The sequence below is a fragment of the Brienomyrus brachyistius genome, chromosome 15, assembly GCF_023856365.1.
Source record: "Brienomyrus brachyistius isolate T26 chromosome 15, BBRACH_0.4, whole genome shotgun sequence".
In the NCBI taxonomy this organism is placed as follows: domain Eukaryota; kingdom Metazoa; phylum Chordata; class Actinopteri; order Osteoglossiformes; family Mormyridae; genus Brienomyrus; species Brienomyrus brachyistius.
Window position 1 is genome coordinate 6527501 of NC_064547.1, and position 135679 is coordinate 6663179.

The window sequence follows — 135679 nt, forward strand, 5'->3', positions numbered from 1 at the left end:
CTGTTGCTCCCCTCCTCTCGCTCCCCTCCTCTCGCTCCTCTCAGTCCTTTTTGCTCTCAAATGGGAGGGAGGAGTACCAGGCTAATTTCCATGCAAATGCGGCGTCGAGCGCGGCCTGGGGACCCCGCAGAATTGCAAATATTTCATCTCTGCCTGGAAGTGCTTGCCATGCCGTTAGGCGCCTACATCCCCCCCCCCCCCCCCGCAGACCGCATCACCGGCTCCCCGGCCCTGCAGCATCTGCCAGGGGGCTGGCACGGGCCACCGAACCGGGCTAGTGCCACACACGCAGCCTCGCCAAGGTGTGGCATGGGGTGCTCCCATTGCCCCAACCTCAGCATCCACCTGTGCCCGTCTGGGCCCTCCCCTGCCTTCTGCTGACAAGACCCTTATTTGTGGTGCTGGGGGTGTGTGTGTGTGTGGGGGGGGGGGCTACCCAAATTCACACTGACTCTGTGACGTCATTCGAAGCGAGCGCAGATGGCCGGCGTGTAACATGGTTAGCTGCGGTCATCGAGCTGCTAGGGACACCAAAAGCTCAGATCATGTGATCTGAATAACCCCCCCCCCCCCCACTAAACCCAACCCTCTCTCCTGCAGGGTCGGGGGGGGGGGGCAAATGTGAATAACGTTGTTGTATTTTGAGTGGCGGCGGTAGACATAGCTGGGGAGGACATGGCTGGGGGGGTATCTGCTTTTTTTAGTCCCTCCCCAGCTTGGTGGGTGCATGGGGGTGGGGGCAGGAGAGCGTAAAAATTGAATGGAGGCATAAATAATTCAGCTCCGGCATTCGGCGAGAAAACCAGTTTTGAGAACAGCAGCGCGGAAATCGATGTTGCTGGTATCTTGTCACCGGAGCGGCGAGGAAGCTGTGTGGACTTCAGCGGCCCGTGTGTTTGGCTCATTCGACACATCTCCGAGGACTGTGTCTGTCTGAGTCCACAGTGAAGGGGTCTGGGGAGTGTCCATGGGCTGGAGGCAGATCTTAGTGGCGCCCCCAAAAGGCCATCAGATGCGGTGCAATTAGAGGAAGGCATAGCGGACCACTGGTTACATGATGTTGCTCTCAATCCCCGCTGGAAATGTCACACTCTTCTTCGCACCCCCCACCCCCAACATGCCCTGAAACTATTCCCCCAGCAAGCAGGCATCGCCCATCTCAGCAGCATCATAGTGCCACCCACCGCACCGAAGTGGCGGACAAGCCAAGCACGGTGCGACCCCATGACCCCAGTGGCTGGCGTACAGGTGGCGCCCCCACAGTAGAGGAAGGAAGTTTGCAATTGGGTTGGGGGGGGGTGTCGGAGGTCCCGGTGATGAAAGGCAACTCCATGGACGGCTAAAACTTCACCGGCGTTTCTTTCTCGCAGAGGTAAACAACCTCTGGCTCTTATCAGCTGTCTCTGCCCCCCTCCCTCCAGGATATGAAAGCCAGAACAGGAGGGAGGCGTTAAGGGGCTGAGAGCTGACAAACGGATGATGTTCCAGTGCCGCTATAACACCCACCCACCCATCCGACAGAGCCCCCCCCTCGAGACCCACCCCGACTCCTTTCTGCTGCTCTCATCTCTTTGCCTCTGCCCACCGTGGAGGTCAAGGGTCAACGTCGACTCTCCCACCCCCCCGCCGCCCATCCATCACACCCCCCTCCCGACGACAGCTCGGCCTCTGCATTGTTCCTTCCTTTATATCCATTTTCCTTCTTTTTTCTCCCAGAAAAAGTTCTTATGAAGATGATCACATTTCACCATGACAAAAACAGCATTATGAATATGTAATCTTATAACCAACAGCAACAATTAAAAGCGCAACAGTCGTGTTAACATGTGATGATAATAGTGAACAACTGAACAAGAACCATAAAAGATCAATAGGCATGTTGACACACAATGAAATAGTCAACATCTCAACAATTACAAAAAAAACAATGTTAACTTTAGTAGCTAATTTTCTGATAGAACGAGAAGCTGCTGCCCTTTAAGAAATTCTGGTATATTCTGAGTTTAATAATTGACATGGTGTACTTTATTTTTACTATATGTAGGTCATGCAGTCCCTCCAGTGAAACACGCTGAGCTGTTGCCATCTCTGACTGCACTGTCTGTATTTATACACACTGCGGATGGAACTGCACTGCTCCGTGACACAGTTTGTGCACAGTAACATTTCCGACACCATTAACAGATCCTGGACCTGTGTGGTCACTGTTAGGCTGATGGGGTGACAGTCATCCAAACAGTGACCCCCCCTGCGCCAGGACTGTAGCCAGAAATACATTTCAGCGGGGGGGGGGGGGTCTCTCAGTTGATTTGCCCCACCGGATAGCAGGTGAACATTTCATAGGGTTTCTAACTTGCTTACATTCCTGATTAGGCCCAAATTAATTTTTTTTTTTTGGGGGGGGGGGGGGTATTTCAAACTCATCAACATGGCTACTGGCTATCTGCCTGCCTCATGCTTCCTTGGTGGAGCCATTAGCGGTATCGCAAGCCCGCGAACCAGCAGGGTGTGGGGTCTGATGCATCAGGCAGTGCGAAGCCCTTTAGCCAGTGACTCAGTGGTGTCCTACACAGCGTTCCTCTGGCTCCCCTCCCCTGGGCGCCAGTACCTTCTCCCCCCCCCCCCCCCCCCCCCCCCACCGCCCCCGGACCTCTTCCGGCCATAATTATGAAAAACAGGCTTAGGTCTAGTCCCTGATTTGGGGTGACAAAGAAGTAACGAGTGGTTTTTTTTTTTTTTTAAAGAAAGCGCCGCAGTGATCGGCAGGTGATTTGCATAACTCATGACCTGTGGCAGGAAGAGAGGTGGCATTTGATGAAGAGAAAAGAAAAAGTGTGAAGCGCAGCAAAGAGTCACTGCGGGTTCTGACTCCATGTAGGTCAGCCAGGCCCCTCTGGGTCCGTCCCCGGCGAGGACCGCGGGTGGCCGTGCATGTTTCCTGTGCCACTGGTTTTTATGACAAGGCTAACTGTCTGGTGGAGCATGCGTGCTGCTCTCCTACGATCACAAACTGCAGTCAATTCTTCCCCTATCCTCTCATCCCCCCTCCCCTCGCATCCCCTGCCTCGTCCCCCACTGGCTCAGCGGCCACTGGGGGCTCCCTCTCTGTTTACTTTGAGGCCACGGTGACATGTCAATAAAAGGCCATGGATCCGTTTGGCCCTCGTTATTCTGTCCTGACGTCGTTGCCTGCTGTCTGCCCCGACGCCACCCCCCCCCCCCCCATGCAGAAACGGGGGGGGGGGGGGGGGGTGGCGTGAATAAAAACGCGTGAATTGAAGGCAGACGGGGAGAAGGGAAAAAAAAATCATGAAAAGGAGATAATGAAATCAAGACAGGCCACAGCGGGAGTCGGGTCTGGGGCCTGAGATGACCGAATGCAGACGGGGAGGTGCGGGGGGGGCAGGGGGGAGGAGAGGCACATTGAAGAAAAAGGGAGACACTCTGGGCTGAACCATCCCGCAAGAGGGGGCACAGGGGAGAGAAACACTTTGGACTGTACCAAGAGGCAGACAGGTGGGGGGGTGAAGCTAGAGGGGGTGTCCTTCCTTAAGCAGGCATAAGATAAGAGCACTGTGTTCCATCTCGCCCTCTCTCTCCCCATCTCGCTCTCTTCCTCCTTCCCTCTTGCCCTCTCTCCGTCTGTGTGTTCCTTTGTGTCCCGACTCATTCCTGTGAGCTCTCGTGTCAGGGGAGGGGAACGCTAACCGCTCATGCAGCAGACCATAATCAATCCCACACGCCAAAGGCCCACACAGCCAGGTCACCCCTACGTATGCCCGGTGAACCCCCCCCCCACCACATCATCACAAGCCCCCCCCCCCCCCCACAGGAGACCATAACGCCGTAAGAAGCGGTCTGCGGTTTCTTGTGGTCGTGGCGGCGTCTATGCCGGCCATTCTGTTAGCCCCCCGACCACGGCGCCACCCCCCGCGAAACTGACACAGGGTTTCCCGTCATGGGACACCAGCAACAGCATCCCACCCCCCGGCCCCGCAGCTGTTCCAGCAGGGGGGCTAAGGGCGCACTGCGTGACTCACTTGGACTCGCGCTCAGTGTGACACGCGCTGCCGCCCCCCCCCACGCATGGATCAGAGGCAAACCGCCACCCCTCCCCCGCACGTCACGCCTGCCCCACGAACACAGAGTCCCCCTCCATCTCACATGTCTCTATTTTTCCCAGAATTTGCAAGGAAAACAAGATTTCGGGAATTGTCTTCTCATTCCCATAAATCTATAAAACGTAGGATGTGGAAAGGAAAGTCCTTCCAGAGGACCTCACTGGAAAGTATGCGAGAAGTTTTGTGTCTGTGTGTGAGGATCCTGCCACTCGCTGGCCTACCAGTGCCATATAAGGCCTTTTTATGTTTCCCCGGGAATTAAATCCAGCTGATGTGGAATGGGACGGCTGGATGTGCTTTCATTCTGCTGACTCCAGACTGGGAAAGTGATGTGAAAGTGTTATAATTTTAAAAAAAGCCTTTTCATCTGAGCAAAACTGACTCGACACAGAACAATCATATTGTCCCTTTTCTTCTCAGACTTGACATTTTCTCTTATTTAACTTGGGATTTAAAGAGTATCGTGGGACAGTCAGCTTCACTGCACTTTATTTTAAATGATCCTGTTTGACCAGGAACATTAGTTCACATATTAGGCTACGTGACGCATGAAGCTTTGAAGTATGAAGTTCAAACCATTCGGGAAACGCTATACCTGAGCCCAGAAGGCTAACACGTGCATGTCACTATCCCAAGATCTTTCACAGGAGACCTGTTCTATCAGCAGTATAAAGCAATGCAACCCCGAGCCTCCAACTGCGCCTCTGAGCTGAACACTGAGGGTCACACACTCTCACATGTAAGTTTAGGACCTGAGGCTTATTCAAGGTGGCCCCAAATAGGCATCCTGCATGACTGCCTGATCATATTTCTATTGTTTATCCGACTCCCCAGGATATGCACATCATTGCTGCGTCAATGTGAATCGCGGTCAACTGAGTATTGCAAGTACATCCCACAGAAAGCATGTCATATTTCACCTGACACACATTCGGGGTGGTCTCACGCCATTACAGTTGGGGGGTTAAAACCTGCCTCCTTGCATATCTCGAGTCGATACGGCCTCCCTATTGTGTGGTTTTTCTGTGGGTGGCGGGGGGGGGGGGGGGGTCTTATTTCCTCCCATAGCCTAAAGACATGCACTTAGGATTAATAGTCTGAACATTGCCAATAGTGTGTGCATGTATGGCAAAGTGGTCGAAAGATGATTGGATGGTTGAAAAGCATTTAAATCTGTTATTTAATATTTGATTTGAAAAAAATAACGGTCAAAGAAGCTGAGGATTGTTAAACTATGGCACTGCAGGTGGCAAATGTCCTGAGTTTAAACTCTAGTAGTATGTTTATTTTATAGGCCGCGAGACAGTGATTGTTAATGCTTTTATTGTTGTGATTATCAAATTCAAATGTAGCTGTACCTTGAGGCATTTTTATCCCCCATAACCCAGAGGCAGTGCTGTATGGAAATGACCTCCAGCAAATACAGAGGCAGTGCTGTACGGAAATTACCTTCATTAAAAGCAGAGGCAGTACCGTATGGAAATGACCTCCATTATATGCAGAGGCAGTGCTGTACGGAAATGACCTCCATTATATGCAGAGGCAGTGCTGTATGGAAATGACCTCCATTATATGCAGAGGCAGTGCTGTATGGAAATGACCTCCAGTAAATATAGAGGCAGTGCTGTACAGAAATTACCTTCATTAAAAGCAGAGGCAGTACCGTATGGAAATGACCTCCATTATATGCAGAGGCAGTGCTGTACGGAAATTACCTTCATTAAAAGCAGAGGCAGTGCTGTATGGAAATGACCTCCATTATATGCAGAGGCAGTGCTGTATGGAAATGACTTCCAGTAAATACAGAGGCAGTGCTGTACGTATATGACCTCCATTATCCGCAGAGGCAGTGCTGTACGTATATGACCTCCATTATATGCAGAGGCAGTGCTGTACGTATATGACCTCCATTATATGCAGAGGCAGCGCTGTATGGAAATGACTTCCAGTAAATACAGAGGCAGTGCTGTATGTATATGACCTCCATTATCCGCAGAGGCAGTGCTGTACGTATATGACCTCCATTATATGCAGAGGCAGTGCTGTATGTATATGACCTCCATTATATGCAGAGGCAGTGCTGTATGAAAGTGACCTCCGTTAAAGATAGAGGCATAGAGACGCAGAGACAGAAACTGAGTCTTGACCCCTAATAATCACATCTCAACACGACACGTTCTCAGTCACCCGGCAGCAGACCTTATCAATTATCCCAGAGCAGAAGGGCAGGGAAGACCACGAAAACAATACATTTACTGTCAGCCAGGGAAGAGAAAATGGTAAGGTACGAAAAACAAGAATGAGGAGGTAGCAGCCAATAGGAGCGGCTGTTCGGGGTGACGGCTGCATTTCCCTGTGTTTTCATACAGATGCTCACAGACTGAGCACAGATCCAGGCTGCGGCGACCTTGCAGTTTTGACCTTGATGCCTTTTGATGTGAGGAGCCTTTCCTCGCATTGCTGCGTTTTTTTTCTCTCTTACCCCCTTACCCTTCCCCCCACCCGCCTCCCTCTCGACATCACTCACGCCCGCCACCCCCACCACACGCACCCCCTCACCGCCCACTCTCCCCGCCTCCCCCCACCCCTCTCCCCCTTACCCCTGGCCCTTTCCCCAGGGTTCTCCGCTCCTCTTGCATTCCTTCGCGCTGACTCGTCGTGTTTACAGCGCCGCCCTCTTGGCAGCAGAAGGCAGGGCGCGGCTCTCCCAAGCCTGTGTCCAGAGCTCGTGGAGCACCCAGGTGGTCACACTATGTAGATCGCCGACGTTTCACCCTCGCAGCACCATTACAGTTTCTCAAAATGCTCACCATGGCTTTATCTGTTATATTAAGCAACACTAAAAAGGATTTCATTACAGAAACATTGATAAAATATTTGTACTGGACAGAACATGCTGTCTGCTATTCGTGACAGTTGATGAGTAATTTGTCAGGGTAAAATCATGGTGCTTTAAATAAACTATATCCAACTTCAGAAATGTTGGGAATATTTAAAAGGCTACTAAAAAAATGGAATTTAAAAGTACAGATTAACCAGATTGAGTTTTTTTAACACTTTATTTGACATAAGTATAGTACAATACTATTACGTATAAATTAATTAACCACAAACTAAATCTTATTTGCATACTGATCTCATATTTATTCATCATTAAAGAATCGTGATGCAAGTTTTATCCCAAGTATACTATATTTATTACTGTATCTGTTAATTCAGTAAACCTTAGTGAGTATCTGAAGGAAGAACCAAAGGAAGTACTGAAGGAACAAGTAATGAGTAACACAAGTGAAATGCTGATCTCATGTTTATTCATCATTAACGAATCGTGATGCATCATTTATCTCAAGTAGTAACTGTATTTGTTCAGGATTTGTTCATGATTTGTACTTCAGTAGTAACTGAGCTATTTCTATTTGTGCTCCGTCAAGTGAAGTGTTACAGATTTCATTTTTATCAATGATCATGCAAAGCGTTTGTTTTGTTTTGTTTCCCCCACTGTCCAGGAGAGAGAGACAAAAAGGGAACAGATAGGTCTCATATCAGGAAGGTCATCTTGTTCCAAAGCGTGTCACCTAAGCATTACCTACGAGAAGACAGTCAGCACATTCAAATACCACCGCCCGCTTACGTGTTGCATAACTCTCATGCCTCGGAAAACAGTGCATGGAATACAATGTCCTAATTCGCCTGTCTCCGGGCTTGTGCAACACCGGCCTGCTCGGAGGCCTCCATATTAGGACAGAGCTTCTCAGATAGTATCTGAGCTTAGTCTTTAACATTTCCCGATATGTTCGTATTTACTTGTTTCCAAATGTGTTGGCTGCTCTGACCTGCAAGTCACTTTGCCGCTAGGCTTTTGAAATGAGATTTCTGAAGCATCGATAGGGCTTTCCTTCCTTTTTCAGGCAATTTTTTTTTTTTAAATATCATAAATGTCTATATATAGTGCATCCTCTGTGAGTACTGTGACTCCCCCAATGTTAACACATATTCTCTGCAAGTGCTATGACTCCCTTAATGTTCACATATATCCTCTGTGGGTACTGTGACTCCCTCAATGGTCACACGCATCTTCTGTGAGTACTGTGACTCCCTCGATGTTCACACACATCCTTTGTGAGAACTGTGACTCCCTCAGTGTTAACACTTCCTCTCTGAATACTTTGACTCCCTCAGTGTCCACCTGCATCTTCCTTGAGAAGTCTGACTCCCCTCAATATTCACAGACATCCTCTGTGAGTACTCTGACTCCCAGTTTGGTTCAGCTGAATGTGCTGAAGACTGACTGTGTGCAAACACAGGCTACTTCTGCACATCGTTCCAGGAAAAACCAGCAAAAACCCAGAATGATCATATTAGCCTCAGATCTCTGAGATTGCTGCACCCAGACTTACCAGGTAAAATCACTCCTCGCAGAAGCTGTCGGCGTAACCATTTCAAGGCCGTCTGTTCTAGGCAGTCTGTTCTAGGCAGTCCGTTCTAGGCAGTCTGTTCTAGGCAGTCTGTTCTAGGTAGTCCGTTCTAGGCAGCCCGTTCTAGGCAGTCCGTTCTAGGCAGTCTGTTCCTAGGAAGCTTGAGGGCAATAAGGAGTTAAGGCTTCACAATGAGTAGGACACAGGGGGCGGGGAGACGTCGGGGTTCAATTGCATGAGCTCACAGGCTTGGAATTGCGAGCGTGCATGCTGCACGCCACCCTGGTGCCCCCACCGCAGTCTGTGGACCCCACAGCAGCACAGGGTGCTGGAATGCGCCGCGATGTGTTGAAAGTTTCACTTCCAGTCAACGCTCTCGACGGAGAACACCTCCTGTGAATAATCACAGCAATAACGATCGAGGTAATAACACCGTTAAAAATAAAGCTCGTTATCTTGAGCTGGGCTTGGCAGGAGCATGGAGGCACGGCCCCACTGACCGGTCCGGCAGTGGCAGCGGCGGGCAGAAAACACGTAATGTGCTGCTGCAAAAGGCATGCGCTGACTCAGCAGTCCTGCATGCAAATGATGCACGGCTGCCAGTAAGCCGGCCTTAGACGTCACCAGGCCGGGTGTACGCTGTGACTCAGTACACAGCCCCGGTTCCTCTGCACCGAGGCCCTGCGTGCTTCTTGGCAGCACCTGCGCATTTCATTAGCGCATGACCGCAGCTGATCCAGGAAGTATGAGGTGGAAAGAGGAGAGGCGCGGGAGGGCTACATTATTTGCATGGTGCCCCCCCCCCCCCACAGCTTGTCCCCACCAAGGCATTCGCTGAACATCTGGGAACAGAATAAAAGTGAACCGCGGTGTGACTTTTCAAGCGAGGAACGGACAGTAGGGGGAGCCGGTCAGGACACTCTCCGTCCCTCTGGGTGGAGAGAGCAGCTAAACTGTGTAGCTGTGCCCGGATCCTCACCAGAGCATGAATGGGATTGGGGGGGGCTCTCATATTCGGAGAATAAATGCCAAGGAGACAAACGGCCACCTGTCTCGCTGGATTGGCTCTTGCTGGCAATGCAAATGCCTGAGTCTGGGCACTTACGTGAAACGGGAGCAGGACATCGTCTTCAGGTGCTGCCGGCCCTCGCCGCTCACCAAAGGAAGCAGAAGTGCCGCGTGCCCCCGACCTATCAACCAGCAGGCACTTTAGCTGAGCTTTAATAAAAAAAAGATTAAGTCATCATTAACCCAGCATGGGCAGGGTTGAAGGCAGGTCAACTGGACGCATCTCAGCTCCTGATCGCACGGTTATCCTGCAAATCTCATTCTTTATTCTCCTTGGCTTTGCGGAGCAGTGGAGGGAAACCTCTGGTTACCCTCTGCCATCAGGAGTCGGGGTTGTGTGCCGAGTCGGGGGGAGGGGTTCCCCATTTACACCTCAGATCTGCAGTCGATAAATCTGCTGAATCAGATCCGAGGCCCGTTTTACAACTACAATCATTCTAATCAAGCCGAGACACGAAAGAAGTTCACTGTTGGTGAAAATCTGCATCAGTTAAGCTCAGTTCAACGCACCAAAGATGTTCATTAGCTCTCATCTACCATCTTTATCGCAGCCCGCATGAATCCCCTTGCGGACAACCTGCATGCTTTCACAAGCATGTTAGACAGACTCGTTTATAATATGTCAGGGGAAGAAGCAGAAGCTGAATCATGGGTTTAGCCTTTTGGACGTCAGGCTTGATTTGAGGCAGACGAATTTGGCTGTTTATCTCAGACGTGAGGGAAACAGGAGAGGCCAGGGTGGGGGAGGCTGAATAAGGCTGCCTTCGGTGCCCCCGCCTTGAGACACGCGGGGCTCTGCCCATGCATCATTGTAGCTTATACCATCCGCGCTGGGATGCAGTCCAGGCGAACTCCACCCCCATTCTGCCCTGACAGTGTCTGTGACTGTATCTGTCCATCAGTTTAGAACACTCTGCACCTCCAGCATGAAGCCTGCCATGTCTCTAGGCGGCGCTCATGAACCCCACAGCCAACCCCCGACTGGACCTAGAGAAACTGGGCCCAGTAGGGAATTGTGACAGCACACGTGTTTGTTGATGGGCCTGTTCTCTCCGTCTGCACCCCAAATCCATTCCTCAGTTGCCTGCCCTCCCTCAGCATTCCTGGCTGAGTGGGTGGATGGTTCAGTGGGGCCGTCGGAGATTCAAATGGTGCAGGCCCCTGTGGGGGGGCTTAATCGGCCCATTCCCTCACTGCCGCTAATCTCCCGTCGCTGAAGCGAAGAGATCGGGAGCAGGCAGTGGCTTTGGAAGGAGCCCCAGCTGCATACTCCCTGTTGGGATTCACTCGACAGAAATCCACTGCGCCTCAGTGGGAGCCATCAGCTGCTCCTTCCCCTGGGGCAGAAGGGTAGGAGATAAGGGACACCTAATCACTGGGGGACCCCTGCTGGCCGGATGGCGTTACTGCAGCTCCCAGACTGACCATGGGAGGGCATTAGATGGATTTGTGCTCTGCTTCTCTATAATTTTTGCTTTGTTTTCCTGCACGTCTGCAGAGTTGGTGGGGCCTCGATTCCAAGTCCGTCTGCCTGACACCACAGAGGACTAACCAGAATTCCCATGAGTCACCCCCCCCCCCCCCGGGGGCACCTCTCTGTACCGCCATAGTACGCAGTCAGCTGCCTCGTCTGCCACACGCTGCCAGCGGGACGGGGGTGGCGGTTTTTCACTGTGAAAGAGGACAGACCAAAAACAGCAAAAATAAAGATGCAGAAAACAGGCAGCTGCCGATAACCCGAGTCATTTCCCTCGCTGCTGACGCCGTTCAGCTGGCGGACGCCGCGGCCCGCAGAGACCCACAAAGTCAGAGGCAGTTAGTGTGAGATGCCGTGAATCCCACAGGGCTGCCTACCCCGTGTAGGCTGCTGTTTATTTGCGGGTACGCTGGTGCTTCCGTGCATTCGGCTCACTCAGTGGCTGATTTTTGCCCCAAGTCGCATTAATTCCAGGCATCTTAGGTCAATGCAGGCACTCACTCCGCGTCTCCTAGTCAGGAGACTTTTAATAATAAGACAAATAATAATCCTACTAATAATTATTATTAATATTATTTTTATTTATATAGTGCCTTTCTCACACTCAAGGACGCTTTACAGTGCATACAATCCAACACAAACTGCAAAAGTCACACAACAGCTACAACAAACACAATAGCGACCTTTCAAAGTGGATGATTTATTAGAGCGACCCGGAATTACGTTTGCGTTTAACTGTAGCCTAATAGTCGAAATATATTGTACAACTCGCAGATTCTGGGGAGGTGCATTCCAGAGTTGGCCTGCCACCCACAGAAGATAATCTAAGCACTGAGGCGGTAAGATCCCCACGAGGAGGGTTATATGTGAGGTTGGGGGCTGGTCTGCGGCTCAGGGGGTTACAGCACTGTGCCTATAATTGGAAGGTTGAGCCCCTAAACGAGGCCCCCAACCCCCAGTTGCTCCCGGATCTGTCAAACCCCTCTTTCCGTTCCCTTTTGGATAAAACTTTCTGCTAAATAAATGTGATGTAATTGAGACAGTCTAAGTGCCACCGTGGATCCCCGGCTGACGGGACACTAGCCCCTGACAGCAGGGCCCCCTGGCTCCAGGATACCCATCCTGTCTTCCACGTTCCATGTGGAATAATCGTTAATTAATATAAATTTCTGCGGATGAATCATTCTTGTTGACCGCGGACAGCCAACACATGAAAACATCCCGTTCTGCTCTGCGCCGGACACGGCCTGCGTGTGTATTTTCTTCAGGCACCGTCGTCAGTATTCCACATATTATCTTTATTGACAGTTCACTCTGTCACTCCGCAGAACTGAAAGTCCCCTGGATTTTTCTGGCTCGGTTCAGTCAGAAAAACACCCTGGATGCCGTCTGGCCGCGTCGGTATTCTCCTGTCAACATCTCTCTGTGCGACAACTCGATTCTGACAACTTAATTTTCAGAAGCCAACTGATTTTCAATTAGTTTTTTTTTCCCCTCCAGCGTGTGGGTTTGCCATTTGTGTTGCTGTTGGCATGGATTTTTGCCACCAGCTTGGAAACAATCGTTCTTCATCTCTCTCTGTCTTGTTATTTCTCACCCGATGTCTCTCTCCCTGTCTCGCTGGTTGCTAAAGAGATTCTGGTCCGTGGGCTGCGTGGGGAGCAGAGACAGGAAGTGGTGGGCGACCAGCTGACTGCATTTCCTCTTCCTGCAGCGACACTCCCTGCCCTTGGATTATTAGCACTACGCAGGCTAGCCCACCACACGCCCACATGCACATACATACACACACGCTCAGACGCACAGGGGTTACGTGCATGAACTGGGGTTGATAAACAGATAGAGGCTGCTGGAAACTGACGCACCTGTCGGAGGAAGACTGTGCACCACTACCGGCGCCGCTGCCCTCGCTCACACCAGCGTGCAAAAAAACAAACAAAACAAGGTGCGTCCCAACATACCTATTAGAAGTGAATCCTGACTTCATGCATCCTCGAGCAGAGGACACGCGAGGAACCTGACTATTCCTGCCATAGGGCAGACAGTTATCGCTTGCTATAAACTTGTTGTCCTAGTTTCAATAGATTTAATATATTAAATATTCAGTTCTTTTGCGGTGCATTATGGGTGTTCGCTGCTCCAGCTGTCGGAGGGAACAGATGCAGGACGACAGGAATGGCTCACTCTGGATCATATTCCCCTCTCTCTCCACCTCCCTTTTTCCCCCTCCACATGCCTACACGCCGTGTCCTGCCTATCACATGTGTGATGCGTGATCCCGTACCGACCTCCTCGCCAGCATGTCTCATCCCAATAGACATGGAAAGGGCATGAATCACAGTGAATCACGCAGCCCAATTATACTGCTCAGAGAAAGGTGTTGCGTTTATCATCGTTCCAGCTATTTATAAAGTCCTGCAGGCTTCTATTATAATCATTAAGCGAGCACAGTGCCTACAGCTGAGGACGTTTGCATTTTATTCCTTCTCCATAAAACTTTTCCATTATTGTTAATTGATCCCTTTACCCGTAAGGGAGTTAAGTCATTAAAGGAATTTAATTCTTTAAAATGATTAATCAGCAATGATATTTCTGCCAGTGCTGTAATATGGGTTAAAGCCGAATTTGCTGCATGCGTGCATAGACGACGATACCGTACAGGTGGATGATGTGGTGAGAGCGATTTCGGAAATCTCTTTGCCGGCTCGTGTGCTGAGCCTCGGTATGTGGAAGTGCTGCTTCGGGGTCAGTTTCGGATTGGGAAAAATTAGCCACCAGTGAGTGGCGGATGCCCCAGAGAACACAGAGATGGATCTGCTCTCGTGTCGATGCCAATCGCGGCCTCTGTGCTTCCTGGCCACTCGAATCCTAACCGTTGCAGCAACTTAGCTCCAGGGTTCTCTCAGGATCATGCAAATCCGTCATGAAGGAAAAGCTCTTTGGAAATCTGATTTACATTTGGTAAAAAAAAAATTTATGGGAAAAAAAGTTATTTGCAGAATATAAGTAAGCAAAGCACAGGCAGGGAACTACAGTCTTACATACTTGTTTGGAGTTTAAATGTGTTTTCAGCCTGGGTTTGAGGAGGAGGGGTCTTGTTAATTTGAAGGAAACCCTTGTGGCTAATGTTCTGGAAATGCAGCTTCGCTTCCTGCTTGTTATCTGCCAAAGGGGAGACTGGGGGCTCCATCACCTCCAGCCTCAAACCAGCAGAGGTGCACGTCATGCATCCATACTGATGACAGACGAAGGGCTTCTCAAGAGTTTTCTGATCGCATGACAAAAATCAGACACATCTTATTGACTGGATTTGAAAGTTGCGTCTATCATCTTTCCAGCTATTTACAAATAGTTTTATTGTAGGTTTTTAAGGGTTTGGGTTTTGTCGAGGGGGGGGGGGGTATGTTTACCTGCAGGCGTTCCCGCAGATATCGTTTAGAACTGAGAATTAGTTTTCTGATGCTGATCAGCAGGTCACCGGTAACTGCAGCCTGTCTGTCCACTCCGCATTCACTCTCCCGCTACCAGCTCAGCCAGGAGTGATGAATTTGCACCCCAGATAATTGGAGGTAAACTCTACACGGACCAGGGAGAAAGGGGGAAATAAAAAACAACAGTAAGAAGGTGGAACTCTAAAGGCAATGCACGAGAAGTAAACTGCAATGATAGATAGATAGATAGATAGATAGATAGATAGATAGATAGATAGATAGATAGATAGATAGATAGATAGATAGATAGATAGATAAAAGGAATAAAGAAAAGTTGTTGTGGAAGTAGGTGAGAGGTGGTGAGTGACTTCATTATCGAGCACGCAAGCGCGCGCCTGCTGTGCACACCAGTTGCCATGGAAGCGCCTTGACATGTCGGCGGCGGCTCACCTTGTGTAAGCGGAGACCTGCGTGACACGCGCTCTCTCCCCCTGGGCCGCGGGAGGCGGCGTGCGAGTGCGTCAGAATGCCAAGCAGCTGGTGCCCTCCCACGGCAACCGGGCATGTTTGTTTTATCTCCGGCGCCGGGATACGGGGGGAGGGAGGTGGGGGGACGCGGCTCGGCTCAGATGGCTCCCATAAACGTTATTAAAAGATAACGACGGCGCGGCGCGGCTTCTGCGTCGCCTGACCCGATTCCGCCACGTTGGGCTGCGCGGGGACGCGCTCGCCGTCCGTGTTAATGCGCGTTAACGCGCTGCTGCAGTCTGGCTGTTCTTTCGAGAAAAAGAAGCAGATAGCAGTGATCGCAATTGCTTTGATGCTAAGGGAAGCTTCAGAGCAGCCATATACGCTGGTATGATGCGTGTGTTACATCACCCATCTAAACATTATCCTTTCCCTTCCTTTTTTCCATCCTCCGTTCTCTTGAGTGCAGAAAGAAGCGATCGGGGGAGGAGGACACAGTGCGTTTCCATGACGACGGCTTTTATTTGCTCTTCCTTAATGGCGTTGGTGGAAGAGAGGGTCTGGCAGTACTATTAGACCGAGAGACAGGCTGGTGGGCTGGGGTGGGCAGGCGGGGGTGGATTTAGGCGTCCTTGCTTTGTCTCGAACAGAATGTCCTCTCTCTGTACTCCTCGATCCGGCTCAGCAACTCAGACACAAGCACAGAAACTGAGGGAACGCACACACATACACACACAGAAAATATTAATGCCACACAGGCACACAACATCCAGTCCAGAAATAAGAATGGCGATACACACACGCACACACAGTCTCACAGAAACACACACAGAAAGACACATAGCAAATATTCATGATTCTGCAAAAGCGCACATCATTTATTCACAAATTGGGTGATCACACATATACAAACAGAAAAATATTAACAAGTGTGTGGAGCCACATATTTATTACTTGCAAATATGGCCTAAGAAACACGTATTAATGCACACGGAAAAAAATACTGATAGTTCTGCTGAGTCACGCAACATTCAATTAAGGGCGCAAATAGACGGACACACACGACTAGAAAGGCCATGCAGATGCCCGGCAGCGGTTCATGTCTTCTCCGCTTAACCGATTCCTTTAATGCGTCTTGTTTTCGCATCACCCTCTATACCATCCCCAGGAGTCCCGTGAAGCCGTGAGGGATGCACCCTCATTACTGGGGGTGCCAAAGTGGGTCACGATGGCTGTTAGGACAACCTGGTTTTAGTCAGTATAAAGTGTGCATCGTGAGGGGGGATATCTTTTAATAACGTTTGCGCAAGCGATGTTTTTACAGTCGAACCACACGCCCACTCAACCCCCTTCCTCAGCATCAAAGCAGTCAGGGACATTTTCAGTGCGCACAACGTACCTGGACTATATATGTAACCCTGAGATCTATACGATAGACACATAATGCATATGCATGTAACGTGTACGTGCAATAGCGAGCACGATCGCGTTGCTGAAGCGTGTCCAGGAGCGTCTCCGTTTAGCAACTGCAGACGCCGGCGATCGGTGCCTCTAGGGGGCGCGTTTCTGACTCGTCAGGTGTGCCCGGCCGTAAGTACAGGCTGCTCCCCCGGTGAACAGAGGTGGAAGTGCTGGGAGGTGAGTCTGTTTCATGTGCACACCCCACACCTTGAGTGAAGTTTTGCTGATGGGGATGACTCACCTGCACTCCACCTGGAGTTACCCCCCCCCCCCACCCCATGCCACCCCTCCATTCTTTCATTTCCCCGCAAGAATATTTCATATACGCCCTCACCATCGCAGGCGCTAAACATTTAAATAATGGTAATTACTTTTAATTAGCCTACCTTTAGGGGAACTCTTTTGAGCAATTCTCTTCCCCCAGCATATTTTACTTCATTATATCCATCTATGCTTGCCAGTACGGCAGTAAGCTATTACCGTAGTATGTCATTGTGCTAACACAACTCTGTCGAGCTTTCTTCTTGTTTGCAGAATTTAAATGTGAAATGTCGGCATCCACGGTGCAGGTGCAAGTCCGTTTAATGCCCTGGGGGCTCAGGTTTTATAGGTGCCGACGAAGGTGTTAGAAAGATCACCGAAGTTCCATTGGCTGCGGTCCCGCGCTATTTTCAGCCCAGCGCTTATTTTCTGTATCACGTAAATCAGCACACTTAAAGGGCCCATCCTGCATCCCGTGCATCTCCCCGAATCAACTGATTTTTATAAACAGGAATCCTTTCTTGCTTCGTACTTGTAAGAAAGCTGTGTAACTTAAACGATGGCTGGCTGGTTAGCAATATTGCCTCAATATTGCCCCAAGGTTGGGGGTTCAAGTACCTTATTTTCCTCTCTGTGTATGGAGTTTGTGAGTTCTCTCCGTGTCTGTCAGGTCCCGTCCTTTGTAATCTGTTGACATGTAGATGGATGACTAGGTGTCACGAAATTGCCCATATTGTTCATGCACGCATGTGCCCCGGGATGGGCTAGCATTCCATATATGGTGTAGCAGTCACGTGAGCACTGCCATAGACTCCAGCCCATCTGTGACCCTGTCCAAGATTAGTGGTTGGAAGATGGATGAACTATTATATACAAGGTTAAAAATGGGTCCAGTTTTACTTTTCTAATAAAAATTACATCCACCGATATGCTATCTTTAACAAACATGTATCATCTATCATTATTAGATGGAGACAGTACTACATTAAACATAAAAGTTGAGCATTTCAGTTCCGTTATAATATTTAAGTCCATTTCGTACGTGAGGTAAAGCATTCACAATAGCAGTGCCGTTGACTGTAAATGAGAATAATTATTTTTATGTTATTATGACAACTCTTACATGAAGTACATAGAATGCACAATCTACCAATTTGTAAGGACGAAAAAATGCTTTGCAAAGAGGTATGTGCCGCAAAATTAACGCAGCACACAATTAAAGCGTGCTGAGTCTGCCCTCTATCGTTAGTAACGGGTAGTGTAACTATAATTTACCAGTCGCCCTAAATGTTTGTTATTCCAGCTGGGGCCTTACGGTGAAAAAATAAGTTTAAATTCTTTGGAGAAGTTTTGTGTCAAAAGAGTCTATCCTGATATTAAAAACTTAAAGTTGCCAGTTTTACCGTAAGTATTTGAACTTAATTTGTATGCAATTGTAAATAACGAGAGAAGCCAGACAGTTGTAGATAACCAAACACCAGCTAACTTTAGTGTTGATGGTGAAGGCATATCGATTAAAGACATTAAATGAAAGCATTTGCATTCTGAGAACAATCATCGACAACAAATGAAATAGGATACGTCACACTCCAGCGCTCGGGGCTGCGATGAAGGGTATAGATAAAATCTTCATAAGCATATATCCATATCCATAAAAACGCGCGATATTTTTCAGAAAAGGTTATATCCTATGGGTGTGAAAGCAGGACAATGAAAAAGACAAACAAAATGAGTGGTGACGTCTTTAAGTTTTGGTGCTGCTGAAGACTTTTAATAATCCTGTGTACTGTGAGGAAAATTACCAAGTAGACCTTTGGCCAAATCGTGCATGAATTTTATTTGAAGCACGAATGACCAAAATATTTCAGGACATGCTTCTTCCTGTAAGAAAGATTTAATTAATAACTTCGAAGTATTAAAATTACTTTTAGTGGTTTCAAACGCCGTCATGATCAAAGGTTTTGCTCACAGACCAGTATGGATTCTGCTGTTGTACTCTTTAATAGGGGGCTTAAACTTAAAGTATAAATATTCAGCTATAAAAATGAGCAAACAAACTATTCATCCACCTAAATGCTTTGGTCTAGAAAGCTAGTAAACTAAAATAATAGTCAACGTTAGTTATATATATATATATATATATATATATATATATATATATATATTCACCAGCGTTAACGTCAAAATAATAGCATGTACTGTCATAACTGTGGCTGAGTCTTTCTTTTATTTATTTAAAAGGCACCGAATGTAGCAAGGCATGTACGTTTTGCCTTCCTAAAATAATCCCGGACCTCTCTGACACCCTTGCAGTGTCCAATAAATTAGGATATGGACATAAAGACTCCCAGTGTGACCTCTGTCACCTTGCAGCTCACAATAGGGAAAGCAAGGAGCCAATCAGCTAGACAGCGCTCAGCGGAAAGCGAAAGATGTGGGCAGGAGCAGCGGAGCGGTAGGAGCGCGTAGGAGGCCAGGGGGAGGACAGCGCTCATAGCAGCCTAGGGACTGTTATTTATATCTTGACTGTTGTCCTTCAATCTGTTCTCTTTTCGTTGGAGCAGGAGCACAACCTATTTCAGGGACGTGTTGAGCCTTTCGTGCAGTTTCCCCGGTTTTATTTGAGTAACTGCGACTGTAGGTTACTTGCGTCTATACTCTGGCATGTTCCTGGGTCTCCTATATGGATAAAGTCGGATAATTACGGAATACTGTTTGCGCTGCGTAGAAAGTTGACTTTTTGCATTATTTGTTTTTGATGACACGTTCGTTTAAATCAGCTGATGAAATGTGCAACGTTAGCACTGGCTTTTAGTAGGAGGACGTGAACGCAGGTATGCGTACTGAAAAGTTGATCAAAGCGGTAAACAGAAGCCGAGATAATAAACTTGAGACTAACAATGAGTTGAGCTGGCTGGTTGTGTTACCATCACGTATACGGTGTTTAAACAATCCTCATGCGACACTCAAGCTGCGCAAACACTAAGTCACTCCCTCATAACAAACCCGGTCTTACTTTTGTTTCAACGCTATCACTGAGGAATGTTCCAGTTTTGTCATGGTAAGTGAAACCTCAAATCTCTCCACTCATGGGAATGAAAAGGAGTCGGTTCATTTGCATGACAAAACTGCTGTTCAGTTCGGAGAGCCGTGCCGTGAAGACGTACGGCCCATTTAATGTAAGAAACGCTCTGTTTTTATTGGAAATAGTTAAAAAAGTTATATTTTTCACGTGTTTAAAATGCAAACCAAGCACAACAGTATGTCCGAAAATATTTATTCAATAGTATAATTAAGGACATTTCAGTAGTGTCTTTTGGCATACTTGCCATTAGATGGCGCTTTAGTGCCGAATATTACAGACACCGTTGTTTGATTTAATATTTAGGCATTTTGCTATAGAGTGAAAGTTATCCTTATGATTTTCAGTTGTTATTGATACTGAATCTCTACAAGGGATTTGTCATTCATGTCAGCATTCGTAGCCAAGAAGTTTGTATATTTGTAAATTTTAATTCAATGTGACTAATTGAACATGACGTCTGTAATTTTTATTTCAATTTAATGATGATCCTCTCTGCTTTCTTCATTATCCTTGCACTGGGGATACTGGATCATTGGGGAATTCAAACCCACCCATCGTCAAACTGTACAGGAAACACGTCATCCGCCGTGCAAACAGCATGGTGGCAGTCCTCTCCCGCCATACCACCGACTGCTCACCCCCCCCGCCATCTGGCAGAGGGTTCCGGGGCATCCGAACAGTCACTGCCAGACACCGCAACAGATGCTTCCCCTAGGCAATCTGGCTACCCTTCTGCCCTCCAAGGGCTAACACTGCGCCCATTAGTCCACCTCCCCTCTGTCGCCCCGCCCCCAACTACTCTTCAGTGATCCAGTTATTTGTTGGCCTGTTTTCCTTTTTAATTACATTTGCACGTTCTTCTATTTGCAGTACAACGCACATGCGCACAACATAGTTTTGGACATTTGTATTGTGTTGTCTATATTATTTATTGTATTTGTGTTGTGTGGCCCCAGAGGGGGTCCAAAGTTATTTCAGTGCACTTTGAATTTGTACACGGATGTACTGAACATAAAGAACTCTTGAGTGAATACTCAGATGTCATAACGACTCGCAAAAAAATCTGCTATGAGTTTTGGCTTACTTGGGGCTAGTGGCTTACTAGCCGGCTGGTGATCTTTACCCTGTTTCAGTTTGCTTATGTTTGCCTACACCCCATTTGCTCCTCGTATTGCTCGCAGCAGCTGAGTCCCATGTGTTCATGCCTCGCGCTTAGCTTTGGCCGCGTGGCGGAGGGTGGAAGGCAAAGCAACAGGACGAAACATTCGATGTGGCTAATCTCTTCGTTTTACTACTGAAATATGTAAAGCTTTCCAAGTAAACTTTTTTTCAAGCTTGCATCCAGAGCATTACTATATTTAGATTCAACATATTTTACCCTGAAGTCTCAGAGGCTTTGTGTTTAACGTTTGCATGCTATTAATGCAACTGCCCATGATTTTCAAACGCATTTTCTATTATTACTCACCATGCTTGTTATTCAACACATTTTAAAAAAAATGTTATTTCTAGAGCAACGTACGGGCCAACTCAGATGTTTTATATTATATATAAACATGCCTGTAACATGACCTGGCATTGTATTGTATCCCGTGACATAACTTTCTGTTATTAGAGGCGGGAATAAAGTTGAATTTCTTTTTGCTAACATGATTGAGAACTAATCACGCTGTTTCAATAGTAGCAAGGAACCCGGGATTCCTTTTCCGTTCATTTATTTTTTTCCCGTAAGACGTTCCCGCCTCCGTGTATGCGCATTGGAGGCCATTCTGTCATGAACCGCTATCTATGTAGCTATCCATGCAATCCAACCCCCTACCCGCACCAAGACCAGAGCTTGATGGATAGACGGATGACCGATGCCCTGCGAATTCATATTAGAACAGCAAACGTAGCACTGGATACCCACGACCACGTGAGTACTACCTGGGAGCAGAGGAAGCGCGCCGCCGATCGCGCCTCTCCCACAAGCCACGCCCTCCCTTCTAACGGACTCTTGCTATTGGTCAGCTGGCGCTCGTGCCCGCGCCGCACCCATAAAACAGAGTCCATTTTCATTCATTCTTGCACTCGCCCACGTAGCGCGCTTCGGCAGCTTCGAAGTCTTTTGGATATTTCCACAGCTTAACGAAAAGGTGTTTGTTTGATTAATTGTTTTTTTTTTTTTTAAATGTGTATTTTGTTCCTTATTTACAGCCTTCTGATTTATATTGCGTGATCCGGTTACTTATTGGCGACGAATTTGCTTTCTAGCCCGTCTCGTGGTTGAAAAATTTGTGATAAATGATGATTTCAATATATTTTTCGCATCAGTACCGAGTTGTAGATGATCGCTTTCCGTTTCTAAGCTTCCCGAGGTATCGTGTTGTTTCGGGGCGATCCTCTCTTGTTCCAGGCCGCCGTGCATGGGGGGGTTTAATGGCGGAATCTTTCCTTAAAACCACTAAGCGGCCGCTAAAATGGCGCAGGTTCAGAGCTTCGACGCGTGTCCGCGAACACGAGCGCGGGAGCTAATCGGTGCCGGTTCTTTGTTTTAACGTGTACGATATCATGGAAAAATGCTTTTATTTTATTAAAGGAAACTCGAGATGTCTGACGAAGGGAAACTTTTTGTGGGTGGCCTGAGCTTCGACACCAACGAGGAGTCTTTGGAAGAGGCCTTCTCCAAGTACGGGACCATCGCCAAAGGTATGGCTCTGACCACCGCCCTCCGGCCCTCTTCAGCTTCCCCCCCAGTGCATCTTTAATATCCAAACCGCATTTTCTCCGTTTAGTTGATGTGATCAGGGACCGGGAGACGCACCGATCCCGCGGTTTCGGCTTCGTCACCTTCGAAAACCCCGAAGACGCCAAGGACGCGATGGCGGCCATGAACGGCAAGGTGCGCCATGCTCTCTCTTAACCCTAAACTTGCAGATTGTATCGATCAAATATAAACTTTTTCCCCCTTTTTTTTCTCCCCATAACCCCCCGGGCAGTCTGTGGACGGTAGGATGATTCGCGTGGACGAGGCGGGCAAACCCGGAGGAAGAGGCGGGGGATTTAGAGGTGGCGCCTCTGGTGGTAGGGGCGGAGGCTTCTTCAGAGGAGGCCGAGGAAGAGGTGCGTGTCAACCACGTGGTCTGCCTTCCACATGTTAATTCTCCCATTCATGCTTTTTTAAATTTTAGTTTTATTTGATAATTTTTAAATCGCTTATACTCCCATGTACTTTAACCTTTAATGTAGTATTCTGTTTTTGCTCCACTTTGTGAAACACTTTGAACTGCATTCAAATGTCTGAATGGAATTAATTTTGTCCAGGTGGTGGTGGATATGGTGGCGACCGCAGCTATAGCAGCGGTGATCGTAGCTATGGGAGCAACTATTCCTCTGGGGGTGGATATTACAACAGGGACAACAGGTTGGTGAATGATCAGTGGTGGATGGGCTGTTATCACTGTCTGCAACTGTTTTTACTTATGATGATATTCTGCATACAGGAGTCAGGGTGGATACAGTGACCGTTCAGGGGGTTCCTACAGAGACAATTACGACAGCTATGACAGCTATGGTACGTATCGCACACCCCTGTTCTATCATCACATTTATCGATCAGTCTGGTTTGCCCCAGTGCAGTGACTCCCATCTCCTGGGCCAGGAGATCTTTTCACTTCAGGTCCACCTTCATATCTGACACTTTCCTCCTCAGGTTCTCACGAGTGACATCTTCCCAGTTCCCAAGATCATCACTGGCCACGTTTAAAAGATGAGCCTATAGAAGACCTACTCTCTCTCTCCTCTCTCCCCCCCCCCAATCTCCCCTGTTGTCTGGCCTTCACTTTTTGAAGCAACCCAAGGCAATTTGAACACTTTTTACTAGTATTTTGCAAAGGATTTTTTTTTTTATTCCATGCAGATCTGCATCTGAGTTCTGGCCCAAATGTCAGTGGGGCTCAGCAGCCTAATATCAGCACGTTCTTACAACCAAACGCACGCCAAATCTGTTAGTTTCGACTTTGCATCCTGTTTGAAGTTAATGGCTCTGCCGTGCTGCCATGAGGCTTCTGTGCCTGCAACACATTCCTTTAGAATGACAAGTCAGATGTTACCGGACACGGACAGACCTCCCTGATCTGTAAATATTCTGTATATAAAGGTTGAGTTGCTTCGTCTGAGACGCCCTCCTACGGTCGGTGCTCGTCCTGCTGTGCCACAGCTGCGACATGCATTTTAACTGGTCTTATGTTGACTTGCCTTACAAGATGATGATCTCGTTCAGAAGGAATTGTGCTTTTTATTTTCTTTATCATCAATGTTGACTTTGATTTCTGGCTTTGATGCCCATTAAACGATTTGTTGAAAACTCTTCCTTTCTTGTCCCTTGTTCTATGTGAAAGGCCCTTGGACCTTGGTTTATGAGGGTATAACCTTAATCAGATGTGGCTGTGAAAGTCACCAGGTATTTGGTGCTTGTATGCCCTTAAAATTGACTTATGATTTGCCTTCGTAACTGAAGTTGCCATCTCCACCTGCTGGCAGACTTCCCACCCCCGCCGTAAAGTTTTGCCTTTAACAAAAACACACTTGTTAAAGGTGAGTATGGAACTAATATCTGAATTAACTGTAGTCTTGCGGTGAAGCATTACTCTTATTGCAGGTGTACATTTTCCATTTTGTGCATCACTTCCCTGTTTAGGTTGTTAAACAGATTAACAAGGTCAGGTAGGAAGTGTGTGTGTCTATTGCATGAATGAGACACCCTGTACTCTTCCCTCGTGACACAATCTCCCTGTGTAGCGTTTGTTTAATGCTACCGTTTCCACTTGCAGTCCAAAAATGTACAGTCGGGTTGAATTGCCATCTATATATATTTGCATCAAATAGTGCACAATTGTGTGTGTGTGTGTGTTCCATCAGGCTCTAGAATGGTGTCCTGTGTTGCCTGGATATGCAGTGGAATGATGAATGTCCAGTGACTGAACATTTTGTACTTGCCTGTGTCCCAGCACACACACTCTGGAGGTCCTGGTCACCAACACGGTTACTCTTAGTTGCTTTTATTTCTGGCTGCTGTTTACTTTTGCTCATGCTCTCTACTGCCTGTTCTGAGAAAGTGAGTGTTGGGTTAATTCTGAAGTGAAAGATGTTGAATTGCATAGTGTTCAGTTCTATGATATGCTGTCTCACGCCTGCTGATTATGGCTGTTTTTGATGTTAATTATAGAAGTTCTCTCTAGGTCCGTTTGTGGTCGTAGAATTTAACACGGTAAGGCATAAACCAGAAGGTCTGCAGTTGCACGAATATTAATCACCTGTGTGACATTTCCGTGCCAGCAAGAACTATTGATTTGCCCCCTCAAGCAATCGTTACCAGCCAGCGATTACCAGGTTTAGTAGGTGTGTTGAACAGGGAAAGCTGCAAGTTGTTGGATTATGCCCCCCTGGAGCCAAACTTGTGAACGCTGCTTCAAGCAATATGCAAGAATTGTACTATTGTGTGTGTAAGGCTAACCAAGGTAATATTCATACATTATCACCTCTTATGGATAATTTTGGAAAGATGTCTAATTTGCAGAGTAATAGTCCAACTCGCAGTATAGTCTTGCTGCTATTATTTGGTAAATGTTTTGTTTCTAGTTTAATTTGACCCCCCCTATACACGGTTTCCATTGTATTTGTGTTTTTGGAATGTTGCGAACATTTTCACCAGCACATTCTGGCCTCTTATCAGCCAATCCGAATGCAGGGACGCTTGTGCATGAGAGCTGACGTCACCCATAGCAACAGTGTCTTTTTTTCCCCTAACTAAAAGTTACTTTGTGAATGGGTTTTAGGTAAACTTTTAGTGGTAAGTTTTGTGAATTCCTGCCCTGGGCTTCAGGAGCTGATATATTGGTCTGCTCCAAGGTTGTCTCTCCCATTTTGGAAGTTTTCAATTCCATTGCAAGATTCTCAATTACATAAATTTTTCTGGTGATTGTCTGGCCCACCATTTTCTTATGCCCTAAGAAAATGTTGCTAATTTCTGAGTGTTGCTAATTTCTGAGTGAATTCACTTAAGTCTGTATGCAATCTGTGTATGTAGGTGTTGACTAGTGTCCTGATATGTGACTTGGTCACTGTCCAGTTAGAAAATCACTTCGTGGGACGTCTTGAGAGGGGCCGTTCAAGCTTTTCATGAAAAAATTGTGGTAATCAAAGACCGTGAGACCATGAGCCCCAGGATTCGGATTGGTGACCTTCGGGAACTATGACGGCCTTGAACAGCAAGGTGAGAATCTGCCTACATTTCAGACTTTTTACTCCAGTGTATCGCTAGCAGGTCCAATTTTCATTATGGCCACTAGATGGCACCATTACCATCGCCTATGCTTCGACGTTCATTAAAAACGACCTACAGTATTTTTCACACTTGAATCATTGCCAGTAATTATTAAAACAAACTTTGGAGTTTGAAGGCAAATTGGGCTTGAGTGGTGGGTGGTATGACACCATAACTCCTGTAACAGGGACAGGTGATTCACTGCTTGCCCCCCCCGTCCTATAACCATTCTAACTTAGTATTCCTTGAAGGATGCTAGGATTTCTAATTCAGCACCTCCTTTACTCCCTTTTGAGCATGGTGACGGACATGGAGGTCGGACACAGCTGACGGCTACGACGAGGCTTCTTGGAAATCTGTGACGGCATCGACTTAAAGGTCAGAGCGTACGAGGTAAATCCGTACCCCCCCGTGTGTTCCCACACGTTACAGAAATCACTCAGTCAGAAGCATATCCCTCCACGGGGGGGGGTTCGGATTCTTCAGATCACTGTATTGTGGCCTGTGTAGGGTGGTGAATTGAAGACTGCACGCAATTTTACAGCGTATAGGTCACATCTACGATGTCATCCTTCCTTGGCACCAAACCGGGACTCCAGCTCAGGTGCTGCCCAGCTCAGGTGCTGCCCACCCCAGGCACTATCCAGACACGCGGGGAGGCGGAGAGCCTGGGTGGTCAGAACCAGCAAACACATGCTAATGCGCAAATTGGCAGGTTTGGCAGCACCAGTAGCCATAGATGATTTTTTACGTGGAGAAGAGTAAAATTAAAGCACTAGATGTTTTGAAAAGCAGGAATCCCAACATCCGTCTTCACAGCTGAACCTGGGTCATGTCGATTTTGAGCTTGAACAAATACACCCGTGCAAAAGAACTTTATTCAACTCTGACCTGTCCCTTAATCATTCTGAAAGCTTATTTCTGATGCTGACCTGTGTTGCGTATGGCAGATCCGTCCTTGTTGGCTCGTACGCGATGTCAGATCTGCCTGTTTCCATATTATCTCTTAATGATTCTCATTGTGCGAAGTGTCAATATAAATCCCTTTAAGAAATGAACATGGAAGGCAGTAGCCACACAGGAGCATTAAAACGCTGTAGTTGAGTTGCTGTTCAGACGCTTCCCGACGGACTTACTATGCTCTCTGGTGTTATCCAGTTAATGGTGTTTGTTTTACACAAGAGTAAACATCTTCTGAGAGCTGTGCTTCCACCCAGTTCATTTTGTTCCTAATTCGCATTCATGGTATTGAGATGTGCACTGAAGTATTGTAAACAGTTTTCTTTTTGAAGAGGTCTCCACAGAGCTCAGTAGGAATCCTCCAGTCGGTAACGAGCACTCGTCATTAAGGCGTATGTTTTGGGTGTTCCCCAACGGGGAAGAACACAGATGTAGCCCGGTCCGCCCCTCCTGACCACAGAGGGCCAGCCTGCTTCCCAGCTCACTGCTTGCGAGAGAACTGCTTTTTTTTTTTTTTAAACAGGCTTATCGATCCATGCAGTCCTGAGTAGGCGTTGACCAGCTGGCTCTTGTGACCTCCAAGCCGCCCACAACCAGTCTAGTCCATAGTCTGTTTTTTGTGAATCGTTACAATGTACCAAGCACGTTTGACCCCTATTGTTTGGCTGGGGGCACTGCGTGATGCTAAAGGCTTGGTACACTCATCCTGCTCAAACTGGGAAAGGAAGGGAGGACCTCAGCTTGCTGCTTTAGTTTTTACTCTTTGGTGAAGCTCTGCACCACTATAAGATGTTTTTGAGTACTACTTTCTGACGGGCTTGTGATTTGAGGCTTTTGGGGACCCCTGCCCTCGTAAAGGAAATGTGCAGACCGGCTTCCTCTCTTGCCAGGGTAAAGCAAGGTAATGTGTGGTTCAGTTGATTAGGGTGCTGTGCAAATGATCAGAAGGTCATTGGTTCGAGTCCCAGGGTCAGCAAAATGTTTTTTTTTCTTGTCATACCCTGTAGCAAGACCTTTACCACAGAGTTCCTCCAGGGACTGCCTAACCCTACTTCCTCAAAAATGTACGTATTGCTAAATAAAAAGCTAATGCAAGGTGCTAACTGTAAGATGTGGACGGAGCTGTTGTGTCGGGCTGTAGTGTCTGCATACAAAGGTTTCTAGTGATGCAGAAATAAAGGTCACATTTAAATCATCTGGCAAGTGTTCTTTTTGTGCTTTATCATGGCTTTTGGCTGGGTTTTGATATTTTTGGATTTTTTAAAAATAATAATCTGAATCTTCTGAACTGTCTGGCTCTTAGTCGTGTTTTGGAATCATTTATTACTGTCACAGAGTGAATACAGTTCATCAAATCCCACGATTGCTTTGCCACAGTCTTGAAGTGTCAGGATTCTCCGTTTTCCCTCATGGGTAAGTGGCGGGTATGTCAGGGGTGATAGTTTATATATAGTCTGCTCTAAAATGGCAACTTTTTTGTGCTTTGTGACAGCTCCACAGCTACATGAAGTTTGGATTGAATAAAAAGGTGTGAGTGTTTTAGGAAACGGGAGCTGTGATGCGAGGGTGTTCTCAGAGGAGCTTGGTCAGTTATTACTCAGAGTGCTGATTTCTTAGAGCGGTTAGCCCATTTTTACTAATAGTCTTAATTCGAAATCCCCGAATCCATCTTGACCAGTTTTGGGGTTGATAGCAATGCAGATCCCAAAATACGAGTAATGCTTTATATATGTTTAATAAAAAGGTCATTAAGATCATAGGCATGCAGGTTAACTCTGATAACCTCAGCATCAATGAAGTATGTCCATTTTTTATACCATGCGAATTATACTCGCTCTTCAAGTCATTATCGCTTTTCTCTCGCAAATGTTTTTTCGGAGTAATTTTCGGCCACCAGAGGGCAGTGGCGCCACATTGAACGGCCGCCTATCCGCGCGACTGAGGAACGGAAACGTTCAACAGAAACACGTTTTAAATTATTATTTTTTTCATTGTAACTGGTAGATTTTTTTGCATGCCGTCCATAAATGGCAGTAGCTAGATGCCAGCTCATCCGTTTTACTGGAGTGATGTCGGCAGACCGTAAAAGACATTAAAAGGACTCTAAGAGTAAGATGCATTTTATTCCCCATGTGGAGCCCATCCACGCGTTAGGACCCCTTTAAACAGGAGCTCCGCTGCGTGTGTGCTGTGGTTGATAAGGTGAGGAAGACCCCACTCTGTTCTCTTCCTGAGGTCATGTGCTCTTGAGCTGGGGGTTTCCCCCTCAGTAACCTGCAGGTTTTTATTATCCAGGCCATCAGTGACACAGGTATCTTCAGGAGGCCACTGCCAGATAACCTGCCCCCTAATGTTATATTTTATGTCTGCACTGGGGGCAGCGTAGCAGCTGAGCTCATACTACCCAAGGTCAGGGTTATGGTTTGAAATCTCACCCTACTGTGTGCGGGTATAGTTTAATTTCCTGCAGTTAATTTGGTTTCTTCCCATGCATTTTACGCGCAGCTTAGACCCTCTTCTCGGCCCCTGTTGTGAATATGTAGTGGCTGCACCCCTGCCTTGAGCCCTCTGCTGCCCCCATGTGACCCTGCAGCAGAAAAGCAGTCAGAAAATGGATGGATAGATTCAGATGTACAGTGGGCACATGAGAGGAACACTGGCTAACTCGCCCCCCCCCCCCCCCTCCCCATCCCTGGTGTCTGTCTCACTGTTCCACCATTTCTGAGCTCTGTGCTTTAATTGGCTGTCCTGACATCGCAGCTCTGCGTTGACCTTTGACACTGTACACATCTTTGGTGCATTACTGCGCCTTCCACATTAATGTGCTTATAGCTCTTTTTCTCTTGTGGGTTTGGGTCACAATGTTGCGTGGTTAAGGTTAATGTTGCTGTAATAAAAAGCAGAGAAAATATATTTTAAAGCTGACTTGTAGCAAGCTTCCACTCTCCATTAAATTCTTTTTCTGTTGAAAAATCTGTGATCGCTAAGGAATAATTTAAGCATGTTGTCCTTCCTCCTTTTGAACCACTTGTACAGTACAGAGAGTCGCAGGCAGCCCTGGGTCCAAGGCTGGGGACAGGATGCCACGTCATCACAGGGCAAAACACAGACACGCACACAGTTGTGTGATCATATCTTTTCGGGGACCACTCATTCATTTCTATTGGAAAAATGCTAATGCTCACCATGACAACCTTAACCCCTACCCAGCCCTAACCATACGTAACTAAACAAAATACACACATTTTTGCGTTTTTAGTTTTTTCATTGCAGTCGCTGATTTTTATAAGTGTTTTTCCAAACTGGTCCCCATAAGGTAAAAAACAAAAAGGGTATTCATCACGTTGTGGGGACATTTTGGTTCCCACAAGGTAAGGTATACCTGGAACACACACACACAAAAATGTGGTCAATTTGGAGGTGCCTGACTGCCTGCCTTTGGGAGGTGAGAGGATGCAGGAGCGCCTGGGGGAGACGGGGAGGAATAGGGAGGACACGTGAATCCCCCCCCACACACGGAGCATGAGCAGAATCAGAATTGGGAGCTATAACATGGGAGGTGTTGGGCAACGATGAGCCGCGCAGCATGCAGATTACGTAACGTTATTTATATGAGCCGACGGCTGGTCTGTGGGCACAGAGTCCCTCCCACAGCCTGATCGTGTATCCCATGAGGGGGGCCCATGACTTTCTATGGTATCACTACATCCTGAGGCATGGATGCAGCATAAATTTTGTGTTGTGGACGTTTCTTGTGTTTGTATTTATGTATAGCGCCATAAGAGATTATCGTAAAGAGAGTCACGAATCCCTCTGCGAATCGCACATGAAGTTGGCTTCACCTGTTTATTTTTTGTTTTCTATTTAAATGGCTTTAACTGTCTTCTGCCATCCGCACATGCTTCTTTGGGCCTCATCACATGTAGCTTCCCTCGCAGTCTGTGCGCCGGCTTGTCGACTCGCCAGGCGTCTGTCCTTTCACATTTTCCGGAGGGTAACATCGCATCAGGAGACGCCGACCACAATAAAGTCGACTGAGCTCTTTGAAGGCCAGAGAGTAGTGGAGCAGATGGACATTCCTCTGGAAGATCCCTGGGCTCTGGTGAACGGAGATCCTCCCCGTTACATTCCTGAAATCCCTGCAGGCAGCAGTAGAAAGGCAGACGAGAGATTAAAACGCAGCACCTTGCAGTCGTCACCCACACAGCGGGAAGCGAATCTTTATTATACGTTCAGAGCTGGTGATTTCTGAGTACTTAAATGCATTATGAAGGTGTACTGAACATCTTATGAATGCAATAAAAAGCATTATGACGGTGCAGATAATGTAAAGCGTTACCGTTTATTCGAAGATTTTATTTTTATTTTGATTTGGAATTTTTTTACGAACAGAATTTTATTCAATTTCAGTTGCACTGTAAGGAAGAGGACCCGTTATGCACAGTTTAGAAAGATAAAGGAATATTTTTGAATAAATGTGTCTGCAGCTCATTCTGTTAAAATGTGAGGAAAATCGTATCGTGAACTCAGAATCGTGTATCGAATCGTGAGTTGAGTGTATCGTTACATCCCTACCATCCATCCATCCATCCATCCATCCATCCATCTTCTAACCATTTAACCAGCACAGCATTGTGAGTCCTTACAATTCATCCATCAGTCTTCTAACCGCTTATCCCATACAGGGTTGAGAGCATTGCAGTTCAGCTTAATGTCATTTGGCTCATAAACGTTTAACAATTAAAATTTAGCAAGAACAGGATCTGACAGGGCGGCTTGCAAAAGTTAAAAGTCAGGTAATCATAGTCAGGTGGTAGGAGTCAGAAGGTAACTGCCCCCCCACTCCCCTGGGTGCACTGCCCTCATGCACATGAGGAATAAGGGTGTAGGTGTTTAGAGCAGACGCAGTCACTGCATGCTTGCTGTGAGTCACAGCTCACGCTCAGCTGACGGCGACCCCAGCCACAGGGGGAAGGAAGGAGACCAGCTGTGGGACACCTGCCCCCACCCCCCTGCAATGGCAGCTCCTACTGCTTCCTGTTGTTAAAGTTTAAATGAATGTAATAATTTAGGAGTTATGGCTCAGAATGTTCATTTTTATGTGTTTTTTTTTTTTTTGAGAGATGCATGTTAAAAGCTGTGAAAATATTAAAATAGCAACATGTTGATTTTGGCCGGTATGCAAATAGCCGAGCAGCGGCTCAGGCATGCCTGTGAAATGCCCAGCGGAGTCTAGACTGAAGTATGCGCTCCCATACCTGAACCACAAGCTTTTATTGTCTTTATTTTTAAATGGAAAGTCACGGTGGTTTGGGAGAAAGGTCCTGGCGGGGGCTGAGAGCTGGGGCAGTAATGGCATTCACAGAAGGGGGTCAGGGGGGCAGTAAGGGGGCCTTTTATCACCCCCCCACCACAACCCTGCTTTATTAGGACTGGGGGGGGGGTTTGGAAAAGGGCTGCTTTTCTGATTGGACGTTGGGGAAGAAACAGGGGTAAGAAATGCAGAGATGCCATCAATCACGGGAGAAATTACATATTTATTAAGCGGAGAAGACGACGGTGAGGAGCGGACATTCCTGGAGCGGCGGTGCGCCGCGCTTAACGTGTTTCACAGGTGGGGGCCGTGAGACGGAGGGTCGGTGAGGGCTGGAGGTAGGAGGCGGTGTAGCTTCTCACCAAGGTATGGCACCAGAACCGCGACGAGCCAGATTTCTGGACAAGGCTTTGATCCATTCTGCGGCAGACGGCATGCATCCTGGCAGTGCCAGCCCAAGGCGTAAATGGCCCAGCGGCCACTAGGGGGCCCCCGTCTGATCAGCCTCTCAGAATGGGAGAGATGAGGACGAATGACAGCTAGATTAATCAAATTACTTTGGGCCCTGAAAAGTCTTGGGACCCGTTTTGCTGGTTTTGTTCCAGTTGATTTCTGGGGCCCGGTTATCCAGATGACCTGTCTGTACCGATCCGCTCCTCCGAAATCCATCCATCTCTTCTAGCTTTCTTTTTATTTCGGAACATAAACCAAACTCACAGAACTGAAATATGTTTGTCCTGATTGCTGACCTGCAGATAGAACTATTTAGTCCTGTGTCACTGGGTTCTAATGCCTGTCTTCAAGCGTTTGGGGTGGGGGTGGGCATTTCCTGGAAAAGTAGCATGACTCAAGATCCAAAAAGCATTTGAGCTATATGCACCCTCCTCCATCAACTAATGTTCCCAATGTCACCACTCTGTCTCAGGCGTGCGCCTTCTGGAGCATCATGAAAAAGGAATGTTCCTTCTAGGGGAAAATGTTCCCAAATAAGTTGTTTGTATTCATGTACAGTATGGGTGCTGTATGACACTGCTGCTGTTGGAAGTGCTCGCTGTAAGGATGTAATTATCATTATGAAATCAAAGCAGCCGTAATAAGACCAAACAATAATTCATCTGGGTGCTTGGAAAGACTTTTAATTAGAAATCTCATTCTGTTGCAAATCTTTACTGCGTTCCAAAGAGCAGGAGCGCCAATATGAGCTTCTAATAAGTAATCTGAATCCACCGAGACCCCTCATTACCCAGCATGCTCGGTTTCCAAAGCCAGCCGGCCAAGTCAGGTTTTCACTGGAATGGGTAATAAACTGAAAGCTTTTAAAGCAAAACTACGTATGTATTTTTGTAAATAACTGTTTTCCTGACTTTAACAATGACTTTAAACGTATCTAACATTTAATGTTTAACATATAGTTTATCGTTTATATATGCACATGGATGTGTAATTGGATCAGTGGTACCAGAACTCAAATCAGGTCAGTTATTTTTGTATAAAACTTCCAGTGTCTTATTCTGTAGACTGTAGATCATCCTTTCGGAGCATGTGGAGTGGCCTTTTGGTGTGTTACCTGGCTCCTGCAGATGCCAGACACATCTGGAATTTTAAGTAATTTTAAATTGACTTTCCCTGAAAAAACTCCCATGTGCCCTGAGAGCGCACGGGAGATGGTACACCTGGGATTTCATTGCTTGACCACAAAGTCTCAAGCCAAGACAACATCCAGTTTGTTCACAGACCATCTGAATGTTCTCTCTGATACTGGAACACGCTATAAATCTTACGAAAAGTCAGAAGCAAATGGAGAGAAAGGGCTTTGTGACACAACGCACACAAGCCTGATTTCTATTCCATGCTTGTCTCAGTAATACCTGTTCGTCTCGCTCCGCCGCTGTATAGAAGCTCCCCCCCCCCCCCCCCCCCCCCCCGTCTCAGCAATGGCTCCCTGGAGTCACTCAGAGGGATCCGACGGCCCGAAAGATGTGCCGAGGCCAGATCTTCAAAGTGCATTCAGACTTAACAGAGGCCAAAGACATTTTAGCGCTTGCATGTTAACTCCAGGGTGGTGCAGCGGCTCGTTCCCTGGCTTAGAACCGTCGCCTTATGCCTCCGAAGATGGGAGTTAGATTCACACGCTTGAATCTGCAGGTTTCTTCTTGCCAATCTGAAGCAGTGTTTCCCAATCCGGTCCTCGGGGACCCGCAGTCGGTCCATGTTTTTGCTCCCTCCCAGCTCCCTGCCAGACAGTCCACATTGAACTGTCTTGGGTCCCCAAAGACCGGATGGGGAAACACTGATCTAAAGACATGCAATTAGATGGGCTGATGTTTCTAAATTGCCCGCTGTGCAGTGTTTTTCAACCCAGTCCTGGGAGACCCTTAATCAAGATCACCAGCAACCTGGTACAAGTGTGTTGAGAGCTGGGTGGGAAAAATGTGGCAAAAATGTGGACTGTCTGGGGGTCCCTGAGGACCGGGTTAAAAAGCACGGCTAAAGTGAATCGTTGCCCTGTGTTTTTGCTATTCCTGGGCTGAGTTCAAGCTTACCATCACCCTGTACTCTGCAAGTAACAGAAGATGGATGGATGTCTGTTTTTAAACAGTACATGTGTAAAAAGCCAAATATTATAGCACGTAAGAACTTGTTTTTCTCGTCCGAGGAAAATAAGCTTCAAATATTTTGGAAAGACCTGCCAAAAACATGTGCCTGTTCTAAGTCTGAAATAAAGCAGAAATATTCCGTAAGGATCCATAAGACCGCACCGGTCCTCGCTGGGCTCCAAGGCACTCCCGCTGTAGGTTTTGGCTTTTCTGTCTAATTAGTTAGCCATGTTAATTGGACTCTTCTATATCTGGGAACCAAGAGCCCCTATTTTTGCCAAAACCTTTGGCAGCTCGAGCTGACCAGTGGAAAATCCTCTGGGTTTTTTTTTAGCACGTTGGGCACGCTGGTCTCTTGCTTGTGTCAACATTCCCATGGCTGTTCCATTTTGACGATCCCCAAGAAAGAACAGGGTCTGTCGACTCTGATTTCAGAAATCTGATTCGCCAAGCATCTCCTCCGTAGATGAAGCCAGTACTGTTGTTATTCTCAGTGAAACTCATTTTCTACTAGAACTGCAGGATCTGAACACCGTTGCGTCCTCCAAGCTAACCTGCTCTCTAGATACTGGAGACAGTCTTTGAATCAGATCTGGTACTTACTTGTTAATCTGTGTATTTTTAGTATGACGTGTTTCATAAGCGTAAGGGTTGCTGTTAGGAGCCTTAAGCTAGCAGAAGTGTAGGGAAGTACTGCATAGCTGAGGATAGATTCTGAAGTGTCAGTACATTCTATAATAATCCTTTGTTGGCCATTGTACAGGTACATTGGAATTCTTCTCTTTGCCTACCCCATCTAGCTCTCCATAGCTTGGGGGGCACAGCACAGGGTCAGGCACCATGTGGGGCCCCTGGAGCTGGGGGTTAAGGGCCTTGGTCAAGGGTCCATGGACATGTGACTGTTCTGCCGAAGCTGGGGCTCAAATCAGTAACCTTCTGATCACAGGTGAAGAGACTCAGCCCACTGGACCACTCACCGCCCCAACGACTAACCCCATTGGACAGTTGTCTGTCTCCATTCTCCCTTATGCATTTGGCAGGTAACAGCAGCTCATTGTCATTTGTGAGCTTCCCTGATTTTGTAGGATTTACCCCAAACAGCAAGTCTTCCCTTTTTGTTACTATCAGTGCTTTGTGTCGTCTTGGTGATAGCAGCAGTGCACAGAGGACCTGAATTCATAAGCCAGATGTGCAATCATACAGCAACATTTGATATGTATCAGTGCCATACCAAGTACACTAGAAGTGTATGGACACCAGCTCACCCATCATCTAATTTCAAAACCAAGTGTATTAATATGAAGTTTGTCCACCCTACGATATCCTCCTCTGGGAACCTGTTTTAACATTGCTGGTGAGATTCGCTGCCATTCCGGTTGGATATTGATATAGGGTGATCAGGCCTTTCAATGCGTTTCTGTGTCCTACCTCTTTGTGACTGAATTTGTCCCCAGACGTGTCCACTTCACAGCCATGTCACTTGTGGTTGAGCAAGGCGGCTTTATCAGGGCAGAAATTTGGTAAACTTACTTGTTAGAAAGATTGAGTTTTCTGTACTGTCACCTGCTCTGCTGCTGTTTGTTGCTGGAGATTGTAATTCTTTAATTATAGTCCCATGTTTGCAATGGGTGTGGCGTAATTAGCCAATTCCTCTAATAGGGGTATCCACATACTTTTGGCTATATAGTTTATTGTCATCCTTCTTGTCCTCCAGTTCATTCTCACGCTCCAGAACACGCAGTTCTCTGAATTAATGTCTCCAAGTAGCTCATATTTTGTGATTATGTGTACGTGCCCTGTGATGATGGGGCATCTCCCATCCAGGCTGCATCCTGCGTCGGGCAGGAATCGGCTCCCGACCCCTTGCAGCTCCCTGCTGGATAGGTGCTTATGCACTTTATCATTCTTTATGCCGTAAATTTTAATCGTAACGTTTTTTTTTATGGTAACACCTGAGGAGCCCTTTAGTGCTAGAAAAAAAGATGTTCTTGGTTCTGTTTGAATTACCCTATAAATACATACCAGTTTTAATGAGAAAAACATTCTTAAAGGAAAAGTCTGTCCATGTTTATAAGCCAATGAACACCAGTACATTAGCTTAGGATTCCTCCAGAGCCCTGCTGGGTTACTTATTACAATGAAGGTCATCTCTGTCTTAATCGTAAATATGTATTTATTACGCACAATGGGAACGTAAAGCTTTTCTTCATCACTGACGACGGACCAATACCTGCTGCTAAACATTTCATTACCTATGTCATCTACTGTCTCCAAGGGCTTGCATTGACTTGGGGGGGAGGGGGGTGAGTGGTGGGGGGTGAAGATTGTTTTGAGCATGAAAGTCCTAAATGAAAATGTGGTGTGAAGTATTAGACAGGTTGCACTCAGGTCCTTGGAAGTACCATTAAGGGAAAAATATCCCACAGTTAATTCGGTACGGGACAAAGAGAAGGCAATCCTACCTCAACTGCCGCTGGACGTATATCACGCCAGACTTCTGAATGCTGTATTCCCCAGTTTGAATGATCTTGATCTACGAAACACATGTCCACTTGAAATGTGGAATATGCATTTAAATGTTCTGAATATGTGCTTGAAAGGGGACTAGTCTGCAAACACGACTCTGCACCGGGGCTCATTTCAGGCTTATTCAGCACCGCGGCAAAGCGAACTAGGCCAGCTTGTCTTTTATCTCCCGTAATGACCCTCTGAACAGGCGGGTGGAAAAACCGGCTAATTACACTCATAAATGTTCTCTCCTTCCCATTCTGATTTGGAGCAATTAAAAGCAGACGTCCAACAGGAATCAAAGGGTATAAATAGATGTGAGATAACTGCCAGACTGTCTGTATTCAGGCTGATGTTTTACGTCGATCGGATTCCGCTCGTGGCCATGAGACGATCGTTGTTAGGAAGCCAGCGCTCCCTGCAATAAAATCTGCGAACAATGAAATACAAGACTCCTTCTAGATTGTTCTGTCTGTAAGTTAAGGGCCCGCGGGGATGGTGGCGCATACCTTCAGAAATGCGCGTGGCTGCACGACTGTGCGAGGAAGCAGGCAGTATCCTCTGAACGGAACCTGACGGTTTAATGCGACTGCCAGGCGGTGTGGAAATGAAATTCTTTTTTAAAAAAAATAGCGTCCCAGGGGTGTTTGAGGCTCATATAATGCTGGACTGTCTGTACAGGTAGCAGAAGGTGCAGGGCTCCGAATTAGCACTATTTAGCGATGAAAATGAGCGCAACGAGCCCATACAGGTGCTCTTAGACTTACGAGTTACGTTCCGATGAAACCATCGTAAGTGGAAAAATGAATATAAGTAAATAAATAACTACCATCACTGAATAAGTTAATAAATAATTACTGTAACTAACGACAGATCAGTAATTGAATAGTAAATTAATAAATACGAGTTTTTTTGGTTAAAACAAACCATGCGATATGTTGTTAAACGCTGTATGAGATGTTTACGTTCGTGATTGCCGCAGAGATGGGAAGCACGGCTGCGTGGATGCTGCCATCAGCTGGCATCAGTAGAAAGTATCTTATGTCACCCAGGAACAGATCAAAGTTCAAAGTTTGATGACTAATGAATGTGCATCACCATTGCACCATCTTAAAGTCGAATCGTCGTAAGGCTTAGGATATATATACGATGTGTATATTCCTAGGCAGTGTTTTTAAGGGTAGCGGGAGAGACTCGGCCTTTGGACCTGCTTCCCTCGGTTCCGTTTCTGCTGGGGTCACTGCGTCCGCCACCCGCGTCTGTGGTTTTCCAGGAGACGGAGCGTGACGGTAATTGGGGCTCCACAATACCGCACGGCATGCGGCAGGAAGCGCGGTGAGGCTACGTTTACACCGGCTAGCGGCCGTAACATCGGCAGACCTTGTTAATGTCCCGTCTATTAAATACCACAACTTTACAAACCATCCAGCTGCAATCGGTAGAAAACACTTCTAATGTTTCTAATACACCGTACAGTTCACTGAGAACTTTGTCTGTGAACTCCACATGTATTTTTAAGGTTTCTAAGAAGAAACAGGCTGAATGGATGTTAATAATTATAATTAAGCAATAATAATTAATAATCAAATTATTTGAGTGGTGGAATATTTAGAACTTCAACTCCAGACTGATGACTAACCAGGAAGAGAGGCCTTGTAAAATATACTAAAGCACCTGGAGCAATTTCTGCACCCCCATGCTGTGCTCCCCCCCACTGGTATTTGGGGTATTCGGCCGGGGCCGACCAGGGAGGCAGGTCTTTCTGTGAGAAGCGAATGAAGGACAGAAAGGGAAAGAGAAACTTGGAGGCAAACATAAAGGAGTGGGGGTCTTCGGGGCGGGCAAGCTCAGGGACGGGGAGTAGAGGCAGGCAGACGGTCTGCGTAGGTCGTTAGAGAGATTTGGGGGATGGACAAAACAGGCGGTGGTTGGAGTTCTTCTAAAAACAGCCTATTGAAGATGGAGCAACGAGAACACAGTGTGCTGTGCCCCCCCCCCCCCAAGTACATCCACTCTCACGCCACCCCCCCAAATCCCTTAAAGCACATCTTTCTCACTGCAGCTTCAGGTGAATTACATAACTATATACATATATATATATACATACAAACGGCGCACTGGAAAACTTCATCGCTGAGTCCTGACTCGCGGGCTACATGCGATTTCCAAGGCCGGTGAGAGTTAGGGTTGCCGTTCTGTGTTACCCGTGTTGGCAGACGGGCTACACCCTCAATTTGCAGCTTTGGCACTGACCAGGGACCTATCGATTACAAAAACGGTTATTAATCCCTTTGGGCATTGTGACAGGCGTACTTTTTCCACACATCATTAAAAACTAATGATTTTGGAAGTTGGCTCATCAGAAGAGAACTTGGTGACTGCAGTGATCCTTGGCTCTGTTACCAAGAGTCAGAGCTTAATAAAAGAAGAAAGCGTATCTCAGCTTGGTCTGTTGATGATCACGAGGACTAAAATTTTGTTTTTCACTCGCTGCTGCTGCTAGCCAGGCAGGGAGAGCATACCAACGCAGTGATGGTGTTTCTGCCCGTCCATTCACATGACTACGGTTGGCCACCTGGACGAGTGTCTCTCCATGCATAGCCTCCTTTATCCACCAGAAGACTCCCTTCCTGGAGCTTTGCTTTCCCTTGGCCTCAATATCCCCCCCACCTCTGGCTTCCATCTCCTCCCCGTTGTGTTTTTCCCCGGAGCCTGATGAGGCCGACTGCTTATTGTGAAATACAAGCAGATGGATATGCAGAGAAACAGGGAAGGCTACCAAAGAATGCAGAGTCTACTGCTGTCCCGGAGAGCCAGTCATGCGGTCCGACGCTACCATTTTTCAGAGGTGTTATTCACATTAACGTATCATAAAGATTGTGCTGTATTGCATCCTAATCAGGAACACCGGTTGCATCTAATATGTTTTAATTTACATTTGGTCAGAATGGGAAATGATCCAATGATTACTACCTCCAGCAGTATCTCAGCTGGTACAGCGGCATGACTCATGAGTCATGTAGTCCGTGCTGCTAGCAGGAGACGATGTCACCCTCCAAGGGGTGTACAGGGCCGCAGCAACCCTTGACTTCAGGGCAGGGGAGTACCCTGCACGGGATGCCAGTCTATCACTGGGAAATTTAGAGACTCCAGTTCACCTAAGGACATGTTTTTGGACTGTGGGCGAAAACCCATGCAAGAGATATTACCTGGTATCTTGGGTGGAGCTTAAATTGGCTCCACTTCTGACATCATAAGCGGGGGCGTATCCCTTATTTTGATTGGTCGAGGGGTTATGTCCATATATGGTCACGTGTTGCCGATAGGGGGCACGGCTGGGGGCAGGTCGGGCACGGCTGCCGGTGGAGTCCCAGGGCTCCCTCTGAGCTGCTCGCGTCCGTCCGTGCCGGAGTTTTCCGGCGACCCAAGCAGCCTCACGCCCATCCTCCAGGGGAGGGGTCCGCGTCTCGTCCCGGTGCCCTGTCTCCACATCGCGTCCTGCTGCACGCTCCTCGGGAGCCCGAGAAGCCAGCCTCTCCCTGGCTACTCAGGGCTGGCCTCGCCCCCTCTCCACATGCGACCTCAGCTCACACGTGACGACCCACTGAATTTAAGCATATTACTAAGTGGAGGAAAAGAAACTAACCAGGATTCCCTCAGTAGTGGTGAGCGAAGAAGGAAGAGCCCCATGCTGAATCCCCGTCCGTCCCACGGCACGCCAGTTCGAGCCCCGGGCTCCTCAGGTGTTATTAAGCCACACAAGCCGGTACAAAAACTCACCAACTTGGTGTCCTAGTTTATCCTGAAACGGCACCTGTGGGTAACTAATAGTAAGGAAAGAACATCCAGCCTTATCATTTCAAAGCATCTTTAATAATAAGTTAGAGGATTAGGAGATAGAACTATGTTTTGGCTCTGTCCCTCAATTATCTGAGTTCTGGACAGACATATTCAAAAACATTGAGCAGGAAATCAACATAGTTCTACCTCCTGATCCTCTAACAGACCTGTTCAACATTCCACCATCCGATACCCTGCCACCCTCCCCTTACTGGCTAGGCACCTCATCCTTTTAAAATGGATACACGCCAGCCCCTTCAACACATGTTGGGTGTATACAAGAAGTTTTACGGTCTATACACCTTGAAATGCTACGTATTTCATTGCAGGGAACCCATCTAGTACTTGAACAGCATCAGTCTCCTATAGTGTAAGAACCTGGTCTTTGATAAACCTCAGGACAGGGCCTCCAAATCTTATGAAAGGTCTTTAAGGACCATCCAATTCTGGTGGCCGTTTGGGAAATGAGGAAACAACTTTTGCACAAAGTGTCTGCTATGAAATAAATGAAACAGATGTTTCTTTGGCATGTTATGCTTGACTGATAGGATTGTGACTGTTGCAAACACCCCATCCTCATATAAAGTATTAATAGTTTTTTTTCTGACCATTTAAGAAAGGCATCTAAAGTTTATTTATACCTTTAAACATTAACAAAAGCTGTTAATGTTTTTTCTTTAAAATCTACAGGTGTATTTTGTTTGGTTTTTCGCATTAAGACTCGTGGACGACTGCGTTAGTATGTTTTGGGGTCTGACTACACATCACGGTCCTATACTTCCACCGACCTAAAGTTATGCTCTAAAGGCCCTGACCACCGGTGTGTGTGTGTTTGTGCACATGAACAACGAACAGTGAACAAAAAAAATGTATTTCTTAAAATAACTAAGACTTTATTCTGTCAAAATTCCTAAAAATAACGCCAGCAGTTAAACATGTCGTTATAGTCAATCTGTAGTCTCGCTGCACAGTGGATGACTGCTGACACTGTTGAATTTGGACTATGTTACATTAACTATCAAACAGGCTGCAGCTCAGTTACCATTGTCAACTTAACATGCTACTCCAGCTAGCATCTCAAATCTTGTAGATGATATAAGCTGGGGCCGTGGGGCACCTTGTAGGATATCTTTATTAAAATAACTAAGGCATTATTCTTTAAAGTTTTTAATGTGTATTTGCTGCATGGTGTTAGATGCAGCTTACTAGTTCCTATTAAATGTAATTAAATAGTGATTTACACCTTCTTTAAAATATGAAAAATGTATCCTAAAGTCTTACACCCTTGCCTGATTCCACAGTTCCTACCCTACACTGTCCCCCCATCCCACCCTTCCATGGCTTGTGAGATAAGAAAAGCAGACTTCTGTCCGCCTGGTCGATCATTTCTAGCTGCTATTTAGGTTCTTCCTCAATTCTTATTGCATAAATGATTTATATCACACTCCATCCATCCATTTTCCAAACCGCTTATCCTATTGGGTCGCGGGGGGTCCGGAGCCTATCCCGGAATCAATGGGCACGAGGCAGGGAACAACCCAGGATGGGGGGCCAGCCCATCGCAGGGCACACTCACACACCATTCACTCACACATGCACACCTACGGGCAATTCAGCAACTCCAATTAGCCTCAGCATGTTTTTGGACCGTGGGGGGAAACCGGAGTACCCGGAGGAAACCCCACGACGACACGGGGAGAACATGCAAACTCCGCACACATGTGACCCAGGCGGAGACTCGAACCCGGGTCCCAGAGGTGTGAGGCGACAGTGCTAACCACTGCACCACCATGCCGCCCTATATCACACTCATACTAATTAAAAATTTTGGTATAAAAAAACAATCCTTATACATTTTAATAAAACGTAAACTATGACTTTGACTGAGTCTGCTTATACGCGACACACAGAATGCATGCAGATCACAAGGTCCCCGGTTCAAGCCCCGGTCAGGGTAGTATCTGTTATTGCAACCTTATCTTGAACCCTTGCGATCACCAACCTAAAGTTAAACTCTGAAGCCCCCCGACCTCCGGGGTGTGTGTGTTTGTGCGCATGATCATGAATAAACATTTACTGAAAAAACATCCATCCATTCATTTTCCAAACCGCTTATCCTACTGGGTCGCGGGGGGTCCGGAGCCTATCCCGGAACCAATGGGCACGAGGCAGGGAATAACCCAGGATGGGGGGCCAGCCCATCACAGGGCACACTCACACAGCAATCATTCACACATGCACACCTATGGTGCAATTTAGCAAGTCCAATTAGCCTCAGCATGTTTTTGGACTGTGGGGGGAAACCGGAGTACCCGGAGGAAACCCCACGACGACATGGGGAGAACATGCAAACTCCACACACATGTGACCCAGGCGGCGACTCGAACCCGGGTCCCAGAGGTGTGATGCAGCAATGCTAACCACTGCACCACCATGCCACCACTGAAAAGACATATTTGTTAAAATAACTAAGGCTTTATTCTGTCAAAGTTTTTAAAAATGTGTTTTTGATGCTTGTCACTAAATGCTGCTTAATAGTTCCTATCCGGGGCTGCTCCCCCAGAGACAGTTGCTAGTCCATATAATGGTAGACCATATAATTTTGCACCTAAAACATGATGACAAGGCTTTTGCTGTTTGAAAATAATGCATTTACTTAACACATTGACAAACACGACAAATGTTTCTTATCCCTTAAAATAACAACTAAGGTATTAGTCTAACAAAGTTTTTAAAATATTTTTGAAGTACGTAGCTAAGACACCGCTCACTATAGTTCCTATCCAGGACTACGTACGGCGCCATCTCCTAATCGAACGCTCTCCTTGCGGTGTCTTGTTTTATGAAATCTGCTTGAAAACTTTGTCGGCTCCCTTACATATTGCAATGTTGAAGATGTTTTTGATGTATGTTGCTAAATACCGCTCACTAGTTCCTACAGCTGTTAAATTAATAATAAACTGGGAGCATCTTATTGAAAGTAAAACTAACAAAATACAGCTAAATTGTTTTATTACTTAAATCTTATTGATTTTTAATTTTATACTAATTTGTCATACAACTGTTTAAGTTACGGCACTTTATCCCGCTGATTAAACAATTGTAGTTAGATATTTCATCCAACCCCCAGGCCCGCAGCGGGGCATCCGGGCCTATGCCAGAACTGTGGTGTTAGAGATCGACTTTTATTTAAATTAAAAATATATCATTTTCTACTATTTACAAATAAGACAGATTAACAAACAGAGATAATGTGCTTTCTGCCAGGATGGGGCTGCTGGCTGTGTGCTTCTCACACTCAGGACCAGCAATTAAATGAGATGTTACAGTCACTCTGCAACAATCTGTCAACCAGGCTATTGGGTGCGTGTGGGATATTGTGCTTAAATTCTTTATTAATTATCGTTGCCTATATGCTTTATAACACATTTTACACTTATTTTACACACGTTTACTTATTTTATACACACTTTAAAATTCAGAAAATGACTTGCTTCAGCTGTTTTTAATAAAAGATGTGTGGGGATAGTGGTTCTACGCACAAGCGCGACATGGAGAGAGAGCGAGAGTCATTTTAACAAAGGCTGCCGGCGTTATTCCTTGATTCTTGTTGTCGAAATGCTTAGGATGTTTCATTTTAAAATAACACATTGGCCAAAAAAGAGTTTCATTACTTACGTTATGGTTAAAGGGTCTTATTTGAAATAAAAGGGCAACATGTGCACCGGTTGGTGCCGCCATTTTGAAACGGGATGTCTGTGTGAGTGCACATGCGCAAGATCGGGGTAGTCTCGGACAATCATTTCAGCCCCGTTGTTCAAACAGGTAGGTGACACGTACCAGAGCTGCGGGATTCGCTCATTTCGTCGTTTAGCTACCGTCCGGCTTAAAGGTTATTCCTATTGCTGGTTAAATGCTTTCTTCAACCTAACAACGAAATAACCCCCGCTGGACGTTTATGCGCTAGCTTGCATTCATTCGGCTATGTTTCATTATTCCTTAACGTAATTAAAAGTAACACATCAATAAATACATGTAATGTGTTTTTATTCTATTAAAGTTTAACGGCAACCCTTATCTCCCAAGCCATATGGCCCCCTATCTGCAACATGTGGCATAAGCATGTGATACCATATATGGACATAACTCCTCGATCAATCAAAACAAGGGATACGCCCCCACTTATAGCGTCAGAAGCGGAGCCAATTTAAGCTCCGCCCAGGTAATATCTCATGCAACATGAGAAAAGCATGCAAAATCCACACACACATATAGAACGGAGGTAGGATTCAAACCAGCAACCCTAGAGGTATGAGCTGACAGTGCTAACATAATCCTCGCCCAGTTTTAGTTTTCCGAGCCAGTTAAAATAAGTAATCTGGTTTTGACAGCATAATTCAGAGTTCACCTGATCGTATTGGGTAATGCAATCTCTTGACAAGACCTTGTGGTTAGTTTTTGAACTGATTCACTGTCAGTGAATATAAGTAAATTTCCCTGTATAATTTCTTAAAAAGGTGAAGGATTCCAACAATCCCCAGCCCCCCGACCAATATTTCAACTCCTCTACAAATTCGGAAAACACAGAAGGTCAGGAACAAATTGACTTTGAGAATATTTATGGTAAAGCTAGAAAACTGGAAGGAAAGCATGTTGTTGGTGAGCTGTTCATTACTGCCATCATTATGTTTTTGCGTATGTCATAGATTTTGTTTGCTGTAATTCATTTATCCTGGCTCTGCATTGCACTCCCATAAGACTCTGACGTAACAAAACTCTAGCAGACTGAGAAGGTCACAGTGAGATACAGGAAATAGTCACTGTCTTGGCAGTGAGGGTAGGGGGGTGAGTGCGCATTCACACTTTACCTTTAAGAAAAACTAATTAAAAGACGAAAAGTAGTATTTAATAAGACACCTGTCAGTAGTGAATAGTGGAGTTCCTTATAGATTATTGCGAGAAGACAGTAAAGCCTTCCAGCGTGTTCTACCACTGAGGGTGACAGTGACAGCATTTGGGCTGAATGACAGAGTAACTCCCTGATATATATTTTTTGACAAGAATGTTATATTTAGAAAATAGAAACTTCTGGAAGGCTGTTACAGTTAGCACCAATCAATCCGCTAATAGCAAAATTATCAGCAGAAGTACTCTGTTCAGATTAATTATTTTGTGCTGAAAAGTAAGATAACGATTATGTCAGCCTATTGCCGTATGTGGGAGAATAAAAGATTGTATTTCGGCACCTTATATTCAGTGAAAGGGGCTTGTATTGAATATTTTATTTACGTTTGCTTATTATGTTTCTCTGAAAGTAAACAGCAGAAATGTGCTACTCTGACAAAAACACCTTTTTTCTTTGTTAGTCATATTTTCCTGTCTTTCTTCTTGCTTTAGTTCCCAGATGCTGCATCTCGCTTGATTTTATTTGATTGTGTTCTCAATAATTTTGTACTGAGGGTCAGATGATGTTCTTTTCTGTTGTTGAAATAATAATAATATTTAATCGCATGATATCGATTTAAATTTAACGTGCTTAAGTTTCCAATGTGGTTAAAAACTAAGTTGGTGGAAACCTGAATGATTTATTTTTATTAATATACATCCATCCATCACTTTACCCATCTATCTTCTATACTCCCTATGTGTGTGTGTGTGTAAATCACTCTAAAACATCTTAAATGAAATGTGGTTAATCGTATGAAAGCCCTTGCACAGAGATTCCTTGTAACTGGTTTTGTGCCCCCAAAAAAAGCAAGAAGCTGAAGAATATAGTAACTTGTAACAGAGCAGATCTAAGCACCTTCCGCTTCCTCTGTCAGGGATGAACGCAGAAAACTCTGGTTCAGTAAGCATACTGCTGGACCTGTACTTCTTTCCCTGCCAGACTCTGCGCTGCATGAAACAGTCTGGATCCTGCACCCTGCTGGCTGAAAACAAGATTATCACCTAATCAGCTGTGCACCTAGGGGCCGCTCTGCCCCGATGTTTCCTCAGAGAGCGTCTGCGGTGATCGCTCTCTCTGCCGGGGACCAGAAACTGACATCTCAGCTGAACTCAAATGCAAAAGCCTGTGTACCTGAAAGGAAAAAAGGAAGTCCTACTGACTAAAAAGTTATAGAACATAATATTAACAGGTAATGAACAACCAAAGGGGTAGTGTGAGTGATGCTGGTGTTTTGAAAGGAGCAGAGGATTGCTGGAGATCGCTAATAGCCTTTTTGTAGCTCCCAGAAAGGTCAAACGGTCAAATGTCATGTTAGATTTCACACCGTCCAGTCTTTGTCTCAGCTCACTGGATAGCGCCCATGTCTCACAGTCATACAGCAAGACAGGGAGCACCAGGACTCTAAAGACTTGGACCATCGTCCTCTTGCAGAGATATTGGGAGCACCACACACCCCTTTCCAGCAACTTCATAACCCTTCATACTCTCCCAATCCACCTGCTGACTTCAGGCATAGTGCATTACTCTGTCTCTGAGTTTTGGCGTGGACGCAGTAAGGAATTATAAATTAACTGGAGGAAAACATATTAAAATGAGCATTGATCTGCCATCTGCCGCACCTCCAACAGCCTTTGTCCTGTCTTGAGAACCGTCTTGAGTATAAATGTTGGCTTTTATGTGTGTTGAGATGATAGATTTGGGGCACATCACCTTTAGACCTTAACCAAGATAATGCATAGAAGACAGATGGATCAATTGATGCATGGATGGATGAAGCACATTGCATCAGACCAATGTATCTCCAGCATAGATGGGACATTGTTAATACTTGTTCACTGAGCCAGTTTTATGCTTCTGTGTTTCTTTTTTAAAATTTATTCCACACAGGACTATAGTCTATTGTCAGGTTTTTTACAGAAGAGGCATGACATGGTCACAGCAGAGGCTTTTAGGAATCTGGCGCCAAGAGGGTCGACATCTTTGTTCCAGCTGCAAAGTAACGTGACGTCCTCAGTGTAAATCTACCCACAAACAATGACATGATGCAAAGAAGGCTGGTGGAGGCTGTAAGGAATCTATGGTGACTCAACCATTCTTTACAACAACGGTGGGCAGAAAAGCTCACCATTGAACATTGAGGTGGATGGACGGCAACAGCAGAACAGAAGATCATATCAGGATCCACTTCTTTCAGCTAAAAAGAGAAAACTGAGCCTACAATGGGATAGACTGGACAGATATCGCGTGGTCTGCCGAATCTCAAATTCTGTTGCTACATGCAGACTGTCAGGTCAGAATTTGGTGAAAACCACAGGACAGCATGGATCCATCCTGCCTTGTGTCAACAGATCAGGCTGGTGGTGGTGATGTAATGATTTGGGGAGTTTTTTCTTAGCACACTGAGTATCCAACTGATACCAACTGAGCATCGTTTAAACGCCACAGCCTATCTGAGAGTTGTTGCTGACCGCATGCATGGCTACTTCGAGTAGGATAATGCGGCATGTCGCGAAGCTCAAGTCATCTCACGCTGGCTCCCCGAGCTTGACCACGATCTCGCTATACTTCAGTGTCCTCCTCAGTCTGCAGATCTGAATCCAATAAAGAATATTTGTGATGTGGTGCAATGGGTGACTCGCTGCATGAATGTGCAGTCGATAGATCTGCAGCAATTATGTGATGTAATCAATGTCAACATAGACCAGAATCTCTACAGAATATTTCCAGCACCTTGTTGGATCCATGCCACATGGAATTCAGGCTGTTCTGAGAGCAAAAGGAGGTGTCCCGGGAAGGCTGTTCCCAATAAAGTAGTTGATGAGTTTATGTTCTAGAAGCTAAACTATTAATGTTCTGTGGTTTGGTATCACAAAATGTTTTTCATGTGTAAGCTGGCTGTGGGCTAACCTCACAGCTGTGCTGCCAGCGAGCCTAGAAAGAAGATAATGATTTTTAAGTGTCTCCATGCTTCTCTAAACCATTCCACTGCAATGAGGCTGTGAAATCACGCGGAAATTTTGAGAAGCTGTAATTGGTTTAACACTCCATGGTATTGTAACATACTCCCACCTCAACGCAAAGTAAGACCCACAAAATCCTTGTGCGTTAAAGAAAACAGCTGTATCCTTAAAGACAGGGCTAATTAGTAACGCTATCCCGTTTAGAAATGAGAAATTATGTCACTCATTTACCATCGCTTTACACAATGGAGGTATTTTGTAAATTTTTGCATTTCCATTCCAGTGTCCTTCCAGTGTTCAGCATTTCTCCATATTAATGAATTAATAAATAATATTTCACTAACAAACACAATATTTTGGATTGAGGGGTAGGGAGTGGCGTCCTGTCTTACACTGGCATTCCATGCAGGGTGTTCCCCAGCCTTGTGCCCTGTCCTGCTGGGTATTGGTTCCAGGCCCCTGCAACCCTGACCAGGATAATTGGCTGGAAGATGGACGGTTGCTGGTGCATCACATCACAACCACGTTCATTCATTTGATCTATGAGCAAATTACAGTGTTGTACAAGTTGGGCACTTTTTCCGCAGCTTTTTCCACTGATCTGTATAAGGTTGTAACATAGGCGCCCGTGGGCCCTTAATCTGTTTCAGATCGGAAATCCATCCATCATCCCACCGTTTATCCAGTTCGGGGAGGGGGGCTGGAGGCCACCCGAGGCAGAATAGGGCACTGGCAGGTACCCGACCTGGATGGAATGTCACTCCGTCAGCGGATACACACATGCACTATGAGAAATTCAGACACCAAAACTGCATGTTTGACTGCAAGAGGAACTTTGCGCCACACAGGGAGAACATGCAAACTCCCCCCACCCAGACACAGGCAAAAATACAGCAGGGGTGGAAATAAATCCCCCTTTTAAATTTCTATTTAAATAATAGTGTTAGAATGTAGAATGATGCAAGGACTGCCCTGTCAGCACACATTTATCCAGGGCAGGCAGGGAGGCAGCCGTCACCGCAGAACCTGCCACAGAAAGGCTTTGGTGGCCATTGATTAGTGAGACGGACGTGAATGTCGTTTGGTATCGGATCCTGAGACTCGTTTTGCCAGCCTGCCTACTCTCCGGCTCCGTTTGTAGCTCAGTGTTTTCCTGTTTCCACAGCACAGACAGATTCCCTCGCCATCCTCCCACTGGAGGATCCGGCCAAGACCCTCAGCTGAGAGGGAGACGGGCCAGATCGCGCTGCTGGGTAGAACTCACGGCCTTGGGTCTGGACATAATTATGAGTGATGAGATGATGAATCAGGAATGTGCTCACGTCTGATCGCTTCAGCAGACCCTCCATGAAAGAGAGTGCAACGCAGACACTTATTACGTTACCCTTGGTACCATCTTCCCAGCTTCTACAGGAGCCCGTAGACCTCTCATCCAAAACCTTATTTTTCTAATTACTTCTAGTTTTGTGTATTTGTAAAGTTAAAAAGTACATTTACTTCCCACCATTTTTCCTTTTATTGTACATAACTGTGTAAGTCTTAGGTAGTAATATTTTGTCTGGGTTTCCTCTGGGTTTGTTCTCTTACAACACCAATACATGTGGCTAAGTGTGATTGATGTCTGTCATTTTTTTATATAATTTCAATATAAATAAAATTATTCAGGCCCCTTACAAACATCTACTGGATAAGTGTTTGGGTGGATGTTGTACATTTGAAGCTATAACTCTTCTAGATATTAATAGGAGTGAATTTCTGTGTATGTATTTTTAATGACTACTTCAAGGTAAATCATCGCAGCCACATATTTCTCACTGATTTTTAAACAGTGCTGGGCCATTTACTGCATGATTTCTATAATAACTTATAAAGTATCTGAATTTTGTTGTCCTTGGCTTTCAGTGTCTCAATGTTTATTTGACCAACATGGACAGCATAAATGGGAGAGAGTAAAATCATTACTAAAATTAAAATATGCTTTACACTATAAATCCTTTGCCACCAAAGATCCGTAACGCATACGGTGTGGTCAGCTATGATGCTGCCTCTGAGGAAACCTTACTGTCACTTAGCTCAGTAAACGGTTAGGGTTACATTAAACTGTGGATTGATGTAAACTGTAGCACATGCGTGTCTATAAACAGTGGAGGGCCCATGATTTCATCTCTTAATGGTAGACCACCTTTTCATCCAAAACTAATTGAAGCTTTAAATCAAAAGAGCAAAACTGGACAGAGACTGTACCCCTGTCCATGCGTGATGTGAAGGGGGGGGCTGTAGTTTACGGAGAGTTTCATGCTGGGCTTCGTGTCCTCTCGTGTTTTCTCTGCATCCAAGGGGATTCTGGGGGAAATCGGGAATGATGCAAGTGGTATAGAAGGGTTAGAGTGTGTTCCTCTAATCATGCCGTTACAGAAGAGGAGCTGATAGACGCGTTTTGTTAAAGTCAGGCTTCTCTGCGGCTGTTTTTCTCACCCATGGTGGGATTCTTGCCTTGTTGGGGGGACGGGTGCCGATATAAGCATTTACCTGGTCTTCATTCCTGGTTTAATGAAAACCACATTTCTGGATGGTCCTTTTGTCTACGATTGTCAAGTGAGTTAGAGGCCCTTGGAGGGCGGGTCCTGGGAAATCGGCTGTGTTTTGGGTAACCTAAGGAAGCGGGTGATGAATGAGCCTAGGTCTCCTTGGTAGCCAGAAATCTTTTCAAAACGTTCGTGTCGTGGCAGCACAGAGCACTCAGCTTTTCCAGGGGAAGAACTTTCATGAAAACAAGTCTCCACTTGACCACAACTGCCAGAATAGCTAGAACATGATTGTGTTTTCAAGATGTTCTGCCCTACCTTTGAGTTACAGTATTTCCCGTTGCAATGCTTCCTACAATTAGGCTGTGTTCACCTACAATTGATGCTCACATTTTTCTGCTGGCAACGATGGCCATCCCACTGGCACGCAGCCCATAAGGTGATGTTATGATTCTTGGTCTTTCTAATTTATGTCACGGGATAGATATTGGATACAGATTTGCTGTTCTTACAAAATCTATTATAAATCCTGACACAGTACCTCTAGATCTGTAGATCTATCTTCTTTTCACTGCCACTGAAATTGATTAAACATCTTATGAAAAAAGATGATTTATGTATCTAGGCATCACTGGACCAACTTCAGCTTTGGTCTGTAGCCTGTTACACATGAGTACAGTGCTCTAATTAAACGTAATGCAGTGAAACATCTCCTCTCCCTTAAAACGATTCACCATTTATATTAAATCTAGGTCCACTTCTGGTCTGTTGCCTTTTGGCATTAACTAGACCTCAAAAGTGGATGGTCATTATTATAGGATGTGAGAAATATGAACAGTCTGTCTATCTGGCCTCTGGAATATTCCTTGTACCTAGTAAATCAGAGCCGCTTTGTAATTGAATAAAAAGCCAAGACGAGTGGACTACACAGTGGTAGTCAGCGAATCAATTCAAGCTATTAAACATACATGCATTTCAGAGCGGTAACTGGTGAATTCCTTCCATTCGTTATAATTTTCCCACAAGTTAAACAAAGAACTGGCTTACGCTGACATCCAAGTCAAAAGTCCTGACATCAGCACGATTCTCCATTTTCCTCATAGTACTAATAAGCTACGTTTATCTTCAGTGTTCAGTGCTTTTTTACAAATGTCCTCAAGTGTATATTTAAAAAAAAAAAGGATGTTAAAGAAATCATTTTGGTGTTGCACTAGGCATAAAATAAGAATTATACAGTAGGCTAAGACTTCAACTGCGACGGGTTGGCGCCCCATCCTGGATTATTCCCTGCTTTGCGCCTGCAGCTTCCTGGATAAGCTCTGGATCCCTGTGCTCCGGCATAGGACAAGTGGGTACAGAAGATAGATGGATGGATGGATAGATGGATGGATGGACTGTCTACAAAAGGGAGGACACAATAAGGATGGTATTAGGGCGTTTGGGGTTAAGAATCAAATACAAACAGAATACAAATACAAAACACAGGCATTTTGCTCATAGTAAACAGGCGACTGCCAGGAAATATGATGGATCTGGCATCTGCAGAGAGGACTGCAAGGTTTGGCTGAAAAACAAGCAAGAAGCTTATATTTTTGGTTATTAAGTACAGATGATCAGATTCCAGTTTAGCTAATTGCATGTTTTTGTAAACACACCAAATGTGGAGAACATGCAAGGTCCGCAAACAGATATCAAATCTCCATCCCTGGATAACAGAATTTTAAAATAAAATTATTAATAATTAAAATTATTATTATAACTTCAGCATGGTTAACACTATTACTCAAGGTGAATAAATGGCCCTACAAACCGATACAGTTACATTGGGGGTATTTGTGTGTCCATCTGTGTGTGTGTGTGTGTGTGGATTAGCTTTATATTACATGTGGGAACGAAATGTCCCCACAATGTGATAAATACCTGTTATTCTAATGTTATGAAGCAACTCAGTTTTAGAAAACTCTGTGTTTACAATCAAAAAACTGAAAATGTCAAAAGTCCTGTATTTTGTTTGGTTATTTATGCTTAAGGTTAGGGCTGGGTGGGGGTTAAGGCTGTCATTGTTCCGTCATGGTGTTGGGCTGTGTGCTTCCTGGGGTCGGATCCATGTGACCCTGTTGAGTAAGCAGTGAGATGGATGGATGGATAGGTGAATATAACCTGCAGTAGTCAAATTAATTAAAACACAAACATGTACATAAGACATGAATAGCTTGTTATTATTATATTACATGTTTATTTCTGTTTTACATTATTTTGTTCAAATACGCCTCCCACCCCCGCCCTCTCACCCCCCCCCCCCCCCACTCTACACTCTGTGATGCATAACATTGTTTTGGAAAATTGTCAGTGCTGGATCTTGATTTGGAAAAACTTATTTTGTTAAACATATAAAAACATCTCTAATATTGTAAAATGCGGTTTTCATTAGTGATGTACTATTTGTGATGTCAAAATGATTGCTGATATTATTAATCTTATTTAGTATTCATTTGTTATATCTGTCATACAAACATTATACCCTCTAGAAAGTCTCCTCTGGCTATGTTTATAAAGGGCAACAACACAACATAATATTAAATTGGCTTAGGCTACTTGCTTTCATAGGGACACAATTGGTTATGAGGACGAATGGAAAGAAGCTCTATTTTAAGCTATGGACGCAAATGAAACGCGATGGTGTACGGGCCAACCTGGGAGAAAAGTACAAGATTATAGAGTACTGTATAAATAGGCATCCTTCCATTAGCTGCCGGTACTTTCAGTGGTAAATATAGTTTTAATTGACTTTAGTCATTCCAGTGGGATATAATTTTTGGCCGTCTTCTTGCTTGTCACTCTGAATGTAGTTATTGCGACGTGGCAGTAAAAGACATCAAAAATACGATTTTTTTTTCTTAAAGTACTCATGATCAAGAATTTAAAAGCCCCCTTTTATACAAGAAGAAAAGAAGAAAAAGCATTTAACGTCGAATCCGGTTTTACCGAACCCGAGTTAGCGAATTTTTTTGACGAAATCTAAATTTACATTAAACAGATACTCCGTCCATGGAAATAAGCCTATATTTACAACGTTAATGCTGAAGCACATTCTTTTATGATTAAAAATGTCACAGATCTTATTATGATAGATGTTCAATGCCGTGCTCTGTTCTCCTGATCCTGTGATAAGTAGCTACAAAATATTCCGCATTTCACTGCATGTGCAAAACCTTGATATCAAGCGAGGACGTCGCTAATATATCGCGTTTATGGATGCGGATGAAGTGAAGGAGAGCAGCCCGGGGGCTGATTTATGGAGGCTGATCGGCCCGGCCGACGAGCTTTCTGGGAAAAGGTGCCGCCTGATATATTCGTCTCTCGGCGGCCACTCGGATATTTGTCTTTTCCATGTGAAAGGCGAGTTTTTCGCGATGGATGCCCGCTGCGCGCACTCGGGTAGGCGAATTGCACAATGTGCACCATATTAAATCCGATTTGCAATTCGGCAGAATTTAGATAATACTTAAAGTACGTCTATTTAACCGAGATCGCGGCATACGTAATTGAGACCTAACATCGTTTAGTAACACTAAAAATTGCACTTAATTATGTGCGTCCCAGCCAAGCTCACCTTTAAATGTATACACTGTGCACGGTTAGTGTAGGTTCACGGTGTATATTAGCTAATGCAGAGCAGATGCTGAAGGCACATGGGCAGTGTTACCATTTGGATTATGCGGCGTATCCGTTTTAAACATTTCCATTTACACGGACCAACACGTCGTTAAAATGGCCAGTCCCCGTTAAATTAGAATGTCCATATATAACACGGGCACTGTATTAACATTAAACGTGCTTGTTTTTTTTCTTTTATGCAATCCGAACCAGTGATCAGTGTAAAACTTCTGTCTGTTCTGATCATGCTTGGTCACGCAAGTTTAAGTAAGTTTAAGTTCCAGAATAACCGTGAAATAACGTTTATGTGGCTCCCGATCGTTAATCGCTTTATGTATTTCATAGGGGGACCGTTGTGTGACGGTGATATAGAGGATGCTGATGGTATTCTACGGGTTTACTGTCCCTGGCATGATTATGACTTTAATATTCGTACTGGGACGTCACAGACTGGATTGCAGGTGTGTATAACAATAATCTCCAAGTCCCCCTGCCCTTTTCATCTGTTTATATATGATTCTGCTTACGTTGTACGTAACAAACACGAACCTTGATCGGCACACGTCATCTATACACGTGCAAAAGTCAAATACAGACTCCGCGACATTAATTCTCTAAACTGTATTGTCTAATACAAAATAAATAAAAGTGTTTTCATTGTAGCTCCATAAAAGAAGCTTGTATCCGAAGCGGTGTCATTACAAGGCATATTAATTAAATTAATGTGCCTTTAAATTAAGCCCACTGGCAAAAGGAAAATTTGGCTCGGTGACTAAATGACAGTTCTTGGCATTGGTTTTGGGCATATTATTGTGCTAAAAATAGATTGCATGTTTGGTACTTTATATTCTCTGTGAATGTAATGGGCTTGTCAGTACAGTTCTCTCAGCACCACACTGAAGTTAGCGCACTGCATTTACTTCACAGCAACAGGTGCACCATGTCAAAGTGGAGGACGGCATGGTGTACGTGCAGCACCCGGCCTTACTCTCCCTGCAGAGCTTCTCACCAGGCAGGAAGAGCTGACATCCAAACCGGAATCCCTGCACGCTGTGCTTGGAGATGGAGTCGTGCATCTGCTCAAATCTGAACTGTTTCGTAAGATTAGTAAATTCTGTCTGAGGCGATTCTGTCATTACCTGTGACCCCCCCCCCCCCCCCACAAGCCTTTTCCACTTGAATCTGCCCATGTGACTCATGCTTTTACCATGGCGATTGTCTGACGGGGAAATGACCTCATCCTCACCATTACCCCCCACCCCCCCCACTCCAGTCTATAAATGTCCAGGCATTAGTTGCCCATGGCAACAAACAGAAGATTAGGTTCACGGTTTGGTCTTCTAATTGATAAAATGGTTGGGTACTCGGGGGAGGAAGGGGGCACGAATGAGGTCTTGCTTTTTTACTACTTAGAGAAGCAGTAGTGAGTAATGCTTTCCCCTGAAGCCATTCATTGTTTAATCAGGGGATTAGCACATGCAGTGTGCAGTGTGCAGTGCTGTAGCGGAGAGTTCGAGATTGAAGGGAATGCAGCTTAATAATTTAAGTACAACAGTATGTTTATTGGGGGGATAAATGAAAGCAAATTCAATTTTGGAAGGGGGCAGCAGTTTATGTAATAATAATTGAATTTTTTTATATGTTTTTTTGTCATCCATATGTTGTGTTTTGGTGGCTTACACCATTGTCCTCCATATATATAGATATATATATATAAGTAAAATATGTATGTGTGTGTTTGTATGTCTGTAAGTTTAGGGTGAACTACACTGTAGCAGTGTAAGAACTGAGGCAGCCGCATCGCAGCCATCCCAACACCGCGCTAAGTGAAAAAACATCGCTGACGCACGTTGTTCAGTCGGACCGTGAGGTGGAACACTTCTCAACGACGTAGCCTTGAAGCGCCATAATTTATAAAGTGCCGTTTGAGTAACAGCCGTGTTACTGTTGCATGCTTTCTACCCCCAGAAAACTGGCAAATGGTACATCCTCTGTTAGTAAATCTCACTTTGCCGTTTCCATTCTGCCAACAGAAGCTCCCCTTTTCGCTCCCACCACCTACCGGACCCTGTTTTTGCTGGCAGCATCCTCTGTATGGATAGGATCTCTGCCCTGTTCAGTACCTCATTAACCGAGGAGTAATTCACTGTGATGCTTCGCATGTGAGTCTGTGTATGCAGATGAATCGCCTGTTATTGCTTTCGGTGAGTATGGTCAGTGTTAAGGCTTGAACATTGCTGACCTGGATCTGTGAAAACAAATTCCCCCAGCGGATGGTGGCCGCTCAGTGTTACAGATGACTAATTTTGGAAAACTTAGGCGATGTCACGCCTCAACAATGCATTACCTAATGCTTGTCTGTTATCTGTGAGTTCACGCCATTCACTGAAATGCAGTGCTGAGTCTGAGGTACTACTGAGTACGCGTACCGTTAATTTATGTTGTTTATATGATAGATGTCCTTCTGCACTGGTCTGTTTGTAATGATTGATGCACCAATGTCTGTTATTTATTACAGATTGAAACTGTAATACATGTATGCTTTGTCTATGCACATATAGTACTGTGCAAAAGTCTTAGGCAGTCAAAGAAAATGATGTTTAAATGATCTTCATGTTGGTGTAAAGCTATGATTTTACGCCTGTCAAAGTGTGTCAGCTCAGCCGTCTCAAAACCTCTGCTAAAATCACCCCAGTACTTCCAGTGACTTTCCAATATACTCATGTATTTGTTGACTAAATCACTACCCCACCTTGTTTGGCTAATCAGTACCTCATTAATGTATTTAACTAAATAAGATGAGTTCATTTATTAATCGAGCCGATGGAGAAGTTTAACGAATACATGGAACGGCCGAGGTGCCCCTGAGGAGAGGTTTGGGAAGTGCAGCGCTGTTCATCTAGCCACCCAAGGAGATATCAGTGACCTTTTGGAGAACAGGAGACATTCCTACAGATTTTTTACCACGTTAACATTAATTAGTATATATTATAATGTTAAGTTTTTTTTTACTGACCAAATGTACACTTATTAAACAGAAAATTAAACATTTCCTTTGACCGCCCAAGATTGAGTATTTAATGGTACCTGGTGGATTTTGTTGCATTTACGGAATGACACTGGATTATCTTTTATCGAGTGTCAAATATAAAAAGTTTCACTTGCGCGTAAATCTTCTGAATTGTGCTTGTGTTCTTATTAACAAGTGCGATCTTCCTCGTGCATGGATCAGTGAATCGCACTGCTGCCTGGCTGCTCCAGGGTAACGGCCCTGAAAGGTTTCTTGCATGTACTCCGGTTCCCACATGCAGTCCAAAACCATGCAGCTAGTATCTCAGAAATACAGATTGTCTTATGCTCTGTACTTCCTAGGTTCGGCTCCCACAGTGACCTCTGGGTAAGCAGTTGATCACTGGATGATTTTTTTCTCCCCCATTAATACTTAAATTGCAGTGAATTTTTCAGTTGTAGGTTACTATAAATGCACGTTATTGTCATAAACTTCAAAACAGGCAGTCAAGCATTTTTACAAAAATGTTTATTTACAGTATCTCAACATGTCCAGTCAATTCACAATGTACACACTGAAGTCGGGGGGAGTCATGCAATACATAATGATACAGAATGACAGAGAATTATCTGTAATTGCTTGAGTTTATTTGGTGCAGTGGGGACGTTTCCGCGGTACAGTGGTAACAAGTTGCTCTTTGTATCCCAGACAATGGTGGAGAGGTCCAAACTAGATGAGTTTTTTTTTTTAGACGTTCTGTTGTGAATTAAGGTCTTCCTGAGCCTTGGCAGACAGCAGCGAATGAATTAATCCTGGAACGTATTATAGGGGTGGGACCGCATACAGACCCAAACTGGTGGCTAATGTAGGTGTCATGCCACAGCAGACAAACGTCCCTGAAGCCTCCATAGATCATATGAGATCAGGACAGGCAAGGGAGGGGGCATTTCTGAATTGATTTTATGCTTTTACCAAGAAAATTTTGGACAACCGTAACAAACCGAATAAATAATTTATGAAGTGTACTCCAGATCATGGTTAAAATCATCCACAGGCTGTTTCAAAGCTTTGCGGTGAATATCTAGGCCCCAGTTTAATGGCCTGCGTTTTTGCTTATATTCTGAAGAAATTTCTACATTGTGTCTGCCTGTGAGTCGCGCTAAATATGATCACAGTGTGTCACGACGATGCGGACACTGTCCCAGTAATACGGCGAGTGTGCAAACACCCTCAACGGGACATATAGACGGGGTACAAACTTGCACTCTAAGTCAATTTTGGGACAGCTGATTCACCAATACAGTGATGCAATGGCAGTGAGGAAGCTGTAGCAAAGTCATGGACTCCTGCCCGGAATGTGCAAATTTCGTGAATATTTTATAGCTAGGAGTGATGTGAGACAACGGTGCCACAGGGTATGATCTTGCATTTCTATACCTGAAATCCAAACTGTAAATTAATTCTTGGTACACGTAGAGTCAGTTGTTCAGCAGATTCTGTTTTTTTAAATGCGTACATATACGCGAAGCTAGATACCCCACTGCTATTTGGTCCCATTTGCCAAATTTGGGAATCATTGATATTGATTATAAGTCGAGGAACATAATTTCTGTGTTCAGTGACACTACCCCTGAGGGCATATAGAATTGGAATAATTTCACAGTGAATTTTCTGGGACAGCTCCCCAGTGTCAAGCAGACAAGTGTCTGAAAATGGCCTTTCACTCGCCAGTAACCAAATATTCCTGTTTACTTGGCTATAATTTTTTTTCAAAACAATCTGCTTCTCATTTACATGGGAATTTTTGTTTCAGAGTTTCCTAAGTTGGCTTCCAGCTGCGTTCAGCTTGCATGCCAGTCAGACGGATTAACCTAAGGGTGGCTGTCTTGGGTCACCCTACATTAATCACTAATTGGTTTCTTTCCATTTTTTTTTAGTCCACTAAATTTTTTTAAAATATCTGGTCTTTAGAAACAACAGTTTACTAGCTAATCTAACATCATCTAAGCAAATAAGCCGCTAATATGTGGCCTGAAATAGGAGTATGGTCTATTTACCCAGAAAATGGCAACAGTTTTCAGTTTTCAAAATTGATGTATGACAGAAATAACATTATCTTAAACATCAGTCATTTCTCTCTCCAGAGAGAAAGAGATTGAAGAATGCATAAATTATTTTCACTTATGCAACATAATGGTTTATACTTAAAACGCTTGAAAGTTATTGTATTATGAATCCAGGGAGTATTTACCAGGATTTGGTCTGTTTACTGTTTTCTGGGCTGTACTGTTGGATATTTACGGTAGGGCTTTCAAGTCAATACCCAAACAACGTTATTGCACTTCAGGAGACAAACAAACACATCTTCTATATAATCTATAATGACATAACTAACTTTAACTAATTATTATATATGCATACATATGTATAATATTCAGCTGAATTGGAAGAACAGTTCGGGCAATAGCATGTAGGGAAATTTGTCTTCTCTTTCAAGCTACTTCTTTTTCCTAGTGTGTAAGATCTGTTTAGTCTGCAAGTGAGATCCGCTTTGTTAGGGGATGCTTGTGTTGGCAGAAGCTCAGTTCGCACTGCCATCAGGTTAGAGAGAAATTTGGCTGGATCGCAGCTGGCATTGCGTCGCGTGTTCATTTCAGAAAAGTTAAGGACAGGTCCCCCTCTGCTTCACGGACATGCCGGTAACTTGCACCTTACCGTGTCCATTTAAATTAGCATCGTAGCTTAGCTGGCACACAGACACATTTTATCACTTCTCTGAGGTGACGTCTTTTCATTTTGACTTAGAGGATCCATGCGGTTTGTTTTTAAGGAAGCAGTCTCTCTTCAAAGGAAAGTTTTAGCCAGGTGTGTTTTTCTAGAATATTTTCCTTTCAATTTATTATGAATTTTAATGATTAATCAGCGAAAAAACTTCCAGATGCTGATGAAATGTTAAAGAAACCAACTTTTCCAAGCTTTTCCAGGATTTTATATATATATATATAAATATATATATATATATATATATATTGTAACTTCTTTTAAAAATGGGTGGCCTGTCCATAAAGTCTTTCTGTAACTTTGCTGGGGAATTAGGAAGCGTTCCCCTTGTTTCTCCAAGGAAGGTGACCAGGGATAACGCAGAGAATGTAACGGTAATGATTATGTCTTCAGGAAAGAACATGCACAAGTGAACTGAAGCAAAAGCACAGATTCCACATCACCAGGGTGATCCGGCCTGATATCTCCACTGCCGCCCGCATCCTCCTCCTCGTCTTCGTCAATTCCACTCACAGGAGAAAAGTCCAGAAAGAAATTCTGAGCAGAAAGGGGACAGTCAATATAAGCACAGCAGGGGACTATTTTCTGCATAACTGCATAGGGAGGTATTTATGCAAGGACAATTCAGGGAAAAGTTCTTTTAAATGTGTGTGAAGCCAATTTTTAATCGTAATTAAAATATTACTAATCACCATAGTTACTACATGCTAATTGTTAATTGCATTGTCTCTTCCACTGATTTATTATTTTAGTCTATTGCGGGTTGCTTTGTTTCGCAGTCTTGGAGCAGGCTAGCTTTTTATTTCACTGCACGTTGTACCTGTAGAACTGTGTGTGTGATGAAGAAACTCTTGAACTTGGAAAAAAATGGTTCTAAACATTTTAGAAATAAACATAAAGGCATATGTGCAAATTACACTAACGACAATACTGCAGAATTTTGTTTAAGTGGGTTAACACTTGCCTAAAAGCAAATCTATGGTCTGGATTGTGTTCGGGCTGAGGTTCTTCTCCTCCCTGATGCCCCACTGACTCTGCGGCCCTGGATCCTGCTCTGTAGACTCGAGGGGAAGGTCACCACCTGGGCAGCCCCTCTGCTGACCTGCATCCCCGCCACCTGCCTCATGTCTCGGGCCATCTGAGACAGAGTTTGAGCGGGGTTGGTCTGCAAGCGTTGGAAGAGACTCTCCCGTGTCACTGTTCTCTCGGGACAACTGAAAGTCAGAGCCACCCCTGAATCAGATTTCATCTCCCTCGAGAAGCCGTCGGAGGTGCCGTCAAAGCAGCGGCCGATTGCTATCTCTTTGGCTACCCGGGGATTTTGGTCTGTGACGGTGTAGATGCCATAGTTGTGTCCCAGTGGGTCAACGGGGGCGAGCATGGTGAAGGTGTGGGTCTCGTTGTTCTGCAGTACTGGAGGATGCTTGGTGAGGTACTCCTGTAGGAGGTTGTTGATGCCAACTCGTCTGCAGTTACCCTGGGGGATGACGGTGATGAGGGACCTGTCCACGATGTCTTGGTCATAGAGCATCCCACTGCACTTAAACTCCAGGCAGGCAGAAGAGGTGTTGGGTAGGTTCATGTCCCTGGTGCTGCGAATGTCTCTGATGCCATAGAGCTGCCCCTTCGTCTGAGGGTGGGTGCCTCCAAAATTTCGTGACCTCACCATGACCTCCGTGGGTCCGTTTATCTTGACCTTGATGTAGCAAGCACGGAACTCCTGAGGGTTCGGCCACCAAGAGAGGTAGTCACCGGTCCAGGTGGTGAGGTCACTTTCCTGGAAGGGCACCACGTTGTACTCATACTTGTCCTTCTCCACACGGAAGAATCGGAAGTGATTTGCATCGACTGGTGCGTTTTCACAAGCTATTAAACTCTGATAGGGGTATATTGGCCCATTGGTTTCTTCCACATTGTTGGGATTAGGCTTAGCTAAGTTAATTTTGAAGGCAGTTTTCTTTAGAGCTGGATCCTCATGATCTGAGCGCTGATAATCTATCTTGTCTAGGTATGGTTGAGACACTCCAATAATATTGGGATTCATTTTTGGTGATGATGGTGCTGCCTCCAGCTCCTCACCACCCATTAAGGCGGTCACATAAGCTGTGTAGGCGTCAGGCCGTAATGCATCACAGAAGGCAGGTAGGCAGGCTCCATTGTGTCCGGTTATGACACTATCAAAGCGACCCCAAGCACGAGGGTTGGATGTGTAGCCAGGCTTGGGCTCCAGGTTGATGAGGTTGATGACCACCCCTTCCAGCTGCTCAGTGGGCAGGAACTTGTCGCTCATGTATGCTCGCACTTTGACATAGCATCGCCGGTCCTCAGGCACATCCAGGTTAAATAGGCGCCGTTCCCTGATTTCCATGTTTCCGATGAGGAAAGTGCGCTCTTCCCTCTTGCTCCTTCCATTTCCACCACCGACAATCTGAGAGTAGTTAAAGTCACTTTCTTCTTCCCAAATCCCCGTATCTGGGTTGAGAGACCACAGTTTCATCTTGGTGATGTGCTCTGGCATTTTCACATGCTCTGTGTCTACAAGCACTTGTACCGTCCCGCTGCCGAGAGCCTCCTGGTTAGTCTCATCTCGGAAATCCACAGAAAACATTCCATAGGTCCTCAGAGGAAGCATATCTCCTTCGCCATCGACGAAGTTAAGGTCTCCAGGAGTGGCAGGAGCAGTAGTGATGTTTCTTGGGTCGATGAATGTCACACTAGCCTTCACAGTACCCTCGTAAACCTCCCCGCTGTTTTTGTGAAAAGAGTTTGGAGGAATCACTATCTGACCAATAGGGTCCTCACCATCAATCTCACCCAGGTAGATCGTATTTGTTTCCTTGGAGTTGATATTCACAGGTTCCTTCTTCCGCATCACTTTCACATCATAGTAGACAGTGCCGCCCTTCTTGTCGAAAATAAATACCTTGACCGTATCTATGAACTTCTGTGTTTTATCCACAAAGTTCACCACCAGCCTCTCCGTATCAGGGGACACCTGAAGAGTGAAGGTCCCCTGATACCCAGTGAAGCCCACCCTTTCCTTCCCGATATATATATGTCCGAAGCGCAAAGGTTCGCCATTATCTGCCGCCGCCACCCGTCCCCGAACCAACACCTTAGGCGCCGTACACTTCTGGCACCCGCACTCTGTCACAGCACGGATGGGAAGGGTGTAGCTGCCGCAGTCGATCTCGCGCGTCTCCATGCGCTTCACTCCGCAGCAGAAGCCGACACCGTCCTTGCAGCGCATGTCGAAATCCAGGACCCCCGGACACTTGCTGTGGGGGCAGCGGCCGGCGTTATAGAACCTGGACCTGGTCCCAGGCTGGACGCAGTCCACTGGCAGCTTGATCAAGTGCCTTTCGGGTGCAGAAACGCAGGTGGGAGAGTCTTTATCTGTAGGGCAAGAGAAACCAGGAATGGGCTATACAACCGGTACTGTAATTATAGCTGAAAAAGTCACACTTAAGGGAATTTCAGATTCACATTCATTGAAACTGGTCCATCAGCAAAGCTATTAGACATGCGTAACAGATAAACAAATTAAGAAAAGTATTCCGTAATGTCATAGATCTGTAAATATAAAAAAGAAACATTTCAGAGGATAGATTGCACACTACCTGTAATGGGATATTTAACAGCCCACCACTTCTTTTGTTATACATTTAATTAATGTCTTTTTCCATATTAATTACAGCTATGTTAAGTGCCTGTAAGGTAGAGTAAAATTTGTAGGCGTTTAGGTTCGCGTTCCAGCGCCCTGAGACGATGTGAATCTGGTTTTATTCATGAATGGGTTTTTCACGCGGTAATGGCTCAGGGGCAAGTCGGCACTGCTCGGGAAGTGGGGTGCTGATCGCTTTAGCACACGGCCCGGCCGTGTCGCTTCGTGGATCTACAGCCTGTCTAACAGGCGCCCGGGGACATCGCAACGCCCGCCGGCCGCCCTTCGCGGAAACACACACTTGTCTGACTCGACCAAAAACAAAAAAAGCCGCTGGATTTATCGGCGATATTGCATTTCATTGCAGCGTGCAGTGCTTCGGAGGATTGGGATCCCAGCTTTGGTTTCACCGGGGCTGATCTCTCCATGAATTATCTCTGTTTAGAATAGATTGGTTTCTACCAAAATAAACATATATTTTTACTGCTGGTTATATTACACTGTTTGAAGACCTTTGTTTCTCACCAGGTTATTCCTTAACGTGCATTTCATTAAAACAGACATCCCATCCAGAGCAGGGATGGATTACGGACCGGGCCAGCAGGGCTGCTGCCCAGGGGCCCTTGGGGTGTAGGGGGCCCGTGGGGCCCCTAGCCCAAAACAATTTGCAACGCTTATCAACAATGTATTTTCGTTTGTCTATTTTAGAGGGCCTACATTCTTTGATCCTCTGCCTACAAGGGCCCCTGACCCTAAAGGGAGGGCGTTTGGCTGCCAAGGGCCCTTGAATTGTGGTGGAGGTGGGGGGGGGCCCTCGCGAACCATAATCCATCCCTGATCCAGAGTGTCCCCTGCCCGTGCTCCCTTCGTTCCAGGAGAGGCTCCAGGCTCACCGTGACTCTCTACTGGATAAGCAGTTACAGAAGATGGATGGATTAAAACCGACACAATACGCTTAAGGATTGCCATCTTGGTCTTTTTCACGCCCAGTTAGGATTATGGGATTTGTTCAGGAAGAAGTGTATTTATACGCCGGCGTATCTCTGCCGTGTTTCTGCTTGAAACTGCAAAATGAATAACTAATTGAACATGCTTTGGAATACGTCTAGACATCTTTTTATCCCCGTTATACAAATCGTGAAATAACCAAATTGATGGTGTGTTATTGATTGCAGTGAACGGCTGCACCAAAGGCAGTTTATTCAGTTAGAAGCTGGGTTTGTTCTCTTTGTATTGTCATAAGACAGTAGTGAAAGCTTCCTACTGTAGATCAGTGACACTTAAACTGAAAGATGAGCCCAGCTTCATCTGTTGCATTCAGCTGTATTTACTTCACAAATGCATGGCAATGATACACAGGGGGTGCCAGAAAGAGTAAGTATATTTTGCATTTTTCAGTGTTGACTGAACTGGTGGGTTGGCCAGTGCTCTGATTGCAGTTTGCATGTTCTTGTTGTGTAGGTGTCCCCCAGGTACACCAGTTTCCTCTGCCTTTCCATACACTTGCATGCAGGTAAACTGGCATCTCGGGATCACCCGTAGTGTGTGATCGTGACAGAGTGGCTTCCCACAGAGCGTCCCCAGCTTTTTGTCCCGAGCTTCTTGGGAAAGACTCCAGGCCCTTCCGTGTAGCCCTGTACTGATAATTGGTTATGTACTAATGGATAGGGCTGCACAGGGGTGGAAAATTTCTGGAAACTTTCCTGAAACTTTCCATTCCATGGAAAGTTAAGCTGGGGAATTTAGAAAATATTCCAAGTTGGAAACTTTCCAGGGGGTTTAACAGGAATATATGGGAATTAACGGGAAAATACCCAGAATTTTGCAACCCTACTAGTGGATGACCTGATGACTTTAATGATTACATAAGCTGCGATATTGTAAATATTTCAAATATTCGTTTGTCTCTTTCTCTTTATGCACAGGTGTTCCCTAACCCCACTGAGAATGAACTGCATATCTAGAAACAGACACTACTCCAGAATGTTCTTCATTCTCTGGTAAGTTACCATATCTGGCTGCTTCTGGTCTAGAAGACTCTTACTACTACATCTCCTCCACCCCAACGGTTCGAGTACCTACCAAAGACAGTGAGGAAGGCAGGTGAGGACTTGATGCTGCCCGTGTCGCTACTGGCCTTGCAGTAATACTGGCCGCTCTGCTTTGGCTTCAGGTCTCTCAGAACCAGGTCTTCTTCATATTTGTATGAAGCTCGGTCCAGCAGCGTCCCGTTGTGGTACCTGAACACAGAATAGCCTGTGTGACTAACAGGAGCTGATGGCACGAATTAACAGTACATTTACATTTAAATTCATTTATTTGATAGTTGTTTTTGTCCAAAGAGATGTAGATGTGCGCTAGATAATGCGTCAGGCATACAGGTATACTTACATGCTGCTTATGAATGTTCTATGAATACATTATGAAGGTGCACTGAATGTTCTATGAATACGTTATGAAGGTGCACTGAATGTTCTATGAATACGTTATGAAGGTGCACTGAATGTCCTATGAATACGTTATGAAGGTGCACTGAATGTTCTATGAATACTTTATGAAGGTGCACTGAATGTTCTATGAATACGTTATGAAGGTGCACTGAATGTTCTATGAATACGTTATGAAGGTGCACTGAATGTCCTATGAATACGTTATGAAGGTGCACTGAATGTTCTATGAATACGTTATGAAGGTGCACTGAATGTCCTATGAATACGTTATGAAGGTGCACTGAATGTCCTATGAATATGTTATGAAGGTGCACTGAATGTTCTATGAATACGTTATGAAGGTGCACTGAATGTTCTATGAATACGTTATGAAGGTGCACTGAATGTTCTATGAATGCATAATAAATGCATTTTGAAGGTGCAGTTAATGTAAAGCGTTAACATTATAAGAACCTAACAGAAAAGCTATTCAAGTGCAAAATACATGAGATCATAGCCAAGGGAAGGTCAATGATGGAGTAGGTCAGTAGATGGATAAGTCACGGTGTTGCCAGAAATAGGGTGAATAGATAGATAATCCATGTCAGTGAGGAGACTTTGAGCAAGGATAGGATTTGGAAACTACCGTTTCATTTGGTACACTAATGTTAATGTGAAAAAGCTGGAAGAGTCTTTCAATAAAGGAAACAAACCAGTCAAAACACAATAAGAACTGAACTATTTAGCCAAGCAGAGGAGCCTTTCAGTTTTAAAGTAGTGTGTAAAACCAGAAGTAGCTCAAATTGTCCAGACCTGGATTATCTGGTCACCCTGCCCAGAGGAGAATAAGTAATATGAACGATAAACATTTAAGAAGACAAAAATATTCTGAATTTGTACTTTTTCTGACAGTGTAGCAAAGACATAGCCCCTATTTCATAAATCTCTAGTGACACTCCTACTGCATAGATACCGAGCTTGAAATATGCCTGTCTGGACCACGTGCAGGATACAGATGAGAATAAAAACATTGTAGCATCACCAGTAGTATTTATTGGGTGCTGGAATTCCTGTGGCTTTGCAGCAGAACGCCACGCGCTGTCCCTCGTAGCGGACCTTTTCCTCGGGGTGCTTCACGATGTACGGCTTCTCTGCAGGGTGCGAGACAGACGAGGTGAGACCTCATAGCCTGCTGGCGGCCACTGCGAATGGCACCATTGAGGCACCATTGGTCGTAAAACTTAATCATGCATGCAGTTCAAATTACAGCTTTGGTACATTACATAGCATGTTTTATTGTTCTGGGGTTATGTTGAAAATACTGGTCTTCTGTTTGCTGTATTTTTTTAAACTACTCAAGAAACTGAAAAGCACCTTCCAGACTTCCAGTTTAGTAGTTTTATGAGCTGTCCCGTCAGCGTTGACGTTGTGGATGGATTGCTACCCAGGACAGACCCGTCTAAAAGGGCCATTGCTTATGGAAATGCCTGGAATCCCAGGTTCTGAACATAGGTGCGTTCAGGACTCGTCTTGGACCCACCTGAGGATCTCACCACGGCCCTCACCCAAGACCTTCCAGTCCTGTTGCTGGACGAGGGGACGGTGACAGGGGCGAACTTTTCCTTGGTGACCGTGACGAGAGTCCTTTCACCGGAACAGATGCCATGGAAACTGAAGAGCCCTTTGGCGTTGGTGGGGACATGGACGGACTTGGGGACATCAGCCAAGGAGACCAGGGCCCCAGCCACGGGGGCCCCTGTGATGCTGAGGACCTCCCCGAGCAGCTGGTGGCCCTCACACACGCAGCGGCTGCAGTCGCTGCTGGGCTGGCCCTCGGGACACACGCGCTGACACAGCGCTGCGCACGCACACACCCGCATGCGTTACACCTGCACATCCTTCATACCCTCCACTAGAGGGAGCGAGACACATCCATGATGTTCTTAACATCGTACGTGTTACCTGGGCACTGGATCCTAGCACACTTCTGGACCTCAGCCGGGTGTCCCGTGCATTGACCTTTGTTGGACGACATGCAGGTCCTCCTTCGGACCCTACGCCCCCCACCACAGGTGACCGAGCAGGACGTCCATGCTCCCCAGGCACTCCACTTGGCTTCAGGGTCAACAGAGACGAGAGGAATCAGAGCCAAGTTCATGTACGGTGTCTGCTGGGAGTCTCCTGGGAATCAGCACTCAGAGCTCCAAACCCATATGGAAAACACATCACTGGATACATTCGAACCTCGCAGCCTCATTAACTATGATACTATTCAACTGCAATATGGTTTTCAGTTCCATAACTGTGTCCTCCTCTGGTCCCATTCATTAGCAGGTGTGCTCGAGCTGCTGGATCATAGAGGACCGACAGAATGAATACATCTCACCTACATGGTTAGTGAAACAAAAACTATAACAAAAGCATTTTGTTAATCAAAAATAAAATGAAACTAGAAGCTCAAATGAGATGGGAAATTGAAACAACAAATTTCCAAACTAAATGAAATCAAATTTAAAAATGAGTAGAAACCCTCTTTGGGGCCCTAAGATAAATTTGATTAACCTGGCTGTCATTCGTCGTCTTCCCTCCGATTCTGATAGGCTGATCAGATGGGGGCCCCCTGGTGGTGGCGGGGCTCACCTGGGCACGGCGGAGTTGCACACTCCTTCCTCTCGGTGTGGTGGCCCTCGCACACTGGCGCCAGCAGGTGGCGCTGTGGTCGCGTGCTCATGCACCGGCGCTGTCGCACCCGGACCCCGACGTCGCTGCAGACCGTAGCCGAGCATGGACCCCACGGCGACCAGTCTGACCAGTAGGTCTGTACTGGATAGAGAAACGGAAGCGAAGTGTGAGCTGTGTCCCATCCATTCCGCCTCATTGTAGCACCCCACCTTTTTGGTGTCATTGTATTGGGAGGCCTGATGGTTTAATGGTTCACATCAGAACCTCAGACCTCCATGGGTGACAGTTTGATTCCCATCATTAACTCTGAGTGTGGAATTTGCGTGTTTTCCCCAGTGGTGCCATATGGGGGGGGGTCATAGCCACTCTGATACAATCACTGGTGCCCAGGTGCCCCCCCCACCAAGTCACATAACAGTATGCAGCATTATATGCTTCTATACATTTTACATTAGGCGCTGTTCATTAAACATCAGATTCTGTAAAATCAGAACCCAAGAATATCAGTATGCGATTCCTTACCTCTCATATTGACATAGTTTTCAACTAGTCTTTCTGGTTTTTGTGCCACCCCAAGATTTTCAGTGGCCCTATCTGGCTGCATGCATGACAGACTTCTGGGGGGGGGGGGGTTGGTAGGCACTGGTTCTCACTCTGTTGTGTGGCTTTCTTCTTAAGATGCTCTGTGAGATTGTGTATTTCTGTCCCTCAACATACTGGCATCCCAACCAGAACAATCCCCCTGCTTCCTGGAACAGGCCCTACACTCACTGTGACTTAGTGCTGGATAAGCAGCCATAGAAGATCAATGGATGGATATAATTTTACACTTGGAAACTTGTACTGGTCTCACTGGTGCCATTAAGATCCAAGCTGGCCTTGCTTAACTATGAAGATAGTTGTTTTTCCAGAGTTTCTAGTGTAATTAGGAGAAGAACCTCAGAGGAGCATGGTGGAAGAGCTCACCTGGAGGGCATTGGAAGCGCACGTGGTAGTTGGAGCAGAGGCGGCCGTACGGTTGCTCCTTGTTGATGCACCAGAAACCCTTCTCCAGGCTGGAGTGGACCACCTCCCCAGTGTCTGCAGCAGGGACCCAGTCGGTGGTGCGCGCTTCCATGGCAACCGGGCGGGCGCACACTCGCTCACGGTAGTAAAAGCGGATGGCCTCCAGTCGCTCATAATCCCCGTTGCCCCCAGGGTGGTCGATGTTGAACCATGACGTCCACTCAGTGACACCTGTGGGATTCGTGACGGAGAAAGAGGAGAGACGCGTGATACTGCAGCTTCTTGGCGTCAACCACTGCAGACTGGCCAATGGGACATCGGTAGATGGAGAAAGGGAGAAGTTTTCCATACTAGTGCTTCCCAGCCTTCTGATGCCGAACCTTTTTATTTTTCAATAGGAGTGATCCCTTAATTCTCTGGATGGGTCTACCATCAGCATCAAAGCTATGGTCAGACCGCGTAGCCAGAAATACATTTTGTGGGAGGTCCGCATCTGGAGATTTTGCAACTGGGGGCTGAGGCAAATTTTGAGGGGAGTCGTAACTTGTCATTCTACTAACTGGCTACATGTCTAATCAGTAACCAAAAAAATTTGGGAGGGAAGGGGATTAAACCCATCATTTCACTACATGGCTACGTGCCCGGTGCTGGTCTACGGATCGGCGGGTGGGAAGCCCTATTCTAACCTTCCATCCACACCGTCCGTCCCATGGGTGTCTGTTCAGTATTCATCTGCCGCCTGTTTCCATATTCAGTCGTCAAGATATGAAGAAATATGGCTGCCATACTGGGAAGTCACACTGTATATCTTTCATTGAATTATTTATTGCTGCGCTTAAAATATTTTTCAGAGGGTCATCAGTCATCAGAAGATGAACTATTTTAAAAACAGTCTGAACCAGTTTTTTTAAATTTTTAAAATTTCTGTTTAACTTACATCACTTGGAAAATTATAACCTGATAGTGTTTTTTTGTTTCAAGGCCTCCACGTTTCATCGCTGCCTAAGTTTTGCTTGAAATGTTCAGAAGTATTTATTGAGTTAGAAACTCCTGAGAAATCTAAGAAATTTAATGCAGGTGTTTTTTGGTAGTGGCTTGACCCTCATACTTATTTTTACGACTCTTTTTATATCTTTATGAATCCTTGTGTTTCAAAATGTGGAAACTTTTAAGGGAAATAAAAGCTGAGGGGAACAGAACTGCGATGCGGCGAGCGACACTTCAAGCCACGAGGGAGCAGAGAGATTAGTTATGTTCATACCGACCTGTGGTCTGTGGCTCAATGAGGGTGTTATAAGCCTGTCTTCTGCTCTTTTTATTGTGGTTCCAGTTCCCGAAGTATGAGTTGTTCCACATGGAATCTGTGTCAGATGAAGAGGAATGCAGTGAAGCCAGATTGCTTTACCTGCGCTCAGGCTGTTAGCAGGAGACACAGAATGTATCGAGAGGCATGAGTTGTGCTGAATGCTGATATTTGGTTTCAGCTTGTTTCCAAGGTGTCTGGGAATCTGCAAAGAGCTCCTCGCTCCTGGACTGGAACCTGCGCAAGACAGCTGATCTCACCCAGCATGTTTCCCTTGGGGGTGTCTGCATCTTGGGGGCTTCTTTTTAGTCTGTCTGCTACAGGAAGATGATCACTGATCTACTTGGCCCTTTTCCACAGTTCAGATGTAGAGGATCGTGTACAAAGCACTGTTCAGGTCTAGAGGTTTTGAATTATGTAATATGCTGTCAGAAAAAAATAGTACCAATTTGTACCTTTGCTAGTTACTGTTTGCTGTGGCCTAAAGGGTCTGCCAGTTGTACCATATAGTTGTAGGTAATTGTACCTTTTAAGGTACAGAAATTAACTCTGAGGAACATTCCCAAGATTCAAACAACATTAATGTACCCCCAATGCTACAAAATATTCCTCAGAGTCCATTTCTGTATCTTAAAGGGTAAATTTACCCTTGAGGGTACAGCCCCAGTAGCAAGAAAAGGTACAAATTGGTACTATAATTTTCTGACAGTGTAAGCACTGTTAAGGTCTAGAGGTTTTGGACAGCGTGCTAAGTACTGTTCAGGTCTGGTGGTTTTGGACCGTGCGCTAAACACTGTCCAGTTTCATTAGGAGCCAGTGCACATGTGGAAAGTTATTTGTTCTGGTTTGTCTGATTAGATCTGCCATTTGCATTTCGCTGTACCATTCTGAAGTGATCGTTACGTCACAACAGAAGTACGTAGTGGAGCTTCTGTAAAAGTTGTCCGAGTAATCAGGAGAGAGGAGCTCTCCGCTACCTGTATATCCGTGCATCTGGGCATACGATGGGGTTTAATATTCTGCCGAATCGCGCAGATTGATCTCTTCTAGTCCTCATCAGTAAATACAGTGCTGTGATAAGGCAATCTGGAAACAGCTTTTAAAAAATGTGTGCCTTTATTAGTGGTGTGTCTAGGAAAACGTCCAAGTCGTACTTCCCCTGTTTGATATAGCGCCACTGCATCATTATCAGTGGTATTTGCAACATGTTAGCGGAGCTGCGCGTCTGTTCCTGCGAACTCACTCAAAGCATAACTCTCATTTCATTCCCTCTTCATAAAAAGACGATCACCATATATTATGTATCGTTTAGTCTTCGCAAAGTGGTCCGTATCCAAAAAAACCTGTTTATTCTTTTTGGCAGAGAGCACTTAATAGCGTCCTCTTAAATGAAAAAATGTGCAAAACATAAAACCGCTCTGTTTATGTTAGCAGGATATAAAATTTTTGCAACACATTTCCTTTTGACTTGTTTCACTTATTTACTGTCGCACTTAATTTACTTTTATTAACTGGAACAATTTAGCTGTACATTTTTTTTATGATTAACATATTGGACACATATTGCGAGTTTAGGACTGTATCGTTTTAGTGTCACCATTCCAACTGATTATAATCCTTAACTATTCTTTTTGCGGTCTTTATTAGGTGACAATCTTCGTAAAGGACCAATACGGTTACGCTTAGTGCAAGAATTTGTGTGATGTAATTTTATTTCGGGTTAGTAAACTCTGTCAAAACGCTGAAGTTATATGTAAGCATGAAGTCAGATAATCGCCGTAAAAGTTTTTATTATAGGATGATGTCATGCGCATGCGCCGACGGTCTCGTCCCGCAAGCCTTTGGTAAGTTTGCTTACGATTCGTGGTCTGTTTGTGAAGTGGAATTAAAGTGACGTTGTTTTCATCGCTGCTTGCTCATACGTAGTACTGCACGTTTTGTCTGCGGTAATCTGTGCATATTACTTCGTGTAGAACGACATAGATGGATTACAGAATATGTGGTGGCTGAGACTTCGAAAGTGAAGGACTTGACTTCTCCAGACTTAAATGAGAAGTCTGTAGTAGTAACTTGGTAGGGGAGCGGAATCACACACTTTGGACGATGCAGTGGACCAGCGCAACTTGCGTCAGCATGGAAATGAGTGACTGGGCTTTTCATAAAAATAGACAAGCGTTTGTCACGAAGGGCAAAAACTTCAGAATTCAACATCAGCCCGCACTTCCAGGCTGTATCCGTCGGCCTCTGTTGTGGTATCCGTGTTTGGCGTTGTTGGCACGCATTATTTTGAGATGTGCTATTTCAGATTGTCACGCTACGAACTTCATTGCCCGGGGCAGTGAGGCATGGAGGTTAATGAAAAATATCAAGTGCTTTGCAATCCAAGTCCGTGCAAGGTGCCCCTGTTAGAAGCTAATAAAATGTGGAAAAAATGTTACTAACCTTCTTAAAGAATTCAGATTAGGCATTTTCATATGCTAGATTTGGATTAGCAGACATGTGCTTCTTTCATCCTGTCCGGTTCATTTGTGCAAGATGTTTCAGAGTATTCCAGATTCTAACAAGAGAAATGTCAAAAACTTTTTTTTCAAATATAACATGTAAGACCTTGAATAAAATACCGTTTCACAGCGCATATTATTGCACTTAAGTGTTATAACAGACCAGTGTGTAGAAGTCTTAGTGAATCTGATCACTAGGCTCATTGGCATTTAGATAAGGAGAAGAACTTTGCATGTATTAAGAAATATTTAATTTGGATAAAGGCGTGCCAGTGGGCGGGGTGTTTCTGCCGCCGCATGATGCAGTCACCCATCTGGAAGCAGTTGGACTCCGTTCCTCTGGCCACAAGCCCCAATGCGTTCCTTGTCCTCTATGAAAGGTTCGTAGACGGATTGCTCTATCTGGCCCTCTCCCTGAGACAGGATTAGGAGCCATTGACAAAAATTTCCAGATGCTTCTTTTATTGTATTAGAAGCATCTGTGCACTATTACTGTAAACCTAGTTCCCATATGACAGTAACTAATGAGGCAAATCGGCTTTGGGGCTTTTCTGTGATTAAAAAGAAAATGCGAAGGCCTGTGTTTTCGAAGGAAATCTGTCTGTTGATGTATAAAAGGAGATATCCTGCCTCGTTAACAGTTAAGAAAACTGTCCTAGGATCCACCGCAACCGTGCTGTACGCACACCAGGCACACAAACCAGTAAAAATTGTTATATTAATCAGTCACATTCATCATTTGCTAAAGAGGAAAAGAGATTGATCTGGTGCGTGTAATTCTGAAGGTAATGCTGTCCGTGGATAGTTTTAATTCTCCGTAGGTGACTCTGGATCACGGAACCGACTGGAAATAGTTTGGTTGTTGAGGCAGATGCCTCTGCTCAGCCTGACTGATGTCTTTGGATTACCGCGTCCGCGGCGGCGTCCGGCTATTTAAAACGCGGCTTGGAGATTAGCGGCGTCCGCCACTAATGTTGCCTTTGGTCAGTCCGGAAAATCGGAGAGCAGCTGTCTGCTCGAATTGGAAATCGGGTCATAAATCCGAGGCGGCAGAACCGGAGCGGGACAGTCGGAGCATCATTTCACCTGTTGTCTCTCTATTATTTTCAGGCATATTTTTAAACACAGTATTGCACCTTGGTTTCCTCCGGGTACTCCGGTTTCCCCCCACAGTCCAAAAACATGCTGAGGCTAATTGGATTTGCTAAAGTGCCCATAGGTGTGCATGTGTGAGTGAATGGTGTGTGAGTGTGCCCTGCGATGGGCTGGCCCCCCATCCTGGGTTGTTCCCTGCCTCGTGCCCATTGCTTCCGGGATGGGCTCCGGACCCCCCGCGACCCAGTAGGATAAGCGGTTTGGAAAATGGATGGATGGATATTGCACCTTGGTAATGGTCCAGCCTATTTTGTACATATTTGGACCTGGACACCAAATTATTTTAATTTCTCGAAATGTGTCTTCCCTGAATATTTGTTTGAGGAATTACAGAGCTTTTTAGAAAATCTAGACTTTCCTTTATTGCTCAGCATAAGATTTTGAGCCACTCAGGCTGGTTAATATTCTTATGGTCTGTAAATTTTTTATTGTTTCTTTTGCTTTCAAAATTCAGTTTCAAAAACTGTTTTGTATTGTTTTGTTGAATGATGGGTAATCATGAAGACAGTCTTACACTATGGAGCATATTGCAGCATACGTTAAAAATAAGTTACTGAATAATAAAAGTGTTTGAATTCGTGATTTTGCTGCCCAAAATGTGTGGAAATGTTCACAATGTGCCAGAATGCCCTGTGTGCTGTCAGACAAGCTCCAGTGGCTCTGGTTTGACTGGCTGACAGCAGTGCTTAGTGCTGGCGATGGTGGGATCTCCAAACAGCTGGCGAGCCGCTCTGATGTCACTGCTGAGTCACTCAGGGTGATAATGCACTGATTTTCCAAACATGCGCTCTTCATTGATGTATTAGGATCCCTAACATTTGACCTGAACAATTGATAGGTGATTTATGTAGCTGATAACCACAAAGCATTTTCGCTTCGCTGTATTTGTGTTTACTTCCCACTGACCCCCATATTGATATAATTAATGCCAATATACCACAACACAGCCCCACATAACTGATATTTGTTTTTACTTTTTTTTTTCGCAGTCTTTTTTCAGGTTATGCTACAAGAATTAAGCTATTTTATTCCACACGCAGTTAAAAATGAATGCATACTTTTATTTATTGCATCAAGCATACTTGACAGATATTTGTGAGTGGTACTCCAGTCATTTAATGCCCCGGTAATATTGACCGATGACAATGCCAGAGGACGGCATTTGTAAAATGTTTGTATTTTTATATGTTGACCTTTAAGGGTTAATGTAGAGTTTGCTGTGGAATTTCGGCAGTGTTGAGAGGGTTCCCCTAACGATTTAACACCACAATTGACATAATAAACACAAATCTCATGGAAAGATACCTTTGGTATGAAGGCAATTGTTAGAATCTGGCATCAGTCGTTATAATGACACCTCAGCTGCTGAAACACAAGCCAGCCACTGACTGCAATCAGGCTTACGCCACTTACCTTGTGCCAAAGTGACTGCTACTAGAAAAGGTAGACAGACAGCCACCTTCCCTAAGTTCCACATGGCGCCAGTCTTGGGGTCGTCCTGCAGTGCTTTGTTTCCTTCAGAAGGCTTTCCAGCTCGGTAGACGAGGATGAAACACTCCCAGGATCGCCAGATCACGGCGCCTGAGGCTGAGGTTCCTCTCTTATCTTTTGACACTGGTCTGTGTGAGTTCTCCTTAAGACAGAGGTTTAAAAGAACGGACATCAGCCGACGGCCCAGTCCGGCCCCCTTCTGCCTGCCATTGGCCGGCGGGCTCTGTCTGATGCCCCCCCCCCCTCCCCCCACCCACAAATTGGGCAGAAAGCATGCGGTGTGCTAGCTGAGGGTGCGCGACTTCACATGCTCAACATGTTGCTCTTTAGAGATGTATGCCAGCTCTGTGTGTGTGTGTGTGTGTGTGTGTGTGTGTGTGTGTTTTCCCAAACCAGCACCTCAGGTAGCTCAAAAAAGGAGCGATACTGATTGACACTAGAATCAAAACCATGACATGTAATTATAAAAAAAAAAAATTCCCATAACAGCGACTTTAAAGTCCTTCATTATCATGTAAATACTTACACCCCAGAATGCTGCTGTAGTATTGCTTTCAGTCTGGTGTATGCTGATACTTTATTGACAACTTTATACATTTTTTCCAGTCAGAAAAAGATACCTTGGATAGACTTCAGTTGACTGGCCTGTGTGTTATGCAGTCATCTGACAGTCAGTCATTTTTATTTATTCCAGATTATTTCAGTATATGTTTGAGAATATAGTGCTTTGTATATTCCAGTAACAACCCTCCGTAAACATCACCAAACAGACGTGCATAAATTATGTATGCAAATGAGATATACAAAAGAGTCCAATTGAAATTGATAACGTAATTAACGCACTGCATCCTGTGGATGCAGCGAGGTGCTATGTAAGTTTTTCCGACTCCTGCCGTGTTCTGGGATGATGGCAATAGCAGATGTTAACCTTGCACTGAGATGTTGTAAGCTGAGCGATTGTTTACCAGACCGGGCTGCACTTTCTGTATGAAGTGTGGCCATTTGGCATGTGAGCGGGGGAAAGCGGTGCTGTCATGTAAAGCTGAGCACATCGATTACACCCGGAGACGCTGGAAGCACAGAAGAAGCTGGCAAAGTTCTGGGACACGTGATGTGCTCGCTTTTCTTATTTGTTGTTGTTGCCTAATATTCAAAATGGCCATTATTTCATATGCTGAAACTGTCAATATTATTTTAACCTTTTTAAATATGCGATATAATTTGCATTCTTATAATACCCTCTAAAATTGATAGATTAAACTGTATATGTGTGTATGCAGGTATAAAGTAATTGACATGCTCTGATCATATATAATTATATGAGGAGACATTTAAATGTGATGCTTCCTTATTAGTTGTTCATTATAAATATGTATAGATTCTGTTTGGGGATTTTTATTGCGCCATGTACTGTTTTCCATACACGATAAGGAACAGAAATATGTTCTGGTGTAACCTGTGCTTTTCAGCACATTTCTGATAGATTATTTTGAACTAGTGCGTATGCCTTTATATCTGCATTCTTACAGATCTGGAAAAAATAAATTTTGCTCTTAATTTTTAGTTTCACTCATTTATGGGTCTGTGTAAAATATACATTTTTTTTTCTGCTCCAGCCTGGCTCTTCCCTGCTTCTCATTGATGGACTTCTTCCTCGCCTTACTGGTTTTCAGTCCTGCTTCTAACAGCCTGTTATGAATTCTCACAAGGTCACTTTAGGTCATCCTCAGATTTATGAGACGCCGGATAATATGGCGTTCATCTCTGGCATTATAAAGTTGCTTCTGCCCACTACCTGGCTGATTTTTGGTTTTTCCCAGTGTCTCCTGCTTCACCTTGTTCTTGTGTACCGCTGTCTTAGAAACTTTGGGCCTGGAAGCAGCTGCCTCGTAGTGTAGCCTTCTGCTAGCAGAACCAGGATTAAACCAGGATTTGAAATGCAGACTTTTTAAAAATACAGTGGTTTCTTAATTTTCTTCCTGAGCTGTAGGACGCGCGACATTGAATGCAGCATCAGATCAATGGGTAATGATGACAAGCAGCCACAAGCCTCAAAATTCACTGTAACAGTAGGTTTGTTAGACTGGTAACCAGCGATAGTGAGTCTCGCATCTTGCAGAGTCTGTTCTTTTCATTAACAGGTATGTAGACAATTCAAGGAGCAATGACCATCACACGTAATGGATGAGCCTTGAAAAACTGTGGCATTAACGGTTCTGTACTGCTGTTAATGTTCCTTGCTTTTACATCGTGACTGAGAGCTTGAGACTCGTGGTAAACATTAAGCTTTACCCACAGTAGCAGCTAAGCATGAAAACATTTCCTCTTATCTATTCCAAGCACCAGTGTTCCAGTTAATGCTTCTGTACGATTGTGTTCTCAGCAGAATCTCTTCCATCCCAAATCACGTTCCTCGTGTACAGACATCATCCCCCCCCCCCCCGATCAAATCCAAGCACCGCGACAAAAGCGAACAAGCTAATACTTCAAGTTATATAACTGGAAACATTCGCCCGTGAAACATTGTTTCTTTCTGAAATTACTTTTCACTTTCTCCCGTCCAAGAAAACAAAGAAAGAGCCAACATTCCCTAAAGGGCCAATATCCGTCAAACTTTCTGCAGACCAGTTAAGAAAATTGATCCCCTCGTTGAGAACAATGCGGCTGAGATGTTTACGTTCTGTGTATATGTGAGTGTATGAAAGCGTAATCTGTATGTCTGCTACACATCGAGTTTCGCTACCCCTCCAAGGCTGCAGTGCCAGAATCGGTGTCATCCAAAGGTTTGTGGAACCTGCAGTGACTTAGAAATCTATGCTGAGAAGGCAGGTCCTCAATCAGGGCCGAATTTAATGTGGGTGGGGAGCCCAGGGATAAAGTAATTCCTGGGGCCCTACTTACAGCATAAAATGCTGCAGTAACAACCAGGGAAAAAAAATCGGAGACCAGAAAACTCGGAATCAGGTTAAGGCGTGCAAGTGCGGTCTGGTCCTCAACGCCAAGCACCACTTTAGACTCAAACCCATGCCACTTTGGCCTCATCTGCAGTTCCTTTTGTTGCAGAATGAAGAGGCTCCTGGGAGAGCTGCATCCTGAATACAGTTGCGCTGTCTTCTCTAGGCTGATTCTGGTAAATTCACTGCAGCCCACTGGAGGGCATCAGCTAGGCCTGTGGGGGACCATGCGATTTATTCTGCTGTAAGGCCAGGAATATGACCATGAGATATGTTACCTGGTACAATAGACGGGGCTTAAATTTGGCTCCGCTTCTGATGTCATAAGCAGGAGGGGGGCATATCCTTTATTCTGATTGGTCGAGGGATTATTTCAATATAACATACATGTTTATGCCACGTGTTGCCGATAGGGGGGCATAGGGCTTGAGAGATAAGGGTTGCCGTTAAACTTTAATAGAATAAAAATACATTACATATATTTACTAATGTGTTTTTTTTATTTAGTCTTTAAAGAATAATAAAAACATATAGCAGGATGAATATAAGTGCATAAACGTGCAGCGGGGGTCCGTCTGGCCGTATCCACGGATTGTTAGGAGTAGGCACAAGCGCCACGGCGTATTTTAAAAGAGGAAAGCACCAAAATGTTTTAAAGAAGGAAAACTTCTGCGTTATTTTTTTTAAAAAAGAAAGAAAAGCAGGAGGAATTTAAAGTACAAACATGTCCGAAAGAAACAGAAAAACAAATGCTGAGTTTAAACAAGCACAAGCAAAATCAATTAACATACAGCATGTCGTTTTAAAAGAAGGCAGCACTTAAACTCATTACATTTAACCAGCATGTTAAAAGAAAAACTTTAGCGGTATTTACCAGTGTTAGGCTGAAGAAATCATTTAACAGCAAACTTTTAGAAGAAATAGCATGAAAGGCGAAATGAGCAAGTCCCGGAGGCCATATGCAGCTAGTCTGTTTGAACAACGCGGCTGAAACGATAGACCGAAGTGACTGGCACTTGGCGCATCCGCACTCACGCAGACATCCCATTTCAAAATGGCGACACCATCGGAGCGCCTGTTATTTCAAATAAAAACCTATAACCATAACGTTTTTAAAGTAATGAAGCACTTTTCTGCCAATGTGAATAATAAAGTAAAACGCTCTAAGCATTTCGACAGCAACAATCAAGGAATAACGCGGTTAATTCTTGTTTAACTGAACGCATGCGCTCTGTCTCTCTCTGGCTCGCACTCATGTGGCGCATGCATGTAGACCCACAGAGTATTTTCTTTAAAGAGCCAACTCGTTGCGTCAAGCAGCTGTCAAATTGGAAACAACATGGCTACCAGCAGAAATTGTTGTCGTGATGCTAACCAATCGCCCCGGATTGTGAGAAGCACGCCACCATCCTGACAGAATGCACATTAGTAAGTAGTATAAAATGGTCTATTTCTAATTTAAATAAAAGTCGAGCTCTAACACCACAGCCCCTGAATGTTTAGCTACATTTAGCTAAATTTATCTACGTCTGGTTAATCAAAAGGAATAACGCACTATAACTTGAAACAACCCTTTATTTATCGACGATCAACTTACGACGCAAAGATGGAAATGCTAAACTGGAGGTATGTTAAATTTCTTTCACCGTATTTTAGAATTGTTTGAATTGTCGCTACTGTGAAAACATTACGATTATTTTTGACCCAGAATTTTCCACGATGTCAAGCTCGAGTAAGCCCTGTGAAACAGAGGATTGGAATATTAGTAAGTTATTGTTCATAGCTAGTTATCTCTATGGGTTTACCGTTTTAAAATTGTGGAAAGACTAAATGTGTTTATGCTCACTGAAGCTGACCTGTTAAGCACGACAACCGTTATTTTCACAGATAATCGTGAAGGGTCTGCCCCCGACAAGTTAGCCATAAGCGGAAAAGAACGGATAGTTTTAACGGTACGTGGAACAATATTGCTTACCCGTGTCGTCGATTTTTCTGTATGAAATGCTTAAAGACTGATTTTGTCTTTTTCGTCCCCCAAAACACTGCCAATGATGAATTGTTGATTGCGGCAGCTGAAAAAATTGAAGCAACGGCAACAACCTCAACTGACAGCATACAGTGCGAGCCGGACAGCCAACTGAAATCTACACGACCAGAGGCTCCCACAACAGGAAGCATGACACCGGACCAAGGGGGCTCTGTAAGTGGTGATCCAGCGACCACAACCCGTGCCTTAACGGGACCCCCGCAGAGGACACAAGATTGGGATATTGACCCATTAACACATTGGCAATGGCCTGTTGTGAGTTCCCTGGACAGCACTGTTTCCTGGGATGAGCGGCTGAAGGGGCTCAAAGTAGCTTTTTTCCTTTTTCAGGATCAGATGTGTGATTTGTCCGACCAGATCTAAAGAATAAGCACGGTCATACCTGAAAAGCGGAGGCAGTGGAGTTTTGATGGGTCCGGGGAATCTAGAAGGATGCATATAAATGATGACGACGACGGTGAAACGCCGATGAACTCTGATCGGCTGCAGTTGACTGATGAACTGAATGACGAACCACCGGCTGAAATTAACCCCTTCATGCTTGCCTTAATGATATAAATGAGAATGGTGCTGATGAAGTGGTCGATGCTATGGACTATGTCAATATGGGTGACGCTATAGGAAATGTAGACGGGTGGTCACCGAATGCTGGTATCTATGAATGAGGAAATGGTTGACAACCACGTGGCCGGACCGGGTGACAGCGGACTGGACACCGATGTACAAATGTTTGATGCAGATGACGGCCATGCACTCTTGGGTGGCGCGACACTCTTGGGTGGCGCGACACACTGAGAGACTTTTCTTGCGATCGGGAGATCGCCGCTCCGAACCTCACTCAGGGCAGTTTCTGTTATTGCTGTCACGTCACCAGGCACGTCCTTATCTTGAACCCTTAGGGTTGGTTGGTCGGCGCGACACACTGAGCGACCGTTCTTGCGATCGGGAGATCGTAGCTTCGAACCTCACTCAGGGCAGTTTCTTTCGTTGCTGTCGCGTCGACCGTTATATAATGAGGCCTTGAAGGGACGGTGGGTCGGGGATGGATGGGTGGCACTACCCACAGAGTGTCCGTCCAGTCATCATTCTTGCGATCGGCAGATCGCAGCTTCGAACCCCACTCTGTGCAGTTTCTTTCGTTGATGTCGCAGAGACCGTTATATAATGAGGCCTTGAAGGAACGGTGGGTCGGGGATGGATGGGTGGCACTACCCACAGAGTGTCCGTCCCGTCATCATTCTTGCGATCGGCAGATCGCAGCTTCGAACCCCACTCTGTGCAGTTTCTCTCTTTGCTGTCGCCTCGACCGTTATATAATGAGGCCTTGAAGGGACGGTGGGTCAGGGATGGATGGGTGGCACTACCCACAGAGTGTCCGTCCCGTCATCATTCTTGCGATCGGCAGATCGCAGCTTCGAACCCCACTCTGTGCAGTTTCTTTCGTTGCTGTCGCGTCGACCGTTATATAATGAGGCCTTGAAGGGACGGTGGGTCGGGGATGGATGGGTGGCACTACCCACAGAGTGTCCGTCCCGTCAACTGTTTTTGCGATCGGCAGATCGCGGCTTCGAACCTCACTCAGGAACAGTTTCTCTCTTTGCTGTCGCGTCGACCGTTATATAATGAGGCCTTGAAGGGACGGTGGGTCGGGGATGGATGGGTGGCACTACCCACAGAGTGTCCGTCCCGTCATCATTCTTGCGATCGGCAGATCGCGGCTTCGAACCTCACTCTGGAACAGTTTCTCTCTTTGCTGTCGCATCGACCGTTATATAATGAGGCCTTGAAGGGACGGTGGGTAGGGGATGGATGGGTGGCACTACCCACAGAGTGTCCGTCCCGTCATCATTCTTGCGATCGGCAGATCGCGGCTTCGAACCCCACTCTGTGCAGTTTCTCTCGTTGATGTCGCAGAGACCGTTATATAATGAGGCCTTGAAGGGACGGTGGGTCGGGGATGGATGGGTGGCACTACCCACAGAGTGTCCGTCCCGTCAACTGTTTTTGCGATCGGCAGATCGCGGCTTCGAACCTCACTCAGGAACAGTTTCTCTCTTTGCTGTCGCGTCGACTGTTATATAATGAGGCCTTGAAGGGACGGTGGGTCGGGGATGGATGGGTGGCACTACCCACAGAGTGTCCGTCCCGTCATCATTCTTGCGATCGGCAGATCGCGGCTTCGAACCCCACTCTGTGCAGTTTCTTTCGTTGCTGTCGCGTCGACCGTTATATAATGAGGCCTTGAAGGGACGGTGGGTCGGGGATGGATGGGTGGCACTACCCACAGAGTGTCCGTCCCGTCAACTGTTTTTGCGATCGGCAGATCGCGGCTTCGAACCTCACTCAGGAACAGTTTCTCTCTTTGCTGTCGCGTCGACCGTTATATAATGAGGCCTTGAAGGGACGGTGGGTCGGGGATGGATGGGTGGCACTACCCACAGAGTGTCCGTCCCGTCAACTGTTTTTGCGATCGGCAGATCGCGGCTTCGAACCTCACTCAGGAACAGTTTCTCTCTTTGCTGTCGCGTCGACCGTTATATAATGAGGCCTTGAAGGGACGGTGGGTCGGGGATGGATGGGTGGCACTACCCACAGAGTGTCCGTCCCGTCAACTGTTTTTGCGATCGGCAGATCGCGGCTTCGAACCTCACTCAGGAACACTTTCTCTCTTTGCTGTCGCGTCGACCGTTATATAATGAGGCCTTGAAGGGACGGTGGGTCGGGGATGGATGGGTGGCACTACCCACAGAGTGTCCGTCCCGTCAACTGTTTTTGCGATCGGCAGATCGCGGCTTCGAACCTCACTCAGGAACACTTTCTCTCTTTGCTGTCGCGTCGACCGTTATATAATGAGGCCTTGAAGGGACGGTGGGTCGGGGATGGATGGGTGGCACTACCCACAGAGTGTCCGTCCCGTCATCATTCTTGCGATCGGCAGATCGCAGCTTTGAACCCCACTCTGTGCAGTTTCTTTCGTTGCTGTCGCGTCGACCGTTATATAATGAGGCCTTGAAGGGACGGTGGGTCGGGGATGGATGGGTGGCACTACCCACAGAGTGTCCGTCCCGTCATCATTCTTGCGATCGGCAGATCGCAGCTTCGAACCCCACTCTGTGCAGTTTCTTTCGTTGCTGTCGCGTCGGCCGTTATATAATGAGGCCTTGAAGGGACGGTGGGTCGGGGATGGATGGGTGGCACTACCCACAGAGTGTCCGTCCCGTCAACTGTTTTTGCGATCGGCAGATCGCGGCTTCGAACCTCACTCAGGAACAGTTTCTCTCTTTGCTGTCGCGTCGACCGTTATATAATGAGGCCTTGAAGGGACGGTGGGTCGGGGATGGATGGGTGGCACTACCCACAGAGTGTCCGTCCCGTCATCATTCTTGCGATCGGCAGATCGCGGCTTCGAACCTCACTCTGGAACAGTTTCTCTCTTTGCTGTCGCGTCGACCGTTATATAATGAGGCCTTGAAGGGACGGTGGGTCGGGGATGGATGGGTGGCACTACCCACAGAGTGTCCGTCCCGTCATCATTCTTGCGATCGGCAGATCGCAGCTTCGAACCCCACTCTGTGCAGTTTCTCTCGTTGATGTCGCAGAGACCGTTATATAATGAGGCCTTGAAGGGACGGTGGGTCGGGGATGGATGGGTGGCACTACCCACAGAGTGTCCGTCCCGTCAACTGTTTTTGCGATCGGCAGATCGCGGCTTCGAACCTCACTCAGGAACACTTTCTCTCTTTGCTGTCGCGTCGACTGTTATATAATGAGGCCTTGAAGGGACGGTGGGTCGGGGATGGATGGGTGGCACTACCCACAGAGTGTCCGTCCCGTCATCATTCTTGCGATCGGCAGATCGCAGCTTTGAACCCCACTCTGTGCAGTTTCTTTCGTTGCTGTCGCGTCGACCGTTATATAATGAGGCCTTGAAGGGACGGTGGGTCGGGGATGGATGGGTGGCACTACCCACAGAGTGTCCGTCCCGTCATCATTCTTGCGATCGGCAGATCGCAGCTTCGAACCCCACTCTGTGCAGTTTCTTTCGTTGCTGTCGCGTCGGCCGTTATATAATGAGGCCTTGAAGGGACGGTGGGTCGGGGATGGATGGGTGGCACTACCCACAGAGTGTCCGTCCCGTCAACTGTTTTTGCGATCGGCAGATCGCGGCTTCGAACCTCACTCAGGAACAGTTTCTCTCTTTGCTGTCGCGTCGACCGTTATATAATGAGGCCTTGAAGGGACGGTGGGTCGGGGATGGATGGGTGGCACTACCCACAGAGTGTCCGTCCCGTCATCATTCTTGCGATCGGCAGATCGCGGCTTCGAACCTCACTCTGGAACAGTTTCTCTCTTTGCTGTCGCGTCGACCGTTATATAATGAGGCCTTGAAGGGACGGTGGGTCGGGGATGGATGGGTGGCACTACCCACAGAGTGTCCGTCCCGTCATCATTCTTGCGATCGGCAGATCGCAGCTTCGAACCCCACTCTGTGCAGTTTCTCTCGTTGATGTCGCAGAGACCGTTATATAATGAGGCCTTGAAGGGACGGTGGGTCGGGGATGGATGGGTGGCACTACCCACAGAGTGTCCGTCCCGTCAACTGTTTTTGCGATCGGCAGATCGCGGCTTCGAACCTCACTCAGGAACAGTTTCTCTCTTTGCTGTCGCGTCGACTGTTATATAATGAGGCCTTGAAGGGACGGTGGGTCGGGGATGGATGGGTGGCACTACCCACAGAGTGTCCGTCCCGTCATCATTCTTGCGATCGGCAGATCGCAGCTTCGAACCCCACTCTGTGCAGTTTCTTTCGTTGCTGTCGCGTCGGCCGTTATATAATGAGGCCTTGAAGGGACGGTGGGTCGGGGATGGATGGGTGGCACTACCCACAGAGTGTCCGTCCCGTCAACTGTTTTTGCGATCGGCAGATCGCGGCTTCGAACCTCACTCAGGAACACTTTCTCTCTTTGCTGTCGCGTCGACCGTTATATAATGAGGCCTTGAAGGGACGGTGGGTCGGGGATGGATGGGTGGCACTACCCACAGAGTGTTTTTGCGCAACTGTTTTTGCGATCGGGATCGCAGCTTCAAACCTCACTCAGGGCAGTATCTGTTATTGCATCCTTATCTTGAACCCTTGCGATCACCAACCTAAAGTTAAACTCTAAAGCCCCCCAACCTCTGGGGTGTGTGTGTTTGTTGCACATGACCATGAATAAACATTTACAGAAAAAACATATTTGTTAAAATAACTAAGGCTTTATTCTGTCAAAGTCTTTAAAATGTGTTTTTGACGCTTGTCACTAAATGCTGCTTAATAGTTCCTATCCGGGGCTGCTCCCCCAGAGACAGTTGCTAGTCCATATAATGCTAGACCATATAATTTTGCACCTAAAACATAATGACAGGGCTTTTGCTGTTTGAAAATAACGCATTTACTTAACACATTGACAAACACGACAAATATTGTTTATCCCTTAAATTATTAAAGTAACTAAGGTATTAGTCTAACAAAGTTAAAATGTACGTAGCTAAGACACCGCTCACTATAGTTCCTATCCAGGACTACGTACGGCGCCATCTCCTAATCGAACGCTCCCCTTGCGGTGTCATGTTTTATTAAATCTCCTTGAAAACGTTGTTGGTTACAGCTTTTACCATTTAAAACTGCCATACCCTCTTTCCTCTCTAGCTAGAAAAGCTCGACTCGTCCGGTGACCCCGTTAAAATTGTTAAAAGTTTTATTATGCCTTAAAACATACTTTAAAAATCGCATTAATAAGTTAATGTAATATATTTTCTTCTCTTAAAGACTACTGATTCCAATTTAGTGCTATATGCTTTTATCTTGTAGGCCGCAGGATAGCGCCATTTCTACCAGCTATAGGCTATAGGGTGCGTGTGAGATATTGTGCTTAAATTCTTTATTATCGTTGGCTATATGCTTTATAACACATTTTACACTTATTTTACACACGTTTACTTATTTTATACACACCTTAAAATTCAGAAAACGACTTGCCTCAGCTGTTTTTAATAAAAGATGTGTGGGGATAGTGGTTCTACGCACAAGCGCGACATGGAGAGAGAGCGTTGCCGGCGTTATTCCTTGATTCTTGTTGTCGAAATGCTTAGGATGTTTCATTTTTAAATAACACATTGGCGAAAAAGAGTTTCATTACTTACGTTATGTTTAAAGGGTCTTATTTGAAATAAAAGGGCAACATGCGCTCCGATGCTGTCGCCATTTTGAAATGGGATGGATCCGTGAGTGCGCATGCGCAAGATCGGAAGTCTCATACAATCATTTCAGCCTCGTTGTTCAAACAGGTCGGTGTCACGTACCAGAGCTGCTGGACTCGCTCATTTCGCCTTTTAGTTACCGTCGGGCTTAAAGGTTATCCCTCCTAAAAACTTGCTGGTTGAATACTCTCTTCAACCTAACAATGAAATAAAACACTGGTAAATACCGCTAAAGGTTTTCTTCTTTTAAAACGACATGCTGTATGTTAATTGGTTTCGCTTGTGCTTGTTTGAACTCAGCATTTGCTCTTCTGACAGCGTTTCGTTCGGGCATATTTGTACTTGTTTAAATTCCGCCTGCTTTTCTTTCTTTTTTAAAAAAAAAAAACGCTAAATTTTTCCTTCTTTAAAACATTTTGGTGCTTTCTTTTAAAATACTCCGTGGCACTTGTCCCTACTCCTAACAACTCGTGGATACGGCCGGACGGACCCCCCGCTGGACGTTGCGCTAGCTTGCATTCATCCGGCTATGTTTCATTATTTCTTAACGTAATTAAAAGTAACACATCAATAAATACATCTAATGTTTTTTTATTCTATTAAAGTTTAACGGCAAGCCTGTCTCCCAAGCCATATGGCCCTCTATCGGCAACACGTGGCATAAGCATGTATGTTATATGGAGATACACCTCGACTATCAAAATAATCAGAATAAGGGATGCGCCCCCTCCCGTTTATGACGTCAGAAGCGGAGCCAAATTTCAGCTCTGCCCATTGCAATGCAGATAATAAAATAGTCATTAACCAGTAGTCTTTAATGCACATTAGAACACAATATGCATAAAAACAAGCATTGTTTTGTGCTTTCATTTCTCAGTCTACTTTTGGGCTACAGTCATGATTGTTACCACCTAGATACAATGCCGAATTACGAAAGTCATTTACAGGTAAATTGGGCTAAATTGGACAACAATTCATATTTAAGACCTTTTATTTATCCAAGACCCCTACAACTGCTCTAGAATGAGTAAAGGAAAAAAAACAAATACCTCAAACAAGAAAAAAAAATGTAGGATGGAGCACTTCACATGTAAAATGTGGCACGTACTAATATACTACTTTAAAACGTAGTAATTCATGACAATAAATAATATATACTATGGTAAAATTAAATGTCACATGAATTTTTAGCGCCAAATTAGTAACATTTTGCAGTGATAAAAAAAATGCAATGAATAACCACTCTTAAACTGTTCGTTAATTTACGACGATCGAGACCACCCACAATGTAACACTCTAAACAGTCTGTTTTTGTTCTTTTTAAAAGCAAGAGGGTAACTGGAAAATATGTTCCAGACCCACATAATATAGCTTGGCAATAGTAACAACAAACTATCAATAATAATAATATATCTATTAAATACAAAAAGGAGATTGTGTATATATATATATATATATATATATATATATATATATATATATATTAGTTTCTGTAAAAGCAGCATGGGCGTGATTGTTACAGTTGTATAAGGCAGTCCGTGCCGGGGTATTCTGGCAGATTGAGCTCATATTTCTTCTGTATGTCATAGGGAAGGAAACGTCCGACGAGGAAGTGCTTCCCGAGGAAACTGGCTGCACACCTCTTCGGGACCGTGAGTGAGATGAGGACCTCGGGATTAATCCCGTCTGTGCCGGGCTCGTCCGCGTTCCAGCCTTCGACAGAGGTGGTGGTGAGCAGAGAGTGAGTATGTAGTGACATACTGTAGTACATAAAACTGCACGACACCATTTCATGTCAAGGTTTACATTTTAGCATTTGGACACTATAAATATAACAGTAGGAGGAATAAAATTACTGTTTTATTTGAGGCTAGCTTTAAATTGTGTATTTTAGCCTAGGTGCTTGGCGATAGAGTGCTACTTAGTCTAGGCAGCGCAAAATATTGTTTCTTGGATCAGGTATTACTAATTCACATGAATGTGTTTCTCCGTCACCCTGACTGAGAATCTCCTTAATTTTGGGATGCAGAAGGACCGCAGCTGCCCGTCCAGATGTCCAGCACCCCTAAGCCCTGGAGATTGGTGTGTTACCTGATGGTACGTCCACGCTCACAATGGGGATCTTGATCTGTTTCAGGGTGGCCAGGATGCTGCTGTAGGGCTCCTTTACGTCCGTGTAATCGGCTTCGGGCCCCAGGATGGCATCAATCACCAAGTTATAGGCATCATTTATCAGCTGGACCTACACCGGGATGGAAGTGAACACTGTCTAAATTCTGTGAATCTATATGATGCATTTTAATAACTTGAGTTACTGTATTGCAACACATACATGTATCAGTGAAAATTTTGTGTAAAAAAAAAAATATATATTTTTTTTTTTAAATGTCAAACTAGCTGTTCAGTTGGGTTAATGCAGTTAAAATTACTGAATCCTTTGTTAACAATGCATATTGTTGCTTCGCTTTGACAGGTATCCTAGGTCAGTGATTCTCAACCTGGGGCACTGCGGCCCACTGGAGGGCATCAGCTAGGCCTGTGGAGGACCATGCGATTTATTTGAAAAGTGAAGAAAAAATATGACATTGCTGAAGGTAGGGCTGGGCAGTAGCTTACATCACATTTTTTCTGGTACATTGATATTTTTGGTAAACGAGTTCTAAGATAACCCAATACTGTTTATATCAATATAATTTAATTGTGTATTAAAATTAGGGCTTTACTTTTGGTTTCTATTAAAAATCTTTAGTAAACAGCTTTGATGTTACACAGGATCCAAGAATTCACAGCTAAAAATCAAAGCCGACAAACGGGGAAAGGCAAGGAATTGTTATTTGAATGAATGTTACATTTTCTTTTCAAGAAACCCAAAGAGCTTCACAGAAGGAATGGGGAGCCACTTCGACCACCAGCACCCACCTGGATGATGCACCCCCAGCAGCCATTCTAAGCCAGTATGCTCACCACGGTAGCTAAGGTTCGCTAATAGTAGAGTTAGATATAGAGGATGATTATATGAGATATAGGTGGCCCTAGCTTTGAAAGGGCCACCGTGGACAGTTTTAGCCAGGACATCGGGGTACCACCCCTACTCTTTCGAGAGATGGGTCTTTAATGACCTCAGAGAGTCAAGACCTCGTTTTTACAGCACCATGTTTACTGCACTGGGATCCCCTCAGACCACATGATGGGCTCCCCCTACTGGCCACACCAACGCCTCTTCCAGCAACATCCCAGCTTTCCTGTTTGGTTTCCCATCGAAGTACTGGTCAGGCCCAAACCTGCTTAGCTTCAGATGTATGACTTACTCTGAACTGCAGGTGATATGGCTGTTGACATACTTGGTTCACTTCAATTGAAACATTTAGACATGTTACAAACTGTGATATTTTTATTTTGTTAAAGGTCTTTTCATTTAAGCGCCTGTTTAATGTTTGTCAAGTTTCTGAGTTTACAGCCATTTGCCAAGTAGGTTTTAAATTTACTTTTTTTGTTCATAAACATTCACCCTTTGTTTTGAAAACAATATCACAAACTGAGGGGGGAAATCAGTGCTGGAATGGTGGACATAGTGGAATCACGTTCAAAAGAAATTACATTGTTTGGCAGTGTAACCAAATTAAATTGTATTAATAAACAATGGCAATTATTATTATTGCAGAACAAATACATGAGAAACAACATCATAACCTGTCTAATGGGGCTCAAAGGTGTCTTTCTGCACACAGGGGATCTTTGGATTAAAAGAGGTTGAGAATCGCTGTCTTAGGTAACTGTCTAATGTTCATTATGGACAGTTTAACCCCAGCGATTGCTTTGCTGCCTTGAGTCTGCGGCGGCTTTCTTCCGAGCCACATACCTCTGTAGGAAGGTAGGAGAGGAATGGGATGTCCATCTTCTCGCACTGTACCGTGAAGTCTTGATGCAGACTTTGAGGGGAGCGCTTGGGGTAGAAGATGGTGGGCTCGTATTCCTGCCAAGGGGACGGGGACAGGAGGGGATGTCAAGACCCTTCTGCCAGGTCCTAAGCTGGGACATCAGACGCTTTTATTCAAAGTGCCATACAAGTGAGGGAACTTTGGGGTTCGCCAATACCCCTGGGCCAGTCAAGGGCCTTTTTCAACTCACGACCTTCCGGATACAGTATACGATCCCATACCCACTGAGCCACACAGCTCTCTACTGGTGGACAGGACTCGTGAAGGGTGGCCTCGCCGTCCAAAGCCACTCACCTGTGGTCCAGACCACTAAAATCTGTATGACAGCTACCCTCTAACTGTACTCCTGGACTCTTGTGTTTTTGTTTTCATCTTTTGCTAAGCAACGCTGCCGGCAGGAGTCGTGTTTCTGTCTGTCTGAGTCCGCAAACATCCACATGCCTGCCTCTGAACGGGAATGATTCTCCCCGCATTACCCACGCAGGCCCTTCGAACAGTCTGAGCTTAACTGCGTCCAACTGTCGGCAGGCGTCTTATCTCTGACTGGGAGACACGCCGGTGCTTTGACTGGGATCTGTGGTTTAGCCCCAACCTGAAATAGAACAGCTTTGGCCACATCGTCACGGGCACCGTGGGTAATGGAGCGTCGTAAGAGCCAGTCACCGCCAGTCCATAAACAACAGAACAGAATATATATAGCCACAAAATATTCAGTTTGAAATATTAGGCAGACAAATAGGACAAATTTATATCCATTTAAACACTGCCGGTACTGTTGAAATGTTCAGCGCTGGTTTTCCAGCGATGGTTATTTATTATGAGAATAAATCTCCGGTGTTAAAAAGTTTAGTGTGAGCTCACAGTGAAAGCGAGAACAGATTAGTGTCCTGCACATCAGCAGAGGTGCCAGGGCTGTGAAGACAAACCGAAATGAGTGCTGGATTCATTAATGCTTCACCGCTGAAGGCTGTCTTTTTAAAAAAAAAATATTTCGTGTTTTTTCTTGGGCACTACTCTGCGTCCCGTAACGCCAGGTGGCTCCTATAAGGTGTGAAGGGTAGGAGGCTGAGTATTTGATCCTCCAGCCAATCATCTCTGTCCTCTCTGGAACCCCGAACTGCGTCAGATACACGGTGGCAGGGCACAGATTCTCCTCACAAACTCAATGGCTGCCTTACTAATTTGTGTGCAGATGTGTGCTAATTAGAATATTTGTTATTTTTTTTATAGTAAGGGATTTGGCCCTGTTAGGATTCCTGGCATAGTAAAAATACGAGATGATCACGGTGGGAGAGGGGGTGGGGGTGAGCATTCAGACATGTTCCCCCCACCTCCTGGCCGTGGTACAGTCTATAAAACATGACCAAAAACACTTTAATTTAATTTAATTTAATTTAATTGTCTGGCTTCATTGTGAGAGAGTCTGTGTGACAGGAATGATAATTCTTAGATTAATTGCAGATGGAGGTTCCAGGTCTACCTATACCTGGTTTATGGTGTGTCGAACTTTCCTCGTATCAAGAACTACTCTTTTTTCCGGCCCTGTTCTGCTGAGCTTGCACGAGTGACCCTACACCGTCATTCTTTTTGCTTAATCAGCTTAATCACCGGAGCTGCCATCCCCTCACACCCCGACCTGGCCCACGTGCTCACATGGTGCTCTACTCACAAATATGCGAAGGTGGCGGGCACACACCAGCCCCACGGAACCGTTCTGGTCGGGGCCGCAGACCACAAGGACCGTGGGCTGCTTCTTAGCCAGGGTGCCCAGCGGGAAGGCCTGCAGAAGGTGGAGGGAGGAAGCGGAGACACAGGGAGAGCAGAAAAGGTGAGCAGAAGTAAAGATCACCTGCTGACCTGGTGGTTCCTCTCTCTACCTGCAGGGGTCCTCGGTCTGTCGCCAAGCAACCAGCATCCACCTTTGTTGACTGACCTACCCGTAGCGGGGGGGGTAAAGTGCAGGGGGAAATGACACCCTTTGTTTATTTACTTTTTTTAGAGCCCAAACTCTTTAAAATAACCCTGACAGCGTCGGAAAAAATACCGACACGCACGTCAGAGGATGCAAACTTTAAATAACACACTTTCCATCACTCTTCTGAACCCGGGCCGCATGGTCCACATTGTTCCCATTTTCCCGGCCAAGTCTGGAATCCCAGTTTTTCTGCTTCGGGGGCCTGTAGGCGGCCCGCCAACTGCCTGCGTAAAAACGCTTTCGCTACCGAGCAGTGCCACATGAGGAATGCATGTTGAACAGGCGATGCCTGTGGGGATTTAGGTCTTTAATCGGAGGAGCGAGCAGAAGTAAAGTGATGAGGCAAGAAGCTCGTTAACAGGTAGCGGTCAGTTACGATAATGAACGCATACGCATTCTGCTCAGAAGCGCTCGGAGAGGCCTGTCTGGAGACGGCTCACCTGCGTGAATGGGAGCTCATTAAGGTGCCGTTTACATCTCACACCTCGTAACGCCGGGCTGCTCGGTGGCACCCAGAGGGCCCAGTTTGGCAGACTTTCCCAGAGTAAAGCACTGATGTTGATTGAAACTAATTTTCCTTAATTAAAGTCAAGGTGAGACGTGCCCAAGGAAGAACACAAAGAAACCGCTGGCAAGCAGGCCCCCTCATTACTCTTCCCGCACTCACGTCAGCCTTGACATTTCTCCACGCGCCGCGGCCCCATCCCTACCCCCAGGCAGAATGTTCTCCCGGTGCCTGCATCTGCCATCGTTCTCCATGTCCTGCTGCGGACCGCCCAAGACCAGAGAGAGAACCTCTCTTTGCTCAGAGAAACACAGAGGAAGGGCTTCTTTCCCCAGGCAATTATTGGATTTGTCCTTAATGAGGACAGCGTTTCACACCTTCGAAAGAGCTGTCACCAGAGACCCAGCGTACTCGCTACAGTGTACATATGTAAATACTCATTTATTCTTAGACTGTACTACCTGCTATTTTACTGCACTACAGCTATTGATTATTGTTTTATGTCTTACGTCTTGTCTTCCCATACTTGTGTCCTCTTTATACTTATTTCTTAAGTCCTTTGTTCAGTGGTTTAGGAGACATGAAAAGTTCTCACTTTTTCAGGTGTCAAAGCGAGTTTCGAATTTCAGATTAAGTTAGACTCCAGTCACCAAGCGAGAGCTAATCGTGCAGCCCTGAATTTAATTGGGGGTTTGGATTTTGGTGGGGAAGTTAATACCACTGTGGTCCATAAGTCCCTAACTTCCAGCTGGTGACCGCAGCTCTCAAATGAAATAATCTCTCTGACCCTTTGGGCTGGCTTGGGGTAACAGCGCAGCACAAATAAATTCACAGTTGAAATCAGTAGTTCTAATAATTGAAATAATACACGTCCCTCGGCTAAATGTAGTAGGAAAATATAAGATCTTCTGCCAAAACAAGTCAGGAAACATACATCATTTGTCTAGGAATGTCCACAGCAGCAACACAAAGGTTAAACAAACTTTCAGGATGGTCATATGAGAGCGTTTGAGACGACTCTCCGACAACGATCTCTGGGCCGACCATACCAGACAAAACCAGTGACCACATCAGTCTGGCTGGGTCCATTTCAAGCTCCACATGTAGGGCTGATGTAAGGCTTCTCCCTGCCAGACGGAATTCAATCATCTAACCGAGTTGCTCTCCGCTGCTCGCTACCAATGATGCCTCAGGCTCCACAGATCCGCAGAGACGCCGGGTCCTTGGTGAGCAGGCGGAGAAGCCACACACCGTGCTCGCTGCCCTCGCCCATTTCTGAGCATCTGTACGTCTGGGCACTTCAAAGAATCTGGGTTGGTTGTGGGAGGTGTGTGTTACAAGGCAGGACAGACCGAAACTGACGGCCCAAGACTGGGGGGTTGGGGATATGGGGTAGTGGTGAAAGGGCACGCACCTTGGCGATGGCCACGGCGCAAGCGTGACCCCAGATCTCGATCAGCTGCTGCTGTCCAAATCGATAGTCCGACAGCAGCTCCGTCTCAAGGGCCGCCACCTCGTCCTTACTGCAAAAGAAACAAGTTATGTCTTCAAACATACATATATAGACGCAAGAGGATATATTTCATGGTTTGGCATATTTTACATTTGAGCTTATGGATGCAGGTCAACTCCAGGGCATCCTATAGGCATCATTTACAGTCCATCCCCATGCAGAACCACAGGAGACACAAGCCAGGGAAAAGTGGGGGTTAGTCGTCGGCTGAGGGCTGCCTGTCTTGTCCCGGCTGACTCTCATTCTCCGCATGGCAACCTCCTAACTCACTGCTCTTAATAGAGGAAATGCTGGAATCAGGATGTCACCGATTTACAGGCTCCTGGAACACAATGCTATGTGGATATCAGAACGAAACTAGGAGGTATTTCCCAGTAAATACTAGAAGTAACTCGTCTCAGAATAATCTTTGTCCCCCTTGTGAAACCTTATCTGAAGTTACGAGACTGTGCAACTTAGTGAGGGCCAGCTGTCAAAATGCTCAGTAAGGCATTAATCGTGATGCTAGGGACCCCTTGTGGATCATCTAAGCATTACTGCTTCCTTTAACCAGGATTATAATAGGCAAATAGTTTAAAATAGTCTGTTGTCAGATTTAATTTGCAGGATATATTCGGTCACATCACGTATATAAAAATGCTGTTTCATTTAACAGACAGATGAAATGAGGTGTAAGGAATTTCTGTCAGGTAAGTGTGTCAAAAGGTGGAATGATTAAACTTCACTCCAATGAGGCTCGTGAAAAGTCACCTGTCCAACGCGACATTCAGCTCTACATAGCTGCTGTTTCTCCTCCAGTACACTAGGGGCAGCATCATCATGCCATCATCTCTGTACTTCACCATCAGCATCCTTATCCATCGCTTATCCAGACCTCAGGCGACGGAGGACACACAACAGGGGTACAGCGTGAATAGGATATCACTTTGTCAAAGGCAAAATGCCCTAACTCTGTATCTTTGGACTGTCGAAGGAAATGAGCACTTGAAGGAAACCCTCACAACTAGGGTGACGTCTCGTCTGGATGTCATCTCAAGCAGTCTGCTTTTCCAGACCTCTGTCTGGACAGATTTTCATGGGCGCCCTCCTGTGATGTCAGTGGTCACCCTGCTCACAAAATGGAGAGCATGCACACGGAGCGGAGCAGCATCACCTCCCACTGAGCCCACATTCTGACCTGACAATTTTATCAATAAGTGCAGAAATTACCCTTGAAGTGTTTAGCCTCCTGTAAACTACCATGGTAAACAGTATCTCAGAATGTCCGTCTGTTACACTGCATAAATACTTAGGATAAAGTGCATTTTCTGCTTACTACCTAATGCAGGTGTGAGCAGTCTTATCCAGAAAGGGCCGATGCGTGTGCAGGTATTCGTTGCAACTCCCCAATTAGATTACTAATTAGAGAACTGATTGGCTGAAGAGTCCTCACACTTAGGTTTGAACAGCTGACCTGAAGGTTATCCCAAAAACCTGCAAACACATTGGCCCTTTGCGGATAAGATTGTCCACCCCAATCTAATGCTTCCATATGTAGTAGAAAAAAACGCATCGTCGTACTTTCACCACCAGGTGGCAGTATTTGGCTTGACAAAAGTAAAGGGTGCGCGATCCCTTTGAGCGGTAAAACCCTACTTAACCAAAAGTGCCAGGGGGACGTGTGGATGAATACCTGCTGAAACGAGCTACGGGAAGAACCCACAGAGACCTGTTATCCCTCAGCTGGAGATCCCATGATTTGCCCACATGGTATATCACTGTCCACAGGCCACAAATTACCCTGTCTGACCATAACGAGGTACCCTAATTAGCCTGTTTCCCCTGCCAGATCGACTTGCACATTATACGAGCCTAATTGTGAAAATTCAATGTTGCATATATCCAGACACAGACATATATAAAAGTATCATCCATAATAATTACATTCTAACTATGCATTTGTGCTGAATGTCTGAATGTTATGTACTGCACTAGGTATTCATCTGGAATGATTACACCTGCCGTATAAAAAAATGAAATAGAAAATAAGTGGGTACCTTCAATGCTTTCCAAGCTAAATCAAAATGAAAAATTCTTCTACAAGGAAGAAGAGAAAATGCAACCTCTCTCCTATTCCTTATTTACAGGCAAGTAAACAGGTTCTAATTACGGCTCACCATGGAAACCGACATCAATTGGCCACTTATTTAATACATCCTGCACCTGTTATTCTTTTTGCCACTCATGCGCGTCTGAGGTCGAATCGCTCAACATCAGAAGGATCATTTACACTCTGCTGCAGTCAAGCACCCTCCATGTCACTTATTTCCTTGAAAAAAATAATAAAATCACAAACCTTAGCCGGAAAAGTGGCTTAGAAAATGAAAATCTGTGGAAAGAAAATGTGTCACGGCTGAGGGGGGATCTTGGTGTGCAAGTAATTTGAAACCTTTGTACACACCATTTTCCCTTCTCACTCCCTGCTGAAGCTCCAGTGAAGATAATCGGACCTATCACATGCTTCAAGATACCAGAGCGATAACGCAACTAACTGAGGACAAACACCATAACACACACCGCTAAGAGTACAGACAGAACATTTCGTCCTTAACGAATATACAGCCTCGGAGTGGAATCACATGATTAAAACACAGAAGCATTATCTTATTACAATAAATCTTTCATTTACTTAATTCAGATTTTAACAATAAAAATAGCTTTACAGAAAACCCACAGACTGCTATAATCCAAGATAGCAGATATAGGCCTAGTATATGTACCACCAACAGTATTGCAGATTATATGGGTTGATCTTGCCATTGACCATATAAATTTCTCAACTAGATTATTTAGTGTTTTTAAAGCGTATGCATACATTTATAACATGATGCTTTAAATCTGCAATAGCCCAGCTCCATGTTATAGCATACATACCATATACATATTGCATATGGATAAATCTCTACCAAACCCAATTAAACCCAAGAAAACGTGTGAAGGAGTTACTGGCCAATCAAGATGCTTCTACAGCTACATTCTCCAATACACAAATGCGATATTGCCAGGCCGTCTTCTGGCCACATTATTCCATCCAATGGCCACACAGTGATCTTTATGGTCAGGAGTAATTTTCCTGCTTACTGAGTTCAAATAAGCACTTGCAGACCTCGTGAGGGAAAAGCTGATATGATGTCATCTTCAAATCATCTTGTGCAGCCTTTCATTCGAGTCATTTGAGGACACCAGAGGATGACTGTTCTTCAAGCAGAAAATGGCTTGAGGTAAATGAGGAAGGAGTTGCCCGAGATCAATGATTAAGGATGGACACACAGTTTTTTTTTCTTAGTTCAAATGGTAGCATGTTGCAGGTTACTGTCGACAAGGAAGTTAACAGCCTCCATCACAGGTTAGATACATTACTAATTGGGATCACGCAAATTTGTGATTGCTTGGATCCATCAATTAAACTTACTGCCTGCACTTTTCAAATAGTCCAGCTGATTCACATATCCGCTTTTGGTTCGATTTAATGACAGCAAGTAATCTATTTTAAGAACAGAGATGAATCTCTCTAACAGCAAAGTATACCGGCAGCCAAGAGCTTTCTTGGAACATGTATTAGTTAAAATTACTTTGCGTCCCAATAAATTATGGAAAATTAGCTTAGCAGTAATTTGCTTATCGCTTTTCACTGCGGGGGCTCATCATGAAGGCTAATGCAAATCATTTGCTTCATCAGTTTTTCTTAATTACGGCCTATGAAAATTTCTGAAAGTCCCATCGATCATACAAATAGGGTAATCATAAAAAAGGGTCACGTCTCATTGGGATCAACGTCATTCCGTGCATTTCCTGCAACTGATGCCGTTTTGCGATCGCAGTCCTAATGTATTCTGTCTGTACACAGAGCCCGTCCGCGATGAAAGAAACAGCGGCCGCTCATTCTTGTGTCTCTCTTAGTCGGAAGTAGAACTGGAACGTGGGGAAGTCCGAGAAAGAACGGCAGGCACCGGGAGCCATGGTAACGGAGACAGTCGGGAGAGCCGCTATGCCTGCATATTCGAGGGAGGAGGGGAGGAGATTAGAGGGGCGCCATTCTTTGGAGCCCCGTTAAAACTGCTGCCCGACGGAACCGCGCTCCTAGGACAGAAAGGGCAAAGCGACAAGCAGAACATTCTGTCGGAGAGCCCTGAATCGGCAAAGCAGAATATCGTGTGAATAACAAACAGCAAGCAAAATCATGCGTTACGAAACACAACCATGTCAGGAAACACGACCTACTGCTAAAATATCTTTAATTGTCTGCCCTCCCCCATTACAGCCCCACAGCCCTTGTACTTCAGGTTTTGCACTATTGTCTGCTGCTATGCATGTACATTGTACAATTCATACGTATTTTTCCAGATACTTCCATATCTCCATTTACATATTTAGTTTTTAGACATATTTACTGTTGTCCTACGTCTTGTTACATTGTATCTGTCTGCAGGAAAAATGCAAGTAAGCATCTCTTTGTATTCAGTAGCCTACTTGTACTAGTCCAAATGACAATAAACCTTTATAATCCTTTGAATGAATCCCGCTTCCTATTCAATTCTCGCCACAATCAAGACGCACCTCCCATTGCTGGCCTGGATTGTTCCAGACTATTGGAACGGCAGATGTTTCTTATCAGGGTGCTGCAGGGTTAACTGTCTGGCCGTTGACCCTCGGTTGGAGCATGTGTGATTACAGAAGGTGTTTTATATATGCGCATTTTATATATATATGTGATGGCTAAAAGAGAAGCTACTTCTTAGAAAAGTCATCCGGTCATCCAGCTGTCGTTCATAACCACTTATCCCGGGAGGTGTTTCGCGAAACAGGATTCCTTACTTAGCCGGATAACTTGTTGGATTGAAGGTAGTCTGGGCCAAATGGTCTTCATCGTCGTTCACTTACATTTAGCCCAGACTACCTTAAATCTTACAAGTTGTCTGGCTAAGCAAGAAATCCTGTTTCGTGAAACACCCCCCCCCACCCCAGGCAAGGTCACGGCGAACCTGGAATCTACCTCAGGGAGCACAGGGACAATAGAGCGACAGTGAACAGCGAATACCTTGAAAGACACTGCACATCATTACAAGATTCACTCACATCCTTCCTTAAGCTGGTGGATTTGTGTCATCCAGGTTAGCTTCACTGATATGTATTTATGGAGGGATAGAAGCCACATGGTTCTGGGACACCTGTTAGGGCCGCCGCAGCAGATCTACAGGTAAGTAGCGCAGATCTGCGCTGCAGAAATGCAGGGTCGCTCTCGTGCACGTAAACTCTCCCATACTTGGAACCCGGGAAGCTATTTTCAAATGTTAATTGCTTGTCACAAAGACAAACAATCCCTTTTAAGCCGTTTGTGGAAGCAGGATTTGCATTTTAGTATAAATCTTCAAATCCCCAAAACAGCAGAAAAGCTTCTACAGAGGAACAAACATCATCTTCAGCTCCTACTAAAATGCGGGGCCACACAGGCAGAAAGGATTATCTGTTTCAAATAACTCCATTATTTTTAACGAGGGATAAGCTTTGTAATCAACAGACTATTAAAACTGGGAACACCTAAGTAAACTAGGGCCACCAGGTCCACCTATTATAAGCAAAGGAATTCCATGCTTTGCGAAGCCAATGAAAACAATGTCCTTCTTTGCTGTAGTGCAGACATTGGATATCATGCATGAAACTGTAGAGAGACGGTATTTCTCAGATGCGTCGCTTCCAGCCATGAACTGGCATCTCTCACTGGCCTCTTACCAGCTCTGCAATGGAGAGAAGATTCGAGTGTGGTGGGGGTAGGAGAGACAATTTAATTAAACTACAGCATCAGAGCCAAGTGACAAGACACGCTCACGGCAGCTGGGGACGAGTCATACACTGTGTTTATAGATTTCTGCTTGGTTGACAAGTTTCAATCAGCTGAGCAGCAGAACACACCAGGCCTTTACCACGGTACACCTTTATCTCTACTGTCATCTCACATGATAAATTGTCTCTTGCAGATGAATTATATTATCATTTATTCTGTGACTCACTTGTCTTCTAACAGTGGATAATTCCTGTACTGCTGCAAGAATCAGTTGGTGTTTGAAGAATATGAAGAATACAAATATCCAATGATTCATTCATTCTTTTCAGTTTACTTCGGCTGCATGAAGTTGTGGCCAAGAAAACTGACTGAGTGCATGTCCCTGCAGGCTGGCAGAGTGGTCGCATCACCTAAGCGAGGCTCCGGATGCCGGGAGACCCTGCTGCCTGAGCCGAAGGTCTTCCCCTCTTGCACATCACTTTAAACAAAGGCGCTGACTTAGTAAATGAGTGTCATGAATACAGGTCACTGCGCTCAGTAACCTGTGCAATTTATGGAAGCCAGCCCAATGGCTGATAGTATTCAGTATTAGGGGAATCAGAGGGGCAGAGAAACCCTGGCAGATTCGGGGGACCCCGCTACTGATAGGGGCTCGTGAACATGCCAATTATATGGTACCAGTGAGAGGTTTGCACGCACCTTGCCATAGAAAGGTATATTTGTACCATTCTCTACATGTTAGAATAGTTATGAAGACATCAAAACTATAAAATAACATATGTAATTACGCACTGACCAACCAACAGACAAATAATTTGTTGGGGGGGGTGAGGACAGCTCTGTGGATTTGGACTCCGGAAGGTTGCCAGTTCAAATCCTGTGGTCAGTAGCGTGATCCCATCATTGGGACCTTGAGCAAAGTCCTTAACCCCAATTGCTCCAGGAACCGGCTGACCCTACTGTCTCCTCCACACCGGTTCCATGAGGTGGCCTCCTGAGATGCCTTTCCAGCTGTCCTGAAGGAGGTCCCACATATGCTGAGCTCTCATTGGCTGCTTTTCCAGCTGTCCTGAAGGAGGTACCACATATGCTGAGCTCTCATTGGCTGCTTTTCCAGCTGTCCTGAAGGAGGTCCCACATGTGCTGAGCTCTCATTGGCTGCTTTTCCAGCTGTCCTGAAGGAGGCCCCACATATGCTGGGCTCTCATTGGCTGCTTTTCCAGCTGTCCTGAAGGAGGTCCCTCATATGCTGAGCTCTCATTGGCTACTTTTCCAGCTGCCCTGAAGGAGGACCCACATATGCTGAGCTCTCATTGGCTGCTTTTCCTTCACTCTCTGGTCAAACTCCTCCAAAACCATCTCTACTGTGTTTAGGTCAGGTGATGCCCGTCCATCACTCTCCTCCGTAGGCAGTTTGGCGTGTCCAGATATCTGACTGGTACTACGCGTTAAATTGGACGTGGGGTGGGCAAGGTGACACTTTGTTACAGAATTTCAGGGTACGTTCCTGTGCAGAGCACGCATGGGAAATCCGCTGTGTGTCCAGGGGGTTACAGCAGCTTGTTGCGCTGTTTCACGTGTAGATGCGTATGCTTACACCCGCACTGATTTATACGCCGCTAGTGCCTTCAAAGGGCTCAGAGTGACTCAGACTGGCCAGAGGCTGTTGCTATGGTGTAACTGGTTTTATAAAAGGTGCTCTGACATGCGGGCCAGCTTGGCTTCGGAGAGCTCAGTCAGCCAGCACACTTTAAGGGAGTACATCAGCGGGGCAGGGCGACGTCGATGAATCAGTGCCCATATACAGAGGAGTCTCCCACCACCTCTTCTATAATTAACGTTGGGTGGCATGGTATGAGGAGGCTGCGTCCACAAGCCTGCCACGACTCGGGGGGCATTCCCACCACCCTGCCGCCGCCCAACAGCTGCTGGTAGGAACGGGCACCGTGCAGCTGGGGAACCACAAGCACTAAGAGTCCACACGAACAAAAAAATAAAAAGCCCGACATCCAGCAGATCCGAGAGACGTCCAGGTGCGAGTCTGCGCTTGCACCAGCGCTCAGGAGGGAACATGCAGACGTCATGCGACCATTACCAAGCCTATCATGGACAGCTGGCATACGTGGGAGGCGATGGATTCGCCTGAGTGGTGGTAATGACAGGTAACTATTTCCTGTAGACCCTTCTCTGAGCTAACAGGTTACCGTCCCCAGAGAATATGGACGAGTCCTTGCATCATTATCTTCAGCTGCACAGGGCTGGTAACACATAAGGCAGACATATCCTTAGTGAGCATAAACGGCAACGTAAAAATCCAGCAAAAACCTAATTTGATTTTCCCCAGCTCTAATACAGCATGTGGATGTCAAAAAAAGAGCCTTTTGCAGATATACGGCATGTACGACATCACATTTACAGCCATAAGTAGGTTCAGCACACTGTTTAGTCATTAAAAAGGGTTCAGGGATCAGCAGGGGGTCTTACAGTGAAAATCTAGAGCCCACAGCCTTTTCTAACCCACGCTCAGAGCAGAAAAGCTGCACGTTTGAGGCATAAGCGGGACACGAGCTTGCAGGTGCCGTCTGCAAGATTCAGTTGAGTTCCTCTTGCTTGAGCGTGGATGAAGCAGGCCCAGCCACATTCACCAGTCTCTTAGATCGGGTGACATATGGTGTCTAACTCCCCCGCCTCCCTGCCCCCCCCAGTGCTGAATAGGCCTCCAGCACAGACCTCCCACAACACATCTCGTGGTGTGAGAAAACCAATGTTATTTCAGGCTGTGCTGAAACGTGTAGCCAAGACAAAATGCTGTGAGTTCTCAGGGAGAGAAATCAACTCAGTTATCAGCTAAATCAAACTCTGTGATCCATCGCTCCCGGACTCGCCCAATCGAATCACTCCTCGTGTATTGTAATACCTGTCATGCCGACTGCTGCCCGTGATTGAAAACAACAATAATAATGGATTGTATCGATATCGTTTTTTTCTCAAACAAAGCACTTTGCAGGGCCATTGAGGGAAAAAAAATCAGTCGTCGTCACCATGTGGGAGGCACTCGGCACGCATCAGCCTCTGGGATGACGAGGTGAAGGAGCATTTAGTGACCCTGGATTTGACCAATGTACTCATGCTATCGCCCTACTCTACTAAGATCTCCATCGGCTGCATTGGGACAGGACCTTGAGTTAAGGTTTCTGGTTAGCTGGTTTCCATCAAGGCACCGGACAGCACTTTCAGCACCACTAGACTGTTGTGAAAAATCTTGGGCAGGGGGGTGGGTACCGTCAGTAAAATTTGTTGGATGGATGGAGGGGGGGGGGGGGGGGTTCATATTTTTTTTTCAGATAAAATCCAAATGTGCAAACATAGGAGTCAATTTAAAAAAAAAGGCTTGGTTTGCAAATTTATATTCTTGTGAATTAGCCGGCCCCTCCCTCCCAAACCTCCAGAGTTCCACAGCCTGGTGGACGACAGAGAGGTTAGGATCCCCTGGACCAGCAGTCATGACTGAGTGGTGACACCCCTGAACCTGCTTGTTTGTATCCTACTGCCACCTGTCTCTCTCTCTCTCTCACACACACACACACACACACACACACACACACACACAAATGATAATTGTAGATTAGCTGTAATGAGAGTCTGACTACATCACTTCATTGTCTGGGGTAATGGTCCAGTGTCCAAGGACTCAGATGCTCTGCATGTCCCTCAGCGGGCTCTAAAAGTGCACGAGTAACACCTGCAAGTATCGCTCCTCTGTCTCTCTCACTGCAGTTTCTGGAAGGAATTGGCCTCCGTTGAAGTGAATTCTATGCCACTGTTAAAATTTGGTGTAATAAAAGCATTTCCATCAGGAACAATTTAAAATTTTCATTGTTGCCGTCGGAAACAATTTGAAAATTCTTGTTAAATCCACAGCAAATCCATTCATATATTTATCTGGACGGTAATGGGAAGAGTTTTTTTTTTCCCGTTCCCCAGAAATCATCAGGGGCTGAGCGCTGATTACATCTGTGTAATTTAACAAAAAACAAACGAATGTGAGACTCCGGGGCATCACAGACCCTCAGAGTCTCGTTAAGCACGGCTTGTCATCAGGCTGACAGCACAGAGCTGCTGACTCAAATTACTGGTTTGGGGCTCGTCTTCTGAAACCCCTATATTATTCCTAAAAAAACAAAAAAACAAAACTCCACTTAACTTATTAAGTATACACAAGTGTAAATGCAGCATTCTTTATTGGTAGCATTTAATTATAGAGAGTAATAAACATCACACACAAACACAAATTCTCTGCTGCTAATTTATTACTGACAAATACTTGAGGATGGTTTAATGCTAAATTACGGGGTCGGCAGAATGCCGATGATGTAATCACACCGTTTTAATTTCCAGCAACTGTTCCACCAGCGAGTTGACCGTGAATGACAGGGAAACCGTCAGCAAAAAGCAGCTCGGAGCCACCACTAACTAATATATACAATTAGAAGAAAACCCACCATCTCTTCACAGCCAGTCTGCATGGAGCTTGTCAGGATGACAAGACATGCAATTCACTGGAGGTAAAAAAAGAACAAGAAAAGTCTCCTGTGTTTCCCAGAAAGGAGCAGGTGTATGAAGATACAGCACCATGCCCTTAGAGAAGCTTCCATGCCTGGTAGCACCTATAAATCACTCATGTTTGCCTTGTGTGACGTCTACAGGATCGGCAGGCTCACGGTGTCCTTTCTCCTCCCTCAACGTGTCGCATTTGCCGTTGGGGTTTTTTTTTTATTAGATTTCCCCGTTGATGCTATTCAGCATGTACACATCAGCGTTCACATTAAGAGCGGTGGCCTGGCTCTTGTGGAGACACGCGAGAGTCTAGCGATAGCGGCCCGGACCAGAACTCACTGATGTACGCGCACAGCAATCGCTCTTATCAAACACATCTCCCAGCCTTAATTGCCTTTCGCACCGAGAGGAAAATAGGAGACTTTTAGCTGGGCTCTGAACATTACCGGTCATTTTATTCGTAGGGCAAACTTACGGAGACACCGGGTGTTGGAGGGAATCTGCTCATCACAAAGCCACACTTTGGAACAGAAACAGGTTCCAGATACGCACAGTTTCCAATGATGATAACGTCAATAACATCTCGGGTTATAACATTTATCTCCTCTAACATTTCTAAAATCCTATGCATGCATAAGGCTCCCATGACCTTTGGAGTCACAGACTTCACAGTGTGACTGAAGGCGACTCAGAAAGCACAGGAACTGGGCAGCAGAAGAGATACAATCTCCGCAGTGGGTTTCCGCCACGCTGATGCACCATCCGCCACTGTGATTTGATTTCAATGTGTGTGCATTTGGCTAGGATCCCTAGACCTCACTGTTGCCATGGTAATTGGAAAGAGTACAAGGGCCAGATTTGTGGACTCACCTCTTCACGCATGTGCCTTCACACCTCCACCCATTTGAGTTTACCCGGTCACCCGCTGGGGAAGACACGGTCTTCCGTTCGTTCATTCAGCGGTAGATGCCTGGGTTCTTTATCAAGGGGTCTGCCAAGATGGAGGAGAAACAGCAAATTGCTGTTTCTATATGGTTAGCAGAGGCGGAAATTCGGGTCCCAGAAAGTACAAAGATTTTGTTTCAAGCAACCAGCTGAGTATAAAGAGTCACAGTCACAGAGCACTCAACTGGTTGGTGGAAACAAACTTTACGAACTTGAACTTTCTACCTCTGATGGTTAGTGTAACCAAAATGAGAAAAATAAAAACATCTGGTCAAGAGGCTCCTTCTACAACATCCAAATTTATACCGCGTACCTATAAAGTGATTGAGCCGACCCCTGTTCAAGAACTACTGCCAGGTCAGGTGAACACCTATTCACATTACACCAGTTACTTGGTAACTAACGGGAATGCTGTGTGCATGATTTTGACTGCAATGGACTGACAAAGGGACATTTTACATTAAGATCTACTAAGATTTTGTTTCAACTAGCCAGATGACTACTCTGTGAATGCGACTCTTTAAACAAACACTATTTGCTAAGCACATAGAAACAGCAATTCGCTGAGTCTCCCCCATCTTAGATCTTTTGATAAAGAATCCAGGGATCCACTGTTGAATGAAGGAAAGATGGTGTCCTCTCCAGCCAGTGACCAGGTAAACTCAAACAAGTGGAGGTGTTAAGGTCCACAAGTGACGAGGTGAAGCTGGGCACTGGCTATTGGAGTCTGGTTGGAAATTCTGAAGATCTGACCCTTTAAATGTATATTTTAAGGTGCACAGCTTAGCCGGATGACAGGAACATGACAGAATGATACTGGGAATGCTGCAGCATACCAGGAACACCAATAACCGCCGCAGCGCTTCCAGTGGGCCTGTGACGGGTCTACATGGAGCCCGTTGCCCACAGGAATGGTTCAGACTAATCCTGCTCCCGGCACGGTGCTGTGTGCAGATGGCATTGCGGTGGCTGCTAAACGGAGGAATGCCTGTGCAGCTGTCAGAGGTGCAGCTGTCAGAGGTGCAGCTGTCAGAGGTGCAGCTATCAGAGGTTTCGGGCCGGCGGTGTGGCATCACCTACAGTCGATAGGCGCCCAATGGCTGAGGAAAAGCGGGACGTCATTGCAGAATGTCTTACGTCAAGAAAAACTGTATATTTAAAGGTTTACATGTATAGTAAGGGGTTCTAGGTACTTGAGTTTGATGAATACTCAGTAGACAGTAAATCACATGACAGTATGCATGCATCCAAATAGTAGAAGGACGAAGACATTCGATCTAAAGATTTTTTTTAGCCAGTTCAGCGGTCGTGGGTTCAAATCCCAGGAAGCACGCATAAATTGCAACCCTTCCTTCTACTGCAGGGGTAAGTAACCCCTATCCCGGAGTGCAAGTATACCTCTGGTGTTCCATCCTACCTGATGAGTTACTATCTGCCTGAGATCAGGTGAGGTTCATCAGAGACCAGGAAGGATGGAAAACCTGCGGGATGCCGGCACTCCAGGATCAGGGCTGCCTACTCCTGCTCTACTGTAAGCGACTGATGTGTGGTTATTGATGATGCCAGATGTGGTGGTTCCTGCATCTCAAATGCAGCTGCCCTCCCGGGATTTCCACACATCAGTGTCTGGAGTTTACAGCCAAAGGTATGATTAACAAAACGCATTCAATTCAATGCCATTCTTGTGGTTGCAAACACCTCGTAATTGTAATAGGCCAGGGCTGACAGGAAGACCACGAGATACCAAAAATAATAGCGCAATACATTCTCTGAATGCATAGCTTGTCTACCCATGAAGCAATTCTGGAGGCAGAGATCTACCCAGTATCAGCTATGTGTATCTAATGAAGGATCTAGAAGTATGATAAGGGCACACAAAGACACCAGACAAATAGGATGATGTAAATGCTAATCTCAGTTTTGGGTCTGCGCAACAGAAAACAACAATCTGACCTTATGGCGGAGAGACTGCGGTAGGATCTCACATGGATGCTGACCGACTAGCTCACAGATCAGAGCATAAATGTCGAAATCCATTTAAGTGACACCAAGTAAAAGTCACTGTTCCACCAACTAGCTGTGCACCTTGTCCTTCTCCGCCTCCGGCTGTCACCATGAGTCGCTTATTAGTGAGACAACCGCCAACTGTGGCAAAAGCACAGAGGATGGGGTCACCAGCTCCGCAGGTGAGAGCAAAAAATCTGGCAGGCAGATCCCTCCCTGTGCCACTGATGCGTTTCCGACTGTGCCAGAATTCGGAGACGCGGACAGCCATAATGGGACCAGGGGATTGAGGTTGCTTTGTTTACGAGACACTTCAATGACTTCAGCCACCAACGGTATCAATATCTGCAGTGAGTCATTGTGAAATCTGCATATTTCGGTTTTATTCCTAATTAGAGAACGCCATGCTACATGCAGAGTGATAAAGTCTGACAGACTACCTGGCATATGAACCGAAACAGGATATTTATGATTTTTGGAGGGCGTTAGCTGACAGCAACAGCCAAGCTACTCTGCCGTCATGCGGGTAGAGGTTAGACTCACGGATATCCTCCGTATTCACATGAATATCACAGTATAGATGCTCACTAATGCGGCGCTAGTGACATGAGGAGCACCAGACAACATGACACTAATACATCCTGTGGAGCATCAAGTCATTTGTGAAGAAAATACCCCAAAAAAATGGAGTTCGGCTCAAGGCTAATTTAAGCTATGATTCTGGCATTCTGTGCAAGACGGGAGGCTAAATCCTCACCCTTGGGGCACGTGTTTCTCTGCACTGGAGCGGTCTAACAAGATCCATCACTGCTCTGAAAACCAACAAACAATTAATCAGCACGAAGGGATGCAAATAAGGGTTCTACTGCAGGCAGGCTAAAGCCGATTACATGACTGCACAGAGGCGGTCGTGCGTCAGTGTGAGCTGCAGGGGAATCACTTTACAGGCCAGTACTGGGTATGGATTCATTTAATATGTTCTGATTTGACAGCAAAATGCAACAGATTTTATTAAGGTAGATTTCTCCACTCACAAGATAAGAGGATGTGTTTACAGCAGGGATTCCCAACCTGCGTCCCACGACCCCCTATGGTGCCAAAGACCGTTTGCAAGGGAATCTCCCCCCCACAAGAGAAAGTAGTATTAAAGACCCCCACAGGTTCCCTGGTTTACTGGATGAAAATATGGGATCTGGGAATGCTTCCAGTAATGTTTGAAGCATCACTTTGATTATCCATCCATCCTACATTCAGTACTGATTTACAGTGAACGCAATAAGGGCAAATTGAGACACATCAGTTCAGCATGTCTTTGGAAACGAGAATACTCAATAAAAACCTACAAAGAACGAGGGGGAGAATGCAAATTCCACAGACAGATCCAGAGAAGGGATTTCAACACTTAACAGCAATGGAGAGAGTCAGAGTTTTATGTAGACAGTTATAATTGTATTTTAAATGTATTTCACGTAAACGCTGAAGCTGTTGACATTTGACCTGAGATTATTAGCACCTGTTGTGAAGGACTATTGGAACAAAGAAAAAATATTTTTTCAATTAGTGTCTCCCTGTGTTAGCTAAATGTGAAATTTACTGAGAATCCAGAAACGCACTTTTCCTTTGCTATGGACACTTCATGGCATATTAAGATTACAGCGTGTTTCGGCATTATTAATGATTAAATATGAAGCCGGAATATAAATATGAAGATGGAGGGGCTCATGTGCAGCCCTTCACCCATTCGCATAGCAACAAGACATGACTGCGTCGTGCAACAAAATCCAAGCTAAGCTTTAAATAAACCTAACCTTTGACTAGCCCATTAATGCATGAAAAAAAACATGAGACAGGAAAGAATAGTCTTTAGAAAGCCTACAACTCTAATGGGACCAGTGGATTGAGGTTGCAACCCCCAGTATGATTCAACCAATCACATTACTGAAAGGTCACTGACCCATAAGAGAACCCATACAAGAATAACTGGGGGGGAAAACAGCCATCCATCAATTTTCAATAACCTCTCATCCTGCAGGGTCAAGAGGAGCTTGGAGCCAATCCCAGGAAACACAGGAACATTTCTTAGCTTAGCCCAGTGGTTCTCAAACCCAGTCCACTGCCCTGCTTATTTTCCAGCTATCCCTGCCCTACACACTGCTGATTACCTGGATCAGGTGTGTTCAGTCAATCAGAAGCTGAAAGACTGCTGGGACTTGTGTATGGGGCAGGGATAGCAGGAAAACAAGCAGGGCAGTGGGGCCCGAGGACCGACTTTGAGAACCACTGGCTTAGCCTGTACCCACATATTTCCCAGGAGGTACTGCACACAGATCCTACAGCCTCAGCCAAACAGAAGGTGGAGGCCACTGACAGACTATTGAAACCAAATTACAGACATCGCCTCACTCGCTTTCTCAGCGTAACGGATTCAGAGGGGCTCCGGAAAAGCCGCAGGCTTCATAATGCGACGAAGGATGCGAATAAGCTACTGTTGCTTGGTGAGCGCGTCACTGTGCTTCTCCAGCCTCCCTAGAGACTCACTGCTCTTTCTCTCCGGCAAATACGCATTTTTAAATCATAGCCATCCCAGATTATCGTGACAGAGAGAGAGCATTCATCGCCCTCCGAAGCAGAACCACAGCTCATCTCAGATCCGTTACAAAGTAAAATAAGCTACTACTACATAAAAGAATAATTAAGTGAATGAGTAAAATCTTCACGGTAAATTTTTACAGAAACTCAGAACTAACATAGCTAAAATACAGATTTACACCAGAAAATAACTCCTTCATGAAGTAAGCAGTTAGCTACAGGAATATGAATGCAGATGAAGTTCACTTTTCTCACAGTTACTGCTTCGTAGCTGCTAATGTCTGACACCCACCCCTACTTCCTGACCCCGCACCCCCACACAACATGATTTATATGCTCATTCTCTCCCGTGCTCTAAACATCTCACGCGAAAATCAATGACTGAGCGCAGGCAGAACGCAGCATAAGGAAGCGCTGCGTGATTCTGCGGCGTTTGCAGTTTATTCACGCCCACAGGCTGAATATCGGAAAGGCGTGACCTCAGGAGTGTGTGGTTTTTATATCTGTGTTATTTTTTTAGTGTAGGATGGAGACCAAGCCCTGCTGCTGCAGGGGCCACGTGACACAGACTGAACCGAGTCGGCTCTGGGCTCAGCAGGTACACCTGAGCCCCTCATGCAGATTCAGCCACACGTTCAGTCAGCGAGAGCAACCCACAGGCTCCACACCCAGTCAAATCCTGATACATCCATCACGTTATTGCTCCCGCCAAAATCCTTCCTTTCTGGTTTTTAGAAGAATCACAAACCAGGCGTTAATCCGTCTCATAGATGACCACTCAATTTTGCCAGAAATAAACAGCACCAGTAGAAAATCATTGAGTGCACCTGAAATTAGTGAGCGGACACGATCCCCAGGACCACACAGCAGTCAGGGATTGACTGGCTTCCACCTGTGGGTGTATTATTATTAATCTGAGGCTACATAACAGCCTTAGGCACCCTTATAAACCCACCGTCTGGAAGCAAATACTGGGGATTTATTAAAAACTAGCAGATGAGTGGATGCTCAGTCACAGGGACTGACTGAGAACAGTTAATACCAGCACAGAGCCATCTGTGCTGCACAGGCATCACACACCACATCTGCTGCGTATGAAACAGCCGAGGAACGACGACCCAGCACCGGCCAGGAAAATGCACACCGTCTCCAGATCGCAAGCTCAGTCCTGCGGAAGCTGTCCGTAGAGCACGACGGGCTAGTACTACCAGGCCGGGAAGCGTAGCCTTTAGTTATCCCGAAGGCGTTTGTCTCGGCCGGTCCATCGTACGCCCCCTGTCCGCCCACATCTCGACCATCCTTCAAAAATATAAGGCATTAGCTGGCAGTCGCTATTTTCGTAATTCAATTGACTCAGCGAGGCTTTGTGGTTCCCCATCCCCCGCCGTCTCTCACTTCGGGCGGCCAATCGAGAGCTTCCGTATTTAATATGATGGGTGCAGCCATTACAGCCAGAGGGCAACACATCAGCCAATAACGCATCAGCCCAACGGCTGGTGCTCAGCAGCATCCACCGTGTTTATTGCCTCTGGAGCTGCAGAATATAAATAAAGGCAGCAGACGGGGCTGGGGGGGGGGGTTGGAGGGGGGGGGCAAGTTTTTCTGAAGAATGATTAGCGGACCAGTTAAGGGAAGAAATAACAAAGGACATTTGATTCAGTGGGCAGGAAAAAATATAGGGGGATGGTAGCGGGGGACACCGATCCAGGTGGGGGGGGGACTAGAAAACCCCCCTCATGCATTCAGGAAGTGTAAATGAGGCCTGTAGGATCTCGTATGCGGCACGTGATCAGAAACATTCTCCTGCCCTGCCATTCATTTCTGCCACATACAGCCCAGGTAACACAGAGAGACACTGATTCAAACACACATACGGTGACTGAACATGAGACACTTCTGAGGAAGACAGAAATATCACAGTAATCTTACAAATTTCCTACGCGACACAGGCGCAGTATCGAAGGCACCTTTGGGGTTATTTTCAGCATGTTTTCTTCACTACACGCTTACGCAAATTCTTCAGCTCTCCTTATATTAGCCAGCGTTAGGATTAAGAGGCTGGCTTCCCCCCCCCCCCATCACAGATTAGCAAAGCCTGAAGCCCTGTATGTCGGCCCAAAATGCCCGGTGCTCAGCCCAGAGAGAGGTGCTGTGTGTGTGATTAGCACAATAAAGAATGCGTCCTGGTGGAGAGGCCACACAGCAATGGAACTATTTCAGTCTGACTAGGGAGAGGCGTAAAAGCACAGCCTGTTTCATGTGCACAGGGGCAACGAGAGACAGCAGGGGGGGACCAAGCATCGGCTTGTCCGCGATGCAAGAGATGGGGTTTTAGCTACAACCTGATTCGCCCTGAGAGCGAGAGCCTAGCCTGCCCGGCCTTGTGGGTGTGACTGGGAATGACCCCCAGAGCTTTGGAGAAACCAGTGGTTTCTCCAAAGAGCTTTACGCAAATACAATGCCGAAGACCCGAGAACACACTTATACATGTGCATGTTGACTTCGCATACATGACAGACACTAACTGCTAAGACCAGCTAAGCTTTTCTAGTTAGCAGTTAACCATATATGATTTGACAATGTATTTACAACATGTTTATTTGCCAGGAGAAGAAAGCAGTTGTGGGAGGATGGATGGATGGATGGATGGATGGATGGATGGATGGATGGATGGATGGATGGATGATTTGCCACACTGGCCCATGAGAGAGTACTGGGGAACCTAAACAGCATCTCCATTACATTCTAAGCATTAAACAAACCCAAAGGTAGCTCTATGAGAAGAGGAACACCCTCTGTTTTGATGAGCGTTGCCGTTTTCATGATACGGTCACAGACATCCATCCCGTGGATAAACGGATCCCCACCCACATAAAAAGCATGGCCGGCTCCCCTTCCTCCCGAGCTCAGGACAGATCTGGGGAACAAGCACACCAAGGAGAACCTCTCCACCCAACCTCAGGGCTTCGCCGTACGGCATCTTCTGCCGTCCACCCCACTGTTAATACCATGCAAACACTGACATCTTCGGAGACGATAACTCAGACGTCACTGAAACTTTCTGCCCTTCTGCAACATTTTGCCAAGTGTTAACTTTGCTTCCTATCAGAACTGAACCATAGATGCTCATACAATGCAATTCAATACAATTCAAGAAAGTCATTGCCAGTACTTAACATTTGTAACGATCACCCAGTAACAGTTACCTCCCACCCTTCCTCTGCACTATCCATCCTTACCTGAGGTACCGAAGGGGTTCATTGGGCTCAGAGTCTGGATCATTGGAGCTGTGGTTCATATTGCCGATCTGTAACGGCTTAGGATGGTTCTGAGCGAAGGCTTTTATGCAAGGCAGAGAATAGCAAGTCCCCGTGTAAATGCTCTTCCTGCGTTTTTACGCTCAAAGCCCTGCTTTCTCTCTCTCTCTCCCTCCCTCTCTGCCCGTCTGTGCTGGCTGGCTCTCGAGTAGAAGTACCTCAGTGTGTGTGTATGAGCTTTCACAGTCAGCAAAGCTGGCCAATTAAGAATCAGGAGGGTCTGGTACGAGCAAGCTGATTGGCCAAGAGCACCATGCACAGTTTGGTCCATAGCAGGCTGCAGAAGCAGAAGAGAGAAAAGCTGAAGAAACTAGAGTGGCTTGCTGGCCCCGATAAGCCATTCATAGTAAATATTATTATTATTATTATTATTATTATTAATGTATAATATATAATAATTATAATAGTAATACTTCTCGTCCTAAAGCTAAACTACTTACAATATTTGATCAATAACACCAAAACATAAACCCATGTCAATCAATAATTCAGATACTTTGTCAAATTGAGGTACCCAGGCAAATGTTGAAAGGTAGATTTTCTAAGTGCTACATTTCCTGCACACTGGCTCAATAAAAAATACAAACCCTACATAAAACCAACAGGTGCTTATGGTATTATATATGGGGGGATTCCCCGTATTTATTAATGCTGTGATGCAATGAAAGTAGAATCTCATTCCATGCAATAATACCGCCTGTATTACTCAAATGTGCAGCTAAAGATCAGGTATCCCAGAATTCTATTCTCCTCTTCCATCCATTTATCAACAGTAATCCCTCTCAAGCCGAAACTTGGGTTGCCAGTCGGCATACATGGAAAGCCTGTTAAACAGAGGGCAATCATACACACTATAGAAATTTGGGAGTCAGTAAGTCAGCGGAACGGAGTGGTCCAAAAAGACCTTCACTATAGGGATGACCTGAACAAAATACTCCCCCCCCCCCAAAGAAATAAAACAAATATTTTAAAGTAATTTCATTTTTATACCGTGTACTGAAATATAAATGAAAGGTGTGTGTGCGCGCACTCTCCCATCTCGTAATGGAAATGTCCCCATCGCTGCCTGCCACCTTGTGGTCACTCGATGTAATGGCGATGTCGTCTAATTTATAAATGCATAAGTTGTTGATCCACTGACATCTTTACAGAAGCTTATTTTTACCAGAGGGAAAAAAAGCATTTTATCGCAAAGAAACGATGATTACGGTACATCGTCTTAAAACGGCATGAAACCAAAGAAAGAAGGAGATTCTCGAGGACATTTTTAATACTCTAAGAATTAACACACTTTTCCTTCTTTTTTGCCACCATTTAAAACAAAATTATTAAAAGTCTTTCGCTGGGGTGGCAAATAAATGTTGAAATTACGTTTCCTAATAAGGAAGCATCTAAAGCTATTATTCAGTATTATTCTAATTCTGTAATTGTTATAGTTATTTTGGTTAATATATTCCCATAACCCTTAACCTTGAATAGGGTGAGCAGTTCAAAGATGGATGAATGGATATTCCATCAAGTGGTGGTCTCAGTAACGGCAGTAAAAATTCTCCTAATTACAATGCGAAATTCATCAGAATACACGGCCCATGTGGATTACTGATATCTTCTCGGATGGCTAGAACAACACCGCTTCAGTTCCCAAACTTCTCCTCAGGCGACGCAGCCATTCCACGTATACATTGAAATTTCACCACCAGTTCAATCAATTAATTTAAACAAACAACTCAATGAGGTATTGATTAGCCAAACACTGTATGCTAATGATCGAGTTAAAAATGACATCTAAGCACTTTTGTAAGTCGCTCTGGCTAAGGGTGTCTGCCAAATGCTGTACGAGGTAAATGTAAATATATGGGCGTATTGAATGACTGCCGCAAATACTACGGTGACTTTAGGAGAGGTTTTGAAATGGCTGACAAACTTTGACAGACGAGATTAGCTACACACCAGCATTTAAACAATTTTCTTTTGATTGCCTAAGACTTTTGCATAGTACTGCATATAACTGTCAAGTCGTAGGCTCATTTTTAGGCTCAGCTATAGACAAGGAACATACACAAGGTTCAGAAACAGCTTTCTACGGATTTTGTCCACAGCACATTTTTCCTCCTGTATCGTATAATATGCACACGATATTCATGCTAAATTAAAAAAATGTATTTTAAAAGCATGTTGTGGATGAAACATGAATCTTTTTCATATAATGTCAGGGCGCATCATAACTGGTATTTTGAGTTCAAAGCGTGGAGTAATGTTCAGGTTAGGTTGGCTATACTAAGGGTAAATTTTAAGTTAAAAATAGACTAATTGCTCATTTAAATTAATGGCACAGAATGTAAGAAAGCTGGTGGACAGTGAAAGAAAACACGCAAAATATACATGGTGTTGCTTAGCAACACGCCGACGATTTTAAAATCGAGCAGTGCAACAACATACAATTGAGTATTATTTGACGTCAGTGCCACAATCAACAGAACAGCTTAATTGCCTTCTGAAATACAGTTTATGCGATGAATCTTAAAAATACGTCTACATCGCAATGTGAAGCACTTCATCAGTTGTTTCTTTTGAAATCCTGCTCTAACAACATCCTTATCATATATGTAGGTCAAATTAAGGTCCAACTATAGGTATTAACGCAACTAATTGCAGTTCTTTTGGGCTGTAGTCTGGGGAGGGAAACTCGTCTAAAATATTGATCTTTACATCAAGTCCAACATATCAACTATATATTTACAACTGTGAAGAAAATGCAAACAGACAAAGATTTAGGAAAAACGGGCTACCGATCAGATATAACACTGGGGGAGGGAAGATCCTCGGAAATAAAAGCTGCCCATTCACACAAGTACACAGTTCGGGATCAAAACCGTGCGGCTTGGCCAGCACCTTTCTGGCCAGGCAGTTGAGGATTTGGGGGAAATCCAAACATGCCAAGATCGTACAAGTCTATGGATCAATGGAGGTCAAAAGTTCATGGAATTACATTGCGATCTCCAGTGTCTTGCTTCAGCAAACTCCGGTGTTAACCAAATATACAGCATGTCTCAGAGCAAGGATCTACCGCCACCCAGTGGCGGATCCTGGCAAGGACAGTACGGGCAATTTCCCAGGGTGGTATCTTCTGATGGGGTTATCCTCCCTCCCCCGATGGAGAACTTTAACCGTCGTCACCCCCTCGCCTGGACGACGACTTTGGGTAGTGAAGCTTGTCCAAGACGCCAAATGAGCTTCGACTGTCTCCACTGTAAGGTCCATGTGACAATATACTCTGCAGCTTCCACAACCTGGTTAAAAAACTCAGATTCCTACTTTTCCAAGCATATTAAAGGGGCAGGTCACCCCCAAAACAGATTAAATATATGTTGTAGGGGGGTTTTGTGCTATCTATACAACTAGGCTGTTCTGTTAGGAGTTGCCTACTATTGGAAATATCGGCGGTAGAAATGACGAGCTTCTCTCCAGCATAATGAGCAATTTTTTTGTGGTAAGAGCGCCAGAATAACACATTTGAAAAAATCTGCAATGTCTCTTGCAAGAAATCATGACTCAGGTCACTGAAAATAATCCACACCCTTAAGTGAACAGTTCAATGTACACTGAACAAAAATATAAACGCAACACTTTTGTTTTTGCTCCCATTTTTCATGAGATGGACTTAAAGATCTACAATTCATTCCAGATACACAATATTACCATTTCTCTCAAACATTTCTCACAAATCAGTCTAAATGTGTGATAGTGAGCACTTCTGCTTTGCTGAGATAATCCATCCCACCTCACAGGTGTGCCACATCAAGATGCTGATCTGACATCATGGGTAGTGCACAGGTGTACCTTATACTGCCCACAATAAAAGGCCACCCTGGAATGTGCAGTTTTGTCTCACAGCAAAATGCCACAGATGCCACAAGCATTGAGGGAGCGTGCAATTGGCATGCGGACAGCAGGAATGTCAACCAGATCTGTTGCTCGTGCATTGAATGTTCATTTCTCAACCATAAGCCGTCTCCAAAGGCGTTTCAGAGAATATGGCAGTACATCCAACCAGCCTCACAACCGCAGACCACGTGTAACCACACCAGCCCAGGACCTCCACATCCAGCAGGTTCACCTCCAAGATCGTCTGAGACCAGCCACTCAGACAGATAATGCACGGCCCCATGTTGCAAGGATCTGTACACAGTTCTTGGAAGCTGAAAATGTCCCAGTTCTTGCATGGCCAGCATACTCACCGGACATGTCACCCGTTGAGCATGTTTGGGATGTGCTTGACCGGCGTATACGACAGCGTGTACCAGTTCCCACTAATATCCAACAACTTCGCACAGCCATTGAAGAGGAGTGGACCAACATTCCACAGGCCACAATTGACAATCTGATAAACTCTATGCGAAGAAGATGTGTTGCATTGCATGAGGCAAATGGTGGTCACACCAGATACTGACCGGTTCTGAGTCCCCAGACCCCCAATAAAGCAAAAAAACTGCACATTCCAGGGTGGCCTTTTATTGTGGGCAGTATAAGGTACACCTGTGCACTACCCATGATGTCAGATCAGCATCTTGATGTGGCACACCTGTGAGGTGGGATGGATTATCTCAGCAAAGCAGAAGTGCTCACTATCACACATTTAGACTGATTTGTGAGAAATGTTTGAGAGAAATGGTAATATTGTGTATCTGGAATGAATTGTAGGTCTTTAAGTCCATCTCATGAAAAATGGGAGCAGAAACAAGAGTGTTGCGTTTATATTTTTGTTCAGTATATAAATTATTTTATTCTAGCGAACTCCATGTACCAATCATATCACTACGCACAGAATACGAGCACAGTATCTTCTCCGCAGTGATATGATCGGTGTGTGGAGTTCGGTATAAGAAAATAGTTCGCACATTAAACTGCACACTACAAAGACAACGGATTATTTTCAATAACCGGGCCATAATTTCTGGTAAGAACATTGCTGCTGAATTTTTCAAATGTATTTTCCTTGCGCTTTAATCACCACAGAAAGATTGCCATGCACCCCTATTATATTCGCGAGAACCCCGACATTTCTACAGCCGATATCTCTAAAACGAGGTAACTCCCAGCAGAACAACCTAGATGAATAGATAGCACTAAAACCGACATATTTCAGTTTTTGGTGTGAACCGCCCCTTTAATTTGAGAGAGAAGAATGAGGTGCGGGATAGGCTTTTGCCGTTTAACCTGCTGATGCAGAAGAAAATATGCATGTCGTGTCACTCTAGAGTAAAACTTTTTATATATCGTGGATTTGATTTATGCTCCCCAGCAAAAATATATCGCAACAAGATTGATGTCTATTATCTTTCAAAAATGCAACAATTTTTAATAAGATGAATTTACACAGAGATCTTTACTGGAAATCTGAAAGTAGCAGCATGTCCCGGACCGAAACTGGCCCCCCCTGGTCTAGAATTAGGTCTTATCAATGAAGCATTTCACTTCTGCCCCAGGCTGCCATGTGACAAGTTAACCAATCGGACGAGCATCAAGCTTGGGTCTGCTCGTCAGAGTTGTTTTGTCATGGCTTAATACAATGGCAAAAATCATCAAGAAAAGCAATGAAATTATTGACCAACATTGACAGAAAACAAAGGGGTTAAAATTAGTTTATTACTTCGATAGAGTGGGGGGGGACAAACAAACATTACTTAACAATCCTTAGGGAGGCGGGTGCAATGCAGTGTGCAGTGCTGGCACCCCAAGGAAATGGAATGGTGTGAGATGGTGGCAGGCAACGCCCCGCAGGGGAGGGGAGGGCAAATTTCCACACAGCTTAAAGAATGTACAAAAGAAAGAATGGAATTGAAGTAAAACATAACAGCAACCAACTGACCAAAGAAACCCCTTAACACACCATCCCACAACAACTGAGTGCCAGACAGACTCAAATTGTTTTAAAAGCTGGACATTTTTTTCCTCTTTTTCTATTTTTTTTTCTTTTTTTATTATTATTTTTTTTAATTTAAAGCAGGAACACAAATCCAAATCAAAAACAAAGCTGCACGCAAACGAAAAGTGCAGCTTCAAAAATCTAAGCTTTGTTTTATTTTTCGTTTATGCTTAAGATGAAAGCAAGTGAGTGCAAGAGTCTGCGCGAACAACCGCGGTCGGAGATGAACCTCAGGGGAGAGTGTCAGTGGCCGCACGACACGCCCACGAAGCCACGCCCCCAATTTCCAGGAGCCTCCTCCACCCACCTTCGGCAATATATTGAACACCAACGGTCAGCGCTGGCTAAGAAATCGCTTGTGGATGACGCACAGACCCAGGGCTGTCATGTGCAGAATGTCATCAGTTTGAGACGCCCTGCCATGGTCCACAGAGCTACATTCCAAATAGTGTCCATTAGTCTTTTGTTCAAGTATAACGGGATCAGAGGAGCCACTGGAAAAAAAAAATTTTAACTATGACCAGAAATTCAGTCGTCATGTTCAACACACAAACCCGCAAATCACCTGATATGGGAGGGGTTTAAAAAAAAAAAGTTCTTGCCCCGCCCTCTTTCAGCTTGAGTATCCAATCACACGGCTGAAAAAGAGCAGGAAGTATCTAGTATGGATTATGTTTCCGATATTACCTGCCTGTTGTCTGAGGGTTAATCCTAACCTAGATACAAAAATAAAAATTCACTGGGAGACGAAGCCAACGTGAAATAGCCACCTGAACTGGTGGAAATTCTGCAATAAAACCCTTCAGTGATGCAGCGTTCCGAAACAGGAACGAACAAAACCTACTAATTTCACAGATGGGGAGGGGGGGGGGGGACTGTAACTCAGTCATGTATAATAATCTTTGAAAATAAACAAGAATCCTCCCCAACTCTGTGTGATGTCAATTTAACATGAGGCAGCACATTTGTCGATAGACTTTTTTTCCCCTCCATTTACTATACATTTGTTTTTCCAAAGCTGAAGCAGTCTAGCATTCTGTTGAGTCCACTAAAACCCAGCATCCTATTCACATTCCTGCCACCGGAGGCCGCTCAATAGTCCAAGAGGATCCTGGTCTGTCCGTCTGGGGCGAGCGATGTGTGACCCAAGGTCAGTCACTCCCTCTGTGTGCCGCTCGGTTGGCTGATTAAGCTCCCAAAAGGATGGCAGCGGAAGCGGCGAGGTCGCAGGAATATGCCTGCAGATGGTGACGGCCAACAAAGGGGAATTTCACGAGGTCCATTTCCTCTAATCAATTTTTCTTTGAATAAAACATCCCAAGAGTCCAGGATCAAGTATCACTGTCTCGTACAACTTTGCAACATTCCACTTTGAGACTGGTGTCATGGCAGGCAAGGTACAGAGGAAGGAGCCAATTTATTGGTCGATAGTTCGCTGTCCCAGGCTTGTAACCGGGGGTTGTAGATTGTTATGTTGGTAATGATGACAGCTATTATTATTTTCATTAATAATAAGGAGCATTTGCATTATTTCCACGTGTTCGCTGTCTGGGAGATCGAGCGAGAGGGGATCATGTCCAGGAGATACTCGCGATGACGATCCACAGCGGAAGAGCTCTTGTGCACTTGTGAGAGACTGGGGTTGACGTAGGCCATAGTCACTCCTGCAGAAGAACAACAATGTCAGTGCCTCTGTGACCTTCTCCCGCAAATTGCACAGGAAACCAATGACATGTGATCAGCTGAGAAACCATACAGAAATAGGGCAAGCAGATGTCAACCCAAATACAGCGAGTGGTCGTGTGTGCAGGAACAGAACGCCAGCCTTGGTTAGAAAGCTGAAGTCTCAGATGGAGCACTCAAAAATGGAGGACTATAGCCCAGGCTATAAACCCGAGTGGTCTTTGAAACAGGAGGCTGACAACTGTGTGTTGTCATGAACTCGAGTCGGTCGAGCCATTCCCCGAAGACGAATACTTCCAGGGCACAGCAAAGTAAAGAGGCAGGGGTTTGGAGATGAGAGAAGCAGAGAGAAGCAGAGAGCCCTCAAAGTGGCCCCAGATAGAGGAGGCTGAACGAATAAACACAATACAAAAAAAAAAGTACAGGTTTTGTTTGCATGTTGCAATGTTTACATATCACACACACAACTGCATCTTAGTTTGCATTCCGGATTTACATCATAATTGTATGGCAATAAAAAAAAAAAATAAATAAAAAAAAATTAGAAACTATGAAATTAATCAATTTCACTAACTGACACCTTAAAAAAAAAACAAACATAAAAATTGCACCAACACACTATATGGCCAAAACTATGAGGACACCAGCTTGTCCAACATCACATTCTGAAACCAAGGATATTAATATGAAGCTGGTCGGCCCACATTTGCTATAATAGCCTGTACTCTTCTGGGAAGGCTTCCCATTGCATGCTGGGACATCTGCTGCCAATCAGGCTGGGTATAGATGTTGGGTGATCAGGTCCCTTTTCTGTGAATTTGTGTGACCCCCCACTGCACAACTGATCTTGCTCCCAGACCTTTTGACTTTCACAAGCGCTTGCCTTGCGGTTGACCGGGGAAGCTCTAACAGGGCAGGAATGTGGTGAAGTGACTAATCGGGGCGTCGTCATACTTTTGGCCACACAGCACACGTTACTGGGCGTCTGCCGGGTGGAGGATGGAATCTACCTTGGGTTGCGGCGCTCCGCTTCCTCCAGGCTTCGACGGCGGCGTTACGGCTGCTGTTGACCTTTCCCCCTGCGTGCACAGCATGCTTACCTGGCCTGCTGACCAGCGCGGCAGCGGTGATGCTGCCGCTATGGAGCTGTGCGGCCTGCGAGATGGAGTGGCTCGCCGCTCGCCCTCCCATGGCCTGGGCGCTCCGGGAGAGCTGGCCAAGGCTCTGCCAAGGGATGAGGGCGCGTGTGAGATACCGCAGGGCTGCCATGTTTACCTTCATTCGCTCAGTGTCGGTCATGCGGCTGCATCTATCCACCATACACCAACCCCACCCGATTTGTTAACCGTAAGACTCCAAAGGCAAGAATAAACACACAAACTGAGCACCCACACGCGGAATATCCGTGTCATTCTGCACTGCCTACACACGATGCTCTTCATTTGACGACCAGTGGAAGAGCCTTAAGTAACTGCTAAACCTGCATCATTTCTATTCGTTTAATTCATTCGGACACAAGCCAATAAATTTGCAGAAATACTGAGAAAACACTCCGTACACAAGCAGGTTGTTGGCTGGGGTTCATCTGTCAGTTCTGTAAATCATTAGCACGTTTTGGGAAATCAAGAGCTAAAAACTTATGGAGCGGTATGGAGTGACCACACCGAAAATGAAAAACAGGCCTTAGGGTTACTGCGCACATACAGACAGCAAAGTGTGCAGACCTCCCGGCCTTTTCACATTACGAGAGCACATGACGGACTCAAAAATCACCAGTGCTGATGCACTGAAAGACGTACGAGGGACCTTCTAAACACAGGCCTATATGATGAAGCAGGAAGGAGGTGGATGAGAACGGGGTGATGAGTCACCTGTTTGACAGTGGAATGGTGGCGGTTGATGATGGCCCCCCGGCTGGGCTGCGGCTGCAGGGGGGAGGGCCGGGCCTGCTTCAGCTGCTGGGACCCCAGGGTCTGCTGCTCCACCTTGATAGCGGGCAGAACCGGGGGGGTTTTGGTGGCGGGGGAGGCAGACAGGCTCTGCTGCATGATGCGCTGCTCGATCTCCTGCTCCTGCTGAAGCGCCTTGACAAAGGCCGCTTTCAGCCGGTTGGTGTGCTCCGCCTTCAGCACCTTCTTCTGGTTGGACGTCGTGCACTGCTCGCACATGACCGTGCCGCTCTTGTCTTGCCTCCAGCGAGATGTGAAGTCGGTCTTGCACTGGGCACAGGTGAAGGGCTCTTTGGGGGCAGGAGCCGTGGATGAAACCTGAGAGGCCTGCAGCTTCCCTGTTTGATAGAACACAGATCATGAGCCATCAACCTGGCATATCTACAGCAGCACAGAGACACTCATCACTGCACTCCCACTAGGGGGCGCCTGCCTACGCACCCTTGGCAACCGTGTCCAGAAGGTTTTGTACCACCTCTTCCAGGCCCACCAGGTAGATGAACTCGTTGTTAGCGGCCGACGGCAGGAAGTTGAGGTCGGGCGTGGTTGGCTTGGGCGGCGGGATCTCCAGCAGGGTCTTCTCCAGCTGCTTGCGCAATGCCAGCTTGGCGGCTGCCTGCCGACTGGCAGGAGAGTCATTCACGCCGACTGCTGTCACGCAATTGGCCAGGGCGGACTGCGACGTCACTGAGGAGCCTTTCAGGTTGGTCGGGGGGGCCTGTGACCAGAGAGAATGTTCCGGGACACTGACCCCATGTCTCATTGGCAGCTCACTACGCGTCACAACAGTAAATTTACTCTCGTTTATCTTTTGTCTCGTTTCTCGTTTATAGTTTGTCTGGGCTGACCGTTGGTCAGACAGCTCCGGTCAGAGCCAATCACGCCACGACACAATAACTCGGCCAGTCCTGCCAAGCCAGAACCAGCCCATGTCCCCAGAGCCTCCATAAGTCAGCTTCTTTATCAGTTGTCAAAAACTTTCCCTCTGATGCCTGCCATTTTCAATCCTCTCTCGTTCATAATGGCCAATTTACTAGACGGGAAGGAAGCTTAGGCAAACATTTGGCTTTACACACAGCTCCTCAGCATTTCACACACTGCAAAAATAGTGTGACATTTACACGGTACACTTTCGGTAAATATCCCCACCTGTGTTACACACAAATCTAAAAGGTTAGTTTTCTAAACAGCATCAAAACAGCATGCAATGTTTTCAATTATTTTTCCAGGATACTTCTGGCCCAGACACCCTTGTGCTGAATCTCACTTCACAATGCCGGACGTAATAAGACAGCGGATGTGTATCCACTCCAAGGACAGATATAATAGCCGGCTTTGTGCTTCGGAAAGAAAGTAATTAGATTTTATCTACCCTGATATTTACCCTCTGTTTACATGGATACCAATAGCTGTAACCAGGAGACAATCATCAAATACACCGAAGATTCATACATTTTGACTTCTAGAACATATGGAGGGAATAGTCATACTATGCACAACAACTCGGCTTTTGATACCTTTGAAGAGTGAAAAGCACACTTACTACAAAAAGTTTAAAACAGTGTTTCTTAAGCCGGTCCTTTAATTGTGCCTTGCAGACAATTCACATTTTTGCTCCCAGCTGGGAGGGAGCAAAAATATGGAGACTCTGGGGATCCCCGAAGACTAGTTTGAGAAACACTAATTTGGGAGTCGGCTTATGTCCTGCAGGGGTCAGGTCCAATACAGCATCCCCATGTGGACACGGGCATTATTACACAATGAAATTGGCTGGTGACCTGAGGGATGTTGACTAGGACGCTGGTGTTGGGCACGTTGGCCACGCGGATGAGGCCCTGCTGGATGATCCTCTGGCCCTGCACCTGCATGCTGGGCACGCTGGCACGGGGGGCTAGCAGGAGCGGAGGTGGCCCCCCTGAACTTGAGTGCTGCTGCTGCCGTAGGCCTTGGACCTGCTTGGGGGGGGGGGGGGGGGGGGAGACATGGGTTAAGGAGGGAGCTAACCTCTGGCATTTTGTGTTTGGCTGACTTTAAACTGAAATTAAACTAAGAAAGAGGAGGAGGAGAAAGAGGAAGGGGAGGGCCTCACCTGGGCGCCCCTGACCAAGGGCGGCATGACAATCTGGGCGTTATGTGAGCCCAGCTTGGCTGATATCTGCTGGCCCCCTCGCACCAGCGGCGGCGGGATCACCGCACCCGAGCTGCGCCCTGATGTCACCTATCCGGAGCACAGGGGGCGTTAAGGAGGGACCCTCCAGACAGCGAGCTTAACGAGGCGGCAGGCCGGCCACACAGAGCTCACACACGGCCTCCTGGCCCAACCGACGCAGCTACGCATCCAAGGACAGCAACCGCTACTGTTTAAAATGGCTATGAGTCCCATTCAGACCAGGCTTATGAGCACTGACACACGCACACACAGCTAATAAACCAATGACATGGCTATAATCACCATGAGCAGTAGGCCTGAGGTCACACACAATTAAATGGCCCTTTAACCTTCTGGGGTCTTGGGGTAGGGAACAAGGTCACACATTTCATTCGATATCATAAGCTTAATTCATGGCAAATAAATTATGGCATTAAACTCATCTAAATCTTACTGTACTTTGTAAATATGTCAGATTTTAAGTCTGTAATTTGACAACAAAGTACAGACATTGCAAAATGCAGTTCAGAACACTTGCAGAAACATTATAAGATACGCAGCATCGCCAGAGGGTTAATACAAAGCCGTGCTTCGCATTCAGCTTCCAAAAGATGCTAGCAGTGAGGATAGAGCAGAAAACTAGGGCCAGGAGGTCATATAACCATCAGAGCCTGAAATTTGCTCCAACATAATCTCATGGCATCTATAATGGTATCTATTCATTAATTATGTTAATGAGACTGGTTTCTCATTATAAACAGCTGTGTGAGCTACTGAACACACACACACACACACACACACACACACACACACACACACACACACACAGATGAAGGCCGAGTAGTTTGTGTTGAGCCCCTGGTGAAGCTCCCTTAAACTGAAGACAGGCCACCTGACTTAGGACCCGATCCTCCATGTTTAGAGTATGTGAGCCGCACTAACCTGTATGGCTCCTTTACTGGCTGTGATGCTGCCCCTGACCAGAGGAGGTGGGGTGGCCACAGAACCGGACGATCCAGCGGCCTGAGAGAGAGAGAGAAAACGGGCCTGAGGGGATGCCGGGGTCTGAGAGACCCCCATGGGACAGGCTTGTCGGCTGGCAGGCAGGCAGGCAGGCCAGGCCCTACCTTCTGCGCCGGACCCTCCTTCTGGATCTGGCTCTGTCGCAGCTTCTTCAGCAGAACCAGCTTGGCCTCCTCTAACCGCAGCTCTTCCTTCAGCTGTTTGATGATGCGCTCGCGCTCGCTGGGACTGCTCTTCTGCACACAGGGCACAGGGAAGTCAGAGAGAGGCGGCCCCGTGTGCTGAGGGGGGGGGGGGGGGCAGGCCTGGTCCAGGTCGAATGGGGTGTGACAGAACCAAAGTGCCCGGTACTGGATTGAAGGGGATTGGGGTGGGGGGGGGGTGGGGTGTGTAGCGCTTACCATCAGCAGCTCCGTGTCCGTCTCCCTGGAGCAGTGGTTGAGGCCATTGACACGTGGGCTGGAGGGCTCATTATCAGATAACACGATGACGTCGTCAGGTGATGGCGGCCGCCTCTCCACCTCACTGCAGACAGGGGGGGAGAATTAATGGTATAGTCCAACATTTCCATTTAATTCACAATGACAGCAAAACAAGCAGGTTTATCATGGCTGGCTGCAAAGCTTGCATGTCGAGATATTAATTCATTTGATTGCCATAAAATCCATTGATTCACTAAGCACTTACCCCCTAAAGGGTCACCGGGGGCCTGGAATCTACCCCAAGCAGTACAGGGCACTGGACAGCCTCTCTGTGCAACCTCCAACCACAGATAGCAGAGGCGGGATTCAAACCCCTGAACATGGAGGTATGAGACAACAGTGCTATTCACTGAGTCACCAGGCCGTACATGACAAAAGAATGACTATCATACAGAAAAACACACACACTCACACACACAGCACTGGCTCAGAAGACAGGCTGCCATTGCCTATACACATCCCACACAGACAATAGATGTGGCTACCTAGTTCAAAAGGCATTTTACAGAACAAAAAAGGTACAAAATGCCTGTAAAACAAACTACTGTTGCTTAAAAAAATAAAATAAAATCACATCCAGGGGATGCCTACAGCAGTCTGCAGTTTTGTATTTACTTCCAGAATTATCTGATATGTACTATGAAACAGCAGAGAGAGACTAAAATATTCATACCCCGAAATTATACGAAAGCATGAGAAGGATCAGCGGTGCAGACAAAGACCCTGCCGATTAGGTGACCTGAGCCCAGAGTTTCAAGATTTAAGTGCTTATGACACCTGTTTAACAAATGTATTAACGTTCAAGCCGTTGTATATGTAAGGAATAATTGACGACGGGCCGTTGAATTTAGAAAATAATGCACAGCCGAGGTGGTAATGCGTTACACCTCGGGTGTGCATTATTTTCTAATAATTCAACGGTCCGGAGTCAATTATTCCGCTTATACTACGGTTGCCACACCTCAAGACATCGATCAGATGATATATTTCAAGGGATTCGTCCGGTTTTTCTACTTAAATCGCTATTGTGAGTAGGATTATTTCTTCCGCATCTCATCCAACGACTCTTTTGCTAGTTCCAAAACGTCATTTTAAAGCTGGCAATGGAGGCTTGAGCCGTTGATAGCAGACTAATGCAGTTAATAATGAAGTTATTAGAAAAAGAGCGAGAGACACAGAGAAACAGAGAGAGAGAGCTTGTATGAATTAGGCTACCTCTGTGTGTCCCTCAACAGTGTTCTGAAGCACCGTCTCTAAACTGTAAGTCTGCTTTAAGATGCAGCGCTGTTATTACCTCGCTAGTGAGAAATGTCATGTGTAGCCTTTAAGTTGGTATACTAGGCTAACTAATACTGCTGCAGCCCAGTTGTTGAAAGTTTCATATTCACCGTAAATATTAAAATTTACTTTCTGAAAATCGTCTGTCATGTTGTTGTTTTTGTTAGTCCTGTGTGCTGTATAGGTACTGTATGCTAATTTCCGTTATTACAGTTAACTATGCGAAGTGATATGGAACTGTAATGCGGTCAAGAGAGCTACCTGGAACTACGTTCGCCGTGCGGTTATCTGAAAATAATTGCACACCTCAGAACGTTCGTCAGCCAATCAGATTAAAGCATTCAACGGTCCCGTAGTATAACAGGCATTAAATACATACACAACTCACTGTTTTCAAAAAAGACTGCAGGTATGCAGTACATAAGAATCTCTGATCCAGGTTAGTGTGCACTGCATGTGCAGAGAGAAAAGAGACGCCATCTACAATTCATACAATCTTTCAGGAGTGTTAGGACAGAACTTTGAAAGATTATAAAAAAACGAAGGCGCTATCCCTTATTGAACTCAGACCCTGCAGGATAACTTACATTAAAAAAAAATAATAATAAAAAAAAGTGACTACCTGGTAGTAAGCTGAATGAACAGAATAAAGGCACATGACCTGCTCAACAGAGGAGATTCTGAGAAAAGACCCTTAACTATATTGGCCAGCAGAGGGCAGTGAAGCCCTGTTTTTGTCTCCTGCGTTCAAATAAGCAGGAAGACAGGAAAACAGCAGATGACCTAAGATTAAGAAGGCCTGTGGCGCAGAAGAGAAGAGGGAGGGATATTGCTCACAGGGTGCAGCCTGGGGGGCGGGGGGAGGGGGTACAATCCTACATCTCAAGCATTCTCATTACTGATGACATCTTGGAGAAGTTTGGTGACGTCGGGATGAAAATGCATGCCGGTAGGTTGCACTCCTGTTAGGTGGCACATGGGCTCCACAGGCCCAGTTAAGTGACTCATTATGATGGAAAGGCAGCAGCATTTAGGGAGAGAGAAATGATATCCATTCCTCAGCCAGTGAGCGACACATGCCAACAGTCAGAACGCTATAAGAGCGGCAAGGTACTCGCGTTGGAAATAACATCAGCATATAAGATGTACTACTGTGGCCCGGACACACAATAGGGCCGAGAGCCTAGGGATGATGCGACAAGGACAGGAAAGTTTAGACTTGCATAATCGAGAGGCAAATTAGCCGTCCAAAGAATGGTCCATCAGCGATAAAGTTATTGCATCTAGGAAGGAATACAGAGTCACTGGCAAGAGAGACAGGCAGGGACCAACCCCCTATCAGTCCTAGTCATGGGCGTAAATATGGCACATAAACGTCACTCGGAGTTGCAGGACATTACGGATGTGTCACCTTGCTGCAGGGCGGCACCCACAACAGCAGCATAAGCGGCGAAATCCAGCATGAGCTAGAACTCCTGAAATATACAGGGAAAGCAGCAAATGAAGGATGAGAACGGCCCGGCCCCTGAAAGGCAGACAGTCAGCCAGAGCGGGAGAAATGGGGCCTTGTGCAGACTGCTGAGGAGACATCCACCGAGAGGGTCCGGAAAGGCAGGATTCCACACTGCCACTCACCCACCACAAAAGGTCACAGTCAACAACTTGAGTAAAATAAAAGCTTTCTTTAATATGGAGCAATAACAAGGTGCCCCAATTTCAACTGATCTGAGGTTTAAAAAAAAATAAAATAAAAAAATAGCTCAGATCTAACTGCATCTTCAGAGCTCACGGAAATCACTTCCTGTGTATCAATCACTCTACTAATGTTGTCACATGACCCAGGCATTTCCCCCCTTGTGGTCACGTGACACACACACACACACACACACACACACACACACACACACACAACCCCCCCCCCCCCCACTGGTTCCTTCCAATGTGGAAACCATGGCAACGGCTGGCTGGAACCAGTTTGTGACACATAGCCTTCATTTTGTGAAGTGAGGCAGAGTTCAGGTGCTGAAGAAAATGGAGCGGCTGGCTGCCTCAAACTTTCAAAAGGGAAAAGCCGCCTGATATGTGAAAGCAAACTTCCTGTGCAGAGCCCCGCTCCCACTGCCCGAAAGAGGCACGCATTCTGACAGGACCAGACTTCCACAGCGGCCGTAATCACCTCCACGAAAAAAAAAAAAAATGATCCCCAGCCAACAGACCCCCCTCCACCCCACATCTCCACCCTTATCCGCTCCCATGGCCAACTTTATCCATCCATTAAATGGACAGAAACTCACATAACACCAACTCTTTAGCATTGCCTATACTTTCCCTAGCCACTGTAAGTTATTTTCTGTAATGTCTTTGCATACACATGTATAAAATTACACGCCTATGCTGAAACAGCCCAACTTATTTATAGAGTAATATATAAATAATCTCCTCTGCTCTGCATGTGGAATTCACATGTTGACCTCGTGTCATACTGGTTTCCTTTAGGTACTTCCGCTTCCTCCAAGGCATGCAGTTAGGCTGACCAGTGTGTCAAAATCACCCATAATCTATGATCATGTGTGTCGGTGTGTATGGTTGTGCTTGATGGACACACACATGTGCATATATTCACGCACACAAATTCAGTGCTCCACTACTGATCCCTAACATCTGAAAGACTTCATTCGATTGTGAATTATGATATTCTTGCAACCATTTCATCATGCTTAAGATGTGAAGTTACCCAAGACGCTTCAATTGAAAATTAACATCACCTGATCACAAGGACTGCAAAAATCAACTATCACTGAAAGATCTAATCGCATTACTGCTAAATCATACCCGAAGCCATTTGAGTTGTCTAATGAGAGCCCACAAAACACCAATGAAAATATAAGATGCACAGTTGGTCTCTGGGATACAGTCACCAGTTCACACACCTTTTCATGCCCAGCTAGCCAATAACACGAGGCAGTGGGTCCCCAGCCCGAGCCTGGAGACTCATATCAAGGCGAAGCAAAGCACACCTTAGACAGAATGCCAGAACACTACACAAAAGAACCACCAGACAGACCTGAGAAAGGATGGAAGTTTCGAGGGCTGCACAATATCACATGATGATATAATCAATTGTAAGGTGCACGTGCAATAAACACCAGGGCCTTAGATGACAGGCATAAAATATTAATGAGAACTATATTGTCACTGCCAAAAGTCAGTAATCTGTATAAATCCGGCTAGCAGAACACGCCACATACTACCGTTTTGGTGAATCACAGTGGTGGTGGAGAAAGGGACAGCTCAAAAGGGAAATCTTTAGAAGCGTCCGTATATTTACCAGAAAGCCGGCATCCAGCCAAATGTTTATGCCCGTCATGTAAAGCCCTCGTGATTATTGCACATGCCATATAATTGCAACGTAAAATCATGCAGCCCTATATGGAACCAATTCTGCTGCACCAAACCACTGCAGCTCTTAGTTACTTAACCTTATTTTCCTTTGACAAGAATAACAAAAACACACAGTACTGTCTTTAAGGTATAAACTGTGCAGAAAAGGACAGATCAGTGCAGCTGGAAGAAAAATGGAATGGAAACCTAAGAGAAGGTCAAGGGGAACTCGGCCAGTTTTGACTTTCTGAACAACCTAATGACAAACCAAATCATCTCCCTAAGAGCACAGTGCCTGACACCACTGGCAACAGACTGAAGATGTGGTGACTAACGAGCGGGAAGAATTTTAATAATTAAACGTGAGTTTGGCTTGAGCTGGTCACCCACTACACTCACGCCAACGGTTTAGTTAGTATACGAACAGCGGCGAGCCCCGTTCTGAGGGCAAGCAGCTTTAAAGTGAAATGAGCAGACCAGCGGGGCCAGTAGGACTTAGGAACTGGAATAAGGAAACCTTTCTATTTATAAGAGACCCAAAAAACCAGATATGCAAAAAGCAAGTGGCTTTGCATTCGACAGTGGTGTCCTACGGCAGGTTTTAAAGGTCCAGCTGAAGCGGGTGCACAGTGGGCTCGACCAGGTGAAGAGAATCGGCGAGAAGATGCCATGGATGCCAGCCGCGGGTGCCGTAAACCCACAATGATGGGTGAATTGAAGCATCGTGGTCAAGAAGCGCTCACCTTTTAGAGGTGCTCATGTCGACCGGCTCCTCCCTCGTCTGCACCTCCACCTTGATGGTGGCCTTCACCTCGCCGGCTTTGAGGATGCCAGTGACCTTCAGGCCATCGGGCACTCCGGTCTCGCCTTTCCCGTGGTCCCCCTTCTCCATCTTGACCTTCTTGCTGTCCACCTCCACGGGCAGGGCATCCCGCTCCAGCGCTCGCTTCTGGCTGCGGGTCTGACGCATCGCCTCCTCCGACATGCCGGCACCTGGACAAATAAAGGGGAGGGGGGGGAATAATCATCACTCCGTGAGCACGACTCGCTGACATGCTCGGCCAGGTACACTGTAAATCCGCCGTTTAAGTGCCATATAAAACAAAGCCAGGTTTAATGGCTTAATCCCGCTGACGTGTCAAGATTACAAGCAACAGGAGCCCACGTAGCAGCGGTGGTCAGACGACCTGCTGTACGTGAACTTAAAGTTCTGTTATTCTACCAAGATCTGTGCGCCTGAATGTTCCGTGCTGTACCAGAGGATCACACTGCAATGGATGATGGGAAACGGAGGGGCCTTAACTGGCATACCAAAGGCTCTCACCCATACATTCAAATGCAAATAGTTTTTTGTTGCTATGGATATTTAAGTGCCACCCAAAGCAACTTAACCCCCCCAATATGACCAGCCTCATCTTAGAGGAATTAAAACCCTGCTACCACACACACACACACACACACACACACACACACACACACACACACACACACACACACACCACACACACCAACACACACACACACACACACACCACACACACACACACACACACACACACACACACACACACACACACACACACACACACACACACACACCTCCACAGTCACTTAACCCCAAGAACCTTCCAGAATGTGCCCGTGCCCTTAATCACGACATTACCTGCCACTATTTATAGTCCTCCAGCAAGGTTTGTGGGAAAACGCATCAACAGCTATATGCAAAGCTACATGCCATCATTGACAGGGTTCCATCCTGACCCCAATCGATGCAAAAGAACGTCGGAATTAACACTGACAGTGATCATATGTGACTTTTGGGAGCCCTAGCAGGAGGGTCCAAAGACATCGGCGACGGGTATCAACAGTCACTGCGGCAGGCCGTAACTCCTAAAGCCACGGGGACGAGGCGTGCATCAGGCGGGAGGAGCGCAAAGTGCTGAACAGCAGCTGGACAGAAAGGAAGGTTCCAGACGGTGACC

The 135679-nt window shown here is 45.7% G+C and overlaps 5 protein-coding genes and 1 long non-coding RNA gene across 13 annotated transcripts; 3 read left to right on the forward strand and 3 right to left on the reverse strand.

The window, feature by feature from the left end:
* The first annotated feature begins 21672 nt into the window (after window positions 1-21672).
* LOC125708480 (cold-inducible RNA-binding protein B-like) lies at window positions 21673-24135 on the forward strand. 2 transcript variants are annotated; one of them, XM_048976021.1, is made up of 7 exons: window positions 21673-21702; window positions 22366-22475; window positions 22562-22668; window positions 22766-22889; window positions 23091-23190; window positions 23270-23340; window positions 23479-24135. In XM_048976021.1, the coding sequence occupies exons 2-7, from the start codon at window positions 22376-22378 to the stop codon at window positions 23490-23492; spliced, it is 516 nt and encodes a 171-aa protein (XP_048831978.1). In that variant the 5' UTR covers window positions 21673-21702; window positions 22366-22375; the 3' UTR covers window positions 23493-24135. The 2 variants fall into 2 exon arrangements, with proteins under 2 accessions (XP_048831978.1, XP_048831977.1); XM_048976020.1 differs by lacking the exon at window positions 21673-21702 and adding an exon at window positions 21765-21922.
* Window positions 24136-54735: 30600 nt separating this feature from the next.
* Window positions 54736-58572, forward strand: LOC125708481 (Rieske domain-containing protein-like). 2 transcript variants are annotated; one of them, XM_048976022.1, is made up of 4 exons: window positions 54736-55181; window positions 55614-55667; window positions 55746-55861; window positions 56328-58572. In XM_048976022.1, the coding sequence occupies exons 1-4, from the start codon at window positions 54995-54997 to the stop codon at window positions 56424-56426; spliced, it is 456 nt and encodes a 151-aa protein (XP_048831979.1). In that variant the 5' UTR covers window positions 54736-54994; the 3' UTR covers window positions 56427-58572. The 2 variants fall into 2 exon arrangements, with proteins under 2 accessions (XP_048831979.1, XP_048831980.1); XM_048976023.1 differs by lacking the exon at window positions 55614-55667 and having other exon boundaries at window positions 54744-55181.
* Window positions 58573-58919: 347 nt separating this feature from the next.
* Window positions 58920-77546, reverse strand: LOC125708476 (cartilage intermediate layer protein 1-like). Of its 2 annotated transcripts, XM_048976014.1 has the most exons (10): window positions 77344-77546; window positions 72237-72332; window positions 70933-71202; window positions 69925-70107; window positions 69247-69399; window positions 68825-69142; window positions 68327-68435; window positions 66938-67095; window positions 62156-64587; window positions 58920-61728 (listed from the first exon to the last, which is right to left on the reverse strand). In XM_048976014.1, the coding sequence occupies exons 1-9, from the start codon at window positions 77405-77407 to the stop codon at window positions 62168-62170; spliced, it is 3771 nt and encodes a 1256-aa protein (XP_048831971.1). In that variant the 5' UTR covers window positions 77408-77546; the 3' UTR covers window positions 58920-61728; window positions 62156-62167. The 2 variants fall into 2 exon arrangements, with proteins under 2 accessions (XP_048831971.1, XP_048831972.1); XM_048976015.1 differs by lacking the exon at window positions 72237-72332 and having other exon boundaries at window positions 58920-64587.
* Window positions 77537-92302, forward strand: LOC125708482 (uncharacterized). Of its 3 annotated transcripts, none has more exons than XR_007382489.1 (8): window positions 77537-82001; window positions 82084-82140; window positions 82263-82327; window positions 82448-82575; window positions 90252-90403; window positions 90692-90759; window positions 91136-91256; window positions 91526-92302. It is a non-coding gene; the product is annotated as an uncharacterized LOC125708482 (long non-coding RNA). The 3 variants fall into 3 exon arrangements; XR_007382490.1 differs by having other exon boundaries at window positions 77537-81803; window positions 81920-82140; XR_007382488.1 differs by having other exon boundaries at window positions 77537-82140.
* LOC125708479 (yjeF N-terminal domain-containing 3-like) lies at window positions 90155-115974 on the reverse strand. The gene is made up of 6 exons (XM_048976019.1): window positions 115749-115974; window positions 96495-96603; window positions 94270-94380; window positions 92522-92635; window positions 90754-90904; window positions 90155-90375 (listed from the first exon to the last, which is right to left on the reverse strand). Exons 1-6 carry the CDS (start codon window positions 115805-115807, stop codon window positions 90179-90181), a joined length of 741 nt encoding a protein of 246 aa, XP_048831976.1. The 5' UTR covers window positions 115808-115974; the 3' UTR covers window positions 90155-90178.
* Window positions 115975-122260: 6286 nt separating this feature from the next.
* Window positions 122261-134707, reverse strand: LOC125708477 (transcriptional repressor p66-alpha-like). 3 transcript variants are annotated; one of them, XM_048976018.1, is made up of 11 exons: window positions 130254-130268; window positions 129244-129352; window positions 128958-129081; window positions 128661-128792; window positions 128476-128556; window positions 127474-127602; window positions 127163-127339; window positions 125826-126102; window positions 125307-125722; window positions 124446-124659; window positions 122261-123416 (listed from the first exon to the last, which is right to left on the reverse strand). In XM_048976018.1, the coding sequence occupies exons 3-11, from the start codon at window positions 128958-128960 to the stop codon at window positions 123280-123282; spliced, it is 1566 nt and encodes a 521-aa protein (XP_048831975.1). In that variant the 5' UTR covers window positions 128961-129081; window positions 129244-129352; window positions 130254-130268; the 3' UTR covers window positions 122261-123279. The 3 variants fall into 3 exon arrangements, with proteins under 3 accessions (XP_048831975.1, XP_048831973.1, XP_048831974.1); XM_048976016.1 differs by lacking the exons at window positions 129244-129352; window positions 130254-130268 and adding an exon at window positions 134441-134707; XM_048976017.1 differs by lacking the exons at window positions 129244-129352; window positions 130254-130268 and adding an exon at window positions 134441-134706 and having other exon boundaries at window positions 127163-127336.
* Window positions 134708-135679: the final 972 nt, after the last annotated feature.

Coding starts and splice junctions, on each gene's coding strand:
- LOC125708480 (XM_048976021.1), top strand. CDS start 22,376: ATGTCTGACGAAGGGAAACTTTTTGTGGGTGGCCTGAGCTTCGACACC. Junction 22,669..22,765: donor TGGCGGCCATGAACGGCAAG/GTGCGCCATGCT, acceptor CCCCCCGGGCAG/TCTGTGGACGGTAGGATGAT. Junction 23,191..23,269: donor TATTACAACAGGGACAACAG/GTTGGTGAATGA, acceptor TTCTGCATACAG/GAGTCAGGGTGGATACAGTG.
- LOC125708481 (XM_048976022.1), top strand. CDS start 54,995: ATGGATGCGGATGAAGTGAAGGAGAGCAGCCCGGGGGCTGATTTATGG. Junction 55,668..55,745: donor GCTTGGTCACGCAAGTTTAA/GTAAGTTTAAGT, acceptor TGTATTTCATAG/GGGGACCGTTGTGTGACGGT. Junction 55,862..56,327: donor CGTCACAGACTGGATTGCAG/GTGTGTATAACA, acceptor TTTACTTCACAG/CAACAGGTGCACCATGTCAA.
- LOC125708476 (XM_048976014.1), bottom strand. CDS start 77,407: ATGTGGAACTTAGGGAAGGTGGCTGTCTGTCTACCTTTTCTAGTAGCA. Junction 69,400..69,924: donor TGCAACTCCGCCGTGCCCAG/GTGAGCCCCGCC, acceptor TTGACCCTGAAG/CCAAGTGGAGTGCCTGGGGA. Junction 64,588..66,937: donor TGCCTTCCTCACTGTCTTTG/GTAGGTACTCGA, acceptor CTTGCCCTACAG/ATAAAGACTCTCCCACCTGC.
- LOC125708479 (XM_048976019.1), bottom strand. CDS start 115,807: ATGAACCACAGCTCCAATGATCCAGACTCTGAGCCCAATGAACCCCTT. Junction 94,381..96,494: donor GCGCCGTGGCCATCGCCAAG/GTGCGTGCCCTT, acceptor CACCTTCTGCAG/GCCTTCCCGCTGGGCACCCT. Junction 92,636..94,269: donor CCCGCCACCTTCGCATATTT/GTGAGTAGAGCA, acceptor TCCCCTTGGCAG/GAATACGAGCCCACCATCTT.
- LOC125708477 (XM_048976016.1), bottom strand. CDS start 134,682: ATGTCGGAGGAGGCGATGCGTCAGACCCGCAGCCAGAAGCGAGCGCTG. Junction 128,557..128,660: donor AGGAGGGTCCGGCGCAGAAG/GTAGGGCCTGGC, acceptor TCTCTCTCTCAG/GCCGCTGGATCGTCCGGTTC. Junction 124,660..125,306: donor ACCATTCCACTGTCAAACAG/GTGACTCATCAC, acceptor ATCCCTTGGCAG/AGCCTTGGCCAGCTCTCCCG.